This window comes from Oncorhynchus nerka, linkage group LG2 (assembly GCF_034236695.1).
Source record: "Oncorhynchus nerka isolate Pitt River linkage group LG2, Oner_Uvic_2.0, whole genome shotgun sequence".
In the NCBI taxonomy this organism is placed as follows: Eukaryota; Metazoa; Chordata; class Actinopteri; order Salmoniformes; family Salmonidae; genus Oncorhynchus; species Oncorhynchus nerka.
The window spans coordinates 84,918,869-85,063,047 of record NC_088397.1 but is presented as its reverse complement, the minus strand read 5'-3'; the positions used below and the strand labels follow the sequence as shown (position 1 = coordinate 85,063,047).

Genomic DNA, 144,179 nt, shown 5'->3' with positions numbered 1-144,179 from the left:
ATCACTGACATCTGACTGTCCCCGTGTATTCAGCAATCACTGACATCTGACTGTCCCCGTGTATTCAGCAATCACTGACATCTGACTGTCCCCGTGTATTCAGCAATCACTGACATCTGACTGTCCCCGTGTATTCAGCAATCACTGACATCTGACTGTCCCCGTGTATTCAGCAATCACTGACATCTGACTGTCCCCGTGTATTCAGCAATCACTGACATCTGACGGTCCCCGTGTATTCAGCAATCACTGACATCTGACGGTCCCCGTGTATTCAGCAATCAGCAATCACTGAGCAATCACTGACATCTGACGGTCCCCGTGTATTCAGCAATCACTGACATCTGACGGTCCCCGTGTATTCAGCAATCACTGACATCTGACGGTCCCCGTGTATTCAGCAATCACTGACATCTGACGGTCCCCGTGTATTCAGCAATCACTGACATCTGACGGTCCCCGTGTATTCAGCAATCACTGACATCTGACTGTCCCCGTGTATTCAGCAATCACTGACATCTGACGGTCCCCGTGTATTCAGCAATCACTGACATCTGACTGTCCCCGTGTATTCAGCAATCACTGACATCTGACTGTCCCCGTGTATTCAGCAATCACTGACATCTGACTGTCCCCGTGTATTCAGCAATCACTGACATCTGACTGTCCCCGTGTATTCAGCAATCACTGACATCTGACTGTCCTCGTGTATTCAGCAATCACTGACATCTGACTGTCCAGCTTGTCCCCGTGTATCCACCTCTTTCTAACAACATAGTTCTCTGTGATTGACAGGTGAAGTGGACGATGGAGGTGCTGTGCTACGGCCTGACTCTGCCTCTGGACGGGGACACGGTCAAGCTGTGCGTGGACGTCTACACGGACTGGATCATGGCGCTGATCACTCCTCGCGACTCCATCCCCCAGCCCATCGTCAAGGAGCCCAACCTCTACGTGCAGACCATCCTCAAACACCTCTACAACCTCTTCATGCCCAGGTACAAGCTGTGTGTCTGTTGTCTACGTTCTATTTAGCTGCTAACTGTCTGTCTACGCTCTAGCTACCCGCTAACTGTCTGTCTCCACTCTAGCTGTGTCTCCACTCTAGCTGTGTGTCTACGCTCTAGCTGTGTCTCCACTCTAGCTGTGTGTCTACGCTCTAGCTACCCGCTAACTGTCTGTCTCCACTCTAGCTGTGTCTCCACTCTAGCTGTGTCTCCACTCTAGCTGTGTGTCTACGCTCTAGCTACCCGCTAACTGTCTGTCTCCACTCTAGCTGTGTCTCCACTCTAGCTGTGTGTCTACGCTCTAGCTACCCGCTAACTGTCTGTCTCCACTCTAGCTGTGTCTCCATTCTAGCTGTGTGTCTCCGCTCTAGCTACCCGCTAACTGTCTGTCTCCATTCTAGCTGTGTGTCTCCGCTCTAGCTACCCGCTAACTGGCTGTCTCCATTCTAGCTGTGTGTCTCCGCTCTAGCTACCCGCTAACTGTCTGTCTCCATTCTAGCTGTGTGTCTCCGCTCTAGCTACCCGCTAACTGTCTGTCTCCACTCTAGCTGTGTGTCTCCGCTCTAGCTACCCGCTAACTGTCTGTCTCCACTCTAGCTGTGTGTCTCCGCTCTAGCTACCCGCTAACTGTCTGTCTCCACTCTAGCTGTGTGTCTCCACTCTAGCTAGCCGCTAACTGTCTGTCTCCATTCTAGCTGTGTGTCTCCACTCTAGCTGTGTGTCTCCGCTCTAGCTAGCCGCTAACTGTCTGTCTCCACTCTAGCTGTGTCTCCATTCTAGCTGTGTGTCTCCGCTCTAGACAGTTAGCGGGTAGCTGTCTCCACTCTAGCTGTGTCTCCACTCTAGCTGTGTCTCCACTCTAGCTGTGTGTCTCCGCTCTAGCTAGCCGCTAACTGTGTGTCTCCGCTCTAGCTGTGTCTCCACTCTAGCTGTGTGTCTCCGCTCTAGCTAGCCGCTAACTGTGTGTCTCCGCTCTAGCTAGCCGCTAACTGTATGTCTCCGCTCTAGCTAGCCGCTAACTGTATGTCTCCGCTCTAGCTAGCCGCTAACTGTGTGTCTCCGCTCTAGCTAGCCGCTAACTGTGTGTCTCCGCTCTAGCTAGCCGCTAACTGTGTGTCTCCGCTCTAGCTAGCCGCTAACTGTGTGTCTCCGCTCTAGCTAGCCGCTAACTGTGTGTCTCCGCTCTAGCTAGCCGCTAACTGTGTGTCTCCGCTCTAGCTAGCCGCTAACTGTGTGTCTCCGCTCTAGCTAGCCGCTAACTGTGTGTCTCCGCTCTAGCTAGCCGCTAACTGTGTGTCTCCGCTCTAGCTAGCCGCTAACTGTGTGTCTCCGCTCTAGCTAGCCGCTAACTGTGTGTCTCCGCTCTAGCTAGCCGCTAACTGTGTGTCTCCGCTCTAGCTAGCCGCTAACTGTGTGTCTCCGCTCTAGCTAGCCGCTAACTGTGTGTCTCCGCTCTAGCTAGCCGCTAACTATGGGGTATCTTATGTAATGTTCTACATTACAACGTCTTGACCTTAAGGCTCCAACCTCTAAGTTGCAGTACATTGCTTATGCAAAATGGTCATTTTAAATAGGGATCGATACCCTCCATTAGTTCATCAAAGCAAACTGCAAGGCTTGGAGAGAACGGGAGTATGGAAGAGGGAATGGTCAATTGAGTGTTTATTACAGACTTCTCTTTATAAAAGTGGTCTTTAACTCACACTATTCCCTCCCTCCTCTCTCAGGCCGGAGCACTACAGCCCCATGCACTTCCGCTTGTGCCAACAGGTGCTGACGGCAGTGTTGAAGCTGGCCAGGGAGTCGGGCAGCGGCATGGCCCGCGAGACCTGGGAGGTGTTGCTGCTCTTCCTGCTGCGCATCAATGACACTCTGCTAGCCCCGCCCACTGTTGGAGGTCAGTCCATCAGAACAGATACACAGGCAGCACAATTCTGATCTTTTGCCCAATTATCGTCAACATCTGATCTGATTGGTCAGAAGACCAATTAGTGGACAGGGCTGCCTTTGTGAAAGCAGCCTTTGATACTTTTCGTAGTGTCATGAGGAACTTCTCAAATCCAATAAGTTAAATTTCTACTTGGTCTTCCATTGATATCAATGCATAACTAATAGGTAGATGTTAGGATTTGTCCCATAATGATTTTGGCTTTGACCAACATTTGATTTTGACTTTGTTGCTAACATGACTATTTAGTTCCAAATGAAGACGCGTTGTTCTTTCTCATATGCTATTTTATGCACCCAGAACACCTAGAAATTTTGGATGATGAGTATTCACCCATTCTTCCTATTCAAAGTTACTAACCCCTGGTCCCCATCCCCCATCTCTCTCAGGTGGGATTGCGGAGAAGCTGGCTGAGAAGCTGATCAGCGTTCTGTTTGAGGTGTGGTTCATGGCCTGCACACGTTGCTTCCCCACACCGCCCTACTGGAAGACGGCCAGGGAGATGCTGGCCAACTGGAGGCACCACCCGCCCGTGGTGGAGCAGTGGAGCAAGGTCATCGCTGCTCTCACTTCCAGGTAGCCAAACCCTGTGTTTGCAGGCTTTTGTTTAAGCGCAGCGCTCAAACACATATGGGTCCCGTTCAGTAGGACGTAACGTTTTGAAACAAATGTGAGTGCTCAAGTTCAGGTAGGACAAATTAGTTGGATTACAGGCAGGAGTCATTTTCTCTCAGCAGTCAATTCTAGATATTAAATGTTTGTTAATGTTCAGATAAGAAATGGAAGGTGTAAATGTGTAACGTAACTGTTCTGTTTTGGTACAGACTGTTACGGTTCACCTACGGTCCGTCCTTCCCTCCGTTCAAAGTCCTAGAGGAGGACGCCAACCTCATCCCTATTGAGATGGACAACGACTGTGTGGCTCAGACCTGGTTCCGCTTTCTGCACATGCTGAGGTGAGTTCCACACAGCTAGCTCTCTGGGTCTGTATCACAGAATGGGAGTGACTACTGTTACACCTGAACTGGATTCAGTATAAATACTCCCCGATGACCTCATTTTACTATAATAAAATATAGATTATCATCTGAGACGGATCACACTGTTTGTTCTCTTTTGGTGAAGAACGTCAAACATCACATTTTATGTCACATGTGCTGAATACAACAGGTGTAGATACCTTACAGTGAAATGCTTATTTACAGGCTCTAACCAACAATGTAGTTTTAAGAAAGTACCTATAAAAAAATGAAAGTCAATGATAAGATTAACAAATTATTACCTGATCATACTGGATGGACCTCACACTTTATTTTATTTTTATTTTTATCCAAAGGTACAAGAAAATGATTTTAGACTGCACCCCTAGATGATCTAAGAAATTGATCTGGGAAAATATTGTAGTGAATAATCTATTAGGCTACATCAATTTAACTGTTACGCTCTCGTGGCTGGGTTGTGGAGAGAAATAACATGCTCAGGACCCATTTTTGCACCCCAACGTTAAAAGTCCCCCCTCCTGCTCCTTCTCTTGCAGTAACCCGGTGGACCTCAGCAGCCCTTTGACGGTCAGCTCCACGCCAAAATTCCAGGAGCAGCTGCTGGGGGTGACCGGCGTGCCCCAGGAGGTGATCCAGCATCACCCCTGCCTCAAGCAGCTGCCCCAGATCTTTTTCAGGGCCATGAGGGGGTCAGTTGCCTGGTGGATGCCTTCCTGGGTAAGACTACCTCATCTCACCTTAGCGGTGCTTTTTCTTCATACTGTTACATTTGACTTTGGCAATTAATGTACTGTAGATCTGGGCCCATATTCACAAAGCGTCTCAGAGTAGGAGTGCTGATCTAGGATCAGGTTTTCCCTTATATATCATAATAAGATGACATCGACCTGTTTCCAGATCAGCATTCCTTACTCCGAGACGATTTCTGAATATGGGTCCTTAAAAATTGTATAGGTGTGATAGTAGTTCCAACTTGTTCGCTTGCAGGCTAGCTGGAGATTTTGCTATATTTCTTCCACCGATCCAAACCCTTTAGATCAAGTTGTCGTGTTATTGCTGGAGCACTTCTAACCAAGAGATCATGTACATATTTCCTCCCCTCTAGGTGTCGGGGTCGCAAAGAGAGAGATTCGAGAGAAACTGCCCTCTTATGGTACTTAATAAACTGCGTCTTTGTCATTCAAATGAAGGGTGGAAGGGCTCTGATTTTGTTGACGTTGATCATGGAAAGATGTCATTTGACTTAGTAACACCTTGATTTTATGACCAGCAACGACTAAAGGGTTTTGTAAATGGGTTGACCCACCACCTTGTCCTATCTTTTTTTACTGGCTTTTCTACAAGAACCAGCCATTTTCAATTGAAAATAGCTTTTTATTGTAATTTTCTCCTTTCATTTCTCTACTGCCTTGTGCCCATTGTGCTACACCAGGGCTCTCCAACCCTGTTCCTGGAGAGCTACCGTCCTGTAGGTTTTCATTCCAACCCTTACCAGGAGGGTAACTCTCCAGGAACATGGTTGGACTGCCCTGGTCTACACCTCCCAACAGTCTTAGACTTCAACCATGTTTGTACTTCTGAAATCATGCAGACCTCTGCATTTTGGCCCTATACTTTATCGCAGCACTGTCACGCAGGGTATATACTTCCCTAAATCTCTTGACATCCCCATGTTTAAACAGGGTATATACTTCCCTAAATCTCTTGACATCTCCATGTTTAAAGAAACTGGAGCACATACATTGTTTCTAGCTTGCAACACCACTTCAAATGTATCTTTTGGTTAATAGTAGTAGACGCTCATTTTGAAAATCACAGACCATTTATTAGCTATGTGGACAATTGTGTTACAGTACACAAACACAGAATGTCTTTAATAAATACCTACTATAACTCGTTGAGCGATAATTTGGCCCAAAAACTAAACCTACATTTTGTGTTTCAGCTTTTTTGTCATTTTCCTGTTCTTTAAAAAAAAATATTGTTCTAGTTTCTTCTTCTTCCCCAGAAACAGCACTAGTGTCTCTCTCCCCGTCAGGAGTGACAGTTTCTCCTAGGAGCAATATACGTGACAGACTTCCCTCTCTAGGTACACTACTAAACCGGAACTAACCCAATCAAATCCAATCATTAACATTGCACAAGGGTCTATTTACATAACAAACAGGATTTCCTATAACGGTGTTTGGGCATAAGACAAAAAGGTGCCACACTTCCCGTCATGAAAAACAACATACTCGTAGACATCTATGAAGGAAAAAAACATTCACTGTTTCAGAATAAGAAACTGCCAAAGCTGTTTTTGATTCTTCATTTCGATCGATGGCCGTGTCCACTTGCCAAAAAGAACAGGTGAATGTTGTCATGGTTGGTTGGTCGGCATTCTGATATTCCAGGCTGTACTTTGACCACTTTCTTTCCCTCAGGTGCCGCCGTGTCTAGGAACAATTTCCGAGAAAGGCTTCATTCCATTCCCTCCTATGGTACTCTGTAGTTGTCTGCTCCCAAACAATCATAAAGGGAGCTGAATACGTTTTGATGGATTTGCTGGGGTTGGCAAAAAGCTGATTTGTGTGGTGAAAGTAGCTGGTGCATGCACTTAAAGGGCAACGCCACCACTTAAACGTTTCATTATCTCCAGCTCAATACTAGTGTCAACATATGTGAAAACTGCGCTTCTGTAGAAACTAATATAAAGTTATGAAAAGTTCTAACTGAGGACATCATAAAAAGTTTAAACATTTTAAACTGTGATTTTTCACAGTAAATCTATTAGATTTGCAGTGATGTGGAGAGCAAAAAAACACCCTCCCTTGGACTAGAAACTTGTTGCCGGTTTTGAAAATCACAATTCTTTTACATCACACTGTGATGTCACAGAGAACCTTGTTTTTTAGGACCATATCTTTTTAATCACTTAGAAATGTGCTGGTATCACATGTCAACACTGGTTTGGTGCTGGAGATGATAATTAAGAGGTTGAAAAGTGGTGGAAATGCCCTTTTTAAGCTGCTGTGTCAAACAATTGAATCCATAATCACTTTCAGGACAGCAGTAACAAACTGTCTCAATCTGGAAAACCTCACTTCCCTACCCCTGTATTTTGGGCCTTTCTATATAGGCTAGTAGTAGAAAAGCTTACACAATTTGCAGCATTGGCCTATTAGTAATAACCCTCGCTTTGACTATTATTGTAGTATTTTAGTAACACTTGAATTGAAGCAGCTTTTCATGATTCTGTCAGTAGAATTGCATAATGGATGATATAGCAAGGTATGACTGTTTCAATCAAACCTGCTCGTATCGTTCCTTATCAACCACAAAATAGATTTGATCAACATTGAAACTTATAATCGAGATAATTGGTTGGGAAAAGGGTTGTCCTCTTCCATGGCCTGTTTGGAAAGACATTGTGTAGTGTGTGTGTGTGGCAGCATCACCATGGCAAGTTGCTTCAAGACTTGTTTTTTTTTTTTTAAACATCCTTGTTAGCTTAGCTAGCAAACCCACTAAACGGACCATACAGTCCAATTAGCATCTGCAGCAGTTTAGTGCACCATGTTGCATCATCAACACTGAATTCTGTGAAAGATGCCAATCAATCAAATATATTTATAAAGCCTTTTTTACATCAGCAGATGTCACAAAGTGCTATACAGAAACCCAGTTTACCTATAAATTGTTTGGGGCTTCACTGAAAATTGCAGGAATAGGTTTAGAGGGTCTGATCCATGTGGTAATGTGAAGCACTCACCCAATCAATGCCTGAGTTTACTGTGTCAGTGTGGACAGTAAGTATATGCATGCATGTATGTATCTGTTTTGACAGACTGAGCCAAGCATCTGAATAAGTAGTGTTGTCAATCAAAATTGTCCGTTTAGCCGCCCCAAGGCTATGAAGCTAAAATGTGACATTGGGAAACTTGCTAGATCTATTGTGGTGTGGGGTTTTCTCTTAAAATATGTGTACACTTATTTCTATGTATTTTTTGTTAATTGTTCCTTATCTGTGGTGAGTATCCCCCTGCAAAGAAGACATATCCACATCACATGGCTTGTGCATTTTGATCTGGTATCCTTTTCTCTTGTGGAGGAAGGGTGAACCTCAAAGATGATGAGCTGCCAATGTTGACTAACATCCTCCCTGATCCGAGTGGCGCTTGTAACCAAAATATGGGTGGAGGGGAAATGGGACTCCATTGGTCCTCGCTGTTTTCACCTGAAACACCAGAATGTCCTCTGATGTCCTCCGCTCTCTTTCTCCCTCAGGTATCTCCCGCCCCCGGTCGGACAGTGCCCCACCCACCCCTGTCAACAGACTGAGCGTACCGCCGCCTCCCACCTCCACCAACACCACGCCCCCTCACAGCCGCCGCAACAAACCCACGGGGGTCATCAAAACGGCCAGTAAAACCTCCACAGTAAGTTCCTACACCAGAGTTGTTTTTTCCTCAGATGGCCCATTTGTATCAGAGTAAAATGGGAGAAATATAGCATCCCTTTGCCAAATAAACCTCAGATAATCATAGGAATAAATATTAATGTCCCTGAATATTCATATTCTTACTATGCCCATTTGACAGTTAATTCATTCCTGGTTATCCCCTACCCTCCTACCCATCCAGGCGAGCATGACGCACCAACCCAAAGTGTCCTACCAGCCGTCCTCCACCTCTCCCTTGTCCAGCCCCAACCTGACCAGCTCTGAGCCCCGGCCGCTGCCCGCCCCCACCAGGCCCAAGGTCAACAGTATCCTCAATCTGTTTGGCCAGTGGCTGTTTGACGCTGCGCTGGTGCACTGCAAGCTCCACACTGGCCTGAGCCGAGACAACAGCTTGACTGGTAAGGTCAGGGTCGGATGTTAAGTGTCAAAAACTGGTTTGACTTGTATTGTTTGCGTCTCAATAGTCTAAACTTGCTTCCGCTCTCCTTTATCGTCTCCTCTTATTTAGCTGTAAAAAAACAGCCCAGGGATGTTGAGAAACATTATCATAGAAATATAATACCTAGAACAATTCCTACTACACTGGCTCTGATGCCGTCGGATGTGGCAGGGCTTGCAAACTATTACGGACTACAAAGGGAAACCCTGCCGCGAGCTGCCCAGTGACGCGAGCCTACCAGACAAGTTAAATACCTTTTATGCTCGCTTCGAGGCAAGCAACACTGAAGCATGCATGAGAGCACCAGCTGTTCCAGACGACTGATCACGCTCTCAGTAGCTGATGTGAGCAAGACCTTTTAAACAGGTCAATATTCTCAAGGCTACAGGGCCAGACGGATTACCAGGGCATGTACTCGGGGCATGCGCGGACCAACTGACAAGTGTCTTCACTGACATTTTCAATGTCTCCCTGACCGAATCTGTAATACCCACGTTTCAAGCAGACCACCATAGTCCCTGTGACCAAGAATGCGATGGTAACCTGCCTAAATGACTACCGCCCCTTAGCACTCACGTCGGTAGCCATGAAGTGCTTTGAAAGGCTGGTCATGCCTCACATCAACGTCATCATCCTAGACCCACTCCAATTTGCATACCACCCCAACAGATCCACAGATGACGCAATCTCAATTGCACTCCACACTGCCGTTTTCCGCCTGGCCATTCTCACCTATGTGAGAATGCTGGTCATTGCTTACAGCTCTGCGTTCAACACCATAGTGTCCTCAAAGCTCATCACTAAGCTAAGGACCCTGGGATTAAACGCTTCCCTCTGCAACTGAATCCTGGACTTCCTGACGGGCCGCCCCCAGGTGGTAAGGGTAGGCAACAACACATCTGCCTCGCTAATCCTCAACACCAGGTTCCCTCGGGCACGTGCTTAGTTCCCTTCTGTATTTCCTGTTCACCCACGACTGCGTGGCCTAACATGACTCCGACACCATCAAGTTTGCTGACGACACAACGGTGGTAGGCCTGATCACCGCCAATGATGAGACAACCTATAGGGTGCCAGGACCACAACCTATCCCTCAGTGTTCTCAAGACAAATGAAATGATTGTGGACTACAGAAAAAAAGTAGGCCGAACAGGCCCCCATTTAACATAGACGGGGCTGTAGTGGATCGTGTTGAGAGTTACAAGTTCTTTAGTGTCCATCACCAACAAACTATCATGGTCCAAACACACCAAGACAGTCGTAAAGGGCACGACAACACCTTTTCCCCCTCAGGAGACTGAAAATATTTAGTTTGGGTCCTCAGATCATCAAAAAGTACAGCTGCACCATCGAGAGCATCCTGACCGGCTGCTACACTGGCTGGTATGGCAACTGCTCGGCATCCGACCATAAGGCGCTAGAGAGGGTAGTGCGTACGGCCCACTGGGGCCAAGCTTCCTGTCATCCACGATCGAAGTACCAGCCGTGTAAGAGGAAGACCCAAAAAATTGTCAGAGACTCCAGTCACCCAAGTCATAGACTGTTCTCTCTGCTACTGCACGGCAAGCGGTACCGGAGTCCCAAGTCTAGGTCCAAGGGGCTCCTTAACAGCTTCTACCATGACGCTATAAGACTCCTGAACAATTAATCAAATGGCCAACCGGCCTGTCAAGGCAAGTGGTGATTACTTTAAATATAAAATATATATTTAGAATAATAGTAGTGATTTATTTCAGCTTTTATTTCTTTCATCACATTCCCAGTGGGTCAGAAGTTTACATTGCCTTTAAATTGATTAACTTGGGTCAAACGTTTCGAGTAGCTTTCCACAAGCTTCCCACAATAAGTTCAGTGAATGTTGGCCCATTCCTCCTGACAGAGCTGGTGTAACTGAGTCAGGTTTGTAGGCCTCCTTGCTCACACTTTTTCATTTCCTTCCTCCTGATGCCATCTATTTTATTAAGTGCACCAGTCCCTCCTGCAGCAAAGCACCCCCACAACATGATGCTGCCACCCCCGTGCTTCATGGTTAGGATGGTGTTCTTCGGTTTGCAAGCCTCCCCCTTTTTCCTCCAAACATAATGATGGTCATTATGACCAAACAGTTCTATTTTTGTTTCATCAGACCAGAGGACATTTCTCCTAAAAGTAGGATCTTTGTCCCCATGTGCAAACCATAGTCTGGCTTTTTTATGGCGGTTTTGGAGCAGTGGCTTCTTCCTTGCTGAGCGGCCTTTCAGGTTATGTTGATATATGACTCGTTTATATTATATATATATATATATAGATACTTTTGTACCTGTTTCCTCAAGCATCTTCACAAGGTCCTTTGTTGTTGTTCTAGGATTGATTTGCACCTTTCGCACCAAAGTACGTGAATCTCCTGGGGACAGAACGCGTCTCATTCCTGAGCAGTATGACAGCTGCGTGGTCCCATGGTGTTAATACTTGCGTACTATTGTTTGTACAGATTAACGTGGTACCTCCAGGCGTTTGGAAATTGCTCGCAAGGATGAACCAGACTTGTGGAGGTCTACAATGTTTTTTCTGAGGTCTTGTCTGATTTCTTATGATTTTCCAAGCTGTTTAAAGGCACAGTCAACTTAGTGTATGTAAACTTCTGACCCACTGGAATTGTGATACAGTGAATTATAAGTGACATAATCTGTCTGTAAACAATCGTTGGAAAAATTACTTATGTCATACACAAAGTAGATGTCCTAACTGACTTGCCAAAACTATAGTTTGTTAACAAGAAATTTGTGGAGTGGTTTAAAACAGAGTTTTAATGACTCCAACCTAAGTGTATGTAAACTTCCGACTGTAGTGCACTACTTTTGATCAGGGCCCATAGCACTTTTTATAGAGTGCCTTTAAAATGAAAGCTCTACAGTCAGGATAAATCTCCACCCGGCACAGCCAGAAGAGGACTGTCCAACCCTCATAGCCTGGTTCCTCTCTAGGTTTCTTCCTAGGTAGTTTTTCATAGCCACCGTGCTTCTACACCTGCATTGCTTGCTGTTTGGGGTTTTTGGCTGGGTTTCTGTACAGCACTTTGATATATCAGCTAATGTAGAAGGGCTGTATAAATAAATTTGATTTGATTTAAAGTAAGTAAAAATGGACTTTATAGTAAATATCCTCTGTACCATTCCATTAGCACAACGTTTGAAAACATTTCTCAGCTCATCGAGATCTTAGAGGCATCTTTCAGGGGTTTTCTCAGCTCACTGATGTCTTTGATCTTTCAGGGGTTTTCTGGATGAAAAAGGGGCTTAGGTTGTGTTGGTGGGGCAATGGGCGCAGTCAGGCCGTCAGCGTAGCTGAATTTGAGAGTTTATTGTCGTTTTTAAGTTTACACTGAATTTTTCCTTCCCGGAAATGTATTTATAGATATTTGTTTTTTTTACACAGTTTGGACCGAGGCGTCCTGTAAAATCGCTTAGGAGGCCTGCCCAAGGTTTTCAATTTCAATCAAATCTCTGTCTTTGGAGAATGACCCCTGCCTTTTGAAATGTATTTTACATTTTAAAGCAGCTACTTTGGCGTCTGCTTTTGACCTAACACATCTTCTCTGTCCTCTCTCACTCTCCTCTTTCTAATTCCACCTAATTTCTCTATCCCTCCACTTTCTCTCACTTTTCTATCCTTTACCATTCCCCATTATTTTGTTTTTTTCTCTCTCTCCTCTACCCCCTTCCTCTCTCCTCTACCCCCCATTCCCAGCCCTGGCCACTCAGGCAGGCGTGGAGCCGAGGAGGCAGGGATCCCTGATGTCCACAGACACCATGGTGTCCAACCCCATGTTCGATGCCAACGAGTTCCCCGACAACTATGAGTCGGGCCGGGCCGAGGCCTGTGGAACCCTCTGCAGGATCTTCTGCAGCAAGAAGACCGGCGAGGAGATCCTCCCCGTTTACCTGTCCAGGTACCCACGTGTTTTACGTAGTGTTTCCAAATCCTGGTCCTAAAAGGGTGCACATTGTAGTTTCTGCCCTAGCTTTAACACATGATTAAATTCATCAACTTGATTTGGGGCAAAACAAGAATATGCACCCCTTTGTGTCCCCAGGACCAGAGTCATGTGGCTGTTCATCATACTGTAGGTCTGTCTAAAAAGCTCTACTCCGACTAAACCCTTCTGTCCCCCCCCCCCAGGTTCTACATGGTTCTGATTCAGGGCCTTCAGATCTCTGACTACATCTGCCGACCGGTCCTGGCCAGCATCATCCTCAACTCTTCAGCCCTCTTCTGCTCTGACCTGAAGGGCATCAACGTGGTGGTCCCCTACTTCATTTCTGCTCTGGAGAACATCCTCCCTGACCGGTGACTAATGCTACATCTATATTAAAGCTGCCAATATTACAAAAACAAACCAAGAAATTATCTCGAACAGCTAACAAGGTTTTTTCCCCCTTGGAAATCATTGCACACATGATAGAACAGTAAAGTATGTATTATAAACAATAACAAATGTGCTGGGGTTGAACAGTGGCGGTGTTTCTCTAAATGCGCATTCCAGCTTTTACGTTTGCTTGCTGAAAGAATAGCTGCTATTGTTATTCCCCCTACATCTCGTTGTTCTAAACTCTCCTGTGCTAATGTTGCTTTTACAGCTTTATGCAGCTGAAGCATTTTCCTCAGGAAATGTACTTTGCCTAATTAGTCTTATGATGTTTGATAGACAATTAGTCAAACGGTCTGTGTTAAGGACATCTGCATGCATACGGAGTGCAATGTTGACAGAAATTGGTTCTTAGTTCTTTGGGTGAAGTTTGTCTGTTAGTGTCACACATTTAACAGTCACACATTTAACAAAACTCACTGTATACGCATGAAAAAAACTCAAATGTCAGTGTATGAAATTGTTTGACGAGTCTTATCAGTGGACAATTGATTGTTGGTTAAATAGGGTATCTGACTGCTGTCTCCTTTTTAATATTTATCATTTGAGTTAAGTGTAACTCCAATAACAAATATTTAAAAGAAGTTAACTAAAGTGACCAACATTGAACGGAGCCTTACTGCTTTGAATGTTTCATTTGAATTAAATGAAATTGTTCTTTCCCCTCTCCAGAGAGCTGTCAAAGTTTAAGACCTATGTGAACCCCACAGACCTGAGGAGAGCCTCCATCAACATCCTGATGTCCATGCTGCCTCTGCCACACCACTTTGGCAATGTCAAGTCAGAGGTAAACCTGTTACACTCACTTGTCATGAAAGGAACATCAGTCTAAAACCAACGTTTGTCAGATGTTTTCAAACGTCTTCAAGATGCTCAAGAAGTCCCACACCATTAGTTGTGTAGACACAGCTAATATGCCTTATCCCCTGAATGAATAGAACAAATTAGCACCAAATAAAATGTGGACATGGTATGGATGGATCTTATAGTTTACATATAGTTACAATCGATGGATGGTGATTTGGACTTATTTCAATGTTTTGTGTTGTACTGAATTTCTGTTGAACTGTCTGTTTTAGTGAACAGTTGCAATGCCCTGTAGTTCTTGACAGTTGTCTAAGTGCAAAGTCAACCACATGTATAATTTGTATGTTCCAGGTGCTCTTGGAGGGCAAGTTTAGCAATGACGACAACTCTCTGCACGACAAGGCTGTCTCCTTCGTCTCTCTCAAGCTGCGATTGGTCAACATCCTAATAGGAGCGCTCCAGACGGAGACGGACCCCACCAACACACAGATGATCCTGGGTTAGTTCATCTTCACTTTCTCTACCCATTTTTTTTTTCATTTGACCTTTGGTTGTTTTACAATGGAAGGTGTGTTATAAAATTGAATGTATTATTATTTAATAATAAAGGCAGCAGTCTAAGGCACTGCATCTCGGTGCTTGAGGCGTCACTACAGACCCTGGTTCGATTCCAGGCTGTATCACAACCGGCCGTAATTGGGAGTCCCATAGGTTGGCGCACAATTGGACCAGTGTCATCCGAGGTTTGGGTTTGGCCGGGGTAGGCCATCATTGTAAATAAGAATTTGTTCTTAACTGACTTGTTTAGTTAAATAAAGGTTCATTTAAAAAAATAAAGGTCGACTACTGATTTAGTTGCGGTTTTAATCCTCCTCATTAGGAAATGCGACTGAGAACCAGATTTGTGTCTTGGAGGCGTGCTTTGGTGTGTTTGTGTGTTCTAACATGGGAAGTGTTTGTACCTTCAACCTGCCAAAACAGTTACAGTGGGGCAAAAAAAAGTATTTAGTCAGCCACCAATTGTGCATGTTATCCCACTTAAAAACATGAGAGGGGCCTGTAATTTTCATCATAGTTACACTTCAACTATGACAGACAAAATGAGGAAAAGAAATCCAGAAAATCACATTGTAGGATTTTTTATGAATTTATTTGCAAATTATGGTGGAAAATAAGTATTTGGTCAATAACAAAAGTGTATCTCAATACTTTGTTATGTACCCTTTGTTGGCAATGACAGAGGTCAAACGTTTTCTGTAAGTCTTCACAAGGTTTTCACACACTGTTTCTGGTATTTTGGCCCATTCCTCCATGCAGATCTCCTGTAGAGCAGTGATGTTTTGGGGCTGTTGCTGGGCAACACAGACTTTCAACTCCCTCCAAAGATTTTCTATGGGGTTGAGATCTGACCATATGACATTCTCCCAATCTTCTTCTGGATCATCCAAATGCTCTCTAGCAAACTTCAGACGGGCCTGGACATGTACTTGCTTAAGCAGGGGGACACGTCTGGCACTGCAGGATTTGAGTCCCTGGCGGCGTAGTGTGTTACTGATGGTAGGCTTTGTTACTTTGGTCCCAGCTCTCTGCAGGTCATTCACTAGGTCACCCCATGTGGTTCTGGGATTTTTGCTCACCGTTCTTGTGATCATTTTGACCCCACGGGGTGAGATCTTGCGTGGAGCCCCAGATCGAGGGAGATTATCAGTGGTCTTGTATGTCTTCCATTTCCTAATAATTGCTCCCACAGTTGATTTATTCAAACCAAGCTTCTTACCTATTGCAGATTCAGTCTTCCCAGCCTGGTGCAGATCTACAATTTTGTTTCTGGTGTCCTTTGACAGCTCTTTGGTTTTGGCCATAGTGGAGTTTGGAGTGTGACTGTATGAGGTTGTGGACAGGTGTCTTTTATACTGATAACAAGTTCAAACAGGTGCCATTAATACAGGTAACGAGTGAAGGACAGAGGAGCCTCTTAATGAAGAAGTTACAGGTCTGTGAGAGCCAGAAATGTTGCTTGTTTGTAGGTGACCAAATACTTATTTTCCACCATAATTTGCAAATAAATTCATAAAAAATCCTACAATGTGATTTTCTGGATTTTTTTTCTTCTCATTCTGTCTGTCGTAGTTGAAGTGTACCTATGATGACAATTACAGACCTATCATCTTTTTAAGTGGGAGAACTTGCACAATTGGTGGCTGACTAAATACTTTTTTCCCCACTGTATCTCTTTTACGTAGTGCAGAATCACCCTGGAATGAATATAATAATGAAGAGCCTTTTCTCTGTACAGGTGCGATGCTCAACATTGTCCAAGACTCTGCTCTCCTGGAGTCCACTGGTGCCCAAGCAGAGGTGGTGAGACCAATGCTTTTGTTCTCCACGCTGTAGAAACGCTCACTCAACCAAAAAGAAAATAAACTGAACAAAACGTGTAGCTAAGAGAGATCTGTAAAACAAATATGTAACCTTTTATTTAACCAGGAAAGAGGTTAGAAACCTGGCAAGAAGTCACCATAAATGTTGTGTTTAAAGGATATTTTACTCCACTTTACTGTATTTTGTTCATTAGTCCACAAAGATGTTTTATGTAGACTAATGAACAAAATACTAAAATCTGTTGTTTTTGAGTAGATATCCCTTTAATGATCTGAGCAGACTGTGACAATGCCACCCCAACAGGGCATTGTGGATGGCAGCAATGCACTGGCCAAGAGCCACAGCAGGAACAACAGTGGCATCAGCAACACCAGCGGGGGCAGCTCTGAAGCCACCACCCCAGACAGAGAGAGGCCCACCCAGGCCCTCCTCCGAGACTACGGTGAGCCCCTTGGAGAACACATTCATGAGCCCTGTTCCAAAATCCAGACTTGTTCAAATAATATTTGCTTTCTTGGAGCGTTTCATTGAGCATGCTCTGAGTACCAAGTGGGCGGGGTATGCACTTTTGAGACTTTTCAGTTGGCGCCATTGTGCCAGGGAAGCTCAATCGAGGGCAGCTGAAATATTTTAAAAGAAAATAAATACTGTTTGAACCCATGTCTGCCAAAATCAATCAATCAATCAACCAACCTCTAGCCCTTCCTAGTTACTTAGCCTAGCCCTTCCTAGTTACTTAGCCTAGCCCTTCCTAGTTACTTAGCCTAGCCCTTCCTAGTTACTTAGCCTAGCCCTTCCTAGTTACTTAGCCTAGCCCTTCCTAGTTACTTAGCCTAGCCCTTCCTAGTTACTTAGCCTAGCCCTTCCTAGTTACTTAGCCTAGCCCTTCCTAGTTACTTAGCCTAGCCCTTCCTAGTTACTTAGCCTAGCCCTTCCTAGTTACTTAGCCTAGCCCTTCCCAGGTAGTGACCTCTAGGCCTTTCCTATTTAGTAAACTAGAGCCCAGGGATCATCAACTGCAGACGGCAAATTGACCATATGAAGCCCAAACGGATAATATTTGACTGAAACATAATATTTTCAAATCTTGCTTACATTTCTATACGATGGGAACGGATTTCCAAAATGTATATCACTTGGAGCTGATTTCCTGGTGTTTTTACAGTCTTTTATGTCCAACAATGGATTAAAAAAAATATATATACAGTGCGTTCAGAAAGTATTCAGACCCCTTCCCCTTTTCCAAATTTTGTTACAGCTTTATTCTAAAATGGATTAAATAAATGTTTTTCCCTCATTAATCTACACACAATACCTCATAATGCCAAGGTGAAAACCGTTTTTTAAACATTTTTGCAAATGTATTAAAAAATAAACATATTTACTAGTCCTTGATATTGAGGGAGTTCGGTTAAGTGCACCAGGGCTATGGCCCATGACATGCACGGGCAAAAGTGGGGTAGAGGAGCGCCCTTCTCAAATCGAACAGTGATCTGCGCCGCATGGTCATTTTGTCTCTCAAATTATACAGCACCAGTCAAAAGTTTGGACACACCTACTCATTCAAGGGTTTTTCTTTATTTTTACTATTTTATACATTGTAGAATAATAGTAAAGACATCAACTATGAAATAACACATATGGATTCATGTAGTAACCAAAAAAGTGTTAAACAAATCCAAATATATTTTAGATTCTTCAAAGTAGTCACCCTCTGCCTTTTGATAACAGCTTTGCACAGTCTTGGTATTCTCTCAACCAGCTTCACCTGGAATGCTTTTCCAACAATCTTGAAGGAGTTCCCACATATGCTAAGCACATGTTGGCTGCTTTTCCTTCACTCTACGGTCCAACTCATCCCAAACCATCTCAATTGTGCTGAGGTCGGGTGATTGTGGAGGCCAGGTCATCTGATGCAGCACTCCATCACTCTCCTTCTTGGTCAAATAGCTCTTAAACAGCCTGGAGGTGTGTTTTGGGTCATTGTCCTGTTGAAAAACAAATGATAGTCCCACTAAGCACAAACCAGAAGGGATGGTATTTCGCTACAGAATGCTGTGGTAGCCATGCTGGTTAATTGTGCCTTGAATTCTAAATAAATCATTGACAGTGTTACCAGCAAAGCACCATCACACCACCTCCTCCATGCTTCACGGTGGGAACTACACATGTGGAGATCATCCGTTCACCTACTCTGTGTCTCACAAAGACATGGCGGTTGGAACCAAAAATCTCTAATTTGGAGTCATCAGACCAAGGACAGATTTCCACCAGTTTAATGTCCATTGGTCGTGTTTCCTTGCCCAAGCAAGTCTCTTCATCTTATTGATGTCCTTTAGTAGTGGTTTCTTTGCAGCAATTTGACCATGAAGGCCTGATTCACGCAGTCCTCTCTGAACAGTTGATGTTGAGATGTCTGTTACTTGAACTCTGAAGCATTTATTTGGGCTGCAATTTCTGGGGCTGGTACCTACTAATGAAATTATCCTCTGCGGCAGAGGTAACTCTGGGTCTTCCTTTCCTGTTGCGGTCCGCATGAAAGCCTGTTTCATCATAGCGCTGGATGGTTTTTGCGACTGTGCTTGAAGAAACTTTTAAAAGTTCTTGAAATTTTCCGCATTGACTGACCTTCATGTCTTCAAGTAGTTGTTTCTCTTTGCTTATTTGAACTGTTATTACCGTAATATGGACTTGGTATTTTACCAAATAGGACTATATTCTGAATACCACTCCTACCTTGCCACAATGCAACTGATTGGCTCAAACACATTAAGAAGGAAAGAAATTCCCCAAATTCACTTTGAACAAGGCACACCGGTTAATTGAAATGCATTCCAGGTGTCTACCTCATGAAGCTGGTTGAGAGAATAACAAGTGTGCAGAGCTGTCATCAAGGCAAACGGTGGCTACTTTGAAGAATCTGAAAATATATATATATATATATTTTTAAGTTTAATATATTTTGATTACTAGGTGATTCCATATGTGTTATTTCATTAGTTTTGATGTCTTCACTGTTATTTTACAATGTAGAGCATAATAATAATAATAATAATAATAGAGAAAAAGTAGTAGGTGTGTCAACTTTTGACTTCTACTGTATGTTTGATTTTTCAAATGAGTTTTCACTGGGAAGGCAGAGTAAGTATTTTTTTTATTAAAAGAACTCTTGCGTCTGGTGCGAAAACACAGAATCTTTCTCATTACTCCACGTGCTTAACCTACGTCACCTTTGTTTTGAGCCGACTTCACCATCAGCCAAAACGGGGCACCTGGCTCATGCCCTGTAGTTAGCCTGGTTCCAAAATGGGGCACCTGGCTCCATGCCCTGTAGTTAGCCTGGTTCCAAAATGGGGCACCTGGCTCCATGCCCTGTAGTTAGCCTGATTCCAAAATGGGGCACCTGGCTCCATGCCCTGTAGGTAGCCTGGTTCCAAAACGGGGCACCTGGCTCCATGCCCTGTAGGTAGCCTGGTTCCAAAACGGGGCACCTGGCTCCATGCCCTGTAAAGTAGCCCGGTTCCAAAACGGGGCACCTGGCTCATGCCCTGTAAAGTAGCCCGGTTCCAAAACGGGGCACCTGGCTCATGCCCTGTAGGTAGCCCGGTTCCAAAACGGGGCACCTGGCTCATGCCCTGTAGTTAGCCCGGTTCCAAAACGGGGCACCTGGCTCATGCCCTGTAGGTAGCCCGGTTCCAAAACGGGGCACCTGGCTCATGCCCTGTAGGTAGCCCGGTTCCAAAACGAATGCAATCAACGCTAACCAGGTTCACCCAGGGCAGGCTTGGGGCATTAATAGAATCCCCACATTGACTGTTACCAGGGATTCCTATGCAGAGGTGGAGGTCAACAGGGTGATGGGGAGGACTTTATGGTAATACAGTGATGGTGGTGTAAAAACACTTCCACACAATTCAGTCCACAGTAGAGGGGTTTAGGCCAATTCCATTTCCACACAGTTCCGCTAAATAATTGAAAATCATTTAATGGTTTAAAGATACTGACAAAAAGTAATCAACATAAATAATAAAATAAATTTGGTAGACATCTTTTCATTATTTTGACACCTCTACATTATAACAGGAAGAGGAAGTGTAACTCTAACAGCCTATTAGCTAGAAGAGCTGCTGTTTAGCTGGTTAAACAAAGTTTAGCCATGTGTTGGCAAACATGTATGTCCAAGTCAAGACACCTTACCAGCAGCACTATTTAAATGTAACCTTTTATTAGGCAAGTCGGTTAAGAACAAATTCTTATTTACAATGACGGCCTACAGACATCGCTGGGCCAATTGTGTGCCACCCTATGGGAGTCCCGATCATGGCCGGTTGTGATACAGCCTGGATTCTAGTGACGTCTGAGATGCAGTGCGTTAGACCGCTGCGCCACTCGGGAGCCTGTGGTAACCTATTAGTGGGTGCTTTTTCAAAGCCTACGTCAGACACTCCAGTGAGTGGAATTTGCTCAATATTATGAATTGAGAAACAAGGAGGTATGTAATTCAAAATCTGATTTCTGCTAGAGATATTCATAAAAATATGATTATATTTTTGTGGACCACCATACAGTACCTTCGCGGACCCAAGGTTGAATTCCCCTGAGCTAGACTTTTACAGTAATGTTTCTATAATAGTTTTGAATGTTGACTGTCTTCATTTATTTTTGTATTCCTGTCAGTCATGCTTTAGTAGTATTGTGGACATGTATGACATTGGGTAAAGGTGATTCCCAAAAATACATTATTATTTTCATATTTGCAGTGATGCTGTGTCGTTTCAGTGATACTTATATTATCAGAATGCAGACGGTCGTGTGTCTGTCACTTGCTAACTCTTCTCGCTATACAGCATGTGCAACTTGTGCATAAATATCTTAACTGCATGCATTAGTGTATACAGCCTTTGCATGTTGTTTTATTTAAGCTGGAATATGAGCCTAGACCTGGAGTGAATCTCTGTGGTTCCTTGATTCCTCATGTCACCTTCTCAAAGAACACTGGAGCAGAAATCTGAGATTCCAATGTGTTTTGTGGAGGAGGAGGCAAGGGGAGAATACAATTGATATTCAGACACAAGTTATACCCACTGACTGGCTGCAAATGTCTTTCATAATAACTAATGCATGGCTATGCTGAACATCAACTAAATGCAGGCTTCCACTTGTGTGCAGCAACTGTACTGCAGTCTCTTGGTTTTCTCAGACAAGTTCATTTCAAACAGAAACATGTTTTTTTTAACTTGAAGTTTTGCCTTTTCCTTCATCTTAACCTCTTAAGTTTCTGAAAGACAAGTGAAACACTTTTTAATTTTTTTTTAATGAACATGAGATGAACATGCATGTTTGGTTAAATTGTCCTAGTTTTGGCTACCATTCTATTGGCAACAAATGGCTGGGGCCATTTCATGAATTGAAAAATGTCTTGTCTTCTAATGAGGATTTTTCAATTAATTGAACATGGTATTTGACCTAATACATCCATAATATCCAACCTCATAAGGACTGCTCATATAGTACTGTCGTCATGCCGATTGCTTTGTGTGTAGCTGATGCTTATTGGACGTGCTCTGCCTGGTCCAGTAGTTACTAACCCCAGCTCTCCTTCTCTGCTCGTGGTTGTGTGACATGGCGTGGTATGGCGTTTTCTTCTGGGGGGTCATATCCCTAGCTCTCCATACAGATGCAGCGGCCGGCTTGCTGATCCGCAGCATCCACCTTGTCACCCAGAGGCTCAACTCCCAGTGGAGGCCTGACATGAGCATCTCCCTGGCCGCTCTGGAGCTGCTAGCCGGCCTGGCCAAGGTAAAGCCCCATGGTCCTGTTCATTAGGCTTGCAACGTTTTAAACCCACCGTTTTTGCTCCATATGCCCACTTGGGGTCCTATCAACGATCCCTACATTGTCCATTTTAAAGGAAATTTAAAACCCTACATTGTAAGGTGATGGTGGACAACAAAGCCGGCATTTCTTTCCTTTCCCATGTTAGTAATTGTCATGGAAACCACAAACAGTATGAGGTGGCCAGACAACTATGGGGAAAGGCTATGATAATGAACACTGCAATGGAGATGAGTAAGAGCCAGGAGATTCTACAACAGACCTTTCAGTTGTCGTTCATTAAACACTGCTGGCTCTCCCTCCTCCTCAGGTGAGGACGAGTGTGGAGTCTGCAGACCGTAAACGTGCGGTCAGCTCGGTGTGTGGTTACATCGTGTACCAGTGCAGCCGGCCTGCCCCCCTCCACTCCAGAGACCTCCACTCTATGATTGTGGCAGCCTTCCAGTGTCTGTGTGTGTGGCTGACAGAACACCCTGACATGCTCAATGAAAAGGTAGAAGGGACCACAACACATTCCAGCTGGACTACTACTGGGGATGGTCTCCCAGATTAAGCCCAGTGGGCTACTGGACTAAAAAGCCATCTTAATAACAAATTATTCAAAGGCATTTGATCCACAATTACTCAGGTTGCTATTTCCTTCTTTATTGGTTTTGAGTGTGTTTTGGTCCAGGACGAGGCTTAATCTGTGTCCCTACTGTCCATCTGAGAATGACCAAGGTACATAAAGATGGAAGAAATCAGCTCCATCTACTGTTTAGTTGTTTGAAATTGCTTGCGTCTGTGAACTACAGTTCACGTGCTAATGCAGATGCAAAAGAGTAACGGAGAGCAAGCTGCAATACAGCAAACTTAGAAAACAAGGCATTTGTGGTAGTGCATGGAGGCTGCCATATTTATGCATGGCCACCTTTTAGACTTCACACGGTTTATCGCTAAAGAAGCAAATATCAACCTTTTCTTGAATTTTGAAAAGTGTAGGTCATATCTTCCCTTTGAATCATTAATCGTTCAAATAGTCACAAATCCTCCGTTTGACATCATTGCGTGATTTAATCTGAATTTTTTGTGTTCTCTCTGATTTATGTGAACACTCTAAACTCACCAGGTGACTTTTGTGCCATGCAATGACATAGTGTTTTGTTGCAGGACTGTTTGATAGAGGTCCTGGAGATCGTGGAACTGGGCATATCGGGCAGCAAGTCCAAGACGGGTGACCAGGAAGTGCGTTACAAAGGGGACAAGGAGCACAACCCGGCCTCCATGAGGGTGAAGGATGCTGCTGAGGCCACCCTGTCATGGTGAGGCCACCTGAGAGGAATAATGGTTCTGTAGGGAAAGATTATTATTATTAAGCTGCATTACCTTTTGGTGCTCTCTTTAATGGGCAATCTGTGATTGGTACATCTGTTTTTGGACTTAATGATATGTTACAAGTTTTGAGGCGTTTGATGCCAGTTCCTACTTCACAGTAGGGCCATTAGAATTATTTTGTATTCTTACAAATTCTTATTTTTTCCCCCCATAAATGCCTTCTTGAACATGAGAACTTTCATGTGCCTTAATTACAAACTTGTATGGGATCCATAAATATATAAATGTTATTAAATGATGAGCCTAGTTTAACCAAGGAGAAAGGAATCTGCTATACAGGGAGATAGAAAGGATCCTTCCTAGCTAGTCATGATTGGCTGAGATATACGGGGTGATTGGACATGCCGAGAGATGAGTCCTGATTGGTCTGTCACAGTTTCCTGTCGATAACAGAATGGGCTCTTCCCTGGTCAGTATGTAGATCATCTTTGCTACTGCAGATTTGTGGAAATATATACCAATGGACAACTGCAATCGTGTTGCTTTTGCTCTCAAAAACTGGCTGCCCTAAATTTTGATGGGTTTAAGTACAGGGACTACTTTCTGTAGAGCCTCAAAACATGCTTAAAACGTGTTTGGGTTTTATGGATGGTCAGTCCTTGCATCCAAAGCTCTGTTTTATGAATTTGAGAGTGATTTCTTTTCTCAGGCCCCATTCATTAGCTGTTCACCAAAAGTTATGGTTGCACTGCTTTGTTGTTTAAACAGCATATTGCCCCTTTAGCTAAACTACAAAATGGCCGTCCTGCATCTTGTTTTTGTGGACCTCTGAGGTCGAAATTATAGTTTTAACCATGTTTTGGAGCTATACAGTTTTTGTTTACAATAACTTTGTTCGCAAATGTCTTACTTCGTCAAAGCCATTGGGTTATATGCAGTATCCACACCTATTTATACCTTGTTGGGCATCATGCAGTATCCACTTAAGTATAACAAGGGGCGGCAGGGTAGCCTAGTGGTTAGAGAGTTGGACTAGGAACCAGAAGGTTGCAAGTTCAAACCCCCGAGCTGACAAGGTACAAATCTGTCGTTCTGCCCCTGAACAGGCAGTTAACCCACTGTTCCTAGGCCGTCATTGAAAATAAGAATTTGTTCTTAACTGACTTGCCTGGTTAAATAAAGGTAAAATTGAGGGAAAAAAAGTATAACAAGTAAATGTAATTGCCCAAATATACTTAAGTATCAAAAGTAGAAGTGTATATAATTTAAAATTCCTTTTTTTAGGCAAACCAGAAAGCACAATTTGCCCTTTTAAATGTTATTTACAGATAGCCAGGGGCAAACTCCAAGACTCAGACATCAGTTACAAATGAAGCATGTGTTTAGTGAGTCCAGATCAGAGGCAGTAGGGATGACCAGGGATGTTCTCTTGGTAAGTGTGTGAATTATGCAATTTTACTGTCCTTGTAAGCATTAAAAATGAATACTTTTGGGTGTCAGAGAAAATGTAGTAAAAAGTACATCATTTTCTCTCGGGAATGTTTTGAAGTAAAAGTTGTCAAAAATACCCCAAAAAAGTACTCAAGTAGTACTTAAGGACTTTATACCACTGGCTGTATGCAGTATCCATGCCTATTTACATCTTGTTGGGCTGTATGCACAATCCACACACATGAATATCGTGGTAATGCAGTCTCCACACCTATTGGAACCTGGATGTCGTGGTAATTCAGTGATACATTGATCCACTCACTATAAAATATGGAAGATGCACCTTTAGTGAAAAGGTACAAAATGGCAATGGAAGGATCGAGGCCCTTCCTCCTGAGAATCAATTATTTGGAAGATGTTTGTTCTTTGCATTATGCATAGCAGAATAAGAACTCTGCTTTGCATCTCTGAGTTCCATACATATTTACTAGTCCTTGATATTGACTGTGATCAGGGATCCATATGCAAAGGTGTAGGTTAACACTTTGGAGGGACTTTATGGTAATACCATAGTACACCAGCAGGTGGTGGTAAATCACAATTCAATCCACAGTAGAGGGGTTTAGGGCAATTCCATTTCAACAGTTAAGAGAATTCATTGAAATTCAGTTCATGGTTTGAAGGTATTGACAATTGTTTTTCATTATGATTTGAGTTGAATGCATTCATTGACTGCCCTGGTATATTCCCCATCACTCGTGTGTGTGTGTGTGTGTGTGTGTGTGTGTGTGTGTGTGTGTGTGTGTGTGTGGTAGAGTGCTCAGGACTGGGGTGGGCGAGCTGGATTATGCATGTATGCCTCAGTCTGAGGTCCTGAGCGCTCTACCACACACACACACACACACACTACATGACCAAAAGTATGTGGACACCTGCTTGTCAAATATCTCATTACAAAATCATGGGCATTAATATGGAATTGTTCCCCTCTTTGCCGCTATAACAGCTTCCACTCTTCTAAGGCTTTCCACTGAATGTTGGAACGTTGCTGAGGGGATTTGTTTCCATTCAGACTCTAGCATTAGTGAGGTCGGTTACTGATGTTGGGCGATTAGGCCTGGCTCGCTGTCAGCGTTCCAATTCTTCCCAAAGGTGTTCGATGGGATTGAGGTCAGGGCTCTTCCACACTGATCGCAAAACAAACCATTTCTGTTTGGACCTTGCTTTGTGCATGGGTGCATTGTCATGCTGAAACAAGAAAGGGCCTTCCCCAACCTGTTGCCACAAAGTTGGAGGTACAGAATTGTCTAGAATGTCATTGTATTCTGTAGTATTAAGATTTCCCTTCACTGGAAGTAAGGGGCCAAGCCCGAACCATGAAAAACAACCACAAACCATTATTCCTCCTCCACCAAGCGTTAGTTTGCACTATGCATTTATTTTTTGGTTACACCACTCCAGTTGATGCTTGGCATTACATGATCTTAGGCTTGTGTGCAGCAGCTCAGCCATGGAAACCCATTTCATGAAGCTCCTGACAAACAGTTATTGTGCTGATGTTGCTTCCAGAAGCAGTTTGGAACTCTGTAGTGAGTGTTGCAACCACAGACAAACTATATTTACACTCTTCAGCACTCTGCGGTCCCGTTCTGCGAGCATGTGTTGGCCTTCCACTTTGCGGCTAAGCCGTTATTGCTCCTCGACATTTCCACTTCACAATAACAGCACTTACAGTTGATTGGGGCAGCTGTAGCAGGGCAGAAATTTGACAAACTGACTTGTTGGAAAGGTGTCATCCCTATGACGGTGCCACATTAAAAGTCACTGAGCTCTTCAGTAAGGCCATTCTACTGCCAATGTTTGTCTATGGAGACAGCATGGCTGTGTGCTCCATTTGATATACCTTTCAGCAATGTGCTGAAATAGCTGAATCCACTCATTTGAAGGGGTGTATACAGTGCATTTGGAAAGTATTCAGACCCCTTGACTTTTTCCACATTTCTTTACCTGACAGCCTTATTCTAAAATTGAGGGGGAAAAAACATTGATTTAAATCTACACACCCTACCCCATAATGACGACAAAGCAACAACAGGTCTTTAGAAGTGTTTACTAATTTATAAATACAAAACTGAAAGTATATTTACGTAACTATTCAGACCCTTTACTCAGTACTTTGTTGGAGCACCTTTGGCTGCGATTACAGCCTTGAGTCTTCTTGGGTATGATGCTAAAAGCTTGTCACACCTGTATTTGGGGAGTTTCTCCCATTCTTCTCTGCAGATCCTCTCAAGCTCTGTCAGGTTTGATGAGAAGCGTCGCTGCACAGCTATTTTCAGGTCTCTCCAGAGATGTTCGATCGAGTTTATGTCCGGGCTCTGGCTGGGTCACTCAAGGACATTCAGAGACTTGTCCCGAAGCCACTTCTGCGCTGTCTTGGCTGTGTGCTTAGAGTTGTTATCCTGTTGGAAGGTGAACCTTTGTCACAGCCTGAGGTCCTGAGCGCTCTGGAGCAAGTGTTATTTTTATTTTTATCAAGGATCTTTCTGTACTTTGCTCTGTTCATCTTTCCCTCGATCCTGACTAGTCTCCCAGTCCCTGCCACTGAAAAACATCCCCACAGCATGATGCTGCCACCACCATGATTCACCGTAGGGATAGTGCCAGGTTTCCTCCAGATGTGACACTTGGCATTCAGGCCAAAGAGTTCAATCCTGGTTTCATCAGACCAGAGAATCTTGTTTCCATGCAGACAGTCATGGCCACTCTACCATAAATGCCTGATTGGTGGAGTGCTGCAGAGATGGTTGTCCTTCTGGAAGGTTCTCCCATCTCCACAGAGGAACTCTGGAGCTCTGTCAGTGACCATTGGGTTCTTGGTCAAATCAAATTTTATTTGTCACATACACATGGTTAGCAGATGTTAATGCGAGTGTAGAGAAATGCTTGTGCTTCTAGTTCCGACAATGTAGTAATAACCAACAAGTAATCTAGCTAACAATTCCAAAACTACTACCTTATAGACACAAGTGTAAGGGGATAAAGAATATGTACATAAAGATATATGAATGAGTGATTGTACAGAGCGGCATAGGCAAGATACAGTAGATGGTATTGAGTGCAGTATATACGTATACATATGAGATGAATAATGTAGGGTATGTAAACATTATATTAGGTAGCATTGTTTAAAGTGGCTAGTGATATATTTTACATTTCCCATCAATCCCCATTATTAAAGTGGCTGGAGTTGAGTCAGTGTGTTGGCAGCAGCCACTCAATGTTAGTGGTGGCTGTTTAACAGTCTGATGGCCTTGAGATAAAAGCTGTTTTTCAGTCTCTCGGTCCCAGCTTTGATGCACCTGTACTGACCTCGCCTTCTGGATGATAGCGGGGTGAACAGGCAGTGGCTCGGGTGGTTGTTGTTCTTGATGATCTTTATGGCCTTCCTGTGACATCATATCCCTGACCAATGACCTTCTCCCCCGATTGCTCAATTTCGAGTCTCATAGCAAAGGTTCTGAATAAGGTGTGTGTGTGTGGATTGATGAAAAAAAATGCTGATACATTTTAGAATAAGGCTGTAATGTAACAAAATGTGTAAATGTCAAGGGGTCTGAATACTTTCCAAATGCACTGTACCTTCACATTATACACCAGATTGTTTGATTATACACCTTACCCCAAAGGCTGAAAGATACAGAACCATATTGATCATTGTTTAAATATGCTACATGGGGGATAATTAAAATCATAAAACAATTCTAGTCACGTCACATTTACATAGGCCTACCCACTGCCTCTGGGCCTACCTAGTATTAGTGACATCGATTACTAGTATCACAATATATTAATCACAAACAGAGTGTAGACGTTTATAATCTAGTTCATAGATTAAAAGGCTTTACAGGGTGTTGTTCATACATGCATTGTCTCTTCAGTTCCTCCACCTGGCTGTCGCTCTGGAAACAGTTTTCATGAATTCAACACACGACTGTTTTCCTAATCTTAAATCACAGTTCTAAAGTAAGTAGCTGCCTCACTATACCTGTGTTCTCTCTATCCAGTTCCTCCACCTTGTTCTTGTGGAACTGCAGTTCATCTAAATTTGTTTGTTTGTTAGTTTTTTTCCTATTATTTGTTTGATTTATTTTTATTACCCTTTTTCTCCCTATTTTTCGTGGTATCCAATTTGGTAGTTACAATCTTGTCCCTTCGCTGCAACTCCCTTAGGGATTTTGGAGAGGCGAAGGTCAAGAGTCGTGCGTCCTCCGAAACTCAACTCAACTCAACCAAGCTGCACTGCTTCTAGACACAATGCCCTCTTAACCCGGAAGCCAGCCGCACCAATGTGTCGGAGGAAACACCGTACACCTGGCGACTGTGTCAGCGTGCATGCGCCCGGCCCGCCACAGGAGTCGCTAGTGCGCGATTGGACAAGGACATCCCTGCCGGCCAAACCCTCCCCTAACCCGGGTCGACGCTCGGCCAATTGTGCGCCGCCACATGGGTCTTCCGGTCGAGGCCGACTGCGATAGAGCCTCGACTCGAACCAGGATGTCTAGTGGCACAGCTAGCACTGTGATGCAGTGCCTTAGACCACTGCGCCACTCGGGAGGCCTGCAGTTCATTATTAGTGACCCTCAGCTCTACACTCTGGTCCTCCACATGGCTCTCACTGGCTGTCAGTCTGGTCCCCATGTTCCTCAGATCCACCACCATGTCTCTCCGCTCCTTCAGCTCAGTCCAGATGTCCGGCTCGTTGGTACTGTTCAACATCTCTCTCCCCCTTCACTCTGACCCTGTTGAGTAATGTCATTCTCTCTGACCCCTCCACTCTCTCCATTCCCCAGACAGAACAGCAACACCAGTAGAGCTACAGCATCCCTCATTCTGAAACGATGCCTCTTCAGAACTAATGTAGTCTATTAGGCTCAGTCCCCTTTATATATACACTGGTCTTGGTGAACCAATACATGGAACAGGTGTAGTCAGTGGAACGTTTTGAGAACATCGCCAAGGACTATGTGATGTAACAGAACAAAGGTTAAAGATATGAGGCGTTATAAGGACATGGGGAAATTGAAACCTTTTACTCCGTTTAAAGTCTCTCTCTTTAAAGGAGTCGGTCAACCTACCACTTGTTTTGGTAATCAGCTGAAGGATGGGACTGAAGAAAATAAGATGTTTTAGAAGCTATACTGTGTTCGTTTACAAATACATTGTTGGCAAACAATGGAGTAAAACAACCTTTTATTTTTGGGGTTCTGCTGAGCGAAAGAGTTGAACTAAGCTCACGAGGCATTTAATTGTCTTATTGTCCCACGATCAACGACTATCAATCATTTAAGTCCAAAAATGTATATACCAATCAGGCCGTAGCTTTTAATTGTTTGCAACCATTTTACCTGAAGTATTTATGTCTAATTACAAAATACGTTGACTAATCCACTTTATTCAGGGTTTACATGTTTATTCATGTACTATTCAGTGTTTGAAATGTATTATAGTGGGGATTTCTGCCTCGTATATCCTTTCTATCTTTCCAATGCACTGTACCTCTGGAACACAGGATGTTGGCGGCACCTTAATTGGGGAGGACAGGCTCGTGGTAATGACAGGAACGGAATTCGTGGAATGGTATCAAACTCATGGTTTCCAAGTGTTTGATGCCATTCCATTGGCTCCGTTCTGGCCATTTATTACGAGCCGTCCTCCTCCCAGTAGCTAGGAAGTCACTCCTCATCCTCTCTTTACTCTCCCTGTCAGTACTGCACCTCTGGAGTCACTAGTAGCCACAGAGTCTTAAACCCCGCCTATTTCTAGTTTCTCTTCTTAATGTGATTTCAAACCTAAGATTAACCACACTGATAACCTTACACCTAACCCTTAAATTAAGACCAAAAAGCACATTTTTGTTTCCTACATTTTTAATGATTTAGCTAATTTTTACTTTGTGGCTGTGGTAACTAGTGGAAACCCTCTCTTTGCGCTCCCTGACAGTATAATGCAAGTCCTGGGGGCGTTCCCGTCGCCTAGTGGCCCCGCCTCCCCCTGCAGCCTGCTGAACGAGGACACCCTGATCAAGTACTCCAGGCTGACCTCCACCAGTCACAAGAACTTCCGCTACTTTGTCCTGGACAACTCTGTCATCCTGGCCATGCTGGAACAGCCGATGGGCAACGAACAGAGTCAGTTATCCTCAACATGCTCTCAGTTATCCTCAACATGCTCTCAGTTATCCTCAACATGCTCTCAGTTATCCTCAACATGCTCTGCTCTGTTATCCTCCCACCTGTTATCAGTTCTCAACATGTTCACTGATACCAGACTGATGGCTAATAAGAATGAGTCTTGGGTGGTTTTCATTAGAGCATGCAACTTAAAAATGTTTCAACTTTTAGCAACAAAAAACAAAGTCGTTCTTCTGTATGGTGTCGAATGAGAAAGACCCTTTTGACCTGGTTGCCCTGTGTGTGTCTGTCTGTCAGATCCCTGTCCGTCCGTGACCATGTTGATCAGGGGGATGTCTGGGAGACACGCCTGGACCATGCAGCTCTTCCATCAGCCCAGGGAGGCCCGCGCCAGCCACAAGGTAACACACGGTAGATCATTAGGCAGCTCTTCCATCAGCCCAGGGAGGCCCGCGCCAGCCACAAGGTAACACACGGTAGATCATTATGCAGCTCTTCCATCAGCCCAGGGAGGCCCGCGCCAGCCACAAGGTAACACACGGTAGATAACCCTTTAGATTCGTTATGGTGATATGGTCACTACATTTCTATTAGTGTCCAGGTTTACATTAACATCTAATTTAACTAGCAACTCCATTGTTATAAAGCAGCTTTTTTCACATAGCTTTAATGAGACACTAGTAATGTCAAGTAGTGCAATATTCTCATTCAAAATGAACAATGATTCCTGATATTGGTCCCAGACCTGTTTGGTGAAAACATGTCTGCGTCAGGGCATTGATATTCATTGTAGAGCTTTTAACCATGCTAACTGATCAGATGTCAGCTCATGTTTCTTGTTGAGTCTTCCCAGCTCCTTTCTCAGGGGTATGTGTCTCTCATAAGTCTCTCTCATCTCTCCTTTCTCTTCCCCTCTCTTCTCTCTGTAGCAGGTGTTTGTCCCAGAGAGCCGGCCCACTCCCAAAAATGATGTGGGGATCCGGTTCAACGTCAAACACAGACCCTTCCCTGAAGAAGTGGACAAAATTCCATTTGTGAAAGCGGACCTAAGCATTCCAGACCTGCACGATATTGTAGATGAGGAGGTAGGTTAGCATCGGTGGTCCGTCCATGTTAGAATAATTGTCTCCATTGCCCTAATGAAGATTGTATTGCAGAGTAGAGGTAGTGTTCTCATCAGCCAGGGTTTACAAAGCGCCTCAAAATGGGTATCTAGGATCTGGTCCCCCTGTTATTAATGAATAAATCAAAAAATGGATCCAAGGTCAGCTTAAGGAATATGGCCCAGATGGGGCACTTTGTACAACTAGCATATAAATGATAAACAAAATGTAGGCTAACTTTAAATGTAAAATGTAGTCTGACTTTAGACTGTTATTCTCAGTGAACTCCACGTCAATGAATCGGTGTCTATCTGAAAATGCTTTGTGGAATGCAATGTTTCTCAACTGACAAGCCGAACTCTTCGTAACACGTACAACGCTGGAGGACAGTGATCTGGGCGGGAGTTGTCCTCACACAAATGGGACATGTTTCACTAATACATATAATTCATGCTGGGAAAGAGCGGTTTTGATGTTAGTTGTTTAAGTTTGGGGCCTAGGGATTGGGTGTGCACTGTATTGGTTTTGTGGGAGTATGAGGGTTTTGTGAAGATTTGTTCATGTTAGGTGTGTGGGTGTTTCAGGGGTGGTTTTGATGAGGGGATTGGGTGTGTGGTTTGATGTGATTGGGTATATGTAATTATGCAATGGGACTCGCTAGCACAACTCAAATGCCTTATTTGTCCTGGGAGTGATCTTGTATGGTATGGCCTTCAACCATGACTACTACTATTTTCTTTTTTTACCCCCTTTTCTCCCCAATTTCGTGGTATCCAATTGTTAGTAATTACTATCTTGTCTCATCGCTACAACTCCCGTATGGGCTAGGGAGAGACGACGGTCGAAAGCCATGCGTCCTCCCTCCGAAACACAACCCACAGCGCGCATCCAACACGGAAGCCAGCCGCACCAATGTGTCGGAGGAAGGAAACACAGTGCACCTGGCGACCTTGGTTAGCGTGCACTGCGCCCAGCCCGCCATAGGAGTCGCTAGTGCGCGATGAGACAAGGATATCCCTACCGGCCAAACCCTCCCTAACCCGGACGACGCTAGGCCAATTTTGCGTCGCCACACGGACCTCCCGGGCGCGGCCGGCTGCGACAGAGCCTGGGCGCGTCCCCACAGTCTCTGGTGGCACAGCTAGTACTGCAATGCTGTGCCCTAGACCACTGCGCCACCCGGGAGGCCCTCTACTAATACTATTTTCTACTGCTACAATAAGTTCTTGTTCAGAATGAACTACACCACAGGATCCCACTCCAGGCAGCTCATATGTCCTTTGACACAGATCTTGGATCAGTGCTTACCCTCTCTTAACCACCATTTTGAGAGGAGACACATAAAGAAAACTGACCTTCCCAAATGTCAATAGGCAACATCATCCTGCCCCCTCTCTCTCTGCCCCCCCCCCTCTCTCTCTTTCTGCCCTCTCTCTCTTTGCTTCTCAGCTGGAGATGCAGCACAACAAGCTGTGTGGTGTGATGGCCAAGCAGACTGAGTATGAAACAACACTGGAGCACAGCAGCGAGGAGCGCTGGTGCAAGAAGAGCTTCCCAGACCCGCTGACGGACTGCAAGCCCCCACCGCCCTCTCAAGAGTTCCAGACCGCCCGCCTTTTCCTGTCGCACTTTGGCTTCCTGTCGCTGGAGGCTCTCAAGGTACTGTGGGAATAGAAGGCAGGGGGGGGGGGTGAGGGGTAGGAAAGGAGGGGGAAGAGTGGAGGAGAACAAGGCGAGAGAGGGAAGAGTCGAGGGAAATAAGGCGGTGGAGGGGAACAAGAGGGGTGGAGGGGATGTGGAGGGAGAGGAAGGGGGATGGGGAGGGGAGAGGAAAGGGAAGGGGGAGGGGAAAGGAAAGGAGAGGGAAGAGTGGAGGGGAACAAGTCAAGGAAGGGGAGAGGAAAGAATGGGTCGGTTTTGAAGGGATTGAAACAGAAAAGGTACGTGACATGCATGTAGTGGAACCTTTTGCTTTCACCTATCCAATCCTGTTAGATAAGTGATTACTTCAAGGATCCTTGAAAGTATTAGCAGGAAAGCATGCAATCAACCCTGCAAGATGTAATTAAGTTGAAACCCTGTATAGATCATTTGATGACATGGGTTATCAGATGGTAGCAAAATATAGTCAAACTAATAGCGCAGTTAAACTGGCCCTTAAATCACCTGATTTAAACCAGCCAATCACATTTAACTTTGTTTCCTGCCCTCCAGGAGCCTGGCAACAGTCGCCTACCTCCCCACCTGATTGCACTGGACTCTGGGTTGCCTGGCTTCTTTGATGACATGAGCTTCCTGGACCTGCTGCCCTGCCGGCCCTGTGACACAGTCTTCCTCTTCTACATGAAGGCTGGCCAGAAGAGCAGCCAGGAGGTGACTGGTCATCGTGGTTAAGGGGAGGGCAATCAACGGGGTTAAAGGGGAGGGCAATCAACGGGGTTAAAGGGGAGGGCAATCAACGGGGTTAAAGGGGAGGGCAATCAACGGGGTTAAAGGGGAGGGCAATCAATGGGGTTAAAGGGGAGTTACTATCTGAATTGATCACTGATATTACCCATAGTCTGATGCAAAATGCTCCCTAATATTATCCAGTTCATATCAGGTAATTTATTCTGTTGGTTTTGCCAAGTGTGTAGAAATTTGAATATGTCAAGATGGGGGTCTGTCTGTCTCTATCACTCTGTCCCATACCAGATCCTGAGGAACGTGGAGTCTAGCTCCAACGTGCAGCACCACTTCCTGGAGTTCCTGCTGTCGCTGGGCTGGCCCGTGGAGGTGGGGCAGCACCCGGGCTGGACAGGCAGTGTCTACACCAGCTGGTCCATCAACAAGAACAACAACAATAATGTAGACAGCAACCCACCAGGTGGGAGGTAGACCCCACCCAACCAGCCCTACCCCTTCTATACTTTTTTCACATTATCGTGCCAAATCATTAATATATATATTTTTTTATTTTTATTTATTTTTATACAGTAGTAAGGAAGTTGTTCTCTGTCCTCACAGATGACATGGTCACCCTGGGAGACACGGGTGGGGGCGTGTTCAACGGAGAGAAGCGGGTGCTGTACTATGCAGACGCCTTGACCGAAATTGCCTTCGTCGTTCCCTCGCTCACAGAGTCCACCGGTGGGCCTCATCCCTCTCCCATCTTCACTTCTCATTACTTTTCTCTCACTCCTCATCCCAGTTTCCAATCCTCCTGTCTTATTTTCTCTACAGTACATTCTTCATCTCTCCTTTTTAAGCCTTCACTTTTTCTATTCTCTCCTCATCTTTCTCTTTGTTTCTCATGGATCCCAAAGCTGCTGTTCTCTGTAAGGAAATCCCCACTGTGTGTCTTTATGGATTTCCCCTAATTTGTTCTACAAATCTTCTTTCTTTTCTAGAGCGTTGTAATTATATTAGATAGTGTTGTGGAGCGTTGTAATTGTATTAGGTAGCCATTAAGCAGGGTGGTATTCATTAGGTAGCCATTAAGCAGGGTGGTATTCATTAGGCACTTAACAGAGAGAACATACTAATACACGGAAGGACTACCTGAACCTGTCTAATAAGAAACGCTATGGAACTGGCATTACATAAGGCAGGGTGGGCATCATCTTGTCTCGAGGCGGGCCACATCGTGATTTCAAAATTCAGCAGAGTGCTGTACAGTTTACTTTTAGGACCGATTTGTTCGTCAAATGCAATTTGCAGGCCAGAAAAGGGGCAGTTATATGAAAAAGTAGGTTATTTTATCATTTCTACTAGTTATAGATGTTGAGGAGTGACCTGGAGTGGGTGCAGTTTGGGTTGTAGACTTGTCTTTGTTTTGTTTCTGTAGCGGAGTCATCAGAGAACAGTTTCCCTACGGGAGAGCCAGACTCTCAGATGGACCTGCTGCCCAGCCTGCTGAAACAGTCCAACCTCACACTGGACCTCTTCCCCAACCACTCTGACAACGTGGCCCCTGGGCAGAGGGTAAGACACACCGCAGACTATTATAGCACTTTAACATCGTTAGCGCTCTCTCCAGCACCGTACCAGTGTCTACATGTGAACAGTATACTAGTATTATTTTCCTCAGACCGACCGACCTGATCAGTGACCTAAACCCAAATCCTACCCCGGGGATTTTCAATTCATGTCTGGAGGGCTAAAGCACTTCTGGTTTTCATTCTTGCCTTCAGGGACTCGAGACTTACATGGCTGTGGTTAGCGAATGGTGATCGCTATGCAAAGGTTTAAATACAACTGTGTTGAGGCCTTAAAGCTGCTTTAAGGAGGAATTTAGCCTGTAGTTTTCTTTGTTCTAGCTTGTTCACGTGATTTCCACTATTGTCTGTCCCTTAGAGTCCCACGGTGAAGTCTAAGAAGATGCCTCCTGGCAGGACTATCCCTCTAATGGGCCCTGAGACCAAAGTACTGGTGGTCTGGGTGGAGCGCTACGACGATATCGGTAGGCTACCTTCCTGCTGCTTCACGCTGACACTGGCCTCTTTTGGCTGCCATTTTGGTTCTTTATGAAATCCAGCGGAACTCAAGTCTTATCTAGTCATGAGATATTTGTACTATTGGTAGAAACAGTGTATCAGATCTGTAGAAACTACAGACATGTCCTTACAGATATTTTAGAAATTTTAACTACAGACATGTCCTTACAGACATTTTAACTACAGACATGTCCTTACAGACATTTTAACTACAGACATGTCCTTACAGACATTTTAACTACAGACATGTCCTTACAGACATTTTACTATCAGATACAACTCTTAATGAGTTGTTAAATGTTTATTTTTCTGGAGGAATGTCTTCATATTTCTGAAATGACTGATTTCCCTGCACCTTGATAAGTTGTGTGCAACGAGAAGTTTGAACTGCCATGTATGTCGAATTCCTGTGTTGTAGATAACTTTCCTCTGGCTGACCTGCTGGTAGAGACGAGCACTGGAGTGGAGACCACGGCCAACAGTAGCACATCCACAAGGTTACTGCACTGCCGACTCCCTATCCATCACCAGTCAACACTGACAGCCTGTCTCAAATCACTCCCTATCCATCACTAGTCAACACTGACAGCCTGTCTCAAATCACTCCCTATCCATCACTAGTCAACACTGACAGCCTATCTCAAATCACTCCCTATCCATCACTAGTCAACACTGACAGCCTGTCTCAAATCACTCCCTATCCATCACTAGTCAACACTGACAGCCTGTCTCAAATCACTCCCTATCCATCACTAGTCAACACTGACAGCCTGTCTCAAATCACTCCCTATCCATCACTAGTCAACACTGACAGCCTGTCTCAAATCACTCCCTATCCATCACTAGTCAACACTGACAGCCTGTCTCAAATCACTCCCTATCCATCACTAGTCAACACTGACAGCCTGTCTCAAATCACTCCCTATCCATCACTAGTCAACACTGACAGCCTGTCTCAAATCACTCCCTATCCATCACTAGTCAACACTGACAGCCTGTCTCAAATCACTCCCTATCCATCACTGGTCAACACTGACAGCCTGTCTCAAATCACTCCCTATCCATCACTGGTCAACACTGACAGCCTGTCTCAAATCACTCCCTATCCATCACTGGTCAACACTGACAGCCTGTCTCAAATCACTCCCTATCCATCACTGGTCAACACTGACAGCCTGTCTGAAATCACTCCCTATCCATCACTGGTCAACACTGACAGCCTGTCTGAAATCACTCCCTATCCATCACTGGTCAACACTGACAGCCTGTCTGAAATCACTCCCTATCCATCACTGGTCAACACTGACAGCCTGTCTGAAATCACTCCCTATCCATCTCAAATCAGCCTGTCTGAAATCCTATCCATCACTGGTCAACACTGACAGCCTGTCTCAAATCACTCCCTATCCATCACTGGTCAACACTGACCGCCTGTCTCAAATCACTCCCTATCCATCACTGGTCAACACTGACCGCCTGTCTCAAATCACTCCCTATCCATCACTAGTCAACACTGACAGCCTGTCTCAAATCACTCCCTATCCATCAATACTAATACATAATAAAACATGAAACTTTTTAAATGGAGATTCTTCTCTAAGCATGCATTTTAGTCAAGGCATCTGGAAACTGGACCTAATGGTTCAATATAAATGGGTGATTAAACCCTCAAACGAGCAGGCGAAGGCGATAATGACAAGGAAAAACTCCTAGAAAAGATAGACCTCCTAAAGGTGCTCTGTCCTCTTCTGTTTTGCCAGGTAGAAGCTCAGAGTATGCCACCACCAAGACCAGACAGTTGTCCTTTACTCCAGTCATATATGCACTGCTCAAAAAAATTACGGGAACAATAAACAGCACAATGTAACTCCAAGTCAATCACACTTCTGTGAAATAAAACTGTCCACTTAGGAAGCAACACTGATTGACAATACATTTCACATGCTGTTGTGCAAATGGAATAGACAACAGGTGGAAATTATAGGCAATTAGCAAGACACCCCCAGGATTGGTTCTGCAGGTGGAGACCACTTCTCAGTTCCTATGCTTCCTGGCTGATGTTTTGGTCACTTTTGAATGCTGGCGGTGCTTTCACTCTAGTGGTAGCATGAGACGGAGTCTACAACCCACACCAGTTGTAGTGCAGCTCATCCAGGATGGCACATCAATGCGAGCTGTGGCAAGAAGGTTTGCTGTGTCTGTCAGCGTAGTGTCCAGAGCATGGAGGCGCTACCAGGAGACAGGCCAGTACATCAGGAGACGTGTAGGAGGGCAACAACCCAGCAGCAGGACCGCTACCTCTGCCTTTGTTGAAGGAGGAGCACTGCCAGAGCCCTGCAAAATGACCTCCAGCAGGCCACAAATGTGCATGTGTCTGCTCAAACGGTCAGAAACAGACTCCATGAGGGTGGTATGAGGGCCCGACGTCCACAGGTGGGGGTTGTGCTTACAGCCCAACACCATGCAGGACGTTTGGCATTTGCCACTGGCGCCCTGTGCTCTTCACAGATGAGATCCTCAGACCCCTTGTGAGACCATATGCTGGTGCGGTTGGCTCTGGGTTCCTCCTAATGCAAGACCATGCTAGACCTCATGTGGCTGGAGTGTGTCAGCAGTTCCTGCAAGAGGAAGGCATTGATGCTATGGACTGGCCCGCCCGTTCCCCAGACCTGAATCCAATTGAGCACATCTGGGACATCATATCTCGCTCCATCCACCAACGCCACGTTGCACCACAGACTGTCCAGGAGTTGGCGGATGCTTTAGTCCAGGTCTGGGAGGAGATCCCTCAGGAGACCATCCGCCACCTCATCAGGAGCATGCCCAGGCATTGTAGGGAGGTCATACAGGCACGTGGAGGGCACACACACTACTGAGCCTCATTTTGACTTGTTTTAAGGACATTACATCAAATTTGGATCAGCCTGTAGTGTGGTTTTCCACTTTAATTTTGAGTGTGACTCCAAATCCAGACCTCCATGGGTTGATACATTTGATTTCCATTGATAATTTTTGTGTGATTTTGTTGTCGGCACATTAACTATGTAAAGAAAAAAGTATTTAATAAGAATATTTAATTCATTCAGATCTAGGATGTGTTATTTTAGTGTTCCCTTTATTTTTTTGAGCAGTGTGTGTGTGATATATATATATAATGTCTCACGTGAGCCCGCAAGATCAGTGTGGCTCGAGGGTAAAGTACACTCTGAGTTTATTTATTTGGACGGTGAAGCTAAAACTTTACATTTGGCTCTATACTCCAGCATTTTGGATTTGAGATCAAATGTTTTCTATAATGCGACAGTACAGAATCTGACCTTCAGTTCAAGGGTATTTTCAAACATATCTGTTTTACTTTTTTAGAAACAAAGCACTATGTATTTAGTCCCCCCCATGTGTCATAATTATTTGGACAAATCCACTTATAGTGTATTAAAGTAGTCAAAGGTTTAGTATTTGGTCCCATATTCATAGCATGCAATGACTACATCAAGCTTATGACCCTACATATTTGTTTGCTGCATTTTATTGCTCACATACACATATTTAGCAGATGTTATTGCGGGTGTAGTGAAGTGCTTGTGTTCCTAGCTCCAACAGTGCAGTAATATCTAACAATTCACAACACACACAAATCTAAAAGTAAAAGATTGGAATTAAGAAATATGTAAACTAAATTACTGTAGAATAGAATACATGAGATGAGTAAAGCAGTATGTAAACATTATTAAAGTGGCCAGTTAGTCTATGTATATAGGGCAGAAGCCTCTCAGGTGCAGGGCTGAGTAACCGTGTGGTAGCCGGCTTGTGATGGCCTTGACATAGAAGCCGGTGATCCCCAGTGATGCGTTGGGCAGACTGCACCACCCTCTGGAGAGCCCTGCGGTTGTAGGCGGTGCAGTCTGCCCAACGCATCACTGGGGATCACAGTTGCCGTACCAGGCGGTGATACAGCCTGACATGAGGTAAGGTAAGGTAGAGGTGATATGATCCTTGACTAGTCTCTCAAAGCACTTCAAGATGACAGAAGTGAGTGCTATGGGGCGATAGTCATTTAGTTCAGTTACCTTGTGCTTTCTTGGGTACAGGAACAATGGTGGACATCTTGAAGGAAGTGGGGACAGCAGACTGAGATAAGGAGAGATTTAATATATCCATAAACACTCGAGCCAGCTGTTCTGCGCATGCTCTGAGGACACGGCTAAGGATGCTGTCTCGGCTGGCAGCCTTGTCTGGGAGCAAGATGTTGGTGTCCGCGACGTGGCTGGTTTCCCTTTGTAATCCGTGATTGTCTGTAGACCCTGCCACACACGTCTTGTGTCTGAGCTGTTGAATTGTGACTCCACTTTGTCTCTATACTGACATTTTACCTGTTTGATCGCCTTAGAGGGAATAACTACATTGTTTGTATTTGACCATATAACCAGTCACCTTGCCATGGTTAAATACGATGGTTTGCTCTTTCAGTTTTGTGCGAATGCTGCCATCTATCCACGGATTGTGGTTTGGGCAGGTTTTAAAAGTCACAGTGGGAACAACATCCCCTATACACTTCCTGATGAACTCAGTCACCGTGTCCATGTATACATCAATGTTATTCCCAGAGGCTACCTGGAACATATCCCAGTCTGCATGATCAAAACAATCTTGAAGCATGGATTCCGATTGGTCAGATCAGCGTTGAATAGACCTTAGCACGGGTACTTCTTGTTTGTTTCTGCCTATAGCAAGAGAGGAGCAAAATGGAATCGTGATCTGATTTGCCGACAGGAGGGCGCGGGAGGTCCTTGTGGGCATTTTGAAAGTGGGAGTAGCGGTGGTCAAGTATTTTACCAGAACGAGTACTACAGTCAATGTGTTGATAGAACTTCAGTTGTGTTTTCCTCAAATTTGCTTTGTTAAAATCCCCATCTACAATAAATGCGGCCTCATGATATGTGATTTGAATAAAGTCCAGTGAAGTTCCTTGAGGGCTGTCGTGGTATCGGCTTGAACGGAATATACACGGCTGTGACTATAACCTAAGACATTTCTCTTGGGAGGTAATAGGGTCGGTATTTGATTGAGGTATTCTAGGTCAGGTGAACAATAGCACTTTTGTTTCTGTATGTTATCACAATCAACTGGTTAATCATGAAACATACACCCCCGCCTTTCATCTTTCCGGAGAGTTCTGTATTCCAGTCTGTGCGATGTACTGAGAACCCAGCTGGCTCTATGGACAGGGACAGTATATCTCAAGAGAGAGCCATGATTATGTGAAACAGAGGATGTTACAGTCCCTGATGTCTCTCTGGAAGGAGATACTCGCCCTGAGCTTGTCTACTTTATTGTCCGGAGAGTGAATATACTCAGAAGTGGCGACTGGTGTGCACGCCTCCTGAGTCGGATATACCTCCGTTCAATTTCCCTGGGGGGGTACGAACAAAGGATCCAATTCGGGAAAGTTGTATTCCTGGTCGTACGGCTCTGATATCCAAAAGTTATTTCCGGCTGTATGATTATCCGTGATGTTCATTCAGCTGAGGAGACAAAGCAGTGTAGGTCAGTGGCCTGGACTAGGTCTTGCCAGGGCAGCATATAGAACAGAATACAGGAGCAAGGCAATGCACGGTTGAACTAGAGACAGTACAGGAACAAAGCCAGGCCAGCTGGATGGTGGCTGACCTCCATAAAGCAGACTGGTAAGAGGTGCTCATAGCTCCTCTGCAGCGGAGACAGCGTATCATATCTGCTCTGTTCTACTTCCACCTTTCTGCTCTCCCTCCTCTTCCTATCTGCCTATCTCTCTATGCATGTCCAACCCTTCCATCCTCCTTTCAGGCCCACGTCATCAGGTCAGGATGTGCAGGTGATCTTCATCCACCCTCTGAGGACTGGCCTGTTCCGGATCCGCCTGCACGGGGCCCTGGGCAAGTTCAGCATGGTCGTCCCCCTGGTGGATGGCATGGTGGTCAGCAGAAGGTCACTAGGTGAGAGAGACAAAAAGTGTGGGAGTGATGGGGTGCTTGTGTGTGTGTGTGTGTGTGTGTGTGTGTGTGTGTTAGCCATCACAGTGACGAGTGGCACTGTGTGTCTGTCTTCTTCACACCTACCAAATGTGTGTGTGAGTCACTTGACCTAGCTCCAAAGTCCTGAGCCATTGGTCCTCTCTTTCTCCTCTAAGGGTTCCTGGTGAGACAGACGGTGATCAACGCGTGCCGGCGGAAGCGACTGGAGAGTGACTCGTACAACCCACCGCACGTGCGTCGGAAACAGAAGATCACTGAGGTGGTGAACCGCTACCGCAACAAGCAGCTGGAGCCCGAGTTCTACACCTCTCTCTTCCAGGAGGTAGAGGAGCGCAGCCTCAACCGGTGAACTTTCACCTTTCACCTCACTCCCCCACACAGAGAGAGACTGACACAAGGACTGCAAAGATTCTATATAACAAATGTTTTTTTGTTTGTTATGTATATTATGAGCAAGTTGCGATTCAACAATTTATTTTTATTTCTATGCTGACTCACCGCAGCCACAGCACCTGACCATCTTAGTTTTTCCCCACCCTGCGCCACAACACTGCTTATTTGCCACTTACTGTATTTCTGTCTGGACTTCACAGGAGGTTGGTGGCACCTTAATTGGGGAGGACTGGCTCGTGGTAATGACTGGAGTGGAATAGCTGGAATGGTATCAAAAATATCAAACACATGGTTTCCAGGTGTTTGAAGCCATTCCATTTGCACCGTTTCAGCCTTTATTGTGAGCCGTCCTCCCCTCAGCAGCCTCCACTGCTAGACTCACGACAAATTGTAGGACTCTTTGATGGGTTGTGGTTGGGGCACTCACCTCACCTGGCTGCGAGGCTTCAGACTGTCATCAGAGGGAACATATTCAGTGATTTTAGACTTGTGACGTGGCAAATAGATTGCCGTCGGCACTCAAAATGGCTTCCACTCTATGCCTGTTACCAGTTCCCACAGCCGTATCACTGTGGTTTTTGAAGTCCAGTTCTTCTGTTTGCTTTTCTATGAAACGCATTGGTCTTTGCATTTTACCATATCTAACGTCGTGTTTGTTGTTGTTATGTTGGTCTGGAGCGAAATAGACCGGTCAAAACATCAGAAAAATGTACTTTTATCTAAAAAAAAAAAAAAAAGGACATTACATTTTTTATTTACAGAACTCAAATCTCACTTCAGTCAATGGTCATTTTTGACTTACCTAGTGACTTAGTTTTCTCTTCCCACATACACACTTGTGCCAGTTAGCGAGAGAGTGTGGAAATGTACTTTTACTTAAAATCTCAGGTAGATTGAGCCTTTTTATACTCATCGGCATCTGGGTTGTGTTCATAAGCTACAAAACAGGCGAACTAAACGAACTGAATGAGAAGGGAGGGTCAACCAGAACTTCCAATCAGTCCAATGAGAAACGTTTGTTTTGTTTTCCGTTGTACAGTGTTTTGCTACGATGTGCCCTAATGAATGCGACCGTGGTCCTTGTACTCAATGCACTCCCAACCAACTGACCTCGTTTTAGGCATTATTCACTTTTAAACCTGTGGCATTTCACATTCACTGCATCTGATGGTAGAATTCAGGATATATATATATATATATATATTTTGGTTTGGATAAAAAAAACATTCACTTGGTTTATTTCTTTCCATATCAAATTAAAAATATATGAAAAATACATTTTGATTGGTGATATTAAGGGTGAGTTTCACTTTGATAGTCAGTTGGAAAAATGATCGTCTTTGGTGATTTAAAAAATGATTTGTCATGAGTACTGTGTTTAACATCCCATTCCAGATGTGACATCACAGACTAGAGAACCTGATACATACCACCATGTTGTGTCCATAATCTTTTTGTTTTATGTCCAGCCTAAAACCAAATTCAGAGCATTAAATCACTAGTGTGTCGTGGCAGAGGTTGTACTTCTCTTCTCTTTTTTTCACCAATTAGTGTCTTTATTTGTGCTTCATTTTATTCCAGACAACATAACAGGGCTGAAACAGTTTTAAAAAATTATCTATTAAGGGTTGGATGGCTACTACTGGTGTCCTGTTCATACCCCCCATGTATGTAACTGGGTCTGTCTAAAACACAGATTTTATACGTTATTATTATTTTTTTACAATATGGAAAATAATCCGGAACTATATTTCTTTTGCATGATATTTGCCGTGGTGATCCACCCGAGCCATTTATATTTTCAGGAAATAAGGTTTCCTCCACTTTCGTTCCATGAATGGCTAATTTTGTGTTTAATTTTGGAATGATTTCCATTTTCTTGACTGTTAAGGAAAAGATGAATTGTACTAAACTATTGAAACCTTACTGTATCTGGGGAAGCTAAAGGCTCACTTGAGTTATTTATATTTCTCCAGAATAATATTACTGTCATTTCCGGTTACTTGCTTATTGGCAATTGACAAGTCCTGTGTTTGAGGATCAATAATGCAGTAAAATGTTAGTCTGGTCCCAGATCTGTTTGTGCTGTATAGCCAACTCCTAGGGTTGTTAGCAACTTCAAGAGTTTGTGCTTTCCAGCACAACCTGATCTGTGACCAGGCCAGTAAAATGTCACTTCAGGCATGACTTTTGCTGTCCATTTACTAGTGTTAACTGTTTTGAATATGGAATGTCTAACCTATTGCTGATTTTCAAATGGCCTCAATGAATTTAAATTCTCAATTGAATTGATACTCTAGCCTGCCATTGTGCTCTGCAAATATTCTACAATCTCGATGGTGCCACGTGAATTGAATTCGATTTTTATCCCGTTCCTCAGAAACCACTCATTTATTCTGTAAATGTTGAAGGTATCAACTTGTATGAAGTTGGAAGATGTGTACACACTGAGGGTGTGAAAGTATATTTTGTTCATCTGTCCCTCCGTTAGGAAAGGCACAAAATCTGCTTGTTTGTATTGGTCTTATTATATGCGTGTCGAAAACAAACTCATTGGATATTGAATGTAACCCAATGTAACGAATAAAGATTTTGATTCACTTATTGCCATGTTTATGCTGTGTGGTTCTCTTACACAATTAGGTGCAGTTAAAACTGTCCGTTTCTGACACTTATGTATGTAAGAAGTTTTTTAATAATCTGAACTTTCGATGCGCTGAAACACGGACAATGATGAATGCATATGATTTCATATGTCTCTGTGTGACCTCATTCTGATAATGGACCGATCATCCTTAAACAAATGTTTTACCTTTCCAAGACTAATTATTGTGTTTGACCTGAACTGACACACCATGACTGGTAGTCGACACCCATAAAAATAGAATTACAGTAGATTTATAGTAAAAACATTTAATGCTGCTGTAACTTTATTTTCTCATATCAGCAGGCCGATAAAAGTCCATGGGCCAGATGGAATAGATTCATCCATCTGTTTCCATAGGACACATCCCATTTCAAATATTGATTGGAATTGTAAACCAGTGTGCAAAGACTACCTCTATATCGGAGTAGGGTGGGGGTGCCCCAGCACACTGTTCCTGGGTCAGTTTTTAGCATTTTCCCTACTAATGGTAAAGTGATGCTAGAAGCTGATCTTAGATCTGTACATAGTGGAAACATTACCTTGGAGCCCCATCTCTGTGTGACTGGAGGACTGTGTGACATCTGCCAATGAAAAAAGAGTTTTATAAGTACTTTTGATAATGTATTCAAGGGTGACGAGGTGTTTTCCATATAAAAAAAAGAATCAATGAAGACTCTATGGTTAACACCATAACTGCAATGTATCTGAACAACGGACCACTAGGTTGTCCTCCAAACAAAGCACCCAAAGGATCTGTTCTTCTTCTCCATGTTTTAAAGTGGTCCCTGTAGCCTTCACACAGGCCTATGCAGCTCAAGTGTTAATTCACACTCACAGCAGCTCATTGCACCTAAAATTGGTGTGACTAAGCTGGTAATTTTCACATAACTACTTTCCTTGTTTATCTACTGTATCTGAAAAGGCTCTCAAAAAATGCAGTTCTTCAGAGACACCCCCCCGCCTACTTTTCAGGATCAATTTAGGTATTGAACAAAACCACCTGAAGACTTGACTATTCAAGTCTTTACCTCCAAATTGAAATCCAAATACAGGATCAATGTGGGTTAAGCACTATCAACCAGAGTCTGTGTGTGTGTGTGTGGGGCAGGTGTGTGGCATTCGTACAAATGTGTACAGTGGGGCAAAAAAGTATTTAGTCAGCCACCAATTGTGCAAGTTTTCCTACTTAAAAAGATGAGAGAGGCCTGTAATTTTCATCATAGGTACACTTCAACTATACAAGACAAAATGAGGGGAAAATATCGAGAAAATCACATTGTAAGATTTTTAATGAATTTATTAGCAAATTATGGTGGAAAATAAGTATTTGGTCAATAACAAAAGTTTCTCAATACTTTGTTATATACCCTTTGTTGGCAATGACAGAGGTCAAACATTTTCTGTAAGTCTTCACAAGGTTTTCACACACTGTTGCTGGTATTTTGGCCCATTCCTCCATGCTGATCTCCTCTAGAGCAGTGATGTTTTGGGGCTGTTGCTGGCCAACACGGACTTTCAAATCCCTCCAAAGATTGTCTATGGGGTTGAGATCTGGAGACCGGCTAGGCCACTCCAGGACCTTGAAATGCTTCTTACGAAGCCACTCCTTCTTTGCCCGGGCGGTGGGTTTGGGATCATTGTCATGCTGAAAGACCCAGCCACGTTTCATCTTCAATGCCCTTGCTGATGGAAGGAGGTTTTCACTCAAAATCTCACGATACATGGCCCCATTCATTCTTTCCTTCACACGGATCAGTCGTGCTGGTCCCTTTGCAGAAAAACAGCCCCAAAGCATGATGTTTCCACCCCCATGCTTCACAGTAGGTATGGTGTTCTTTGGATGCAACTCAGCATTCTTTGTCCTCCAAACACGACGAGTTGAGTTTTTACCAAAAAGTTCTATTTTGGTTTCATCTGACCATATGACATTCTCCCAATCTTCTTCTGGATCATCCAAATGCTCTCTAGCAAACTTCAGACGGGCCTGGACATGTACTGGCTTAAGCTGGGGGACACGTCTGGCACTGCAGGATTTGAGTCCCTGGCGGCGTAGTGTGTTACTGATGGTAGGCTTTATTACTTTGGTCCCAGCTCTCTGCAGGTCATTCACTAGGTCACCCCGTGTGGTTCTGGGATTTTTGCTCACCGTTCTTGTGATCATTTTGACCCCACGGGGTGAGATCTTGCGTGGAGCCCCAGATCGGGGCGGGGCGGCAGAGTAGCCTAGTGGTTAGAGCGTTGGACTAGTAACCGAAAGGTTGCAAGTTCGAATCCCCAAGCTGACAAGGTACAAATCTGTCGTTCTGCCCCTGAACAGGCAGTTAACCCACTGTTCCTAGGCCGTCATTGAAAATAAGAATTTGTTCTTAACTGACTTGCCTAGTAAAATAAAGGTAAAATACATTTTAAAAATCGAGGGAGATTATCAGTGATCTTGTATGTCTTCCATTTCCTAATAATTGCTCTCACAGTTGATTTCTTCAAACCAAGCTGCTTACCTATTGCAGATTCAGTTTTCCCAGCCTGGTGCAGGTCTACAATTTTGTTTCTGGTGTCCTTTGACAGTTCTTTGGTCTTGGTCATAGTGGAGTTTGGAGTGTGACTGTTTGAGGTTGTGGACAGGTGTCTTTTATACTGAGAAGTTCAAACAGGTGCCATAAATACAGGTAACGAGTGGAGGACAGAGGAGCCTCTTAAATAAGAAGTTACAGGTCTGTGAGAGCCAGAAATCTTGCTTGTTTGTAGGTGACCAAATACTTATTTTCCACCATAATTTGCTAATTAATTAATTAAAAATCAATGTGATTTTCTGGATTTTTTTTCTCATTTTGTCTGTCATAGTTGAAGTGTACCTATAATGAAAATGACAGGCCTCGTCTTTTTAAGTGGGAGAATTTGCACAATTGGTGGCTGACTAAATACTTTTTTGCCCCACTGTATGTGTGTGTCTTATTAGGCTACCTTTGTGAAACTGCTGGATTAGGAATGGCAAGGTCTCACAGAAAAATAAACCCAGCAAAAAAAGAAATGTCCTCTCACTGTCACCTGCTTTTATTTTCAGCACATAAGATTCAACAACTGAGACATAAACAGAACAAGTTCCACAGACATGTGACTAACAGAAATGGAATAATGTGTCCCTGAACAAAGGGACACAAAAGTAACAGTCAGTATCTGGTGTGGCCACCAGCTGCATTAAGTACTGCAGTGCATCTCATGCTCATGGACTGCACCAGATTTGCCAGTTCTTGCTGTGAGATGTTACCCCACTCTTCCACCAAGGTACCTGCAAGTTCTCTGACATTTCTGGGGGGAATGTTCCTAGTCCTCACCCTCCGATCCAGCAGGTCCCAGATGTGCTCAATGGGATTGAGATCCGGGCTCTTCACTGGCCATGGCAGAACACTGACATTCCTGTATTGCAGGAAATCACGCACAGAACGAGCAGAATGGCTGGTGGCATTGTCATGCTAGAGGGTCATCTCAGGATGAGCCTGCAGGAAGGGTATCACATGAGGAAGGAGGATGTCTTCCCTGTAACACAGTATTGAGAATGCCTGCAATGACAACAAGCTCAGTCCGATGATGCTGTGACACACCCCCCGACCATGACAGACCCTCGACCTCCAAATCGATCCCGCTCCAGAGTACAGGCCTCGGTGTAACGCTCATTCCTTCGACGATAAACGCGAATCTGACCATCACCCCTGGTGAGACAAAACCGCGACTCGTCAGTGAAGAGCACTTTTGCCAGTCCTGTCTGGTCCAGCGATGGTGGGTTTGTGCCCATAGGCGACGTTGTTGCCGGTGATGTCTGGTGAGAACCTGCCTTACAACAGGCCTACAAGCCCTCAGTCCAGCCTCTCTCAGCCTATTGCGGACAGTCTGAGCACTGATGGAAGGATTGTGCGTTCCTGGTGTAACTCGGGCAGTTGTTGTTACCAACCTGTACCTGTCCCGCAGGTGTGATGTTCGGATGTACCAATCCTGTGCAGGTGTTGTTACACGTGGTCTGTCACTGTGAGGACGATCAGTTGTCCATCCTGTCTCCCTGTAGCATTGTCTTAGGTGTCTCACAGAACGGACATTGCAATTTATTGCCCTTGCTACATCTGCAGTCCTCATGCCTCCTTGCAGCATGCCTAAGGTACGTTCACGCAGATGAGCAGGGCAGGGCATCTTTCTTTTGGTGTTTTTCAGAGTCAGTAGAAAGGCCTCTTTAGTGTCCTAAGTTTTCATAACTGTGACCTTAATTGCATACCGTCTGTAAGCTGTTTGTGTCTTAATGATCGTTCCACAGGTGCATGTTCATTAATTGTTTGTGGTTCATTGAACTAGCATGGGAAACAGTGTTTAAAACCTTTACAATAAAGATCTGTGGTTATTTGGATTTTTACCAATTAGAGTGAGCTCCAAAATTACTGGCACCCTTGAGTGGCAATGCACAAATAATCCTGAAATGAATATAAACAATGTAATTATAGAGAGAAACTCAAAATACCGACATGTGAGAAATACTGTACTTTATTAATGTTTCAATGAAACCCACCAAAATCATACAATTATTTAATACAAAATACATTTCACCAAAATCAAGGTTTCATAATTATTGGCACTCCTCATTTAGCACTTATTCTTGCCAGAGGTGGTTGCACTAAGGTTGACATGTTTGACAAGGTTAAGGAACACATTTGGAGGGATTTTGGACCATTCCTCTATGCAGATCCTTTCAAGATCCTTCACATTCTTGGGTTTTTCGCTTATCAACTGCCCTCTTCAACTCAGCCCACAGGTTTTGGATTGGATTGAGGTCTGGTGACTGACTTGGCCATGGCAGAACATTGATTTTGTTGTCACAGAACCATTTCTGTGTGGATTTTGAGGTATGTTTTGGGACTTGGCCGTATGTGGACTTTCCAACAAGACAAAGTCCCAGCCTTCTGGCAGAGGCAACCAGATTGTCAGCCAAAATTGCCTGATACTTGGTGGAATTCATTATGCCATCAATCTTAACCAGTGCCTCTGGACCTCTGGAATTAAAACAGCCCCAAAACATCACTGACCCATCACCATATTTCACCTTGGGTATGAGGTGCCTCCTCTTGTATGCATCTCTGTTTCGACGCCAAACATGCCAATGCTGTATCTGACCAAAACGTTCCATTTTGGTCTCATCTGACCAGAGCACCTTCCTCCAGTCATAATTTAAATGACGTTTGGCAAACTCCAAGCGCTTGTGTCTGTGTCTCGGGTCATTAAGGGATTTCTTCTGGCAACCCTTCCAAAGAGCCTGTGGTTGTGGAGGTGGTGTCTGATGGTGCTTTTTGAAACCTGGTGACCCCAAGACGCCACCAAGGCCTGCAATTCTTTCACAGTGATTCTTGGGGATTTTGTTGCTTCTCTAACGATCCTCCTCCCTATCCTGGGGGGCAAAATGCATTTGCGTCCTCTACCCGTGTGGTTTTCAACTGTTCCATATCTTTTGAATTGTTTAATAATTACCCTGACAGTGCTCAGTGGTATATTCAATCATTTGTGGATTTTCTTGTAGCCATTACCAGATTTATGAAGATCTACAACCATCTGTCCCTTTTGAACTGCCAGTTCTTTTGTTTTCTTCATGGTGTTGGATGACAAAGGGATATTGCATGCGTGTTACCTCATTTTTATACCCTAGTGAAAAAGGAAGTGATGTAATGGCTCAATATAGTTCCTTAATACTTAGATAAACTTTAATAAGTGGAATTTCATTCCTGGTTTAATGTTGGTAGATGTTATTTACAATAATTTTTAAGGGTGCCATTAATTGGGAAACTTTGATTTGGAGGACATTGACTTTTAATTAAATCAATAAATGATTTTGTTGCGTTCCATTGAAACATTAATAAAGTACAGTATTTTTCACGTTGTTATTTTGAGTTTATCTCTATAGTTATATTGTTTAAAGTATTGTTTGTGCATTGCCAGTCAGGGGTGCCAGTCATTTTGGAGCCCACTGTATCTTTGAAAGACAGGGTCCTGAAAAAGGGACGTTTCTTTTTTTTGCTGAGTTTAGATTGGGCAAGATAGTCAGGAACATGGGGAGCAACAGCAAGAGCTGTCCTCTTTCCACCTGGGTAGAGCTCCAGAAGGCCAACAACATTTCATTTGACTCTTTCCAGCCCCTCCACTCAGGTTGCAGGTACAGACAACCTAGAGCCCCTCCCCTCAGGCTGCAGGTACAGACAACCTAGAGCCCCTCTTCTCAGGCTGCAGGTACAGACAACCTAAAGCCCCTCCCCTCAGGCTGCAGGTATAGACAACCTAAATCCCCTCCCCTCTGGCTGCAGGTACAGACAACCTAGAGCCCCTCTTCTCAGGCTGCAGGTACAGACAACCTAAAGCCCCTCCCCTCAGGCTGCAGGTATAGACAACCTAAATCCCCTCCCCTCTGGCTGCTGGTACAGACAACCTAAAGCCCCTCCCCTCTGGCTGCAGGTACAGACAACCTAAAGCCCCTCCCCTCAGGCTGGCTGCTGGTACAGACAACCTAAAGCCCCTCCCCTCTGTCAGGCTGCAGGTACAGACAACCTAGAGCCCCTCCCCTCAGGCTGCAGGCCCCTCCCTCTGGCTGCAGACAACCTAGAGCCCCTCCCCTCAGGCTGCAGGTACAGACAACCTAGAGCCCCTCCCCTGGTCAGGCTGCAGGTACAGACAACCTAGAGCCCCTCCCCTCAGGCTGCAGGTACAGACAACCTAGAGCCCCTCCCCTCAGGCTGCAGGTACAGACAACCTAGAGCCCCTCCCCTCAGGGCTACAGACAACCATCCCCTCCCCTCTGGCTGCAGGTACAGACAACCTAAAGACCCTCCCCTCTGGCTGCTGGTACAGACAACCTAAAGCCCCTCCCCTCTGGCTGCAGGTACAGACAACAACCTAGAGCCCCCCCCCCTCAGGCTGCAGGTACAGACAACCTAAGAGCCCCTCCCCTCAGGCTGCAGGTACAGACAACCTAAATCCCCTCCCCTCTGGCTGCTGGTACAGACAACCTAAAGCCCCTCCCCTCTGGCTGCAGGTACAGACAACCTAGAGCCCCTCCCCTCAGGCTGCAGGTACAGACAACCTAGAGCCCTCCTCCCTCAGGCTGCAGGTACAGACAACCTAAAGCCCCTCCTCAGGCTGCAGGTACAGACAACCTAAAGACAACAGAGCCCTCCCCTCCCCTCCTCTGGCTGCTACAGGCCCCTCCCCTCTGCTGCAGGTACAGACAACCAAGCCCCTCCCCTCTGGCTGCAGGTACAGACAACCTAAGAGCTCCCCCTCAGGCTGCTGGTACAGACAACCTAAAGCCCCTCCCCCTCAGGCTGCAGGTACAGACAACCTAAAGCCCCTCCCCCTGGCTGCTGGTACAGACAACCAGACAACCTAGAGCCCCTCCCCTCTCCCTCAGGCTGCAGTACAGACAACCTAAAGCCCCTCCCCTCAGGCTGCAGGGACAACCAGACAACCTAGAAGAGCCCTCCTCCTGCTGGGCTGCTGTCTGCACAGACAACCTAAAGCCCCTACAGACAACCTAAAGCCCCCCCTCTGGCTGCTGGTACAGACAACCAGACTGGCTGCAGGTACAGACAAAGAGCCCCTCCCCCAGGCTGCTAGACAACCCAGAGCCCCTCCCCTCAGGCTGCTGGTACAGACAACCTAAGAGCCCCTCCCCTCAGGCTGCTGGTACAGACAACCAAGCCCCTCCCCTCTGGCTGCTGGTACAGACAACCTAAAGACCCCCCCTCCCCTCTGGCTGCTGGTACAGACAACCTAAAGACCCTCCCCTCTGGCTGCTGGTACAGACAACCTAAAGCCCCTCCCCTCTGGCTGCTGGTACAGACAACCTAAAGCCCCTCAAGCCCCCTCTGGCTGCTGGTACAGACAACCTAAAGCCCTCCCCTCTGGCTGCTGGTACAGACAACCTAAAGACCCTCCCCTCTGGCTGCTGGTACAGACAACCTAAAGCCCCTCCCCTCTGGCTGCTGGTACAGACAACCTAAAGCCCCTCCCCTCTGGCTGCTGGTACAGACAACCTACAGACAAAAGACCCTCCCCTCTGGCTGCTGGTACAGACAACCTAGAGCCCCTCCCCTCTGGCCTCAGGCTGCTGGTACAGACAACCTAGAGCCCCTCCCCTCAGGCTGCTGGTACAGACAACCTAAATGCAGGTACAGACAACCCCTCCCCTCTGGCTGCTGGTACAGACAACCTAAAGACCCTCCCCTCTGGCTGCTGGTACAGACAACCTAAAGCCCCTCCCCTCTGGCTGCTGGTACAGACAACCTAAAGAGCCCCTCCCCTCAGGCTGCTGGTACAGACAACCTAGAGCCCCTCCCTCTGGCTGCTGGTACAGACAACCTAAAGCCCCTCCCCTCAGGCTGCAGGTATAGACAACCTAAATCCCCTCCCCTCTGGCTGCTGGTACAGACAACCTAAAGCCCCTCCCCTCTGTCTGCAGGTACAGACAACCTAGAGCCCCTCCCCTCAGGCTGCAGGTACAGACAACCTAGAGCCCCTCCCCTCAGGCTGCAGGTACAGACAACCTAGAGCCCCTACCCTCAGGCTTCAGGTACAGACAACCTAAAGCCCCTCCCCTCTGTCTGCAGGTACAGACAACCTAGAGCCCCTCCCTCAGGCTGCAGGTACAGACAACCTAAAGCCCCTCCCCTCTGGCTGCTGGTACAGACAACCGAAAGCCCCTCCCCTCTGGCTGCTGGTACAGACAACCTAAAGCCCCTCCCCTCTGGCTGCTGGTACAGACAACCTAAAGCCCCTCCCCTCTGGCTGCTGGTACAGACAACCTAAAGCCCCTCCCCTCTGGCTGCAGGTACAGACAACCTAAAGACCCTCCCCTCTGGCTGCTGGTACAGACAACCTAAAGCCCCTCCCCTCAGGCTGCAGGTACAGACAACCTAAAGCCCCTCCCCTCTGACTGCTGGTACAGACAACCTAAAGCCCCTCCCCTCTGGCTGCTGGTACAGACAACCTAAAGCCCCTCCCCTCTGGCTGCTGGTACAGACAACCTAAAGCCCCTCCCCTCTGGCTGCTGGTACAGACAACCTAAAGCCCCTCCCCTCTGACTGCTGGTACAGACAACCTAAAGCCCCTCCCCTCTGGCTGCTGGTACAGACAACCTAAAGACAACCTACAGAAAGCCCCTCCCCTCTGGCTGCTGGTACAGACAACCTAAAGCCCCTCCCCTCTGGCTGCTGGTACAGACAACCTAAAGACCCTGCCCTCTGGCTGCTGGTACAGACAACCTAAAGACCCTCCCCTCTGGCTGCTGGTACAGACAACCTAGAGCCCCTCCCCTCAGGCTGCTGGTACAGACAACCTAGAGCCCCTCCCCTCTGGCTGCTGGTACAGACAACCTAAAGACCCTCGCCAAATGTTGGACTTATGTCACTTTAGTACTTGCATTTTAACATTTTTATAAAAACATTTATTTAACCTTTATTTAATATCTACTAGGCATTTTGACATTTTTATTTTGAAATTGCACTTACCCAGCCTACTTGCTTGTAAATATCCTTTGCTATTTGTTGTCATTAAATATGTGATTTAATTTGTATGTTTTATGACTGCTGCTAAATTAATTGCCTCTTTGATGACATTATAGTTTTCTGAATCTGTACACCCATCTTCCCAAACGGACATGCAGGCCCAACTGCTAAGATATGGTCTGTCTCCTGGGGAGTAGGTTATCGTAATTTACGTTCCTCCTCCACCCTCCTACCCCCCACTGTATGCTCCTGCTGAATGTGCTCACCCCTCCACGACGCCTCATTTCTCCTGACCCAGTCGGCCTTGGTGGCTCGATGCAGCCCCACAATACCTGGCAACCGCAGCAGTGTTGGTGGGGGAGGGTTAATTATCTTGGCAAGGTCTGCAAAGGCCTGGGTCAGTTCCATGTCACACCATCTTAACCCTCTGAAGCACTGCTGTAACCCCTTACGCTCAATTTCTCAACCCCCAAATCACACCTTTTCTTCTCAATATAAACGATTTACGGGGTGTTTTGGCATATTTTTTCATTGGGAAGGGGGCGAGAGGTGAGAAAATTATAATCAGTATTAACCTTTGTAATATCTTATAATGTTAGTATGATAAAACATCTTATGTAGCTCTTTCGTATTTGATGGAATTATAATGAGATGATAATAAAATGGCATAGGTGTTTATGACAAGTTTCACAATGCGTTCGACCACATTATCTGCACACTGTACATTAAAGGGGCCTACTGTACGTCTTTTTGTGCCAGCATGGTTCATTAAGGCAGAGCTTGTATGCTTATAACTCTCTTTTTTACTTTACATCTCTGTTTAATTCCGTTAGAAAAACAGAAGTTCAATGGATTTCATGCCTGCCCAATAATCTATCAGACCCTGTGAGGAAGATCCACTCTGATGTTTTAGTTATCTGAATGAATTACTGTAATAATGCTCCCTGATGTGTTCATTATAACAATTATTGTACCATTGCTAGAATATTACAATATCTAACAATGTTCTATTAAAAATTGCAGAGTGAGTCTTTGTTTTTGCTGGAAATAATACTTTAATTCTCAGCTCCTGTTCAAAACAAAGCCATTGAATGTTTATGTTCAACCATTTCTCCTGAATGTATTATAGCTTGACACATGACACACACAGATCACATGCATTCCATTCCAGTGTGAGAATGCCTTTGTTTCTTTACTGTGTAAACAGCCTGTCTATTTCACTCCTTTCTGAGCAGGTGCACCGTGGGAGGATGGATGGGGCCATGTATCGCGAGATCTTGACCAACAACCTCCTTCTGTAACAGTCGTCGTATGAAGGAGAGGACCAAAGCGCAGCGTGGTAAGTGTTCATCTTGATTTTTAATAAGAAACGTGAACACTGAAACAAAAACAATAAACGACAATGTGAAATAACTAAACGGAAACAGTACCGTGTGGACCAAACACTGACACGGAAAACAAACACCCACAACTCAAAAGTGAAACCAGGCTACCTAAGTATGATTCTCAATCTGGGACAACGATTGACAGCTGCCTCTGATTGAGAACCATATCAGGCCAAAGACAGCAATCCCAAATCATAGAAAAACTAACATAGACAACCCATCCAACTCACACCCTGACCATACTAAAACAAAAGACAAAACAAAGGAACTAAGGTCAGAACGTGACACCTTCCCTCAGTAAGAGCATTGAAGATGGGTCGTGGCTGGGTCTTCCAGCATGACAACGACCCAAAACACACAGCCAGGGCAACTAAGGAGTGGCTCCGTAAGAAGCATCTCAAGGTCCTGGAGTGACCTATCCAGTCTCCAGACCTGAACCCAATAGAAAATCTTTGGAGGGAGCTGAAAGTCCGTATTGCCCAGCGACAGCCCCGAAACCTGAAGGATCTGGAGAAGGTCGGTATGGAGGAGGGGGCCAAAATCCCTGCTGCAGTGTGTACAAACCTGGTCAAGAACTACAGGAAACGTATGATCTCTGTAATTGCAAACAAAGGTTTCTGTACCAAATATTAAGTTCTGCTTTTCTGATGTATCAAATACTTATGTCATGCAATAAAATGCTAATTAATGACTTAAAAATCATACAATGTGATTTTCTGGAGAAAAAAAATGTAGATTCCGTCTCTCACAGTTGAAGTGTAGCTATGATTAAAATTACAGACCTCTACATGCTTTGTAAGTAGGAAACACTGCCGATTTTGCAGGTTATCAAATACTTGTTCTCCCCACTGTACCGGTATACATGATTGAGCAATTCTTCCGAGACCTGTCTGAGCTCCAAGATCAAATCTAGTTTACTATCATTACCTGAAGACAGTTTCCATGGTTACCATCCCCAACCAGCTTTTGTATCCAATCTAAAAATGTTTAAAAATCTATAAAATCATCTTGACATTCATTCTCTGATGGCTGAGTAGGCTACATACCTGTGATCTGGTCAACTGGATAGTGAATCAGCACAACTGTTCTCTTACAAAAAAGACTACAGTTTACAGATCTGTAGGATAGGATCTTACTTGAACCAGTTATCTACAACTGGAAAATAAGCCTGTAGCAACAGGAAATTTGAATTGTTGAATTATGTGGATTATAATTAATGGATATTTTTGTAGGGGTTTATACATTTTTCGTGAGGGAAAATCAAGTCTGAAACTTCAAACGCCTTTTAAAACTGCAAATGGCTGGTAGGAGCGTTGGGCCAGTAACCAAAAGGTTTCTGGATTGAATTCCTGAGCTGACAAGGTAAAAAATATGTTGTTCTGCCCCTAAGCAAGGCAGTTAACCCATTGTTCCCCGGGCGTTGACGACGTGGATTTTGATTAAGGCAGCCCCCCACACCTCTCTGATTCAGACACATTTCAGTTGAATCCATTCAGTTGTACAACTGACTAGGTATCCTCCTTTCCTTTGAGTTTTAAAGTTCCTACGTTGCAGGAAAGTTCTCCAGCAACAACAGGGTGATCAAATGAAGATCCTACTGTACATCTACGAGCAGACACCTCTTTTCACTTGGCTGTGTGTCTAGGCCTACTTCAGTTGTTTATTTCTTTCTGTTTTCTGGGCTCAGTGTGTGATTTACTTACACGTCTGAATGGTATTGTCAGTCGTATTAGAAAGGTGATCTGCGGAAAGCAGATAGTGAGTCTATAGAATCTATATTGACAAGATGGACACCACAGTGTGGGCGAAGTGTCTCGCTCTTGTCATAAGATGGATACCGCTGCTTCACTTCACCTCGCCACTCTGGCCGCCAGGGACAAGAGGCACAGAGAGGAAGAGGCCTTATTGTTCTGCTGGGTTGTCATGGAAATGCTGCCTTACCAGAGGAAAACCAAACTCAGCACCTTAAACTTTAAAGCCAGGGTGAGTTGACTCTCTTGCTTTCTTTCTTTCTCTTTTCTTTATTGTGTAGCCTATGATACTGTATGATAATAGAGGACTTTTTTGCCTATTGGAGATCTAAACCCCCCCACAACCAATAGTATTAGACTGTATAAGAAATGAAATGAATAAATAGCTTCTACTAGCTTAATGTAACGATATTCGTAGGTGGAAGAAGGTGAAGAGGACCAAGGTGCAGAGTGGTACGTGTTCATGGTAGATTTAATAAAGAAACTGAACACTAGAACAAAAAAACAAAGTGGAACAAAAGAAACTGTTCTGTCTGGTGCAAACACACAAAGACAGAAAACAACTACCCACAACCATAGTGGAAAAACAGGCTGCCTAAGTATGGTTCTCAATCAGAGACAAGGATAACCAGCTGCCTCTGATTGGGAACCATGCCAGGCCTAAACATAAACACAACACCTAGACATACAACATAGAATACCCAGCCACATCACACCCTGACCAAACTAAGAATAGAAACATACAAAGCAATCTACGGTCAGGGCGTGACACTTACTCTTAGCCTCAATAACCACCAGTCTACAGTGTATTAGTGCTAACGGATTTGGAGTGAGTGTGTGAAGGAGATTAATATTGTTCCTAGAGGTACACGGTTCTCAGCATCTCTAGTGCCTTGTGCTTAATTTCAAAGCAATCAACCCCCTGAGTGGAGGCAAAGGTTTGCATCCCAAATGGCACCCTATGGTTCCAGGTCAAAAATGATTCTGATTCTAGTGCACTATTTAGGGAATAGGGTGCCATTTAGTCATCAGTCAAGCTCTAGCTCCTCTTCCACTTGTCCTTTATTGGACTTATCTACCATTACTCAACCCTTCTCTACCATTACTCATTTCTCCAACATTACTCAACATTACTTTACCATTACTCAACCTTTCTCTAATAATACTTAACGTTTCTCTGCCATTACTTAACGCTTCCCTACCATTACTTAACACTTCCCTACCATTACTTAACATTTCTCTACCATTACTTAACACTTCCCTACCATTACTTAACATTTCTCTACCATTACTTAACACTTCCCTACCATTACTTAACATTTCTCTACCATTACTTAACACTTCCCTACCATTACTTAACATTTCTCTACCATTACTCAACCTTTCTCTACCATTACTTAACATTTCCCTACCATTACTTAACACTTCCCTACCATTACTTAACATTTCTCTACCATTACTTAACACCCCCCTACCATTACTTAACATTTCTCTACCATTACTCAACGTTTCTCTACCATTACTTAACATTTCCCTACCATTACTTAACACTTCCCTACCATTACTTAACATTTCTCTACCATTACTCAACCTTTCTCTACCATTACTTAACATTTCCCTACCATTACTTAACACTTCCCTACCATTACTTAACATTTCTCTACCATTACTCAACGTTTCTCTTCCATTACTCAATGCTTCTTTACCATCTACAGTGGTTAACGTTTATTTTCCCAAAAAGCGGGTAAACAGGACAGCTCGTCACTAGACTCAAGTTTGATGTAATCATTGCGTGCTAGGAATATGTGACCAAATACTAAACTTTTGACTACATTAATAAACTGTAAGTGAATTTGTCCAAATAAGTAGGACTTCTTCAAATGGGGGGACTAGATATAGTCAGATCCGAAATGACTGGCATCCTTGATAAAGATGAGCAAAAATTACTCTAAAATAAATAATACAAGCACTGAGCTATATTGTATGCTAAAAATTTGAAAATGATATTATTTTATACAAATGCTCAGAGAACGATATATTGTTAAACAAGTAATTTAAAAAAAAATCCTCTATACATTCCTCTATACAGAATCTTTCCAGATCCTTGATATCCTTAGTCTAGCTTAGAGCAATTATCCCTGCAGGGTGAGGTATTGAAAACAGAGGTGCCAATCATTTTGACCCCTTTCTTCTATAGAAAAAAAGTATTACTTGTTAAACAAAATCTATTATTAGCATAAAATAATGTTTTCTAATGTTTTTGAGCATACAATATAGCTCAGTGTGTTATTTACTTTATGTATATAAACTGTATACAGTCTTTTTTGGCGCATCTTTACCAAGGGAGCCAATCATTTTGGACTTAAATGGTAAAACATATATGTGTGAAAATACCCTCCAACAAAAAGTGACATTCTGAACTGTTACTTCATATGAAACATTTGATTTTAATTCCAAAATACTGAGTATATAGACACATTAAGATTTTAGCTTCACTTCCCAAATACACACGGAGGTGCAATCCAGAATGCTGGTCCAGGATAATTATTTGCCTTTTTGATCACGATGAATAAGATTACATGAACATGGGACCTGATCCTAGATCAGCACTACTCTGAGACACTTTATGAATATGGGGCTAGGACTGTAATTTAAGCACTATGATATAAAAGTTGTATTTGCTTATATCATTAGTATGGAGATTCGGGCAAATTAAACAAAATAATTTCTTGTGATGAGAGGTTTTATCCTTGATTATAGACAGGGTGGTTTGATCTCTAAATGCTGATTGGCTGAAAGACATGCTAAATCAGAAGTATACATGGGTATGTAAAAAAACAAACGTTTTACTGGTCTAATTACGTTAGTAACCAATTAGCAATTGGTAGCAATTAGGCACCTTGGGGGTTTGTGGTATATGACCAATATACCATGGCTAAGGGCTGTGTACCGCCTCCTGTCATGCAAAGAACAGTCCTTCACTGTGGTATATTGCCCATACTGTATACAACACCTCCTGGCCCTTATTGCTTGAATATAGCCTGTTTCATTCAGTTATGGATTTTTTTAGATGGTGAAGGAAACATAAGGAAATAATATGTGCACATTGAAAAGCCACTAAATATGTTCAAAATGGCCCCATCAAAATGATCTCTGCAATTGGCAAATGAGCATAGGTTATCCACAGTCAGTGTTAGTTTTTTGTTTGTAGCCCATGGCCACACTGCAAATCATACAATGGAGGGCCAGTGTTTACATTGTTTATATATTGTGTTGTTTTCCCTAGTTTATGCCCTAATAAAAATGTAGGATATTTTCCTTTTTTTCTGTTGTCAGGTGGACGGAAACGCTAAAGTAGGAAAATTGTGTTCATTGCAGATTATTTTCTGCATTTCAATTGGCTTCTCAGAAGCAGGGTATCCTCAGCCACGCGCACATGCAGGGGCGAGCGCTCTATGGATCATATCCTACACGCCCAGCACTGCAATGCTGCTACCTGGTAAAGGGCGAAAAAAATCTCCAACTCCAAGCTCCCATGACAGTATTTAGCCAGAATGGTCAAGAAATCCGGTACAGGCGGGGTTTACCCTGGTCCAGCTGTGGAGAAAAAGCTAAAAGTCGGCTTTGTCGGGCTAGAAGCTGAGGCTAGTACGGATTTAAACAGAGATGGGGCGCTGCTCATAGCAGGTGCCGACGCCGAGGCAACAAAGCGAGGCAGCATCCTTAGCAAACAGAGATCCAGTCTCTCTGGCAAACCGAAGCCTCCAAAGAGAAATGCATTCTACAGAAGAGTGCAGAATTTTCTATATAATGTTTTGGAGAGACCAAGAGGATGGGCATTTATTTACCACGCATACGTGTAAGTTTTTGTTTTAGGCTATTTGTTTAAATGGGTTAAAAGCAAGCCTCCAACACTCATGTCTCGGGAAGCGTGAAAGCGCCTGAATCATTGTGTATTGTTTTGTTCTTTATAAATAGGCAGAGAAGACATGTCAAGACGACTGATTCATTCAGAGGTGTAGCGGTATGGTGGTGGGGCGTGTAATCAGTCAGCATTAATATATAGCTTTGGCGCGCACATAAATCATGTTGATATCGTCATCTTCTGTTCATTTACCATGTATGTAGCCTACGACATACACATACTTTATATGGGATGTGGTATATACTATTGTTTCCTTTTTTCCACTACTTGGCATCGAGAAGTTACCTCAGACTTGATATATTGAAAATATTTCAATAGATCATTCCAAAGAACTGCTTCATAACAGGGCAAATAAATACCTCGGAAGTTTCATATTGAAATATGCCATTGCATATAATCTAGGGCTAGAATACACGAAATTATAGTGTGGTTTACGAATGTTATTCAAATTATGCAAAACTCCAGATATTTTAAGACATCTTGCCTGCCTGGAGTCTGACAGCGAATATTACCTCAACACGAGTTGCTTCTTTCCAAGTGAAGGTTCGTTTATGTTGTTGACATAGCATACTTTATCAATATAAAATACAATCAATAGGCTACCTAGGCGATCATGCTTTTAGGAACGTGGACTGTATTTTTACATCAAAACATAAGCCTATGATGTATTGGTGTGAATTCCTTAATTTACACAGATATGTCTCATGAAGAATTTTCAACGCTTTACGGTCACGACAGGATTTCCCTTTTAACCATAGTTATTAGGTTACTCTCAGTCGATGTAATGTGATTCAGACTGAGCTAATTGAGCGTACTGCTGCAATCCTTTCAGGGCTTTTCTCAATTCAGCACCAAAAGCAGCTGGACAGCTCCGATAGCTGCTGCATTTATCTCGAAAACTACCGCATTTGTTCTGAGAGGCAAACATACAATGTAGCTAGTCTACATTAGACCTATGGTACCATACAAACCAAATGATTGCATCACAGTGTTCTTTTTATTTTTATGTCTGTTTTGATTTGTTTTTCGATGGAGTATGGATCTTTTTTTGTACCAGAGGAGAATTCTGAACATTGAGCATAAAAGGATGAGAAAGCAGCGGATCCTCGCAGACCTAGATTGTATTCATGTTGGTTCGTCTAATATATAATTTATACACTCTGTCTCTCCTTCTCCCCATCACTTACAGTACGTCCTGTTTTCTCTATAAATATCGTTGTGGGCTCAGTCAGAAACATGAGGTTCACATCCACAGGCAGTTTCAATCTCTTTTTCACATAGACGAACACGGTATGCTTTTATCAAGTAGGCCTACTTGTATCCAATAATACTGTTTCTCTCTCGCTTTCTTCTTCACATAGAGGAACACAGTATACTTTCAGTAAGAAACGTACAGTTTCTCTTTCTCCTCCTCATAAACAAACACAGTAATAGGCTCATCAACATATTATTTCCCGGAAATGGATGACTATCTTTTGCCTAGCAAATGAATGGACGGTACTTCCAACACATCAGAATCATTCAGAGAATGCAATGCATAAAACATTGATTAGAGACAAATTAAAAGTTTTGTCACTGCTATGGGCGTTGTCACACTGGCAGAGTTGGCAAACAGGCATCCTGTGGGAAACAGGCTAGTGGGTTCAGATACATTGGTATTTTTGTCCAGTGGTGAGATTTTGAACCCGGGCTGATGGAAGTTTTGTTAAACAGACAAGCTCATGACAAGACACTTCAAACAACAGGCCTTTATCTAGCATAAAACCTCTATCTATTCCAAAAACAATCATTGTGAATGTACAATAGTCGTAACTGTTTTTTTGTTTCCTTGAACTTTGTGTTGCAGCTTGCACTGGTGTTACACAGACCGAACACCTGTTTCCCTGACCTACCCCTTTGTGTTGCCCAAATAAACACCTATGTAGTGTGTGGTTGTGGGTGGGTGGGTGTGAGTGAGGGGGTGGGTGGGTGTATGCGTACTGGGTGCGACCAACCCAATGTCGAGGTATGGTTTAGTTTACAGTGCTGGTCGGGAAACTGCTATGGTACCAAGGGGCTTGGAAGTCTGTCCAAGGCTGTGCTAGGCTTTCCTGGGCTGTGCTAGAATGTCCAATGTTGTCATGGGCTGTGCTAGGCAGTCCTGGGCTGGGCTATGCTGGGCTGCACTGGGCTGTGCTGCGCTTTGTTGGACTGGGCTATGCTGGGTTGCGCTAGGCTGTCCTGGGCTGGGCTGTGATGTGTTTGAGCTAGTGATGCTTCCACATTCTACTGATTAACCTGAGTCATTAGGGAGGAAGATGATGACCTCACCTGAGTAGGTCTGATAAGACCCAGGCACTGCCTGCCAGACTGACAATTACATCTGACTACCTGGAACATTAACACCCGCCTGGGTGATAACAATGGGACAAATGGAATTCCTCCTTCAACATGAGAACAGTGATAAAGAGAGAGGAGGAAGAGAGAAGGGATTGTCTGGCAGCATTATGGAAGATGGTCAAGGGTATGGGAGGTTTCACTGCAGTCTTCGTATTCTAGACTATTGTGTCCCGCATACACCAAATTGTATTGAGAGGGAGAATGGTATACATAATAAAAGCCTTGAGTGATATAAAGATCTGAGATGTTTTTGTGTTGTTATTTTTAAAACACCCAAAAGCGAATAAGGATTCTAAAATCTTTAATGGAGACTCACTTAACCCAACAATGCAATATTTACACCGGTGCTTGGCCTAAAGATCTTGCCTTTTGTGTTTCCATGGCTGAGACCAGGGCTGATTTAGTGTCACTGGGAAGCCTCATTATAATGTAACGAAAGTCTGATTCATTTCAGATCATTTACCTCTTCCCTCACTGACTGTAAGCTGCTCTGGATAGGAGCATCTGCTAAAATGACCAACATGTAAAAAATGATATATATTCTTTGGAACCTGAAGGTAACATTGAGAAGACCTAATCGCAGCTTTAGCGGTGTGAAGACAGGATGTCAACATCATCCGTCTGGCAAAAAGGCTGTGGGCCAAGTGCCTGCCTAATGAGGCTGAAAAACAGTGACTCCCATTGGCTAAGGTACTATCAGAACCAGTCAACCACCTGGACCGGAGTACAAGGGAACAGTGGTGGAAAAAGTACCCAATTGTCATACTTGAGTAAAAGTAAAGATACCTTAATATAGAACCAGGAACAGATATAGCCCTTGGTTCACTCCAGATCTGACTGCCCTTGACCAGAACAAAAACATCATGTGACGTTCTGCATTAGCATCAAATAGCCCCTGCGATATGCAACTTTTCAGGGAAGTTAAGAACCAATATACACAGGCTGTTAGGAAAGCAAAGGCTATCTGATCCACCTCTACCCAGACAACACTGTTTTGTATACTTCTGGCTCTTCTTTGGACACTGTTAACTAACCTCCAGATGAGCTTCAATGCCATAAAACACTCCTTCCATAGCCTCCAACTGCTCTTAAATGCAAGTAAAACTAAATGCATACTCTTCAACCGATCGCTGCCCGCTCCTGCCCGCCCGTCTACTATCACTACTCTGGACAGTTCTGTATGAGTAAAGGATGCTTTGTTGCGAAATAGTAAGCCGATTCTAGATTTAATTTTGGATTGGAGATGCTTAATGTGAGTCTGGAAGGAGAGTTTACAGTCTAACCAGACAACTACAAATACCTAGGTACCTAGGTACCTCCTTCCAGACTCACATTAAGCATCTCCAATCCAAAATTAAATGTAGAATCAGCTTCCTATTTCGCAACAAAGCATCCTTTACTCATGCTGCCGAACATACCCTCGTAAAACTGACTATCTTACCGATCCTTGACTTCGGTGATGTCATTTACAAAATAGCCTCCAACACTATACTCAGCAAATTGGATTCAGTCTATCAAGGTGCCATCCGTTTTGTCACCAAAGCCCCATATACTACCCACCCCTGCAACCTGTATGCTCTCGTTGGCTGGCCCTCACTTATTTTTCGTTGCCAGACCCACTGGCTCCAGGTCATCTATAAGTCTTTGCTAGGTAAAGCCCACCTTATCTCAGCTCACTGGTCACCATAGCAGCACCCACCCGTAGCACGCGCTCCTGCAGGTATATTTCACTGGTCACCCCAAAGCCAATTCCTCCTTTGGCTGCCTTTTCTTCCAGTTCTCTGCTGCCAATGACTGCAACGAACTGCAAAAATCACTGAAGCTGGAGACCCATATCTCTCTCACTAACTTTAAGCATCAGCTGTCAGAGCAGCTTACAGATCATTGCACCTGTACATAGCCCATCTGTAAATAGCCCACCAAACTACCTCATCACCATGTTATTTTTTGTTGTTTCTCCTTTACACCCCAGTATCTCTACTTGCACATTCATCTTCTGCACATCTATTACTCCAGTGTTTAATTGCTTTATTGTAATTATTTCGCCACTATGGCCTATTTATTGTCTTACCTCCCTAATCTTACTTCATTTGCACACAATGTATATAGACTTTTCTGTTGTACGTTTGTTTATTTCATGTGTTGTTGTTTATGTCGCATTGCTTTGCTTTATCTTGGCCAGGTTGCAGTTGTAAATGAGAACTTGTTTTCAACTGGCCTACCTGGTTAAATAAAGGTTAAATGAAAAAATATCTAGAAAATGACTCAAGTAAAAGTGAAAGTCACCCAGTAAAATAGTACTTGAGTAAAAGTCTAAAAGTATATTTGGTTTGACATATACTTAAGTATCAAAAGTAAATGTAATTGCAAAAATATACTTAAGTATCAAAATGAAAAGTATAAATCATTTCAAATTCCTTATATGAAGCAAACCAGACGGCACAATTTTCTAGTTTTTATGTATTGTTGGATAGCTAGTGGCACACTCCAACACTCGGACATAATTTACAAACAAAGCATGTATGCTTAGTGAGTCTGCCAGATCAGAGGCAGTAGGGAGGACCAAGAATGTTCTCTTGATAAGTGTGTGAATTTGACCATTTTCCTGTCCTGCTAAGCATTCAAAATGTTACAAGTACTTTTTGGTGTCAGGGAACATTTATGTAGAAAAAGGTAAAGGACACATACCCCCAAAAACGACTTAGGTAGTACTTTAAAGTGTTTTATTAAATACTTTACACCACTGCAAGGGAGATGCATTATGTTACAAGTGGTAGTGTGGTAATCTAGTTCCCAGACACTTCCGCCCAGTGCTTTGTCTAATAGCCTGTGGATGAGGGTTGTAGTGTAGCAACACTTTACTGAAAGCCAACCGGTATAATGTATTTCAGACTTTCTAATTAAGCGTTAAGTCACAAGGGGGTGTGGTACATGGCCAATATACCATGGCTAAGGGCTGTTCTTAGGCACGAAGCAACGCTGTGTGGTATATTGGCCATATTCCACAAACCCCTGAGGTGCCTTATTGCTATTATAAACTGGTTATCAACGTAATTAGAGCAGTGAAAATAAATGTTTTGTCACACCCGTGGTATATGGTCTGATATACTACGGAAAGAGTGTCCAGCAAATCTCTGATAGAAATAAAAATGTATAGTTCTGGTAAAATAGGTCTCAGAGGACAGTGTGGTAAGTTGAGAGACATTTTTTACATTCAGCATCACTCCATCAAGGGAATTATATATTGAACAAAAATTTAAACGCAACATGCAACAATTTCAATGATTTTGCTAAATTACAGTTCATATAAGTAAATCAGTCAATTTAAATACATATATTAGGCTCTAATCTATGGATTTTACATGACTGGGCAGGGGCACTGCCATAGGTGGGCCTGAGAGAGCATAGGCCCACCCACTGGGGAGCCAGGCCCAGCCAATCAGAATGAATTTCTCCTCACAAAAGGGATTTATTGCAGACAGAAATACTCCTCAGTTTCATCAGCTGTCTGGGTGGCTGGTCTCAGATGATCCTGCAGGTGAAGAAGCTGGATGTGGCAGTCCTGGGCTGGTGTGGTTACACGTGGTCTGCGGTTGTGAGGCCGGTTGGACATACTGCCAAATTCTCTAAAATGGCTTATGGTCCATTCTCTGGCAACCACTCTGGTGGACATTCCTGCAATCAGCATGCCATTTGCACGCTACCTCAAAACTTGAGACATCTGTGGCATTGTGTTGTGTGACAAACCTGCACATTTTAAAGTGGCCTTTTATTGTCCACCAGCACAAGGTGCACCTGTGTAATGATCATGCTGTTTAATCAGCTTCTTGATATGCCACACCTGTCAGATGGATGGATAATCTTGGCAAATGGGAAATGTTCACTAAGAGGGATGTAAACACATTTCTGCACAAAACATTTGATAAATATGCTTTCTGTGCGTATGGAACATTTCTGGAATCTTTTATTTCAGCTCATGACTAACACTTTCCATGTTGCGTTTTATATTTTTGTTCAGTATAGTATTCTTCCTTTAACAAAGATATATACATATACATATATTTCAGGATGTTGTGTATTCCTGGAAATAATCAGAATTCATGTAAACGTTAGTTTTGAAACATAGCTTGTCCAAAAGAAAGTGTTCTCTTGGCACAACTGACTCTATTAAAACCATCTTTATTTCCTTAATGCAATTCAACATGATCAAAATCACTTTTTTGTTTTAATAATTTTAATAATATTTTAACACATGTGTTACACCTTTAAAAACATAGGACCTTTAAAAACATTTAAAAACATTTAACATAGGACAGGCCCTGTTGTTACCTCATATTCCAGTGATAATGCCTTGCATTACGCCCGAGATGAAAACATTTACATTTTCTCAACTTATAAGCATCATGAAATCAATCATTTGCTAACATTGGATAACATTCATATACTGTCCATCTCTGAAACTTACTTAGATAATTCCTTTGATGATACAGCAGTAGCAATATAGGGATATATGATCTCCGGAAGAGACAGGAATGCCTATGGGGGAGGTGTTGTTGCTGTATATGTTCAGAGCTATTATCCTGTATATTATAGAGAATCTCATGTCAAATGTTGTTGAAGTGTTGTGGTTGAAAGTTAATCTAAAGCCTATTCTTTTGGGGTGCTGCTATAGTCTACCAATGGCTAACAGTCAGTATTTGGATCATTTGTGTGCAATGCTCGATAATGTATGTGATGTGAACAGAGAGGTCTATTTTCTGGGTGACTTTAACATTGACTGGTTAGCAACTAGCTGTCCTCTCAAGAGGATGATTCTAACTGTGACTAATGCTTGTAATATGACAGAGATTATCACTCAGCCAACTAGAGTGCATACCAATAGTGTTGGATCTGTGACATTCACTTGTATTGATCATATCTCCACTAATGCTGCAGAGCTTTGCTCCAAAGGAATATCAGTTACAATTGGCGGTAGTGACCATGCCATTGTGGCAATAACAAGGAAAGCCAAAGTTCCACATTTTGGGCTTAAAGTAATTTACAAGAGATCATACAAAATGTTTTCTCAGGATTAGTTTGTTGAAGATGTAAAACATGTATGTTGGTCTGATGTTTTTGAGGAAAGTTAATCCAGATGCAGCATTGGCAGTATTTGTAAAATTATTATTTCAAAGGTTTGACAAGTATGAACCTGTTGATGATGAATTGAAAAATTGTATGGTTCTAAGAAATTATGCAAAAAAATGGCAAACAGACCAGGTAGCTCAGACTGATTGGTTGACAATGTAAATTGAAAAATATTATGACTAATCTTAACAAAAATAACAAGAAATTATATTACCAAACAAAGATAAATGACATACAGTCATGTGAAAAGTACATCCCCACATTCATTGACTAAGGTAACCCAATTTAACAAATGTTATGCAATTAAAATAAACCAAAATGCATTTTCCTTTTGTGAAAATTTGGTTTGGTCTTAACTATATGGGTGTGTGGTACACATCATGCCAAGATCAAAATACATACCCGAGGCCCTCAGAAGAACGATTATTGATGCCCGTGAGTCTGGCAGGGGTTACAAATCCATTTCCAAGCAATTTGAAGTACATCATTCCACTGTCCGACAGATCATCGACAAATGGAGAAAATTACAGACCACTGGCAATCTACCTAGGACAGGTCGTCCCACCAAATTCAGCCCAAGAGCTGACTGAAAGATGATCATAGACGTCTCTAAGAAGCCCAGGGTGACATCAAGGGATCTACCGGCCTCTCTTGCTACAATCAATATTGAAGTGCATGAGTCAACTGTCAGAAAGAGTCTGCACAAACGTTCCTACATGGGAGGTCAGGAAGGAAGAAGCCTCTGCTCTAAAACAATAATATCAAGACACCTGAGTAAAGACCAAAACTACTGGAACAATGTGCTCTGGACAGATAAGTTACCAGAGAATTATTGAGAATGTGAGGTCATCTGTCAAAAAGCTGAAGCTGAACCGAACATGGATCTTGCAACAGGACAATGATCCAAAACACTAAAGCAAAGCTAAGACAGAATGGCTCAAAAATAAGAAATGAAGGGTTATGGAATGGCCCAGATCTCAACCCTATCGAAATGCTGTGGGGGGACTTGAAGTGGGCCGTGCACGCAACAAAGCCCTCGAACATGACACAGTTGAAGCAGTACTGTAAAATTCCTTCCTGTCGATGTAAGAGACTGATAGGCAGTTACAAGTTATTTCAGCCAATCGGGGCAACACAGCTATTGAAGCTCGAGGTGTACTTATTTTTTCTGCACTATGGAATCGCATTTCTGTTGATTTTAGTTGAATAAATGATTGCAAAGTATAATCTTTCAGTGTAATTTGTTAAATTATATTACCTTTATCTGTCAATAGTGTTCAAGTGAAGATTACATATCCATCTGTCCAAATATGTTAAAAAAAAGAGAACTTTCCAGGGGGTGTACTTACTTTTTCACATGGCTGTAAAACGCAATGGAAAAAGTAGCTTAAGTGATATCATGGGCAGAAAACCCAATTCATCTCCATCGTTCTTTGAAGTTGATGGATAATTTATAACAAAACGTTTTGATATTGCCAGTCATTTCAATTACTAGTAAAGTGGAAAAATGTAGAAGTTAAATGACATTGAATAATGAACCATTATATTTTTGTATAAAAGATCTAATAATGAAAGAGAAGGATTTATATTTTATTAGTGTGGGAGAGGTGGATAAGAGGTGGAAAAACTATTGTCATCCATCAATAATGATAAGCCACCAGGCATAGACAACTTTAATGGGAAACTATTGAGAATGGTAGCAGACTGTATTACCACCCCTATTTGCTAGATCTTTAACCAAAGTTTTAAGGAGTGTGTGTCCATGTCGTGGAAGGAAGCTAAAGTAATTCCACTGCCTAAACATTGTAAAGAACCCTTTGCTGGCTATATCAACGGTCCAATCAGTTTGCTGCCTGTTCTTAGTAAACTGATGGAAAGGAAGTTAATTAAAATGAAATAGTGAAACTGTTAAAAAATAGTATATGGCATATTAAATATATTACGCTATTGTTCATATAGAAATATAATGGTATATTGTACATCATATTAGCATCAACATACATTATTGTTTCATTCATTTTCACATAATAATTTCATATTTAATTTAATCTTTGTTACATGTAATCTTTTGGTCCGACCTTAATATATAATGAGGATCATCAACGGGGGGAACATACGCTAATAAGCTGTAAAATGATTTTTCAATTTATACAACTTGTTCATAAAGGAAAAATGTGTTCATAAGAAGGGCCTGAGATCAAAGTCAATATTCAGACCGCTAGGGTGTAATTTTTTTAGATAGGATATCCAGTAAGCCTCCCTTTGTAGTAATAGGATCTCAATGTTACCTCATCTCCTTGGTAGAGCAACATGCTCAATGCCTTTGTATTTGAGGGAGGAGATGGGATGGTTAGCTTCAACAAAGTGAGCTGCTACTGGATAGTCAATGTTCTTACACCTGATTAAGCTGCGGTGTTCAGCTATGCGTTGTTTTAACGGTCGTTTTCGTTTGTCCATGTAGGCTTTTCCACATGAACAGGTGATGAGATAGATTACTCCCTTGGTCTTGCATGAGATGATACCTCTAACAGGGATCTTTCCACCTGTATGTGGGTGTCTGAAGAAAGATGTTTTTATATTGCTATTGCACTGTGCGCATGAGACACATTTGTAGGTCTGACTGGGCTCATGGGGAATGTCAGACCTCACCAAACTATCTCCAATATTGTGACCACGCTTATAGACCACCAGTGGGGGTTTCTTGAAGAGGTGTGCGTTTTTTTCCATAAATTGTTATTTTAAAAAAACACTTGCTATTGCTTGTTTGGAGAGTTATTTATCCAATAGAACCCAGAGAGTGTTCTTCAATGGAAGCTTCTCTAACATCCGATATGTACAGTGTGGTGTCCCTCAGGGCACTTACCTTGGGCCATAACCCTTCTTAATTTTTTACAAATTATTTGCTACTGGTCTTACTAGAACGACTGTGTATGCGGATTATTCCAAACTACATGTCAGCACCCAAATAAGGAGTTACAGTCAGTATCAGAATGGGTGATTAATAATGAACTGGTCTTAAATACATCTAAAACTAAAAGCATTGTATTTGGTTCAAAACATTCTCTAAGACCTAGACCTCCACTGAAGTTCTATGTAAAGGGTGTGACCAATGAGCAAGTTGAGGAAGCAAAACTCCTAGGTATAACATTTCATGGTCAATTATCATGGCAAGTTGTTGTGAAGATGGGGAGGGTTATGTCTGTTTATAAAAATATATATTTTTAAAGTTTGTGTTTCTGTGCTAGTTGTTCAGGCTCTGGTCTGGTCCCATCTGGTCCCATCTTGATTACTGTCTGGTAATATGGTAAAGTGCAGCAAAGAAAGACCGAGCAAAGCTGCAGCTGGCTCAACACAGAGCAGCATGCCTTTCCCTTAACTGCACATACAGAAGTAACATCAACAACATGCATGCCAGTCCTTCATGGTTGAGAGTTGACAACAGATGAACTGCTTCTCTCCTAGTTTTTATTCAAAATATTACTTTGATGAAATTTCAAGATTGTCTGCAAATTCAAGTAACATTCAGCTCAGACACCCATACATACCCCACAAGACATGCCTCCAGAGGTCTCTTCACAGTCCCCAAGTCCAAAAAAAAACACATTCACAGCTATGCACAGTTTTATACAGAGCCATGATCGCATGAAACTCTCTTCTGTCTCCAATTACTCAAACAGCAAAATTACCTTTAAAAACTGATTAAAAAAACAACTAATGGACGGCAGGGACTGTGAGGACACACACACACACACACACACACACACACACACACACACTGATTAAAAAAACAACTAATGGACGGCAGGGACTGTGAGGACACACACACACACACACACACACACACACACACACACACACACACACTCTCTCTCTAACACACATGATTTTATTGTTGTATTGTTAAAAACAAATTGTTGCATTGTTTGTATATTGTATTTAATATTAGCGTGACTTTCCTTGTCTATCAGCGACCCAGGAAGAGTAGCTGCTGCTTCTTCAAAAGCTAATGGGGATCCAAATAAACAATACAAAATAAACATCTTTTTGACTATATAAGCCCACACAGCTACGAGGAAGCACTTTCATGTTAGGTTTAAGACCTAATATTGAAGCTTATAGAGACCCCAACTTATGTATAAAACAATCTTAAAATGATCTACTTAAGTTTAGATACAAGCATCATGAAACCTCTAAAACAAAACATTAATTAGACTTGTTGAAAATCTGTATTTTTTTCACCTAACTTGCTTACCACTTTTTCCATGTGGTTTTTAAAATTATGATCTCTTCCTAAATATTTGATCAAATTATTAATTTTGTGTATGGTTTACTAGAAACAAGGGTGGCTAAGCTTACCTCTTTGGCTCAACACCCCACTTTCCCTACTTTTGAACGGAAAGATCTATAGACAGTTGTCTGCATTGTAAAGATCCAACCACAGACACAAAGCCATTCTTCCTTTGTTTCTATGGGAGATGCTGTGGTACTGATAAGCATCACCAGACTTGCCTGTGATAATGGTTCTCACAGGCAAAGTCCAATTGTACACATTACTGTGCTTGTGTTGCGCACCCCTCAAATTATACAAATGTAACAGCTCCAGCACACCGGACAAGAAACAACAATCCAGATGGAACCATGTGTGCCACTCAATGTATTATCTGATTGCTATTCGTTCTAGTGGCACTGATGTTCCCCAGTCAAAATCCCACGTTCATTCCACAGGTCACGTTTCTAAAAAAATGATCAAGGCACACCAGTGTGCAGCGGCACACCGGTTGAAAACCACTGCATTAGACATGACCAATTAACCACTTGTATGGAGAAAGGTGTGCTCAAGTGTTTGACGAGTGTGTCAAAACAGACGCCATTACGGAGTTGACAGTTATTATGTAGGTGACAAGTACTTGACAGGCACAATTTTTATGTGTGTGTGCGTACATTTGAGTATTTGTACCAGTGTCTGCTTGGGTTTGCATAATTGAGGCTGTGCCTACGTTGCAATGTGCTAACACACAGTGCATGGAGACAAACACAGCCAATGTTGCAACTGCAGCAGCTGACAGGTGTCAGCCTGCCTCCTGTACATTACATCAAAGGTTAGTTCAAAGGTTAGAGACGCCTCTGTCAAAACCAGAAAACCTCCAGAAATGTCACCCTGCACGGCACACACACACACCTCAGAGTCGACCCAACACCTATCACACTCCATGGCCAAGCACATCTGAGGTGTTTGTGGATACGTGCCCAAGAGATACAGCCGCATGCTCGGAATATCCAAACAGCCGGCTTCTCTTACCTTCAGAATGAGCCACATCTTTAAGCCATCCTTCAAATCCCCATTCCACCGTTTCCAGCTGAAGGGAGGTGTGAAAGCTCAGGGACTGTTGAATAATTAGTATTTGTTTTGAATATGGACATGTTTATCACAGAGAGGAATTAAGAAGTAAAAAACATTGTTAAAACAATACATTTCATCTCATGGATGGTCAGATTCTGTATGAACTTGAGGGGATAGATTTCTCCAGCCCCCTCCCTCAGCTGTTTACCAAAACAGAGGCAGGGTTCCGCTTTGTTGTTTGAACCGCAGATTGCCCATTTAAAGAAGGCTATATGCTTAGGAAATTAAATGGATACAGCAGGCATTTCAGATATTATTCAAACTTTTTCCCCCTATCATTTGATTTAAGTAAATTGCTGTTATTCTTTGCATAACCATTTGGGTTTCACGAAACAGCTTTTCAGAACACTTCCTGTTTTTGTTTTAACTGCCATTGTCTTAGTCATATGCGCGTAAAGGCCCTGGTCAAAAGTGGTGCACTATACAGGGTGAGTAGTGCACTATATAGGGAATAGGGTGAGTAGTGCACTATATAGGGAATAGGGTGAGTAGGGCACTAAATAGGGAATAGGGTGAGTAGTGCACTATACAGGGAATAGGGTGAGTAGGGCACTATATAGGGAATAGGGTGAGTAGGGCACTATATAGGGAATAGGGTGAGTAGTGCACTATATAGGGAATAGGGTGAGTAGGGCACTATATAGGGAATAGGGTGAGTAGGGCACTATATAGGGAATAGGGTGAGTAGTGCACTATATAGGGAATAGGGTGAGTAGGGCACTATATAGGGAATAGGGTGAGTAGGGCACTATATAGGGAATAGGGTGAGTAGGGCACTACATAGGGAATAATGTGAGTAGTGTACTACATAGGGAATAGGTTGAGTAGTGATCTGCATAAGGAATAGGGTGAGTAGTGATCTGCATAAGGAATAGGATGAGTAGTGATCTGCATAAGGAATAGGGTGAGTAGTGCACTACATAGGGAATAGGTTGAGTAGTGTACTACATAGGGAATAGGGTGAGTAGTTTACTACATAGGGAATAGGGTGAGTAGTGCACTACATAGGGCAAATGGTGAGTAGTGTACTACAAATGAAATATGCTGAGTAGTGCACTACATAGGGAATATGGTGAATAGTGCACTACATAGTTGAGTAGGGTGCCATTTGGAACCTTGGCCATACTGTTTTCCCTTTACAGGCAGGTGCCTGGAAATCTATATTTGTTGTTGATTTGAACATAATATGGTCTGAGGGGTCAAGTCATCTGTTGAAGCCCTGTACAATATATTGACCACAGCCTTATGAGCTGTAATCGATGCCTCTGTCCTCAGAGGTGGTTGTGTCAAGGAGAGAGCAAACACATGTACTGTACACACACACACACACACACACACACACACACACACACACACACACACACACACACACACACACACACACACACCTGAAATATGCAGCACCTCATCAAGGTCATAGCTTAGGGACTGCCAGACAGCATCAACCCATGTTACAACTTACATACCTGTATAGCACAGGTGGATGGTGGCACCTTAATTGGGAAGGACGAGCTGGCTCACAGTAATGGCTGGAACAGAATGAATGGATTGGTATCAAACACATGGTTTCCATGGTTTCCATGTGTTTGATATCTTTCCATTCACACCATTCCAGCCATTATGGCCTGTCCTCCCCTCACCAGCCTCCCGTGCCGTATACCAAACCCATCTTGACACTACTTCACTTTCTAAAACAATCCTATCGTACAAGTAGCTTTCGATTCTAAGTAGAGTGGTTTTTAACAGTCATTCTTCATGAATCCTTCCCATGTTCGTCATTGACCATCAGAATGCATGGTTCACTATCATATTCTCAATTTGCTCCTTCAGGCTTATGCTACTCCAACATCACATGCCGAAAACTGACCGATCGATCGTTCCAGCGAGCAACACTCTCTGAGTTCAAAGCGGGCCTCCATTTTGAACTGGGCTGTGTTCGACATGTACAAAAACACTTCGGACAGAAAAGTTGGTGGCGGTGGCACCAATTAGCTCGGTCTCCTCAAATCCAATCGGAGGTTTCAGTGAAGTCACTGGGCCCAGATGAGAGCGCTGACCTTTAACCTCGTATTCCCTGCTGGAGAGCGCTTTTCCGTGAACTCATTTGCATGGCGGAGATGTACAGGGTATGCTGAGGGGAATGTAGCTTAATGTTATCACTGTGTTTCAGCAGAACCAAAAGACCTGGACTGCAGTTGAGATTACATTAAAAGTACATAGTAGCTGCCTCCCAAGTGGCGCGGTGGTCCAAGGCACTGCGTCGCAGTGCCAGCTGTGCTACTAGAGATTCTGGATTCGAGTCCAGGCTCTGTCGCAGCCGGCCGTGACCGGGAGACCCATGGGACAGCGTACAATTGGCCCAGCGTCGTGCGGGTTAGGGGAGGGTTTGGCCGGCAGGGATGTCTTGTCCCATCGCGCACTAGCGACTCCTGGGGCGGGCCGGGCGTAGTGCACACTGACACAGTCGCCAGTTGTACAACAGTGTTTCCTCCGACACATTGGTGCGGCTGGCTTCCGGGTTAAGTGGGCATTGTGTCAAGAAGCAGTGCAGCTCAGCTGGGTTGAGTTTCGGAGGACACACTGCTCTCGACCTTCGCCTCTCCCGAATCCGTACGGGAGTTGCAGTGATGAGACGAGACTGTAACTACCAATTGGATACCTCGAAGTTGGGGAGAAAACGGGGTAAATTTTTTGTTGTTGTTATGAATCAAAATAAAAGTACATAGTAGCTGCATTAGCTGATTGCTGCTTAACTGTGTGTGAAATTAAAAACAAACATGCCTATACACAGACAGACAAACACATACACACCCAAGTGAGAAATGACTGCAGGGCTATCTGTTATTTTATTTGTGCTTTGAGTTTTTTTGATCCACTGCCCCCGTGCTGCTTGCTGGAGCACTGTGGGGGCTTGTGTGGAGTGCAGTCGTTTTCTCTTTTTATTGCCTCTCTTTATACCTTTAATTTTCACCTTCTCTGTCTTTCTACGTCTCCTTTATCTCTCTCCCTCTCTTGCCTCTCCCCCCCTTATCCTCCACGGCGCTGGTAGAGATGCTGTGCTGCAGGTCTAAGACAGGCTAGACTTGTCCTCTGGCTCTCTGTACTCCCTGTGCTGCTATTGCTGCTGCTGAGTGGACTGTATTTCTTCCAGCCTGTCTGGCAGCATCTGTCTGAGCCCTAGGCAAGATGGTGTGACGGCTTACTGTAGCCCACCCCACTGACACTGTGAGGGAAGAAGAGCAGCCTTCTATTGCAAAAACGACCCCAGGAATGGATTTATCAATGACCAGAGCCTGGTGATATCTGAGAGAGAGCGCGATGGAGAGAGGAGAGCGACCATTCTCTAGGACCCAGACTAATACCTTAAGAGGGAGATAAGCGATACAAAAGGAAAAGGAATCCTTCAACCCTGCTGCTCATCCTCTACAGAGGAGCAGGCCCAGACAGAGGAGCAGGCCCAGACAGAGGAGTAGGCCCAGACAGAGGAGCAGGCCCAGACAGAGGAGTAGGCCCAGACAGAGGAGCAGGCCCAGACAGAGGAGTAGGCCCAGACAGAGCAGGCCCAGACAGAGGAGTAGGCCCAGACAGAGGAGCAGGCCCAGACAGCAGCCCAGACAGAGGAGCAGGCCCAGACAGAGGAGTAGGCCCAGACAGAGGAGCAGGCCCAGACAGAGAGTATGCCCAGACAGAGGAGCAGGCCAGACAGACAGAGGAGCAGGCCCAGACAGAGGAGTAGGCCCAGACAGAGGAGCAGGCCCAGACAGAGGAGCAGGCCCAGACAGAGGAGTAGGCCCAGACAGAGGAGCAGGCCCAGACAGAGGCCCAGACAGAGGAGCAGGCCCAGACAGAGGAGCAGGCCCAGACAGAGGAGTAGGCCCAGACAGAGGAGCAGGCCCAGACAGAGGAGCAGGCCCAGACAGAGGAGCAGGCCCAGACAGAGGAGCAGGCCCAGACAGAGGAGCAGGCCCAGACAGAGGAGTAGGCCCAGACAGAGGAGCAGGCCCAGACAGAGGAGTAGGCCCAGACAGAGGAGCAGGCCCAGACAGAGGAGTAGGCCCAGACAGAGGAGTAGGCCCAGACAGAGGAGCAGGCCCAGACAGAGGAGCAGGCCCAGACAGAGGAGTAGGCCCAGACAGAGGAGTAGGCCCAGACAGAGGAGTAGGCCCAGACAGAGGAGTAGGCCCAGACAGAGGAGCAGGCCCAGACAGAGGAGTAGGCCCAGACAGAGGAGCAGGCCCAGACAGAGGAGTAGGCCCAGACAGAGGAGCAGGCCCAGACAGAGGAGTAGGCCCAGACAGAGGAGTAGGCCCAGACAGAGGAGCAGGCCCAGACAGAGGAGCAGGCCCAGACAGAGGAGTAGGCCCAGACAGAGGAGCAGGCCCAGACATGAAACGGAGCATGGTTTGGTTTACATCCTGTATGTCTCCAGCTCAGCCTATGGAGCTTTAGACTATATTTCTATTCTGTACTCTGTCCTGAAGTGTGCACTCATACACTCTCCCTCATAGATGTACTAAATATTGGACTGGTGTGAGGAATATGGTTGAAACTCTCTGCAGCCATGCTTGCATTATCTGTTATTAGAACATGATCTGTTTATAATTAGGCAGGTTCCATTGACCCAAGTTTATTAGCCAAACGCAGTGTCATGACTAAAAAACATCCATTTTGAGTAAGTTTAAATGTTGGTATCCAGAAATATAATACCATATAATAATACCTATTACAATACATTGTACAGATTCATACATGCTTATAAAAGGTTAAAAGGATTATAGCCTAGGTTTTAAGTAGTAGGACAAACATTTTTCTCTCTCTCTTTTCTCATCCCCGATACAGCACTGTTCATCCAATGATTCATCAGTTTATATCTTCAAATGGCTGTAAGCGCACTGACGTGGGATGTTTCATCTACGTACTAGACAACTGTTTCCACGTAGACGAAGGGGTCTAATGAGTCTGCAGCGACTCTGTGCTAGAGCACTGGTTGTGCTATCTGTCTACATCCACAAATGGAACCCTATTCCCTACATAGTTCACTACGTTTGACCGAGGCCCACAGTGTGAACAATGTACTTTAAAGGGAAATAGCGTGCCATTTGAGACTCAGCCGCTGTCCTGGTGACGAGGTGCTACCCATTTTCCCTTGTTGGAAATTTTATGCATCACACATTGATGTGCCAGGGGAAGCATTGTCAGCCATAATAGACAGCAGATGTCTCCCTCAGTTGTCCTTGAAACAATACAACATTTTACGTGTACACTACCGGTCAAAGGTTTTAGAGCACCTACTCATCCAAGGGTTTTTCTTTATTTTGACTATTTTCTACACTGTAGAATACCAGTGAAGACATCAAAACTATGAAACAACACATATGGAATCATGTAATAACCAAAAAAGTGTATAGCCAAAGCCAAAAGCCACCCACTGACTTGATAACAACTTTGTACACTCTTGGCATTCTCTCAACCAGCTTCATGAGGTAGTCACCTGGAATGCATTTCAATTAACTGGTGTGCCTTCTTAAAAGTTCATTTGTGGAATTTCTTTCATTCTTAATGCGTTTGAGCCAATCAGTTGTGTTGTGACAAGGTAGGGGTGGTATACAGAAGATAGCCCTATTTGGTAAAAGGCCAAGTCCATATTAAGGCAAGAACAGCTCAAATAAGCAAAAAGAAACAACAGTCCATCATTACTTTAAGACATGAAGGTCAGTCAATACGGAACATTTCAAGAACTTTGAACGTTTCTTTAAGTGCAGTCGCAAAAACCATCAAGTGCTATAATTAATCAAGCTCTCATAAGGACTGCCACAGGAATGGAAGACCCAGAGTTACCTCTGCTGCAGAGGATACGTTCATTCAAGTTACCAGCCTCAGAAATTGCAGGTCAAAAAAGAGTTCAAGTAACAGACAAATCTCAACATCAACTGTTCAGAGGTGACTGTGTGAATCAGGTCTTCTTGGTCGAATTGCTGCAAAGAAACCACTACTAAAGAACACCAATAAGAAGAAGAGACTTGCTTGGGCCAAGAAACACAAGCAATGGACATGGAAATGTGTCGTTTGGTCTGGAGTCCAAATTGGAGATTTTTGATTCCAACCGCCGTGTCTTTGTGAGATGCGGTGTGAGTGAACAGATCTCCGCATGTGTGGTTCCCACCGTGAAGCATGGAGGAGGAGTGATCGTATGGGGGTGCTTTGCTGGTGACACTGTCTGTGATTTATTTAGAATTCAAGGTACACTTAACCAGCATGGCTACCACAGCATTCCACAGTGATACCCCATCCCATCTGGTTTGGGCTTAGTGGGACTTTCATTTGTTTTTCAACAGGACAATGACCCAACACACCTCCAGGCTGTGTAAGGGCTATTTGACCAAGAAGGGGAGTGATGGAGTGCTGCATCAGATGACCTGGCTTCCGCAATCCCCGACATCAACCCAATTGAGATGGTTTGGGATGAGTTGGACTGCAGAGTGAAGGAAAAGCTGGCAACAAGTGCTCAGCATATGTGGGAACTCCTTCAAGACTTTTGGAAAAGCATTACAGGTGAAGCTGGTTGAGAGAATGCCAAGAGTGTGCAAAGCTGTCATCAAGGCAAAGGGTGGCTATTTGAAGAATCTCAAATATTAAATATATTTTGATTTGTTTAACACTTTTTGGTTATTTCATAGTTGTTATGTCTTTACTATTGTTCTACAATGTAGAAAATAGTAAAAAAAAACTTTAAAAAACTTGAATGAGTAGGTGTTCTAAAACTTTTGACCGGTAATGGAGTCATTTTGCGGATGCTCTCTTCCATGGCCACTTACAATCAGTTCATTGACCGAAACTGGTAAGAGGATGGGTAGCAGGGTAGCCTAGTGGTTAGAGCGTTGGACTAGTGACCGGAAGGTTGCAAGTTCAAACCCCCGAGCTGACAAGGTACAAATCTGTCGTTCTGCCCCTGAACAGGCAGTGAACCCATTGTTCCTAGGCCGTCATTGAAAATGAGAATTTGTTCTTAACTGACTTGCCTGGTTAAATAAAGGTAAAATAAATAAATTAAATTAAAACAAAACAACCGCATATCACTATCATTGCGACTGCAGTGCGAATGCAGTCAAGGAAAATGTGTTGGTGGCCTCGGTTTTGGATCCATTTTGGTTTAATAAGCATGTGGTATATTCAAAGTGAGAAACGTTTATGTTTAGACTATCACTTTAAATAAGTCCCTAGACTGTCAGTCAAAATCAAGCCGTGAGACATTCTTAGACGAGAAACAGAAAAGTGCTGTTTAATATTGAGATGAGTCCACATCCCACACCATCTGTTCACAGTTTCACGCCATTAATTGGATAGTCAATTTAAAATGCTTAAATTAGTTGCTGCATATCTTTGCCATTAATTTGGGATTTACTTGGATCTACACAACAGATGGTCTGAGCACGGAGGCGTCTTGACATTTTTCAAATTTTGAGGTTTGAAAACATCTGACAAACTTTGATCACTTTAAGTATCTTTTTTTATTTTACTGAACCTTTGTTTAACCACAAAGTCTCATTGAGTTCAGAAAACCACAGAGGGAGCACCCCCCTATCCACATCCACGGGACAACAGTGGACTTCCTCAGCGTACACATCACTGACAACCTGAAATGGTCCACCCACACCGACAGTGTGGTGAAGAAGGCGCAACAGCGCAACAACTTCAGGAGGCTGAATAAATGTGGCTTGACACCTAAAACACTCACAAACTTTTCCAGATGCACAATTGAGAGCATCCTGCCGGGCTGTATCACTGCCTAGTATGACAACTGTACCGCCTGCAACCGCAGGGCTCTCCAGAGGGTGGTGCGGTCTGCCCAACACATCACTGGGGGAAAACTACCTGCCTTACTACAGGACACCTACAGCACCCGATGTCACAGGAAGGCCAAAAAGATCCTGAAGGACAACAACCACCCGATCCACTGCCTGTTCACTCCACTATCATCCAGAAGGCGAGGTCAGGGAAGGGGCATCAAAGCTGGGACTGAGAGAAGCTGTTTTTCAGTCTATCTCAAGGCCATCAGACTGTTAAATAGCCATCACTAGCACCTTAGAGACTGCTGCTCGATATACCTATACTTGAAATCACTGGCCACTTTAATAAGGGAACCCTAGTCACTTTAATAACGTTTACATATTTTGCATTACTCATCTCATATGTAAAGTATATACTGTATTCTATTCTATTCTACTGTATTTTAGTCTATGCCGCTCTGACATCAAATATTTATATATTCTTAATTCCATTCTTTTAATTTGTGTGTGTTGTTGTGAAATTGTTAGATATTACTGCACTGTTGGAGCTAGGAACACAAGCATTTTGCTACACCCGCAATAACATCTGCTAAACATGTGTATGTGACCAATAAAATGTGATTTGATTTGAAGTCACTATACCTTTTTCCTTAGGGAGACTCTGGGAATAGCAATACTGTCTTCAATACATTTTCTCTCATTTTCTTTCGCCTTTTCCTCTCACTTCCTGTTCTAGAATTTCCTCATCTCCCCCTCGCCGCAACTCCAACATTTGCACCTCTGGCTACTATAACACTTCTGTCTCCTACAACATCTGTCTAATGTAATATATCTATCTGTCTACTATAACATCTCTCTCTACTATAACATCTATGTCTGCTATAACACTTCTGTCTCCTACAACATCTGTCTAATGTAATATATCTATCTGTCTACTATAACATCTGTCTACTATAACATATCTGTCTACTGTAACATCTCTGTCTACTGTAACATCTCTGTCTACTATAACATATCTGCCTATTATAACATCTCTGTCTACTATAACATCTCTGTCTGCTATAACACTTCTGTCTCCTACAACATCTGTCTAATGTAATATATCTATCTGTCTACTATAACATCTCTGTCTGCTATAACACTTCTGTCTCCTACAACATCTGTCTAATGTAATATATCTATCTGTCTACTATAACATATCTGTCTACTATAACATCTCTGTCTACTATAACATCTCTGTCTACTATAACATCTCTCTCTACTATAACATATCTGTCTACTATAACATATCTGTCTGCTATAACACTTCTGTCTCCTACAACATCTGTCTAATGTAATATATCTATCTGTCTACGATAGCATCTGTCTACGATAACATCTGTCTACTATAACATCTGTCTACTGTAACATCTCTGTCTACTAGAACATCTGTCTACTGTAACATCTCTGTCTACTATAACATCTCTGTCTACTATAACATCTGTCTAATGTAATATATCTATCTGTCTACTATAACATCTCTGTCTACTATAACATCTGTCTAATGTAATATATCTATCTGTCTACTATAACATCTCTGTCTACTATAACATCTGTCTACTATAACATATCTGTCTACTATAACATATCTGTCTAATATAACATCTCTGTCTGCTATAACACTTCTGTCTCCTACAACATCTGTCTAATGTAATATATCTATCTGTCTACTAGAACATCTGTCTACTGTAACATCTCTGTCTACTATAACATATCTGCCTACTATAACATCGCTGTCTACTATAACTTCTCTGTCTACTGTAACATATCTGTCTACTATAACATCGATGTCTACTATAACATCTCTGTCTACTGTAACATCTCTGTCTACTATAACATCGATGTCTACTATAACATATATGCCTACTATAACATATCTGTCTACTATAACATATCTGTCTACTATAACATATCTGTCTACTATAACATCGATGTCTACTATAACATCTCTGTCTACTATAACATCTCTGTCTACTGTAACATCGCTGTCTACTGTAACATCTCTGTCTACTATAACATCTATGTCTACTATAACATCTCTGTCTACTGTAACATCTCTGTCTACTATAACATCGCTGTCTACTATAACATATCTGCCTACTATAACATATCTGTCTACTATAACATATCTGTCTACTATAACATCGATGTCTACTATAACATCTCTGTCTACTATAACATCTCTGTCTACTGTAACATCGCTGTCTACTATAACATCGCTGTCTACTATAACATATCTGCCTACTATAACATCGCTGTCTACTATAACATATCTGTCTACTATAACATCGCTGTCTACAGTAACACATCTGCCTACTATAACATATCTGTCTACTGTAACATATCTGCCTACTGTAACATCTGTCTACTGTAACATCTGTCTACTATAACATCTGTCTACTGTAGCATCTCTGTCTACTGTAACATCTCTGTCTACTGTAACATCTCTGTCTACTATAACATCTCTGTCTACTGTAACATCTCTGTCTACTGTAACATCTCTGTCTACTATAACATATCTGCCTACTATAACATTTCTGTCTACTATAACATCGCTGTCTACTATAACATATCTGCCTACTATAACATCTCTGTCTACTATAATATCTGTCCACTATAACATCGCTGTCTACTATAATACATCTGCCTACTATAACATCGCTGTCTACTATAACATATCTGCCTACTATAACATCTCTGTCTACTATAATATCTGTCTACTGTAACATCTCTGTCTACTGTAACATCTCTGTCTACTATAACATCTCTGTCCACTGTAACATCTCTGTCTACTGTAACATCTCTGTCTACTATAACATATCTGCCTACTATAACATTTCTGTCTACTATAACATCGCTGTCTACTATAACATATCTGCCTACTATAACATCTCTGTCTACTATAATATCTGTCTACTGTAACATCTCTGTCTACTGTAACATCGCTGTCTACTATAACATATCTGCCTACTATAACATCTCTGTCTACTATAATATCTGTCTACTGTAACATCTCTGTCTACTGTAACATTTCTGTCTACTATAACATCTCTGTGTACTGTAACATCTCTGTCTACTGTAACATCTCTGTCTACTATAACATATCTGCCTACTATAACATTTCTGTCTACTATAACATCGCTGTCTACTATAACATATCTGCCTACTATAACATCTCTGTCTACTATAATATCTGTCTACTGTAACATCTCTGTCTACTGTAACATCTCTGTCTACTATAACATCTCTGTCTACTGTAACATCTCTGTCTACTATAACATCTCTGTCTACTGTAACATCTCTGTCTACTATAACATCTCTGTCTACTATAACATATCTGCCTACTATAACATCTCTGTCTACTGTAACATCTCTGTCTACTATAACATCTGTCTACTATAACATCTCTGTCTACTATAAAATTTCTGTCTACTATAACATCTCTGTCTACTGTAACATATCTGCCTACTGTAACATATCTGTCTACTGTAACATATCTGCCTACTGTAAAATCTCTGTCTACTATAATATCTCTGTCTACTGTAACATCTTTGTCTACTGTAACATCTCTGTCTACTATAACATCTCTGTCTACTGTAACATCTCTGTCTACTATAACATATCTGCCTACTATAACATCGCTGTCTACTATAACGTCAAGCCTAATACGCACCATTTCAACCTGTGTAACCAAGCATTTCGCTACACTCGCATTAACATCTGCTAACCATGTGTACAATATGTGACCAATACAATTTGATTTGACCAAAGAGTGAAAAATCAGACAGATCTGTTAATAAGTTTATTTTTCCCCTTCTACCCAGCTCTGATACAGTATATTGGACTGAACCCCTCTTGGGTTCCTAAGCAGCTACAGTCAGACTAATTTCCTGCATGGCCTGCAAAATCTCATATGTCTTTTTATATCTTGGGAGGGATACTCTCAGTGGACCTCAGCAATTCCTCAATTGAATTTGTGAAGGAGCCAATGAGACCCCAGCAGACCTCTGTGTGTGAAATTTGAATTACTTGCAGATCGATTGTCTTGCCTGCTGTGTATGGGGGTACTTATAGTGATTATCGGTGGAGAAGGAAACTGTTTGTAATTGAACATGTTATCTCTTATCTTGTTATCCACAGTTTTGTGCTGGTCTTCTCCTGTCTGGTCCTCTCTGTGTTTTCCACCATTAAGGAGTATGAGAAGAGTTCTGAAGATGCCTTGTATATACTGGTAGGCACTTTGGTTCACACTTACATGACGCGTATCAGTAGCATGCCATTTGCACATATATAGACAATGGTTTTGTGCTGGAGATAATGAATATGAGGTTGAAAAGTAGTGGAATAACGTTTTAAGTCTGGAGAAACATGGCATGTGCTGGCTGTTCATAATATAACCAATTCATACTGTAAGAAAGTAGTTGCTAAATGTCTCTCTCAGTTCTGACTATATACACATACTATATGAATCATTTTCTTCTAATTTCCTTAGTTTTGGGGTAACCATATTATCTTTGCAAAACTATTATGATAATATCAGAATTATGTGCGTTATGAATGCCTCTGGCAACGCTGTGATGTAACAGGAAGCCTTTCTCCCTTAACAGGAAATAGTCACCATCGTGGTGTTCGGCGTGGAGTACATAGTGAGGATATGGGCCGCCGGATGCTGCTGCAGATACAGAGGATGGAGGGGCCGTCTGAAATTCGCCCGCAAGCCCTTCTGCGTGATCGGTGAGTTCGACCGCAATTGCCCCTGTGGTCTTTTCTGTGTCACTGTGTGCCTGGTCTCTGTCATCAGTGAGATAAAACTGTCCGGCAGCAGTCACCTAAGTGGCTAATTTGGTCATTCGTTCCATGGACTGTTTTATCTTCTGCTCAATTTAGGCCAAATATACTCATACTTCTTCCTTCCCCTCCGCCCCCAAACAGATTTGTAGTGATTGTGCAGGCACAAAATGGCAACCATGTATTATCGAGGTGGCTGCTGGCTGTAGTTGGTGGTGCTTCATCAAATCCTTCCCAACTGTACCTATGGCCAGCACCCCTCTAACAACTTTTATCCATCAGCAACCTACAGTACTTGAACTCAGACTGCTGAGGGGAGGAAGGATCATAATAATGTCTGGAATGGAGCTCATGGAATGAAATGAAGCACATGGAAACCATGGAAACCATGTGTTTGATACCATTCCACTGATTCCACTCCAGCCATTACCACAAGCTCATTCTCCTCAATTAAGGTGCCACCAACCTCCTGTGACTTGAACCCAATAAATCAGGGATCATCAACTAGATTCAGCCGCTGGCCGATTTTTTTTTTTTCTTGAGTGGATTGTCAGGGAAGGTATATTACTGGAAACTTTCCAAGTTTACCAGTAAACTATCAGAATTGTTGTATCTTTCAAGGATTTTATTGTAATCTATCACAAGACATCTAGTTGCCCTTTTGGGTACTTCAGATTATCTCTGGCCCTCTGTGTGGCCTTATCACATGTACAATATAGAAAATAATGAAATATGATCAAATATATATATCGAATGACAAATCTGTAAAACATCTTAAATATAAACCATCAACTTAGTGAAAGCATTTATTTAAAAAATATGTTTTACCTTTATTTATTGAGGTTTTTCTCATTGAGATAAGAGAGATAAGAGAGACCTGGTCCAACAGCAGCAGACAAAACAACTTACATGAGAGTTTCATCATGAAATATCCTTATTTATTTTACTTTGTCAATATGTATTTGTTGTCAATGTTTTGGCGTCAAACTGGTGGCAGTTGTGAAAAAAGTCTTTTTTATTTATCCTTTATTTAACTGAATTGAAAATAATACCATTGTTGATTAGATGCTTTTTCATTAATTAGACCATATGTTCTGTCTTCTAGAAACTCATGGACACAGATATGCATTTTTTATACTTTATATAAATAAATAAAACATTGTTACTCAAGTATAAGATATCAAAGTTACGATAGATTGACATATATTTTCTGGTAATTACCAAAATTACTACCAAATTCCCCAGTTGGGGAACCCCACAATAAACTGTAGAGAAGTGATGTTTTCAGAGGAAAATGTGGGTCAGGTTGTGTATTGAACTGTATAGAGATCCTTGATTTCCTCACAACTGAATTCTGAATTCAACTCTGTTGTCCATTTATTGTCCATGTGTTTTATATACTCTTAAGGTTGATTTTTTTTTAATGTCCTGTGATATATATATTTTTAAACATATCACATACAAATATACATCCAGTACATGCACAAAAATAAATTAATGTGTGGAATTTAATATATACTTTTTGAATGATTTTGAACATTTTGGATAAATGTCCATCTTTCCCAGACGTCATGGTGCTGATTGCGTCCATCTCTGTGCTGGCGGCGGGAACCCAGGGGAACGTCTTTGCTACGTCGGCCATCCGGAGTTTGAGGTTCCTGCAGATCCTGCGCATGATCCGGATGGACCGCCGTGGAGGCACCTGGAAACTCCTAGGATCAGTCGTCTACGCTCACAGCAAGGTAATCAAAGACCAGGGCTGGATGGAGTGTGTGTGATTGATTGATCTGATGGGCAGTACCTTGCCACCCCAATCTGGCTCCTTGCCTGCATTGCAGCATGTTTCTATAAATCCAATATCTAGATTTGAACTTCCACAGACAAGTCAAGTCAACTGATACCACATGTCAAATGTATCGATCTAAGTTCATTGATCACACAACCAGCTGTATGACATTAACACTGTCCCCACCCTCTAACCAGACTGATTGACAGGTGACTTCAACAACCATCTGCCGAACAACAACTTCTGGGGACATTACATTGCAGCTCTCAGATTGATCTAATACACCCACAGTACAGAAAACAACTCATCATCAAGCTCTCCAAAGGGCATGCTGTGACCGATCTGCGTACCCACTTTAACTAACTAGATGTACCCTTCAATTTATCAAAGGCTCCCGAAGCTTGGACTGCGTCCCAAATAGCACCCTATGCTCTATGTAGTGCACTACTTTTGACCAGGGCTCATAGAGCTCCGGTCAAAAGTAGTGCACTATATAGGAAATAGGGTTCCATTTGGAACACACATTTGGTCTGATAAATTGAGCACTCTCAATGGGGAATAAGAGTGTCTCCCAGTGGTTCCCAGAGTGGCTCCTTAAGTGTCTCCCAGTGATGCATAGCAACACAGTCCCCATAGAGAGCCGGGGAGAGGAAGAGCAGAGGGCGGTGGAGTGTCTAATGAGATCTCCTGGTAGAGAAGTATGTCAGGGCAAAATGGATCAGGTCCTGAGTCTGACAGTGCAGAGGCGAAAGCTGCCATGGACTATGGACTCTTATTGGATTTGGCTCGTACACACCGTTACCGGTCTTCTGCCTGCCTGTGAGATGGAACAGCTAGATAGATGTGCAGCCTTGTCGTGTTGCAATATATTAACACTGATAAAGGAAGGGTTTTTCTCCTGGATGTTGATATTTAACAGAGACTTTCTGATTGAACATAATTCTTTGAGGCAAGAGGTTCTAACTCCACTTGACTGACTTTGATGAAAGCGACTTTATTTAGGGACATTTGACTTGCAGTCAGTGCATTCATCATCAGATATCTAGGTGGGACAACCACCATCTTTTTGTCCTATATTTATATTGTCTTTTTAAAATCTTTATTTTTTTATCCCAGGCCCCCGAGGCCTTTTGCCTTTTGGTAGGCCGTCATTGTAAATAAGAATTTGTTCTTAACTGACTTGCCTAGTTAAATAAAAAATAAAATCTTAGTCATAGTAAGTTGCTCTGGATAAGAGTGTCTGCTAAATGACTAAAATGTCAAATGTAAATGTGAAAATGTGCTGGTGCTCTGTTTACACTAAATTCATATAGTGCCTCCGGAAAGTATTCAGACCCCTTGACTTTTTCCAAATTTAGTTATGTTACGGCCTTCTTCTAAAATGGATTAAATATATAAAAATCTACACACAATACCCGATAATGACAAGGTGAAAACAGATTTTATGCATTTTAGCAAATGTAGAAAAATATTCAAAACAGAAATACCTTATTTACAAGTATTCAGACCCTTTGGTATGAGTCTCGAAATTGAGGTCAGGTGCATCCTGTTTCTATTGATCATCTTTGATGTTTCTACATCTTGAATTGAGTCCACCTGTGGTAAATTCAATTGATTGGACATGATTTGGAAAGACACACACCTATCTACATAGAGTCCCACAGTTAATAGTGCATGCCAGAGCAAAAACCAAGCCATGAGGTCGAAGGAATTATCCGAAGAGCTCCGAGACAGAATTGTGGCGAGACACAGATCTGGGGGAGGGTACCAAAAAATGTCTGCAGCATTGAAGGTCCCCAAGAACACAGTGGCCTCCATCATTCTTGAATGGAAGAAGTTTGGAAACACCAAAACCTAGAACTGGCTGCCCGGCCAAACTGAGAAATCGGGGGAGAAGGGCCTTGGTCAGGGAGGTGATCAAGAACCCGATGGACTCTCTGACAGAGCTCTAGAGTACCTCTACGAGATGGTAGAACCTTCCAGAAGGACAACTATCTCTGCAGCACTCCACCATTCAGACCTTTATGGTAGAGTGACCAGACGGAAGCCACTCCCCAGTAAAAGGCACATGACAGCCCGTTTGGAGTTTGCCAAAAGACTCTCAGACCATGAGAAACAAGATTCACTGTTATGATGAAACCAAGATTGAACCCTTTGGCCGGGATGCCAAGCACCATCCCTACAGTGAAGCATGGTGGTAGCAGCATCATGTTGTGTGGATGTTCTTCAACGGCAGAGACTGGGAGACTAGTCATGATCGAGGCAAAAATGAACCTAGCAAAGAACAGAGAGATCCTTGATGAAAACCTGCACCAGAGCGCACAGGATTGGGATGAAGGTTCACCTTCTAACAGGGCAACAACCCTAAGCACACAGCCAAGACAACGTGGCTTCGGGACAAGTCTCTAAATGTCCTTGAGTGGCCCAGCCAGAGCCCAGACTTCAACCCGATCTAACATCTCTGTTGAGACCTGAAAATAGCTGTGCAGCAACGCTCACCATCCAACCTGACAGAGCTTGAGAGGATCTGCAGAGAAGGATGGGAGAAATTCCCAAAATACAGGTGTGGCAAGCTTGTAGTGTCATACCCAAGAAGACTCAAGGGTGTAATCGCTGCCAAAGATGATTTAATTTTTTATAAATTAGCAAACATTTCTAAAAACCTGTTTTCACTTAGTCATTATGTGGTATTGTGTGTAGATTGATGAAGAAAAAAAACAATTTAATCAATTTTAGAATAAGGCTGTAACCTAACAAAATGTGGAACAAGTCAAAGGGTCTGAATACTTTCAGAAGGCACTGTACGTTAGATAATATGAATTTGGCAGTATGTCTAATTGGCCTCACAACTGCAGACCACTTGTAACCACGCCAGCCCAGGACCTTCACATTCAGCTTCTTCACCACAGACCACGTGTAACCACGCCAGCCCAGGACCTTCACATTCAGCTTCTTCACCTGGCGGATCCTCTGAGACCAGCCACCTGGAATATTTCTGTTTGTAATATAGCCCTTTTGTGGAGAACAAGTAGCTCCCCAATAGGTGGGACTAAGCCCTCCCAGGCCCACCCATGGCTGCGTCAATTTATTTAGATTGACTGATTTCCTTAAATTAACTGTAACTCTATAAAATCATTGACATGTTGCTTTTATATTTTTGTTCAGTAATAGTTGAGTTACCTAAAGTTACTTTGAAAAAGTAGTTCAAAAACTACTTGGTGAAGAATTATCATATCTAAATCAGAAATGTCATAGACTACAAATTACAAGAACAGATCTGGAGTCAGATGTTAACAGAATGTGTCATTTAACCTATTAAACACAAAAAATACGTTTCAAGTGAGAATTGGACAGGTCTGATGCTGAAAAAGAAAGGCAAATATTGCCTAACCATGTTTTATTTTTGCAAAAAAAAGTAGCGTGTAGTTGCAGTAGTACACCACTTCATGGTAAAGTAATTAACTACTGAAAACACTACCAAGATTTGAATTTAGTTCCACCAAGCTACTGCAAAATGTATTTATATTACTAGTTGAATGACATGTAGATCACTACTCCCTAACACTGGTAACCATACTCACCTCTAGTTTCATACTTTTTGCATCTGCCTATTAGAGAGCCCAATTTTGGGGTGGCAGGTAGCCTAGTGGTTAGAGGGGGGGGGGGGTGGCAGGTAGCCTAGTGGTTAGAGGGGAGGGGCAGGTAGCCTAGTGGTTAGAGCATTGAGCCAGTAACAGAAAGGTTGCTGGATTGAATCCTCGAGCTGACAAAGTCAAAGTCTGTTCCTCGGTAGGCCGTCATTGTAAAATAAGAATTTGTTCTTAACTGACTTGCCTAGTTAAATAAAGGTAAAAAATAAATAAATGCAATATTTTTTATTCATACTCTGGTCATAAAATAAATATGCAAATAGGTAGCATCTATTCATCTAATAAAGCAAGTTTCCTCTCAAAGGTAATATCGCTTCGATACTCTGATCTTGAAATGAATATGCAGTAGCTGTATTGTTTTCATTTCTTTCTGATCTTTGACTTTTTGCAGGAGCTGATCACGGCGTGGTACATCGGCTTCCTCTGCCTCATCCTGGCGTCCTTCCTGGTCTACCTGGCAGAAAAAGAGGACAACGACCAGTTTGAGACCTACGCAGACGCACTGTGGTGGGGCCTGGTAAGTCACTCTCAGTCTGGTTCCACATGTTCTTCCAAACCCTTCCCAGTGGTTACTAATAGGACAATGTCTGTCTCCATGAAACACTCAGCGGTTGCTAATAGGACAATGTCTGTCCCCATGAAACACTCAGCGGGTTGCTGATAGGACAATGTCTGTCCCCATGAAACACTCAGCGGTTGCCGATAGACAATGTCTGTCTCCATGAAACACTCAGCGGGTTGCTGATAGGAGAATGTAAGTCCCCATGAAACACTCAGCGGTTGCCGATAGGATAATGTATGTCCCCACAAAACACTCAGCGGTTGCTGATAGGACAATGTCTGTCTCCATGAAACACTCAGCGGGTTGCTGATAGGATAATGTCTGTCTCCATGAAACACTCAGCGGGTTGCTGATAGGAGAATGTATGTCCCCACAAAACACTCAGCGGTTGCTGATAGGAGAATGTCTGTCCCCATGAAACACTCAGCGGGTTGCTGATAGGAGAATGTATGTCTCCATGAAACACTCAGCGGTTGCTGATAGGAGAATGTCTGTCCCCATGAAACACTCAGCGGATGCTGATAGGAGAATGTATGTCCCCACAAAACACTCAGCGGTTGCTGATAGGAGAATGTCTGTCCCCATGAAACACTCAGCGGTTTGCTGATAGGAGAATGTCTGTCCCCATGAAACACTCAGCGGTTGCTGATAGGAGAATGTATGTCCCCACAAAACACTCAGCGGTTGCTGATAGGAGAATGTCTGTCCCCATGAAACACTCAGCGGTTGCTGATAGGAGAATGTATGTCCCCACAAAACACTCAGCGGTTGCCGATAGGAGAATGTATGTCCCCATGAAACACTCAGCGGGTTGCTGATAGGAGAATGTATGTCCCCATGAAACACTCAGCGGTTGCTGATAGGAGAATGTATGTCCCCATGAAACACTCAGCGGTTGCTGATAGGAGAATGTATGTCCCCATGAAACACTCAGCGGTTGCTGATAGGAGAATGTCTGTCCCATGAAACACTCAGCGGTTGCTGATAGGAGAATGTATGTCCCCATGAAACACTCAGCGGTTGCTGATAGGAGAATGTATGTCCCCATGAAACACTCAGCGGTTGCTGATAGGAGAATGTCTGTCCCCATGAAACACTCAGCGGTTGCTGATAGGAGAATGTATGTCCCCATGAAACACTCAGCGGTTGCTGATAGGAGAATGTATGTCCCCATGAAACACTCAGCGGTTGCTGATAGTAGAATGTCTGTCCCCATGAAACACTCAGCGGTTGCTGATAGGAGAATGTATGTCCCCATGAAACACTCAGCGGTTGCTGATAGGAGAATGTATGTCCCCATGAAACACTCAGCGGTTGCTGATAGGAGAATGTATGTCCCCATGAAACACTCAGCGGTTGCTGATAGGAGAATGTATGTCCCCACAAAACACTCAGCGGGTTGCTGATAGGAGAAATTTATGTCCCCACAAAACACTCAGCGGTTGCTGATAGGAGAAATTTATGTCCCCACAAAACACTCAGCGGTTGCTGATAGGAGAAATTTATGTCCCCACAAAACACTCAGTGGGTTGCTGATAGGAGAATGTCTGTCCCCACAAAACACTCAGCGGGTTGCTGATAGGAGAATGTCTGTCCCCACAAAACACTCAGCGGTTGCTGATAGGACAATGTCTGTCCCCACAAAACACTCAGCGGTTGCTGATAGGACAATGTCTGTCCCCACAAAACACTCAGCGGTTGCTGATAGGAGAATGTATGTCCCCATGAAACACTCAGCGGTTGCTGATAGGACAATGTCTGTCCCCATGAAACACTCAGCGGTTGCTGATAGGACAATGTCTGTCCCCATGAAACACTCAGCGATTGCTGATAGGAGAAATTTATGTCCCCACAAAACACTCAGCGGTTGCAAATAGGCTAAGTTTGTCAGGTCCCAACAAAACACCCAGCACTTGTTTAAACAAACCATTTTTGGACGTCCCCATGAAATAGCCAGCAACATTTCAGTCACCACAAAACACCCAGCATTTCTTAATAGGATATTTTCTATAGGTCCTTATAAAACACCCAGCATTTCTTAATAGGATCATTTCTATAGGTCCTTATAAAACACCCAGCATTTCTTAATATGATATTTTCTATAGGTCCTTATACAACACCCAGTACTTGTCTTAACTGAGAATCTAAAGAAAGAGGAGATTAATGTAATTCAACCTTGGGACTTAGCATGACAAGTGGTATCTTCTTATGTCACCCTTCATGAGAGACCATCTGAATGACAGCCTCGGGAAATGATTGTCTTGTTACATGTAACAGCTTCGTGTGAGATGGAAAAAGCACCCTGAATATTGATAACAAAGGTGTAATTCAATATGTCTGCCAATTGCCTTCTCAGATCACCCTGACTACCATTGGGTACGGAGACAAGTTTCCCATAACGTGGAACGGACGTCTTCTCGCCGCAACCTTCACCCTGATTGGAGTATCTTTCTTTGCACTTCCAGCAGTAAGATGTTTTTTATCCAAAGAAATGACTGAAGTAACTTATTAATGTGCACTTAATGCAAGGAAATGGAGGGCTACTGAAGAAACTCAGAAAATGAATGCCACGAAGCATTTGCTATTTGATAGTCAAGCGTTACTCTGAAGTAAGAGTTCATTATGTAACTGTGAATTGATCATGTTTTCCAGAGGCTTGTTGTTGTGACTAACAGCTTGTCTGTATCTCTAAGGGTATCTTGGGCTCCGGCTTCGCCTTGAAGGTCCAGGAGCAACATCGACAAAAACACTTTGAGAAGAGGCGGAATCCTGCGGCAGGACTTATTCAGGTAAATAAACCAGGAGCTTACCCAGTCTAAAAAACAACATTTAGAGCGTTTTCACTCAAATCCAGGTGATATGGTATCCTGGCGATATGGTATCCTGGTGATATGGAATCCTAGTGATCTGGTGTCCTGGTGGGGTTCAATTGACCATCTTTGCTTCCACAAGAATGTAAATGAACAGTTTCAGGGTACTCTTTCCAAGACAAACATTCTACATGACGCCACCATTCTAGCGTGTTTATATGAGGCAAAACTTTCCATGTCACAATACCTGGTACTCTAGTTCTGGATCCTGAACCCACTTCTCAGTCAACTACTAGAATTAATTTTGGTTTCCCTGGTCCCAAAACACTCCAGTCGCCCAATCAGACAATGATGTGAAAACGCCAAACACTCCAGTCGCCCAATCAGACAATGATGTGAAAACGCCAAACACTCCAGTCGCCCAATCAGACAATGATGTGAAAACGCCAAACACTCCAGTCGCCCAATCAGACAATGATGTGAAAGCACCCACACACAGGCCAGAGAAAGACAGCTTAGACAGTACACACAAAGTGATAGATATCGGAGTGTGAGTTGCCTCTGCCAAGACATGAGTTTTTAAAACATTTATTTCACCTTTATTTAACCAGGTAGGCTAGTTGAGAACAAGTTCTCATTTGCAACTGCGACCTGGCCAAGATAAAGCATAGCAGTGTGAACAGACATCACAGAGTTACACATGGAGTAAACAATTAACAAGTCAATAACAAGGTAGAAAAAAGGGGGGGGGGAGTCTATATACAATGTGTGCAAAAGGCATGAGGTAGGCAAATAATTACAATTTTGCAGATTAACACTGGAGTGATAAATGATCAGATGGTCATGTACAGGTAGAGATATTGGTGTGCAAAAGAGCAGAAAAGTAAATAAATAAAACAGTGTGGGGATGAGGTAGGTGAAAATGGGTGGGCTATTTAGCAATAGACTATGTACAGCTGCAGCGATTGGTTAGCTGCTCAGATAGCTGATGTTTGAAGTTGGTGAGGGAGATAAAAGTCTCCAACTTCGTTCCAGTCACAGGCAGCAGAGTACTGGAACGAAAGGCGGCCGAATGAGGTGTTGGCTTTAGGGATGATCAATGAGATACACCTGCTGGAGCGCGTGCTACGGATGGGTGTTGCCATCGTGACCAGTGAACTGAGATAAGGCGGAGCTTTACCTAGCATGGACTTGTAGATGACCTGGAGCCAGTGGGTCTGGCGACGAATATGTAGCGAGGGCCAGCCAACTAGAGCATACAAGTCGCAGTGGTGAGTGGTATAAGGTGCTTTAGTGACAAAACGGATGGCACTGTGATAGACTGCATCCAGTTTGCTGAGTAGAGTGTTGGAAGCCATTTTGTAGATGACATCGCCGAAGTCGAGGATCGGTAGGATAGTCCGTTTTACTAGGGTAAGCTTGGCGGCGTGAGTGAAGGAGGCTTTGTTGCGGAATAGAAAGCCGACTCTTGATTTGATTTTCGATTGGAGATGTTTGATATGAGTCTGGAAGGAGAGTTTGCAGTCTAGCCAGACACCTAGGTACTTATAGATGTCCACATATTCAGGGTTGGAACCATCCAGGGTGGTGATGCTAGTCGGGCATACGGGTGCAGGCAGCGATCGGTTGAAAAGCATGCATTTGGTTTTACTAGCGTTTAAGAGCAGTTGGAGGCCACGGAAGGAGTGTTGTATGGCATCGAAGCTCGTTTGGAGGTTAGATAGCACAGTGTCCAATGACGGGCCGAAAGTATATAGAATGGTGTCGTCTGCATATAGGTGGATCAGGGAATCGCCCGCAGCAAGAGCAACATCATTGATATATACAGAGAAAAGAGTCGGCCCGAGAATTGAACCCTGTGGCACCCCCATAGAGACTGCCAGAGGACCGGACAGCATGCCCTCCGATTTGACACACTGAACTCTGCCTGCAAAGTAATTGGTGAACCAGGCAAGGCAGTCATCCGAAAAACCGAGGCTACTGAGTCTGCCGATAAGAATATGGTGATTGACAGAGTCGAAGGCCTTGGCAAGGTCGATGAAGACGGCTGCACAGTACTGTCTTTTATCGATGGCGGTTATGATATCGTTTAGTACCTTGAGTGTGGCTGAGGTGCACCCGTGACCGGCTTGGAAACCAGATTGCACAGCGGAGAAGGTAGGGTGGGATTCGAGATGGTCAGTGACCTGTTTGTTGACTTGGCTTTCGAAGACCTTAGATAGGCAGGGCAGGATGGATATAGGTCTGTAACAGTTTGGGTCCAGGGTGTCTCCCCCTTTGAAGAGGGGGATGACTGCGGCAGCTTTCCAATCCTTGGGGATCTCGGACGATATGAAAGAGAGGTTGAACAGGCTGGTAATAGGGGTTGCGACAATGGCGGCGGATAGTTTCAGAAATAGAGGGTCCAGATTGTCAAGCCCAGCTGATTTGTACGGGTCCAGGTTTTGGAGCTCTTTCAGAACATCTGCTATCTGGATTTGGGTAAAGGAGAACCTGGAGAGGCTTGGGCGAGGAGCTGCGAGGGGGGCGGAGCTGTTGGCCGAGGTTGGAGAAGCCAGGCGGAAGGCGTGGCCAGCCGTTGAGAAATGCTTATTGAAGTTTTCGATAATCATGGATTTATCGGTGGTGACCGTGTTACCTAGCCTCAGTGCAGTGGGCAGCTGGGAGGAGGTGCTCTTGTTCTCCATGGACTTCACAGTGTCCCAGAACTTTTTGGAGTTGGAGCTACAGGATGCAAACTTCTGCCTGAAGAAGCTGGCCTTAGCTTTCCTGACTGACTGCGTGTATTGGTTCCTGACTTCCCTGAACAGTTGCATATCACGGGGACTCTTCGATGCTATTGCAGTCCGCCACAGGATGTTTTTGTGCTGGTCGAGGGCAGTCAGGTCTGGAGTGAACCAAGGGCTGTATCTGTTCTTGGTTCTGCATTTTTGAACGGAGCATGCTTATCTAAAATGGAGAGGAAGTTGCTTTTAAAGAATGACCAGGCATCCTCAACTGACGGGATGAGGTCAATGTCCTTCCAGGATACCCGGGCCAGGTCGATTAGGAAGGCCTGCTCACAGAAGTGTTTAGGGAGCGTTTGACAGTGATGAGGGGTGGTCGTTTGACTGCGGCTCCGTAGCGGATACAGGCAATGAGGCAGTGATCGCTGAGATCCTGGTTGAAGACAGCGGAGGTGTATTTGGAGGGCCAGTTGGTCAGGATGACGTCTATGAGGGTGCCCTTGTTTACAGAGTTAGGGTTGTATCTGGTGGGTTCCTTGATGATTTGTGTGAGATTGAGGGCATCTAGCTTAGATTGTAGGACTGCCGGGGTGTTAAGCATATCCCAGTTTAGGTCACCTAACAGAACAAACTCTGAAGCTAGATGGGGGGCGATCAATTCACAAATGGTGTCCAGGGCACAGCTGGGAGCTGAGGGGGGTCGGTAGCAGGCGGCAACAGTGAGAGACTTATTTCTGGAGAGAGTAATTTTCAAAATTAGTAGTTCGAACTGTTTGGGTATGGACCTGGAAAGTATGACAGTAGACTGCAACTCCTCCCCCTTTGGCAGTTCTATCTTGACGGAAGATGTTATAGTTGGGTATGGAAATCTCTGAATTTTTGGTGGCCTTCCTGAGCCAGGATTCAGACACAGCAAGGACATCAGGGTTAGCAGAGTGTGCTAAAGCAGTGAGTAAAACAAACTTAGGGAGGAGGCTTCTGATGTTGACATGCATGAAACCAAGGCTTTTTCGATCACAGAAGTCAACAAATGAGGGTGCCTGGGGACATGCAGGGCCTGGGTTTACCTCCACATCACCCGCGGAACAGAGAAGGAGTAGTATGAGGGTGCGGCTAAAGGCTATCAAAACTGGTCGCCTAGAGCGTTGGGGACAGAGAATAAGAGGAGCAGGTTTCTGGGCATGGTAGAATATATTCAGGGCATAATGCGCAGACAGGGGTATGGTGGGGTGCAGGTGCAGCGGAGGTAAGCCCAGGCCCCGGGTGATGATGAGAGAGGTTGTATCTCTGGACATGCTGGTTGTAATGGGTGAGGTCACCGCATGTGTGGGAGGTGGGACAAAGGAGTTATCAGGGGTATGAAGAGTGGAACTAAGGGGTCCATTGTGAACTAAAACAATGATAACTAACCTGAACAACAGTATACAATGCATATTGACATTTGAGAGAGACATACAGCGAGGCATACAGTAATCACAGGTGTTGAATTGGGAAAGCTAGCTAAAACAGTAGGTTAGACAACAACAGCTAATCAGCTGGCACGACAACAGCAGGTAAAATGGCGTTGACTAGGCAACGGGGCCAACAGATAAAACAAACAAGCAGAATGGAGTACCGTGATTAATGGACAGTCCAGCGTGCATCAGCTATGTGGCCAAGAGATCAGTGTCCAGGGGGCAGCGGTGGATGGGGCAGGGAAGCTGGACTGGCGAGTGTTATCCAGGTATGGGTGTTTGGGACGCGGCGATGCAGACGGTTAGCAGGCCTGTGCTAGCAAGCTAACAGTTCGTAGATAGCTAGATAGCTAGTTGTGAAGATCCAGCTGAAAAATGTTCCATTTGCGGTGGGAATCTGGGGAAGAAATCGGTGGATGAAAAAATAAATAGGTCCGTTATGCTCTGGTTAGAGTCGCGTTGTTCGAACTGGCGATAGCTTTCCGGGCTGAAGGTTAGCTGATGACCGGTTAGCTGAAGACCGCTAGCATGGCTAGTGGTTTGCTGGCTAGCTTCAGTTGAGCTTCAGTTGAGGGGTTCCGGTTCCGAAGTAAATATAAATATAAATACTTTAGGAAAAATAGCTACATTGGGTGAGGCGGGTTGCAGGAGAGTATTTGGAAGCTTAGGTTTAGCAAAAAGTTTTTAAAGAGATATGCGAAGAAAAATATGTAAAAAACGAAAGAGATATATACAGGAGACACGACACGACAGGACTTACTGCTACGCCATCTTGGATGTTATGGAGTAATAGGGCTCACTTAGTAATTCCCTGCTTGCTGTTCATACCTACATATAGTGTACACGCAAGGATTTGTATGAAAACATAAAGGAAACGCTGTATTCATGCAAAACCATGCACTTCTCTCTCTATTTCTTTCTCTAACCATTTATTATTCATCCTGCTCTCTCCTTTAGTTAATCTATCTCTCTCTTCTATTTAGGCCGGGTGGCGCTTCTACGCCACTAATCTCACCCGGCCAGACCTGGAGTCGACGTGGGATTATTACGAACGCACCGTATCCTCACCGATGTACAGGTATTGATTATATAGTAAATTAGCGCCTAGATTTAAATTGTCCCCATCTGCTCCTCTCCGGTGTCAGCTGAGATGGATCCAGCCATCGCTGCCTCCATCGATCCACCACTCTGACATTCCTTTCCCCTCAATCTGAAGGTTAATGAAGATGTCCAATCAGTATCTATGTAGAGGCTATGGGCCTGATGGATTGTTATTGGTCCAAGCCAATAGATGTTTAGTTATAGTAATAACAATCTGAAGGTTAATGAAGATGTCTAATCAGTATCTATGTAGAGGCTATGGGCCTGATGGATTGTTATTGGTCCAAGCCAATAGATGTTTAGTTATAGTAATAACAATCTGAAGGTTAATGAAGATGTCCAATCAGTATCTATGTAGAGGCTATGGGCCTGATGGATTGTTATTGGTCCAAGCCAATAGATGTTTAGTTATAGTAATAACAATCTGAAGGTTAATGAAGATGTCTAATCCGTATCTATGTAGAGGCTACGGGCCTGATGGATTGTTATTGGTCCAAGCCAATAGATGTTTAGTTATAGTAATAACAATCTGAAGGTTAATGAAGATGTCTAATCAGTATCTATGTAGAGGCTATGGGCCTGATGGATTGTTATTGGTCCAAGCCAATAGATGTTTAGTTATAGTAATAACAATCTGAAGGTTAATGAAGATGTCTAATCAGTATCTATGTAGAGGCTATGGGCCTGATGGATTGTTATTGGTCCAAGCCAATAGATGTTTAGTTATAGTAATAACAATCTGAAGGTTAATGAAGATGTCTAATCAGTATCTATGTAGAGGCTATGGGCCTGATGGATTGTTATTGGTCCAAGCCAATAGATGTTTAGTTATAGTAATAACAATCTGAAGGTTAATGAAGATGTCTAATCAGTATCTATGTAGAGGCTATGGGCCTGATGGATTGTTATTGGTCCAAGCCAATATATGTTTAGTTATAGTAATAACAATCTGAAGGTTAATGAAGATGTCTAATCAGTATCTATGTAGAGGCTATGGGCCTGATGGATTGTTATTGGTCCAAGCCAATAGATGTTTAGTTATAGTAATAACAATCTGAAGGTTAATGAAGATGTCTAATCAGTATCTATGTAGAGGCTATGGGCCTGATGGATTGTTATTGGTCCAAGCCAATAGATGTTTAGTTATAGTAATAACAATCTGAAGGTTAATGAAGATGTCTAATCAGTATCTATGTAGAGGCTATGGGCCTGATGGATTGTTATTGGTCCAAGCCAATAGATGTTTAGTTATAGTAATAACAATCTGAAGGTTAATGACGATGTCTAATCAGTATCTATGTAGAGGCTATGGGCCTGATGGATTGTTATTGGTCCAAGCCAATAGATGTTTAGTTATAGTAATAACAATCTGAAGGTTAATGACGATGTCTAATCAGTATCTATGAAGAGGCTATGGGCCTGATGGATTGTTATTGGTCCAAGCCAATAGATGTTTAGTTATAGAAATAACAATCTGAAGGTTAATGAAGATGTCCAATCAGTATCTATGTAGAGGCTATGGGCCTGATGGATTGTTATTGGTCCAAGCCAATAGATGTTTAGTTATAGTAATAACAATCTGAAGGTTAATGACGATGTCTAATCAGTATCTATGTAGAGGCTATGGGCCTGATGGATTGTTATTGGTCCAAGCCAATAGATGTTTAGTTATAGAAATAACAATCTGAAGGTTAATGAAGATGTCTAATCAGGATCTAACTGCCAAAATAAAGGAAACGCCAACATGAATAGTGTTAATACACCGTTGGGCCACGAACAGCTTCAATGCACCTTGGTACAAATTCTACAGGTGTACATTTCTTACTAAATTCTCTGCATACATGGAGATTCTAGGATTTGCGTGTGCCACAAATTATTGGCATTTTTCAAACTGTCGCACACAACACCTACGCATGTTTTCATTGATAAATCAGATACATACTATAATTTTGGCTACAAACCCACCTGCTACAAACCCACCTGCTACAAACCCACCTGGAAAACATCTTCCATTCACATTTGATGGAAACAAAAACGCTATCATTTGCTGTATGATTTGGAGATGTTGGTAAATTTGATCACAATTCTGTAGAGGTTTAAGAGAATGTTACAGTGCCTTTTTCAAATAAAAAATGCGTGCCGCCTAGCGAGTGACAAACACTACCCGCGCATTCAGAAAGATTGATTGTCCTTTCAAACAATTTAAAAGTTAATGCTATAGCCCACACTTCTATGCAAAAGAGAAATTGTTGATCAATATTTAATTTAACAATAGATGATTATGTTTCTATCTCATGCCTTGGTATAGGCTCTGAGATGAAATAAGTTAGGCCATGATGTCTCGCTTCAATCGCACAGCAATACTGTAGCCTATCCAGACTGTCACAGACTATCAAGGCTACAGGTCTATTTACTTTCAAGCATGCTTGGCTATTTGAATGAGTGATGGATAAATGGTAGCATGCGTGGCTATTGAATGAGAGATGGATACATGGTAGCATGCTTGGTTATTGAATGAGAGATGGATAAAGATTGGAAGTGTGGCTATTGAATGAGAGATGGATACATGGTAGCATGCTTGGTTATTGAATGAGAGATGGATACATGGTAGCATGCTTGGCTATTGAATGAGAGATGGATACATGGTAGCATGCTTGGTTATTGAATGAGAGATGGATAAATGGTAGCATGCTTGGTTATTGAATGAGAGATGGATAAATGGTAGCATGCTTGGCTATTGAATGAGCGATGGATAAATGGTAGCATGCTTGGCTATTGAATGAGAGATGGATAAATGGTAGCATGCTTGGTTATTGAATGAGAGATGGATAAATGGTAGCATGCTTGGTTATTGAATGAGAGATGGATAAATGGTAGCATGCATGGCTATTGAATGAGCGATGGATAAAATGTAGCCTAATATTTTTTGATAAATGAGGCCCCAGGTGACTGTGACACACACACACTTTAATTCCCCTATGCTCCTTTGAGACCCCTCTACTACCCACCACTGCGACCTGTATGCTCTCGTTGGCTAGCCCTCGCTTCATATTCGTCGCCAAATCCACTAGCTCCAGGTCATCTATACGTCTTTGCAAGGTAAAGCCAGCCTTATCTCAGCTCACTGGTCACCATACCAGCACCCACCTGTAGCACGCGCTGCAGCAGGTATATTTCACTGATCACCATAGCAGCACCCACCCGTAGCACGCGCTGCAGCAGGTATATTTCACTGATCACCATACCAGCACCCACCCGTAGCACGCGCTGCAGCAGGTATATTTCACTGGTCACCATACCAGCACCCACCCGTAGCACGCGCTGCAGCAGGTATATTTCACTGATCACCATACCAGCACCCACCCGTAGCACGCGCTGCAGCAGGTATATTTCACTGGTCACCATACCAGCACCCACCCGTAGCACGCGCTGCAGCAGGTATATTTCACTGGTCACCATACCAGCACCCACCCGTAGCATGCGCTGCAGCAGGTATATCTCACTGGTCACCATAGCAGCACCCACCCGTAGCACGCGCTGCAGCAGGTATATTTCACTGGTCACCATACCAGCACCCACCCGTAGCACGCGCTGCAGCAGGTATATTTCACTGGTCACCATACCAGCACCAGCACGCGCTGCAGCAGGTATATCTCACTGGTCACCATACCAGCACCCACCGTAGCACGCGCTCCTGCAGGTATATTTCACTGGTCACCATACCAGCACCCACCCGTAGCACGCGCTGCAGCAGGTATATTTCACTGGTCACCATACCAGCACCCACCCGCAGCACGCGCTGCAGCAGGTATATTTCACTGGTCACCATACCAGCACCCACCCGCAGCACGCGCTGCAGCAGGTATATTTCACTGGTCACCATACCAGCACCCACCCGTAGCACGCACTGCAGCAGGTATATTTCACTGGTCACCATACCAGCACCCACCCGTAGCACGCACTGCAGCAGGTATATTTTACTGGTCACCATACCAGCACCCACCCGTAGCATGCGCTGCAGCAGGTATATTTCACTGGTCACCATACCAGCACCCACCCGTAGCATGCGCTGCAGCAGGTATATTTCACTGGTCACCATACCAGCACCCACCCGTAGCACGCGCTGCAGCAGGTATATTTCACTGGTCACCTTACCAGCACCCACCCGTAGCATGCGCTGCAGCAGGTATATTTCACTGGTCACCATACCAGCACCCACCCGTAGCACGCGCTGCAGCAGGTATATTTCACTGGTCACCTTACCAGCACCCACCCGTAGCACGTGCTGCAGCAGGTATATTTCACTGGTCACCATACCAGCACCCACCCGTAGCACGCGCTGCAGCAGGTATATTTCACTGGTCACCATACCAGCACCCACCCGTAGCACGCGCTGCAGCAGGTATATTTCACTGGTCACCATACCAGCACCCACCAGCAGGTATATTTCACTGGTCACCATACCAGCACCCACCCGTAGCACGCGCTGCAGCAGGTATATTTCACTGGTCACCATACCAGCACCCACCCGTAGCACGCGCTGCAGCAGGTATATTTCACTGGTCACCTTACCAGCACCCACCCATAGCACGCGCTGCAGCAGGTATATTTCACTGGTCATCCCCAAAGCCAAGTGCTCTTTTGGCCACCTTTCCTTCCAGTTCTCTGCTGCCAGTGACTGGAACAAACTTCAATCATCTCTGAAGCTGGATTCTTATATCTCCCTCACTAACTTTAAGCATCACCTGTCAGAGCAGCTTATTGATCATTGCACCTGTACACAGCCCATCTGTAAATAGCCCACCCATCTAACTCATCCCCATATTGTTATTTATTTTTGCTCCTTTGCACCCCAGTATCTCTACTTGCACATTCATCTTCTGTACATCAATCACTCCAGTGTTTAATTGCTCAATTATAATTATTTCACCACTATGGCCTATTTATTGCCTTACCTTCCTTATCTTACTCCATTTGCACACACTGTATATATATTCTTTGTGTTATTGACTGTACGTTTGTTTATCCCAAGTGTAACTCTGTGTTGTTTGTGTCACACTGCTTTGCTTTATCTTGGCCAGGTCGCAGTTGTAAATGACAACTTGTTCTTAACTGGCCTACCTGGTTAAATAAAGGTGAAATATATTTTTAAAATGTAAGTCACTGAGATCTGTTCTTCTAGCCATGGTAACCAAAATAATATTTTTTAATTGCTTAATTAACTCAGGAACCACACCTGTGTTCTAGCACCTGGTTTCAATATACTTTCTATCCTTCATTTACTCAAGTGTGTCCTTTACTTTGGCAGTTACCTGATAGAGGCTAAGGGCCAGATGGATTCTTAGTCTAAGCCAATAGACATTTACTTCATTATAATAATATACTTTTGTATCCTAAGTGGCTAACAACAGCGAGTGCTGTTCGTGTCGTGGCGCTGTGCTCTAACAACGGAAGCACAGAGGACATGACATTTTACCATGTGGATTCGTTTAGAAACGATGGTTATTATAGAAATGTATGAAGGAAATCTGTGAAGGTTTAATGTAGTCTAGTCTTTGTGTTTGCTTAGGGAGGAAAAACTGTGCACAAGCTCACTTCACCCCACGATATCATGTGTTGACAGACAGAGTTGGATTGTATAATGACGATGTCATTAGCAAACATGAAATGAATCAAATCGTATTAGTCACATGCGCCTAATACAACAGGTGAATTACTTACATTGAAATGCTTACTTACGAGCCCCTAACCAACAGTGCAGTTTCAAAAAATACAGATAAGAACAAGAGCTAAATGTAACAAGTAATTAAAGAGGAGCAGTAAAACATTTATACAGGGGGGTGCCGGCACCGGTTAATGGAGGTAGTATGTACATGTAGGTAGAGTTCATTAAAGTGACTATGCATAGATGTCAACAGAGAGTGGCAGTGGTGTGGAGAGGGGAGGGGCAATGTGAATAGTCTAGGTAGCCATTTGACTAGATGTTCAGGAGTCTTTTGGCTTGAGGGTAGAAGCTGTTTTAGAAGCCTCTTGGACCTACACTTGGTGCTTTGCTAACACTTGTCGTGCGGTAGCAGAGAGAACAGTCTATGACTAGGGTGGCTGGAGTCTTTGACAATTTTCAGGGCCTTACTTTGACACCGCCTGTTATAGAGGTCCTGGATGGCAGGAAGCTTGGCCTCAGTGATGTAATGGGCCTTTCACATTACCCTCTGTAGTTCCTTGCAGTCGGAGGCCGAGCAGTTGCCATACCAGGCAGTGATACAACCAGCTCTCGATGGTGCAGCTGTAGAACCTTTTGAGGATCTGAGGACCCATGCCAAATCTTTTCAGTCTCCTGAGGGGTAATAGGTTTTGTCGTGCCCGCTTCACAACTGACATGGTATGCTTGAACCATGTTAGTTTGTTGATGATGTGGACACCAAGGAACTTGAAGCTCTCAACCTGCTCCACTGCAGCCGCGTCGATTAGAATGGGGGCGTGCTCGGTCCTCTTTTTCCTGTAGTCCACAATCATCTCCTTGTCTTGATCACATTGTGGGATAGGTTGTTATTCTGGCATCACATGGCCAGGTCTCTGACCTCCTCCCTATAGGCTGTCTCGTTGTTGTCGGTGATCAGGCCTACCACTGTTGTGTCATCGGCAAATTTAATGATGGTGTTGGAGTCATGCCTGGCCGTGCAGTCATGAGTGAACAGGGAGTACAAGGAGGGGGTCGAGCACTCACCGTTGAGGGGCCCCTGTATTGAGGATCAGTGTGGCGGATGTGTTGTTACCTACCCTTACCACCTGGAGTGGGTCTGGAGTTTCTGGGATGATGTTGTTTATGTGAGCCATGACCAGCCTTTCAAAGCACCTCATGGTTACAGATATGGCTTTTTATGTACGCCCTTATACGGTGTGGTTTTCCAAAGTCCTGCTTGGCTGTAGTACTAGGGTACTCACTAGGAACCAAACAGATTCATACAGTCTCTCCCTGTTTCGGTTTATCTGAACTATCTGAAACTCTTGTTTTTATTGCAAAAAAACATCAACACCAACCATCTGAGACTAATTATAAATCTGTTTTATCCTCAATAATCAAAAACATTACTACATTTTACTGTTGCATACTTGCTTTTCGTTCTAGTCTTTATGCAAATTGTGAAAATGTATAATTTATGAGATGCAAATTTTACCTACTTTATTTGGATGGACATCTTTGGAATATGTGAAACCACAGCTCCAATCCCATGTCGGGGTATAACTGGTATCAGTTCCCTCTTGGACTCCAACATATTGCTCAGTATTAGCTGGGTGCTATAGCAGGTTTTACCATCATTATTTCTGTGCTGTCGTCAGGGTCTGGCAATGCAAGCTGTTTGATGTCCACCTAAAACGTTTGATTGATGCCTGACCTTTCCTGCTTTGATGTCTGAGAGGAAACTTTATGGAGCGCACCACACCATGCCAGTGAAATGATATTCCATTTCTTCTCACCCTGATAACACCCACACACACACACACACACACATCGGGTGACAAGTTTCAAGTTCAATTTGGATGAGATATGGTTCACAATTTCTGTTGGTTTGTAACAATTTGGTGACATTGACATGCTGCCTAAGCATACTGTTTGTGTTGAGTTATTATTTATGTGAATTTACTATGCCAGACGGATATACTACAAAGCAGGATCAATGAGTTAGCTAACTTGTCAAAAATATTCTCAAATAACATTACTTTTTTTGTAGAAAAATAAGCTTGAAATGTGCATGGTCTAATTGAGTCAAAAACACTTTAGTTTAGCTTTTGAACCTGAAAATCTGTAGCTATTTTTTGTTGTTTATCCAAGTTAGCTGGCTAACTCATTGATCCTGATTTGTAGTATACCTCTTAGATGTCTAGACTGTCTGACTTGAGATTGAGTATTGATTGATAGAGGAAGGGATAAATGCAAACTGGGCGGGCCATATCTGGTTGTCGCATGGTGGGCTCAGGGCCAAGAGACTGTTTTTTTTCATCTGCAGAAAAGGTTTCCATTGGATACGGCAAGTCTTGGATTAATCCAAGTGTGCTGTGTGATGTCTCATATGGAATAACAGGCTACTTTGAAAGTTGAGGGGTCAAATTGGATGCAAAGGCCATAGGTCAACAGTGAATTATAATTGAACAGAACATTACGGAAAACAAGCATCTATTATAAAACGTTGGAAGATTACTGAATTGGATAGTTATTGTTATTGCAGTTTTTTATATTGTGTCACATATTATCTTATCTGCATTCGAACTATGAAATGAAAATACCATCTTAGTTCTGGTTACAAGGCAATTGAAAGCATCCCACCAGAATTCAAGCTTTTGATAAGGAGAGGGAGACACAAAATAAAGAAGGAAATATATAGCCTACTACCCATAGATGGCACTAATTGCATCCTGAATCATATATACTGAGTGTATAAAACATTAGGAACACCTTCCTAATATTGAATTGCACCCCTATTTTGCCCTCAGATTAGCCCAAATTCATCAGGGCATGGGACTCCACATGGATGCTGGCCCATGTTGACTGCAATCTACGAAGTGAAGCTGTGGTACGCTTTTTTTTTGCTTCCCTGTAACACGACAAGTCTTGTTTTTCTAAGTAGACTGATCCCGCCGCTGAATCAACTGGATCTCCTGAGAAACCTGAAGAGCAAGTCGGGACTGTCATTCAGGTCAGAAACAATATGAATTCCACACCTCCTAAGATGCAATATGTCTTCATAACAATAGGAATTCATCACCTCCTAAGATGCAATATGTCTTCATAACAATAGGAATTCATCACCTCCTAAGATGCAATATGTCTTCATAACAATAGGAATTCATCACCTCCTAAGATGCAATATGTCTTCATAACAATAGAAATTCATCACCTCCTAAGATGCAATATGTCTTCATAACAATAGGAATTCATCACCTCCTAAGATGCAATATGTCTTCATAACAATAGGAATTCATCACCTCCTAAGATGCAATATGTCTTCATAACAATAGGAATTCATCACCTCCTAAGATGCAATATGTCTTCATAACAATAGGAATTCATCACCTCCTAAGATGCAATATGTCTTCATAACAATAGGAATTCATCACCTCCTAAGATGCAATATGTCTTCATAACAATATGAAACATTAGGGAAAATATAGCATCAATGCTATCAGAGTTTTGCTTGAGATTGACAGACTATTGACGTGCGTGTGTCTGTATGTGTGTGTGTGTGTGTGTGTGTGTGTGTGTGTGTGTGTGTGCGTGCGTGCGTGCGTGCGTGCGTGCGTGCGTGCGTGCGTGTGAGACTTTGTGTTTCCTGACCAAACAGAAAGGAATCCCAACCGGAGCCCTCCCCAAGGTCAGTTTAAAAACATTATTTCACAACGATGTAAAATAAATCTGCAACCCAAATTTCCAGTTGGTTCCAAAGTGGACACTAAACCGGAAGACTGTTCAAAACAGTCACCAACGTTGATAGTACCAGCCCATGTCTTATTACCACCAAGGTGACCAACTGCTTTCTATACATGGAATGCATTCCAAATAGCACCCTATTCCCTATTTTAGTGCATTACTTAAAAGTGTACTACATAGGGAATAGGGTGCCATTTGGGATGCAACCAAGGTCACAGACAACAACACAGAGGCCAACCTACTTACACTCATATTTACCCGTCTAATTACTAACTAATGATCCATGATGGCGTGACATCAATGAGAACATTATTTATGTGCCCTGACCCTGTCCTCTGATGGACTCCTGACCATGTTCATAGGTAGTGCACGTTCTCATAGGTAGTGCATGTGACCATGTTCATAGGTAGTGCACGTTCTCATAGGTAGTGCATGTGACCATGCTCATAGGTAGTGCACGTTCTCATAGGTAGTGCATGTGACCATGCTCATAGGTAGTGCACGTTCTCATAGGTAGTGCATGTGACCATGCTCATAGGTAGTGCACGTTCTCATAGGTAGTGCATGTGACCATGCTCATAGGTAGTGCACGTTCTCATAGGTAGTGCATGTGACCATGCTCATAGGTAGTGCACGTTCTCATAGGTAGTGCATGTGACCCTGTCCTCTGATGGACTCCTGGCCATGTTCATAGGTAGTGCACGTTCTCATAGGTAGTGCATGTGACCATGCTCATAGGTAGTGCATGTTCTCATAGGTAGTGCATGTGACCATGTTCATAGGTAGTGCACGTTCTCATAGGTAGTGCATGTGACCATGCTCATAGGTAGTGCACGTTCTCATAGGTAGTGCATGTGACCATGCTCATAGGTAGTGCACGTTCTCATAGGTAGTGCATGTGACCATGCTCATAGGTAGTGCACGTTCTCATAGGTAGTGCATGTGACCATGCTCATAGGTAGTGCACGTGACCATGCTCATAGGTAGTGCACGTGCTCATAGGTAGTGCAAGTGACCATTCTCATAGATAGTGCTCATAGGTTATTCATGTGTCCATTCTCATAGGTAGTGCACGTGCTCATAGGTAGTGCACGTGACCGTGTTCATAAGTCGTGCACGTGCTTACTCAGGTGATTCAGTCATATGGCCACAGATATGTTCAGCTCATGAATGAGAAAAAGACAGGATTGTGTGTTTGTGTTAGTGTTTTAGACAAGCTCAATAAAATGAGGAGTGTTAGTGAAAAATGTTGTTATTATTTACTGCCTAGTGATGATATTCCACTGACAATATTCACTTGGATGCAATACCAAAACATGGTAAACAAGTAGTTAACCACTTACAACTGTGACATCAATAGTATCTGCTTACCATTACTGCATATAGGTAAATTAGATAAATGAGGATTTGCATGATTACACAGAAAAACACACTCCGTACTGCTCAAGTTGTAATCATAGGACATAACTCCTTTCAACATCTCTTGTCCCTCTGACCCCTTCCAGTCAGAAGGTCAGCCTGAAGGAGCGTGTGTTCTCCAGTCCCCGGAGTTCAGGGACCAAAGGGAAAGGTTCCCCCCAGGGCCCCAGTGGACAAGGCAGCCAGGGCCAGGGGGGCCAAGGTCAGGGCCAAGCCATCCGCCGGTCCCCTAGTGGGGACAACAGCAACGAAGACAGCCCTAGCAAAGTGCCCAAGAGCTGGAGCTTCGGAGAGCGCAGCCGGGCGCGTCAGGCCTTCCGCATTAAGGGAGCTGCCTCGCGCCAAAATTCAGAAGGTAGGAGTATCTTACTGTCTTTACACAATGTGTTTCTGAGGTACTTGATATGTTGAGTTCAGTCTTGCTTTTGAATGATGTGTTGTTCTTCATTGCTTTAGTGTTGCATTGTCATCCGAGCCGGCCATCTTACATTTACATTTAAGTCATTTAGCAGACGCTCTTATCCAGAGCGACTTACAAATTGGTGCGTTCACCTTATGACATCCAGTGGAACAGCCACTTTACAATAGTGCATCTAAATCTTTTAAGGGGGGTGAGAAGGATTACTTTATCCTATCCTAGGTATTCCTTAAAGAGGTGGGGTTTCAGGTGTCTCCGGAAGGTGGTGATTGACTCCGCTGTCCTGGCGTCGTGAGGGAGTTTGTTCCACCATTGGGGGGCCAGAGCAGCGAACAGTTTTGACTGGGCTGAGCGGGAACTGTACTTCCTCAGTGGTAGGGAGGCGAGCAGGCCAGAGGTGGATGAACGCATTGCCCTTGTTTGGGTGTAGGGCCTGATCAGAGCCTGGAGGTACTGAGGTGCCGTTCCCCTCACAGCTCCGTAGGCAAGCACCATGGTCTTGTAGCGGATGCGAGCTTCAACTGGAAGCCAGTGGAGGGAGCGGAGGAGCGGGGTGACGTGAGAGAACTTGGGAAGGTTGAACACCAGACGGGCTGCGGCGTTCTGGATGAGTTGTAGGGGTTTAATGGCACAGGCAGGGAGCCCAGCCAACAGCGAGTTGCAGTAATCCAGACGGGAGATGACAAGTGCCTGGATTAGGACCTGCGCTGCTTCCTGTGTGAGGCAGGGTCGTACTCTGCGGATGTTGTAGAGCATGAACCTACAGGAACGGGCCACCGCCTTGATGTTAGTTGAGAACGACAGGGTGTTGTCCAGGATCACGCCAAGGTTCTTAGCGCTCTGGGAGGAGGACACAATGGAGTTGTCAACCGTGATGGCGAGATCATGGAACGGGCAGTCCTTCCCGGGAGGAAGAGCAGCTCCGTCTTGCCGAGGTTCAGCTTGAGGTGGTGATCCGTCATCCACACTGATATGTCTGCCAGACATGCAAAGATGCGATTCGCCACCTGGTCATCAGAAGGGGGAAAGGAGAAGATTAATTGTGTGTCGTCTGCATAGCAATGATAGGAGAGACCATGTGAGGTTATGACAGAGCCAAGTGACTTGGTGTATAGCGAGAATAGGAGAGGGCCTAGAACAGAGCCCTGGGGACGCCAGTGGTGAGAGCGCGTGGTGAGGAGACAGATTCTCGCCACGCCACCTGGTAGGAGCGACCTGTCAGGTAGGACGCAATCCAAGCGTGGGCCGCGCTGGAGATGCCCAACTCGGAGAGGGTGGAGAGGAGGATCTGATGGTTCACAGTATCGAAGGCAGCCGATAGGTCTAGAAGGATGAGAGCAGAGGAGAGAGAGTTAGCTTTAGCAGTGCGGAGCGCCTCCGTGATACAGAGAAGAGCAGTCTCAGTTGAATGACTAGTCTTGAAACCTGACTGATTTGGATCAAGAAGGTCATTCTGAGAGAGATAGCGGGAGAGCTGGCCAAGGACGGCACGTTCAAGAGTTTTGGAGAGAAAAGAAAGAAGGGATACTGGTCTGTAGTTGTTGACATCGGAGGGATCGAGTGTAGGTTTTTTCAGAAGGGTGCAACTCTCGCTCTCTTGAAGACGGAAGGGACGTAGCCAGCGGTCAGGGATGAGTTGATGAGCGAGGTGAGGTAAGGGAGAAGGTCTCCGGAAATGGTCTGGAGAAGAGAGGAGGGGATAGGGTCAAGCGGGCAGGTTGTTGGGCGGCCGGCCGTCACAAGACGCGAGATTTCATCTGGAGAGAGAGGGGAGAAAGAGGTCAGAGCACAGGGTAGGGCAGTGTGAGCAGAACCAGCGGTGTCGTTTGACATAGCAAACGAGGATCGGATGTCGTCGACCTTCTTTTCAAAATGGTTGACGAAGTCATCTGCAGAGAGGGAGGAGGGGGAGGAGGATTCAGGAGGGAGGAGAAGGTGGCAAAGAGCTTCCTAGGGTTAGAGGCAGATGCTTGGAATTTAGAGTGGTAGAAAGTGGCTTTAGCAGCAGAGACAGAAGAGGAAAATGTAGAGAGGAGGGAGTGAAAGGATGCCAGGTCCGCAGGGAGGCGAGTTTTCCTCCATTTCCGCTCGGCTGCCCGGAGCCCTGTTCTGTGAGCTCGCAATGAGTCGTCGAGCCACGGAGCGGGAGGGGAGGACCGAGCCGGCCTGGAGGATAGGGGACATAGAGAGTCAAAGGATGCAGAAAGGGAGGAGAGGAGGGTTGAGGAGGCAGAATCAGGAGATAGGTTGGAGAAGGTTTGAGCAGAGGGAAGAGATGATAGGATGGAAGAGGAGAGAGTAGCGGGGGAGAGAGAGTGAAGGTTGGGACGGCGCGATACCATCCGAGTAGGGGCAGTGTGGGAAGTGTTGGATGAGAGCGAGAGGGAAAAGGATACAAGGTAGTGGTCGGAGACTTGGAGGGGAGTTGCAATGAGGTTAGTGGAAGAACAGCATCTAGTAAAGATGAGGTCGAGCGTATTGCCTGCCTTGTGAGTAGGGGGGGAAGGTGAGAGGGTGAGGTCAAAAGAGGAGAGGAGTGGAAAGAAGGAGGCAGAGAGGAATGAGTCAAAGGTAGACGTGGGGAGGTTAAAGTCGCCCAGAACTGTGAGAGGTGAGCCGTCCTCAGGAAAGGAGCTTATCAAGGCATCAAGCTCATTGATGAACTCTCCGAGGGAACCTGGAGGGCGATAAATGATAAGGATGTTAAGCTTGAAAGGGCTGGTAACTGTGACAGCATGGAATTCAAAGGAGGCGATAGACAGATGGGTAAGGGGAGAAAGAGAGAATGACCACTTGGATAGAGATGAGGATCCCGGTGCCACCACCCCGCTGACCAGAAGCTCTCGGGGTGTGCGAGAACACGTGGGCGGACGAAGAGAGAGCAGTAGGAGTAGCAGTGTTATCTGTGGTGATCCATGTTTCCGTCAGTGCCAAGAAGTCGAGGGACTGGAGGGAGGCATAGGCTGAGATGAACTCTGCCTTGTTGGCCGCAGATCGGCAGTTCCAGAGGCTACCGGAGACCTGGAACTCCACGTGGGTCGTGCGCGCTGGGACCACCAGATTAGGGTGGCCGCGGCCACGCGGTGTGGAGCGTTTGTATGGTCTGTGCAGAGAGGAGAGAGCAGGGATAGACAGACACATAGTTGACAGGCTACAGAAGAGGCTACGCTAATGCAAAGGAGATTGGAATGAAAAGTGGACTACACGTCTCGAATGTTCAGAAAGTTAAGCTTACGTAGCAAGAATCTTATTGACTAAAATGATTAAAATGATACAGTACTGCTGAAGTAGGCTAGCTGGCAGTGGCTGCGTTGTTGACTTTGTAGGCTAGCTGGCAGTGGCTGCGTTGTTGACACTACACTAATCAAGTCGTTCCGTTGAGTGTGATAGTTTCTACAGTGCTGCTATTCGGGGGCTAGCTGGCTAGCTAGCAGTGTTGATTACGCTACGTTGCGTTAAAAGAACGACAATAGCTGGCTAGCTAACCTAGAAAATCGCTCTAGACTACACAATTATCTTTGATACAAAGACGGCTATGTAGCTAGCTATGTAGCTAGCTACGATCAAACAAATCAAACCGTTGTACTGTAATGAAATGAAATGAAAATGTGATACTACCTGTGGAGCGAAGCGGAATGCGACCGGGTTGTTGAGTGAGGAAGTTCTATTCGGTGGACGTTGGCTAGCTGTTGGCTAGCTAGCAGTGTCTCCTACGTTAAGGACGACAAATAGCTGGCTAGCTAACCTCGGTAAATTAAGATAATCACTCTAAGACTACACACTCTAAACTACACAATTATCTTGGATACGAAGACAGCAAAGACAACTATGTAGCTAGCTAACACTACACTAATCAAGTCGTTCAGTTGAGTGTAATAGTTTTTACAGTGCTGCTATTCGGTAGACGGTGGACGTTAGCTAGCTGGCTAGCTGGCTAGCTGCTGGGCAGATAGCAGTGTAGACTACGTTAGGACGACGAAATACGATAATTACGCAATTATCTTTGATACAAAGACGGCTATGTAGCTAGCTAAGAAGAAATTGCTAAGATTAGACAAATCAAACCGTTGTGCTATAGTGAAATGTAATGAAATGTATACTACCTGCGGACCGAAGTGCGAATGCGACCGCTCGCTCCAACCCGGAAGTAGATCCAAACCCATCTTGGAAATGGGTTTGTTGTGATGTGAGTGTTCAGATGGTACGAATATTACTGCTGTATTATGTACTGTATCTATTGTGCCTCTTTTTTCCAGGTGTGATACTTTGCTTTCTATTGTCTGTAGAATCTACGTTTCCTTGCTGTTTGGTTCATTTGAAACCAACTTCGGAGAGTACAATTAGAGAAAGGCACAGTGTGGTGATTATTGTCTGCTGATGTAGTTGATATATATAAAGTTACAGCAGTTGTGATAATGCTACTTGATGCTAACATAAGGGTTTCGTTAGCTCCATGACTCTATGGCAAGTTATAACAAACATCTGAACTGATAATGACAGCGCTATAACCACTTTCCTCGATAGAGCTCTATAAAACAGTTTCATGTCGAACTCATGAGTTCATAACATGTCTTATAACGATCCTGTTTGCAGTATAAGTGTACAAAACATTAGAAACACCGTACTAATATTGAGTTGCGCCCTCAGAACAGCCTCAATTTGTCGGGGCATGGACTCTACAAGGTGTCGAAAGCATCCACAGGGATGCAGGCCCATGTTGACTCCAATGCTTCCCACAGTTGTATCAAGTTGGATAGATGAAAGACCCAGCAACGTTGCAGTTCTTGACACACTCAAACCGGTGCACCTGGCACCTACAACCCATACCGCGTTCAAAGGCACTTAAATATTTTGTCTTACCCATTCACCTTCTAAATGGCACACATACACAATCCATGTCTCAATTATCTAAAGGCTTAAAAATCGGTCTTTAACCTGTCTCATCCCCTTCATCTACACTGATTGAAGTGGATTTAACATGTGACATAAATCATAGACTGACCAGATGAATCCAGGTGAAAACTATGTCATGGAAAGAGCAGGTGTTCTTAATGTTTTGTACACTCAATATATAGTATTGGTATAGTGACCACCTCTAAATAGTATTTAGGTGTTAAAGTGATACTCATAATTAATCGTAGATATTTACCATGAACTTAACAGCATGACAGCATATGTTTGAGCTACATGAGGTATTTATGTTAAACATATCCTGTCTGTGTAGTGTGTCTGTACTGATGCAGTTGTTGCTGTTGATTGTGTTTTCTCTATACCTTGACAGAAAATATGCATTTGATGCGTGATTGGCAATACCCAATCCTCATCGATTCCCTTTCGTTTCTCTGTTTGACGCTGTGCTAAAGTGCTGATTGAGATGCAGGATGAAGAATTCAGACAGAAGAGCTCCCCAGGTCAGGCAAATGGAGAGGGTTGTTACACCACCCATGATCAACACACCGATAAGCAAATATAGAGGGACTTATTGCCTAATGTACACAAGAGCTCATGTTGCAATCATATTTAGTTTTTGGTTTGGTATGCTTTTTGGGCTGGTTCCCCAGACACAGAAGCCTAGTCCTGGACAAAAAAGCACGCTCAATGGAAAGGTTCCCCCCAGGGACCCAGTGGACAAGGCAGCCAGGGCCAGGGGGGCCAAGGTCAGGGTCAACCCATCCGAAAGTGTTTTTAAATCCAGAACAAGGCTTAATCTGTGTCTGAGAAACCAGCCCTTCATCTTTGTCCGAAAAATATTTTGAATTGTTCCATTTTGTAAATAGCTGTAAAGAGGTAAACATGCTGTATAGTGTAAGATAACATGGATTTATTTTTCATGGCAATGGCATCACCTTCATGTTTGCTGTTTGATTCAACTTTTGTTTTCATCATTAAACATCATAAAACAATATATTTTGAATACTAATGATATGCCTGCTTGAGTTTCTTGTCTAAATCATCCCAAGGTGTCAAATGGATTGTGTAGCTTAATGAAGTAACTTTAAGATGATTTGGACATGAAATCGGCCCAAATCTGATTTCACACATCAGTTCTAGTGATCAACCAGATCTAAATCTCTCAAAATTAGACAATATTTCATATACATTTTATATACATTTTGGTTAAAACTATTTACTAAAGTAATTATATGGAGTAAAATTAGTGTGCATATCAGTCTCTCATTGGTTACAGTCTCATGCCATTAGATGATAAATGTGGCCAAATTATTGGTCTCAATTGCAGCAATCAATAAATAGCATGCTTAAGAGAGCATATTAAACCCAGTAATAAGCTATAACAATCTATGTCAGTTTATGATGATGACTGTTACCGACATCTGTTGAGATGTCTGTTATGTCATGCAAGTTATTAGCCTGGGAAAACAGAGCTCTTCCATTTGGATTCCCAAGCTTCAGTTTGGATTCCCAGGCTAACAAAAAATAATACTTGATATAATGCCTCTATAGCATGATCATGACATAAATCATAGTGATATACAATTATGACATAAAACCTGTCATGATATGTCACTATGGTTAAGCAAAGTGACATAACACTGTTACAAAGCAAGAACTGTACGACATTTAAATCTGATTGTAAGTTTCACCACTTCATAATGCCACTTGGCTTGCATGTCACGGTATACTGTAGCAGGCCTTCTGCCATTCATATGGCAGCCGTATGCCGTTCCTATGGCAGCCCTATGCCGTTCCTATGGCAGCCCTATGCCGTTCCTATGGCAGCCCTATGCCGTTCCTATGGCAGCCCTATGCCGTTCCTATGGCAGCCCTATGCCGTTCCTATGGCAGCCTTATGCCGTTCCTATGGCAGCCTTATGAAGGCACTATGATGCTGCATTTACTGATTTCCACTGCCCAGTTTTTCATTTTGCATCCCTTTTTTAAAACCAGAGATCCTACATTCTTACATGTTAAATAGTGCTGTTTTGAGATAAAGTATATATTTTTTTTATCATATCTACCAATAATTTATCCCCCAAAAATATTTTTCATATGAAGGGTTGTAACACTACGCACATAAAATGTTCAAGTATGTGACATTAGAATGATCCATCCTTTGGGGGAAGACATTCATCTACTTATTTGGCACCGTTCGACTATTGTACAATATCTCACATCTTGTCACATGTGAGCAATGGAATGAGCTCAAAATCAGACAGATATATATCAATTCATATAGTACTGAAAAAGATAGCAGATTTTTAGATTGGCTACTGTAGCTTCATTCTGCTACTGTATCAGTTGGGCCATGCTCATGTGTAGTCATAGCTTAACCTGATTTTCAGAGTGACATTTTGATTTGAGTTTGCTAGCTAGCTCATTGTACATACAATGCAGATTTGCACAGCACTATCACTGTTTGCTGCATGACAGTGTAGAGTTTTTTTCTGTCAAATTACCATTTTATCATAACATGCCCTTTTACAATTTTGCAGTACAATAAGTGAATGCAACCAGTATGACAATCTTGGTCACACTTTCTATGAATACCCTATTCATAATGCATTTTTAAACCCTTTTGAAGTACAGGCACAATAGATGTGCTTATAATGCATTATGAAGAGGTTATTTGTAGGAATTGGTACCAAAGTCATTGCATTATTTTAATTGAGATATTTAGTATTCATAAAAGCATGTTTTCTATGAATCCTCTTTTTAAATGATTGGTTGTTGGATAATGTTGAATGTTCAATGGATGCCAATTTATCATTTTTCAGAGATCAGAGATAAACCCCCTCAAGAAATGTATATCCCCATATTATGGAGATAAGCAGTGCTCCTCTCTTTTCTAATTATTGAATTGTTGGTTTCCCAAAATTGATAATTTAATCAGGCTGATCTCATGGTCCTGAAATATTTGTTTTTCTCTTGATGTTAAAGCATAAATAATGTAAATGTTGAACAGTTAAAACGTATGTAAAGTTATTTGAATGCACTAAACCACAATGGTTAGTTTACTTGATGACAAGAATTTGCCTCCATATTTATCAGTTCCTATTTAGATACTAGATTTGAGTGGAAATTGTATTTTCTTCTCCTGAAGGTACAATACAGCAACAATGTACAATAATTAAGAGGTTACTATGAGTAAAAACTTCTTATTTATCCACATGCTTGGAGGTATTTTACCAACCATATTTCTAGCACGCATTTGCAATTTCAATTGATTCCAAATGGTCTTCCCAGCCTGTTTGTAATAAATGGAGGAAATAATACAGTCTAATCTCCTAATCTCCCAGTCCTAGTGTGGAATCAAGCTTCTTGTTGCTACAGTCCTTCTTCAGTCAATTCCACAAATTACTGTACCTAACTACATTTAAGGGATTCACATCATTTTGACTTTATCACGCCTCCTCTTCACAATGCAGATCTGGAAATAACCCCACAGTCCTGCATTGTACCTTCAGAGAGGTTGTGTAATACATGACAAGATACCCACTGACACAACTGAATATCACCACTGCCCTCTGGTTCTATTACATCATCATATTCTATTTCATTTCCTAATAAGCCTGTTTTTGTTCATTACCCCCCCCCCCCACACACACACACACTATTTAACCAGCTTTAATGAATTGTCTTTTCCTCCTCCTCTCCACCTCCTTTGCAGCAATTGAGGGGTTAATCAGTAAGAAAACCCCTGTGTCTGCTAGGAGATGTCCACCAGATCAAAACCAATAGAACCTACTGTTTATATGATATAAGCAATAGAATGCATGCCCAGCTCTTAGACCCATTCCATGAGCACAGTAGTGGGCGGGTCCCGTCATTTCCATAATACACCACTCCAACTCGAAGCAACAGCCCAAAGCCATGCACTCAACTCAAAATGGCTGCCGCTGCTCATTCTAACCTGCATGAAGGAAACCATCCAATCTCACAGAGTCAGTCAGCCTTTGGCGCCTACTAAGGGCCCTTAAACACAGCACTACAGAACAGTGACACTTGTTCTCCTCCCTCCCCTTAAAATGGAAGCCATGTTGGGGAAGATGTGTTGCAATTTTCATGGATCTGTTGTTTGGTTGGCATTAAGAGCACAATGTTTTTGGCTGTTGGAGTGAAACTGGGATAGGTCAATGCTGTGACCAAAAAATATTCACACCTTAAGGCAAGTTCAAACTCACTTTTTATGTTGTCAATACAGATATCTGCTTTATATTTATTGAGTTCTGAGTTCACACAGACATATAGTATTTGATTATACTAGATACAGTGCCTTTGGAAAGTATTCAGACCCGTTGACTTTTTACACATTTTGTTACGTTACAGCCTTCATCTAAAATTGATTACATTTATTTTTTTCATCATCAAATTACACACACTACCCCATAATGACAAAGTGAAAACAGGTTTTTAGACAATTTTGCTAATTTATTAAAATAAAAAACTGAAATATTACATTTACATAAGTATTCAGACAATTCACTCAGTACTTGTTGAAGCACCTTTAGCAGCGATTACAGAATTGAGTCTTCTTGGGTATGACGCTACAAGCTTGGCACACCTGTATTTGGGGAGTTTCTCCCATTCTTCTCTGCAGATCCTCTCAAGCTCTATCAGGTTGGATGGGGAGCGTTGCTGCACAGCTATTTTCAGGTCTCTCTAGAGATGTTCGGTCAGGTTCAAGTCCGGGCTCTGGCTGGACCACTCAAAGACATTCAGAGACTTGTCCCGAAGCCACTCCTGTGTTGACTTGGCTGTGTGCTTAGGGTTGTTGTCCTGTTGCAAGGTGAACCTTCGCCACAGTCTGAGGTCCTGAGTGCTCTGGAGCAGGTTTTCATCAAGGATCTCTCTGTAGTTTGCCCAGTTCATCTCTCCCTCGATCCTGACTAGTCTCCCAGTCCCTGCCGCTGAAAACATCCCCACAGCATGATGCTGCCACCATAATGCTTCACCGTAGGGATGGTGCCAGGTTTCCTCTAGACATGACGCTTGGCATTCAGGCCAAAGATTTCAATCTTGGTTTTATCAGACCAGAGAATCTTGTTACTCATAGTCAGAGTCTTTAGATGCCTTTTGGCAAACCTCAAGTGGGCTGTCGTGTGCCTTTTACTGAGGAGTGGCTTTCGTCTAGCCACTACCATAAAGGCCTGATTAGTGGAGTGCTGCAGAGATGGTTGTCCTTCTGGAAGGTTCTCCCATCTCCACAGAGGAACTCTAAAGCTTTGTCAGAGTGACCATCAGGTTCTTGGTCACCTCCCTGATCAAGGTCCTTCTCCCACGATTGCTCAGTTTGACCGAGAGACCAGCTCTAGGATGAGTCTTGGTGGTTCCAAACTACTTACATTTAAGAATGATGGAGGCCGCTGTGTTCTTGGGGACCTTCAATGCTTCAGACATTTTTTGGTACCCTTCCCCAGATCTGTGCCTCGACACAATCCTGTCTCGGAAAACTATGGACAATTCCTATGACCTCATGGCTTTGTTTTTGCTCAGACATGGCACTGTCAACTGTGGGACCTTATATAGACAGGTGTGTGCTGTTCCAAATCATGTCCAACCAATTGCATTTACCACAAGTGGACTCCAATCAAGTTGTAGAAACATCTCAAGGATGATCAATGGAAACAGGATGCACCTGAGCTCAATTTTGAGTCTCATAGTAAAGGGTCTGGATGCTTATGTGAAAAAGGTATTTCTGTTTTGAAATTTTTATACATTTGCTAAAATTTCTAAAAACCAGTTTTCGCTTTGTCATTATGGGGTATTGAAATGTAGATTGCTGAGGAATTAATCCATTTTAGAATAAAAGCTGTAACTTAACAAAATGTGAAAAAAGTCAAGTGGTCTAAATAGTTCCCGAAGAATAACAAAGCCACTGACACACCATAAAAGCATTATGGTCTTATAAAAGTGAGAAGTCTACTGTGTACTCTCTCAAATACAGCACCAACAATGAATTATAGAGGGAGCCATTTTCTCAGCCCTTTCACAAGTGCAGTCTGAACCTTGGTAAATTGCCAACTTGAGTCTGGCCTTTCAGAGCCCCAAAATAGAAAAATAATCCATTACAATAATTGAAAGTGAAATGTGTGACTGCACAAGCAAAGATCCACACTCCTCTGCCTCCGACTTCCAAGTCAAAAGACCAGTAAGTGTAGTGACTCAGCTGCACATAAAAAAGTTTGATACAGAAAGGAGTATCAGAAATATTCTATGCTAATTATAATGAATGATATACAGTGCGGACAGTTTACAATGTTATACTGGCGCACTGTTTTCACTATTAGTTTAGTTGAAGATATAGCAAGATCATTTGATCACAGAGTTAGCTGTCCTGCTATAGCTTGTATATAACTTCTTATTGAGCATCCATGTTTTGCACTGTAGATACATAGCCCCCCTTCTGTCATATTGCATTCTGCAGATTGAAACACCTTAAACAACTTTCTCTGTATAGACCAGATGTAGGATCTTCATTTGAGGCAGATTGCAACGGCAGGAACATAATCCTGCAACAACAGGAAATGGAATTATAAATCATGGACATTTTTTGTAGGGGTTGATACATTTTTCGTTAGACATTTTAAAATGGAAATTACAAACTTTCAAACTCTTTTTAAACCTCAAATATACTATAAGTGTGCATTTCTTGCTGTGCAGGAAAATTCTCAGCAACAAAAGTGATCAAACTAAGATCCTACATCTGTACACCTAGAACTTGACTGTCTCAAACTGCTGATTGACTAGGCTGTGGTCCACTGCAGAGGCCTGTCCTGCTGAGGATGCTAGCTTCTAGCGTAGCTTCAGACAAGAGCACACTGCAGAGGCCTGTCCTGCTGAGGATGCTAGCTTCTAGCGTAGCTTCAGACAAGAGCACACTGCAGAGGCCTGTCCTGCTGAGGATGCTAGCTTCTAGCGTAGCTTCAGACAAGAGCACACTGGCTTTGGCACGGCACGCCACACATTTATATTTTTGGGCCACAGTAGTAAGATGAACCCCTTAACCTCTAACTGGTACCACTATGCCCTCCCCTTTCCTTTAACTTATCCTGCATTGGCCAATGAGATGAACCGACACTGCCATTAACCTGCCCTCGATTCGACCCGGCTCCCAATCCCACACTGTAACCCTGGGCTGTGCAAATTAATGGCCGTGCCTTGCCTTCGCTTGGTTCCATGCAGACTGACATCCTAAAAGATGGAATGAGAGTGCAGATGACAGCTCAGCGTTTCCATCCCACAGGAACACACTAACACCGGAGCTGTTATGTGCTTGTTGTGTTTCGTAGAAGCCAGCCTCCCTGGTGAGGACATAGCGGACGACAATAAGAGCTGCCACTGTGAGTTTGTCCCTCAGGACTTAACTCCCGGACTCAAGGTCTCCATCAGGGCCATTTGGTAAGCCAAGACAAGTGTTGTCTTTCAGAGTGGGTCTGGCTCAGTTCTAGTGTTGCAAAATATCTGTAACTTTATTTCCAGCTTATTCACTCCTGATTCTGGGAATCTTTCAACTGGGAATTCTGGGAATCTTTCAACTGGGATTTCTGGGAGTTTGGGAAAGTTAAAGATATTACTGTAATTTTACAATCCTAGTCAGGTCACAAACTCAATCTCTCATTTGATCTGTATTATTGTTTAGACCAGCGCTAGAATACGCTGTTAAACAGACATGTATAAAGTTCATTAAGATGTCTCATGCCCCACATAATTCCCCCCAACCCTAGTAGAACGATCATACATCTATGAAATGTCCCATTGAGGTTGTGGCCATATCTGAAACATCTCTCCCTTCATCAGCATTATGAGGTTCATGGTCTCCAAGAGGAAGTTCAAAGAGAGCCTGAGGCCGTACGACGTGATGGACGTCATAGAGCAGTATTCAGCCGGCCACTTGGACATGCTGGCCCGCATCAAAAACCTCCAGTCCAGGCAAGATACCCTCCCTCTCTCCTTCTCTCTCACTCTTAGTCTCTCTCTAAGAAACAGGTCTTTTGCCAAAATGTTAGATCCCTGGGTACAGCACTCGAATAGAGCTGGAGGTTACAATTACATTGCATGCCTCGTTGTGTCCTCCTGTGTTTGATGTCCATAATGTCTGTTTTCTGTAGTGATGTCTGATCTTGTTTGGGATGTCTGTTCTCTGTAGTGATGTCTGTTATATGTAGTGATGTCTGTTATATGTAGTGATGTCTGTTATATGTAGTGATGTCTGTTCTCTGTAGTGATGTCTGTTATATGTAGTGATGTCTGTTCTCTGTAGTGATGTCTGTTCTCTGTAGTGATGTCTGTTCTCTGTAGTGATGTCTGTTATATGTAGTGATGTCTGTTCTCTGTAGTGATGTCTGTTCTCTGTAGTGATGTCTGTTCTCTGTAGTGATGTCTGTTCTCTGTAGTGATGTCTGTTCTCTGTAGTGATGTCTGTTTTATGGAGTGATGTCTGTTATATGTAGTGATGTCTGTTCTCTGTAGTGATGTCTGTTCTCTGTAGTGATGTCTGTTATATGTAGTGATATCTGTTATATGTAGTGATGTCTGTTCTCTGTAGTGATGTATGTTCTCTGTAGTGATGTCTGGTATATGTAGTGATGTCTGTTCTCTGTAGTGATGTCTGTTCTCTGTAGTGATGTCTGTTCTCTGTGGTGATGTCTGTTCTCTGTGGTGATGTCTGTTCTCTGTGGTGATGTCTGTTCTCTATTGATGTCTGTTCTCTGTAGTGATGTCTGTTCTCTGTAGTGATGTATGTTCTCTGTAGTGATGTCTGTTCTCTGTGGTGATGTCTGTTCTCTGTGGTGATGTCTGTTCTCTGTGGTGATGTCTGTTCTCTGTAGTGATGTCTGTTCTCTGTAGTGATGTCTGTTCTCTGTGGTGATATCTGTTCTCTGTGGTGATGTCTGTTCTGTGGTGATGTCTGCTTTCTATTGATGTCTGTTCTGTGGTGATGTCTGCTTTCTATTGATGTCTGTTCTCTATTGATGTCTGTTCTCTATTGATGTCTGTTCTCTATAGTGACGTCTGTTCTCTGTGGTGATGTCTGTTCTCTGTGGTGATGTCTGCTCTCTATTGATGTCTGTTCTCTATTGATGTCTGTTCTCTATAGTGACGTCTGTTTTCTGTAGTGATGTCTGTTCTCTGTAGTGATGTCTGTTCTCTGTGGTGATGTGTTCACACACCATTCACCAGGAATCAGAGGATGATTGACAGTTCATGATATTCCCGAGTCCCAACAACATCACGGTATAGGCTGCTGTACCCCAGTAATGACAAGAGAAGATAGCGAATTCAGTGAATCAGTGACAATCAGTGACTTATTGTGAAACGTTGATGTAGTCTGCTTCTTTATATCTCACCAGCAGTGTGAGTCTGTATGAATGTTAAGACAACTCTTATCAAGCCAATCAACATTTGGCCTGACCTGCAAAGGGGCATATTCTGAAATCATTGTATGATGTTAAGAGGTTCATCATAAAGGGTCCAACTTCTAGAGACACAACTCTGGTATCCATGACTAAGGGAATTTTCTGTGAGGTTGTTCTTACCAAGTGCAACCAGCCATTGCAAATATAGAGTCATGGTGAGGTTTGTTCCCCCCAAAGGTCAGAGTTCATTGAATCTGAATTCCGAGTCTACATGCATCACACAACATTTACATTGTAGTCATTTAGCAGAGGCTCTTATCCAGAGTGACTTACAGATAGCTAGGTGAGACAACCACATATCTCAGTCATAGTACATACATTCTTCCTCAATAATGTAGCAAAGGCAGTGCTAGTAGTTAGGGTTCCACATGTATGTAAATATATTCCTACTTATAACAGAAAAATGTTCATATCAAAATATCCTCACTATTTTTTTAAATTATGGCTTCACTGTCATATCATACAGCTGTAGTCTGTGATTATTTTACCAAATGAAAAAACATCCTTTTGGAAAATTTGTTTTAGAAAATACATATTTTGTCCTTGTCTTTCGTCCCCTGGTTCTGTTGTTTTTGGTTTCGTTCATTTCATGTGCGCTTGTCGGACTGGTCTGTGTTGCGCCTTCATCCTGCATTGTGCTGGTGTCTTCTCTATTCACTTTGCCAGGATAGATATGATTGTTGGTCCCCATGGACCCTCAACTCCACGCCATAAGAAGTATTCATCTGATGGACCCAAAGAGTCACCCAAATACTCTCCTAGGTTAGCCCAGACTGCCTCTCTCTCGTCAAGAGATTCTCCTGAGTTCCTTATCCATTCTGTTGACACGCAGCGGAAACCTTTTTTTGTCTCGGCCTACTGTATGTGACAGCATGTGACGAGCTGTGTCTATAAAGAGGAGTGACTTTATCAAAGTGGCAAATATCTTACTGCAAGCAGCAATTAATGAGTTATTCTCAGTAAATAACTACTGAAACTCATTGACTCATATTGTCTCTTTGAGTGCTAATCGGCTGAATAGATAGTATATACATTGTACAGTATAACATGTGCAATTTTGTTTCTTCTCATTTTTCTTGCCCTATACTGCAATGATTTTACTAGAGAATTAATAAAAGTTGAATAAAAGTTGAAGAAGACTAACTTGGTTTATCCAATAGTTAAGAATATGGTAAATGCTCCCGTAGGACATAGGAGGAGCTCATATACTGTAGGTAAGTATTCAAGTCAAGTAGCCGAACAAAAAAAGTGTTGAGCTGAATCGCCTGCAATACATTGACAATGAAGAGCTTATAGATAAAAAATAATAAGATACAGCTACTCCTTATGACCTATGAGGCGACTATGAACAGTATAGTTTGTTCTCTGGTTTCGGATGCATGTTGGCATGAGGCGTATTGAAGCATGCCACACGATGCACAAAATCTAATCAAATAAAAACAAAGTCCATTTCAGAAGTTTGCATAGTTTTCAAATCTTGGCCGCCTGGGATGGCTGGGAAATTGGTGAGCATGTTTTACCTGACTGTGAAGCAGTTCTATGAATAATATTTTTATACTGAGGATTTTTCTCTCTTATTCAGACGTTTAAAATGGTAGTTCATTGCTAACCCTCTTTCAGATGTAGGATCTTAATTTGAGCCTTTGCTACAGCAGGAAAATAATTCTACAGCAACAGGAAATGTGAAATATTATGCGGATTATAGTTAGACATTTTGTAGGGTTTGATACATTTATCCTAAGGGAAAATCAAGCCTGACATTTCAAGTAGAAATTAAAAACTTCAGAAGCCTTTTTAAACCTCAAAACAATACAAGTTTTAAATATCCTGCATTGCAGAAAATGTATCCTGCAACAGGGTGATCAAATGAAGATCCTACATCTGTATAAGTAGGCCTCAGTCAGAGTAAAAGCTAGTGTAGATGTTGTGGATGGTTTTTACAAGGTTCATGGTGCTTTAGCTGATCCAATATGTCCAAGCAATTTTTTCAGTGAAACTTTACTTGAATCAACCTCCACTTTTAGTCTACACATTTGATTAACACTTTACTCAAAGCTTTCATAATGCCAACAGAACCTTTCATAATGCCTACAGAACCTTTCATAATGATTACAGAACCTTTCATAATGCCTACATAACCTTTCATAATGCCTACAGAACCTTTCATAATGCCTACAGAACCTTTCATAATGATTACAGAACCTTTCATAATGCCTACAGAACCTTTCATAATGCCTACAGAACCTTTCATAATGATTACAGAACTTTTAATAATGCCAACAGAACCTTTCATAATGCCTACATAACCTTTCATAATGCCTACAGAACCTTTCATAATGATTACAGAACTTTTAATAATGCCAACATAACCTTTCATAATGCCAACAGAACCTTTCATAATGCCAACAAAAACCTTCCATAATGCCTACAGAACCTTTCATAATGCCAACAAAAACCTTTCATAATGCCTACAGAACCTTTCATAATGCCTACAGAACCTTTCATAATGCCTACAGAACCTTTCATAAAGCCAACAGTGCCTTTCATAATGCCAACAGAACCTTTCATAATGCATGCAGAACCTCTCATAATGCCTACAGCACCTCTCATAATGCCTGCAGCCCCTCTCATAATGCCTGCAGAACCTCTCATAATGCCTGCAGCACCTCTCATAATGCCTGCAGCACCTCTCATAATGCCTGCAGAACCTCTCATAATGCCTGCAGAACCTCTCATAATGCCTGCAGCACCTCTCATAATGCCTGCAGCACCTCTCATAATGCCTGCAGAACCTCTCATAATGCCTGCAGAACCTCTCATAATGCCTGCAGAACCTCTCATAATGCCTGCAGAACCTCTCATAATGCCTGCAGCACCTCTCATAATGCCTGCAGAACCTCTCATAATGCCTGCAGAACCTCTCATAATGCCTACAGCACCTCTCATAATGCCTGCAGCACCTCTCATAATGCCTGCAGAACCTCTCATAATGCCTGCAGAACCTCTCATAATGCCTGCAGAACCTCTCATAATGCCTGCAGAACCTCTCATAATGCCTACAGCACCTCTCATAATGCCTGCAGCACCTCTCATAATGCCTGCAGAACCTCTCATAATGCCTACAGCACCTCTCATAATGCCTACAGAACCTTTCAGTATACCTACAGAACCTTAGCAGTCATAGAACCCGTGTCATGACAACTTGCCTTACACTTTGACAACTGGCTTAACAATGTTATGAAGCAGACCATGTATGGCAACCTACCATCTCTAGAAACTTCCAAGGGTTTTTAAGACCTTCGTTATAACCTCTCAACTTGAAGTAACGTGTTTCTGTATTGTCTTGCTGGGGTTCAAGAGCCCATGAATGGCACTGATGAGTAGTTGAAAGAAAGAAAACTAACCCTGCATCCTCCAAGGCCCTACCTAGGTCCTCCTCCTCCTCCTCCTCCTGCTCCACCTATCCGTTGTCTGAACACACTGTAATACATGTTATGCCATGCCATCCCATGCATGAGCCTGTCTGACTCCCACTGTGCTCAGCGCTAGGAAGCGAGTGTGTGGCACTCTCCTCTCAACACCTGCAGTCCTCTACCTCTTGCAGTAGGACCAGATATTGTCAGGTTATACACTTCCACTTGTTATACCGTGGACCTGAGTTGAAGGTCAGCGATTATTTTAGAGTAGAATATAGTACTGTAAGTGTTTTTGTTTTGTTGTGGTATACATTTTTAAGGTGATATAAGGTGTCAATTTCAAGTAGGTTTTCTTCAACTCTATTGGCTTGATACTAGACAGACGTCACCTGTTTGTGTTTTGAATCGGTAGAGTTGACCAGATTGTTGGTCGAGGTACTCCAATCACAGATAAAGACCGTCCCAAAGGAACCACTGACAGTGGGGTTGAAGAGGACACAAGCATGATGGGGCGCCTAGGGAAAATGGAGAAACAGGTAAGGTATACTGTTATCTGGTGATGGCAGTATTCATTGTATACCTTTGTTTCACTTGGGCTTTCCAACTGTCCATCACACCATGGTGTCTTCCCTTCTGAGCAGGTCATGTCAATGGAAAGGAAGCTGGACTTCTTGGTGAACATATACATCCAGCGCATGGGCATCTCCCAGTCGGAGACGGACGCCTACTTTGGGTCCAAGGAGCCCGAACCAGCACCGCCCTACCACAGCCCTGTGGACCACATGGAGAAGAGTGGCTCCATCACCAAGATCATCCGATCCAACAGCTCTATCGGACAGAAGAACTTTGACCCACCGCCATCCTGCTCCGGCCCGGGGGTCCACTGCCCACCCTCCACCTCCTGGCAGCAGCACAACGTCAGCGAGTTCCACCAGCCTAGCCAAGGCAACTTACCTTCTCCTGTAGGTGATCACTCCTTGGTCCGTATCCCTCCTCCGCCGGCCCACGAGCGCTCCTCTGGAGGCCACAACGGGAGCAATCGGGGATCCCACCGCAATAGCGGTGGTGGAGGAGGAGGTGGTGGAGGAGGTGGAGGCGGTGGCAAGGGGGATAGAGAGGGCAAGCCAGACAGCGACACGTCCATCTCTATCCCCTCAGTGGACCACGAGGAGCTGGAGCGCTCCTTCAGTGGCTTCAGCATCTCCCAGTCCAAGGAGAACCTGGACTTCCTGAACAACAGCTATTTCAGTGGCGTAGCCCGCTGTGCCAAGGTAAGGCCCTACATCGCAGAAGGTGAGTCCGACACTGACTCCGACCTCTGCGCCCCCTCACCCAACTCGGCCACCGGGGAAGGCGCTTACGGGGACCGAGGGTGGTCAGGATCCAAGTAGGCCAAAATTGGAACCTCATATAAATGGGGCCATGGTGACTCTGCCTTGGAGTTCAGAGCTGAGAGGCCGATATGCTGGGTGTGAGGACACTGCTACCACCAATGGTACATGTGAGAACAGAGTCACCCAGCTCCTCTTAAATGACTGCAACATAGAGTGAGAAAAAAGGTTTATCAGACCACACTCCAGCAGTTTGTACTGAGAAAGCGCCTGTAGTTTTTCATACTCGGAAGGTTTGCAGCAACTTGACTTAGAGCACACACATTTGTTCTCATGTATTCACACACTCATCAAGGTTAAGTTTGCCAATGATTAAAAAAAATATCTGACCCTGGAATGGAATGCAGATTAATTGCCAACCTTCTATATTATGATTGAGATGGTTAAAGAGCTATCACACAGAAGAAACAGGTCCCGTGTGGCTCAGCTGGTAGAGAGCAGCACTTGCAGTGCCAGGGTTGTGGGTTCAATTCCCACAGGGCATCAATACGAACGAACGTGGAAATGTATGCACTCACTATTGTAAGTTACTCTAGATAAGAGTGTCTCCTAAATGACAAAAAAATAATTATTATATAAAATATACTTGAATTTGATCTAAATGATGACATTCGTGTTATTTTGCTGTATCTCTTTGTTTTGATATGTGGCACAAGAGATTCCCAATTAATCTAAAATGTATTGTATTTCTATCCCAAATGACTTATTATTTACAGTGGACAACAGAGGATATGTTTTGCATTATGGTTGATCAACTAAACGCATATATTTCAAAGGAATGTAATATTATCAACATTATGGCTCGTGTCCATAAGCCCTATGGGATAAAGGGACGTGATAACCAGTTCGATGTGCACTATTCTGTTGTGGTTGTTGTACAAAAACACGGATGGTATTTGCATCACACTACTTACGAAAGATATTGTACATATTCTATTCAATACCCACAATATTGCATTTGTGATATCCACAAAGATGCTTTCTATGGGTAGAGGTACATTTGGTGTAGTCTTTATTTGATCTGTAAAGATGTGTTTTATTGATTTGTATATATCAAATCATTTAGATGTGTTTATTTATTTCCTGTAAGAATTAAAGAAGCAACTTAGGCACAAATGCCTTGCAGCTGTCTTGATCTTTTAATTTGGATTCATTTTTGCTAAAAAAGTTTTTCTAAGAATCAATTATTCAAATGCACTAACACTTAACAGCTAGATCAATGACATAACACTCAACTGGAAACATTAACATACTTCACTAATGTAAAATTACAACAGCTACAGTTAGATGGAAGGTTTGATATTTTGTTGGTATAAAATATAATTTCAAGATGATAAAAATTGTAACGAAATATTCAGGCAGGCCTACCTCACTTCCTACTGAGGAACACAGGACAGACGTCACACTGCTTCACACAGGACAGACATCACACTGCTGGACACAGGACAGACATCACACTGCTGGACACAGGACAAGCTTCCCACTGCTGAATAGAGGACAGGCTGATGAACACAGGAGAGGCTTCATTCACACTGCTGAACACAAGACAGGCTTCCCACTGCTGAACACAAGACAGGCTTCCTTCACACTGCTGAACACAAGACAGGCGTCCCACTGCTGAACACAAGACAGGCTTCCTTCCCACTGCTGAACACAAGACAGGCTTCCTTCCCAATGCTGCACAGGACAGGCTTCCCACTGCTGAACACAAGACAGGCTTCCTTCCCACTGCTGAACACAAGACAGGCTTCCTTCCCAATGCTGCACAGGACAGGCTTCCCACTGCTGAACACAAGACAGGCTTCCTTCCCACTGCTGAACACAAGACAGGCTTCCTTCCCAATGCTGCACAGGACAGGCTTCCCACTGCTGAACACAGGACAGGCTTCTCACTGCTGAACACAGGACAGGCTTCTCACTGCTGAACACAGGACAGGCTTCTCACTGCTGAACACAGGACAGGCTTCTCACTGCTGAACACAGGACAGGCTTCTCACTGCTGAACACAGGACAGGCTTCTCACTGCTGAACACAGGACAGGCTTCTCACTGCTGAACACAGGACAGGCTTCTCACTGCTGAACACAGGACAGGCTTCTCACTGCTGAACACACTTTGACATGATATTTCATGTGAGCCAACATGGGGACATTCAACAAACTGTGTTTTCCTTTGAAAAGGCCTTTGGTCCATTAATGCTGCAATAATTTGGGTAATTATGTTTAAAATTGATTCGTTGTGTAATGTTTCATTGTTGTATTTTCAAAGGAAAAATCATGTACGGACGTACACTACCGGTCAAAAGTTTTGGAACACCTACTCATTCAAGGTAAAAAAAACAAAACTATTTTCTACATTGTAGAACAATAGTAAAGACATAACAATTATGAAATAACACATGTGGAATCATGTAGTAACCAAAAAGTGTTAAACAAATCAAAATATATTTAATATTTGAGATTCTTCAAATAGCCACCCTTTGCCTTGATGACAGCTTTGCACACTCTTGGCATTCTCTCAACCAGCTTCACCTGGAATGCTTTTCCAACAGTCTTGAAGGAGTTCCCACATTTACTGAGCACTTGTTGCCAGCTTTTCCTTCACTCTGCGTTCCAACTCATGCCAAACCATCTCAATTGGGTTGAGGTCGGGTGATTATGGAGGCCAGGTCATCTGATGCAGCACTCCATCACTCTCCTTCTTGATCAAATAGTCCTTACACAGCCAGGAGGTGTGTTGAGTCATTGTCCTGTTGAAAAACAAATTATAGTCCCAATAGGCCAAAAGAAGATGGGATGGCATATCGCTGTAGAATGCTGTGGTAGCCATGCTAAGTGTGCCTTGAATTCGAAATAAATCACAGACAGTGTCACCAGCAAAGCACCCCAATACGATCACTCCTCCTCCATGCTTCACGGTGGGAACCACACATGCGGAGATCTGTTCACTCACACCGCATCTCACAAAGACACGGCGGTTGGAATCAAAAATCTCCAATTTGGACTCCAGACCAAAGGACACATTTCCACCGGTCTAATGTCCATTGCTTGTGTTTCTTGGCCCAAGCAAGTCTCTTCTTTTTATTGGTGTTCTTTAGTAGTGGTTTCTTTGCAGCAATTCGACCATGAAGACCTGATTCACAGTCTCCTCTGAACAGTTGATGTTGAGATGTGTCTGTTGAACACTTTATTTGGCCTGCAATTTCTGAGGCTGGTAACTTGAATGAACGTATCCTCTGCAGCAGAGGTAACTCTGGGTCTTCCATTCCTGTGGCAGTCCTTATGAGAGCTTGATTCATTATAGTACTTGGTGGTTTTTGCGACTGCACTTAAAGAAACGTTCAAAGTTCTTGAAATGTTCCATATTGACTGACCTTCATGTCTTAAAGTAACTGGACTGTTGTTTCTTTTTGCTTATTTGAGATGTTTTCTCCATAATATGGACTTGGTCTTTTACCAAATAGGGCTATCTTCTGTATACCACCCCTACCTTGTCACAACACAACTGATTGGCTCAAAAGCATTAAGAAGGAAAGAAATTCCACAAATGAACTTTTAAGAAGGCACACCTGTTAATTGAAAAGCATTCCAGGTGACTACCTCATGAAGCTGGTTGAGAGAATGCCAAGAGTGTGCAAAACTGTCATCAAGGCAAAGGGTGGCTACTTTGAAGAATCTCAAATTTGTTTAACACTTTTTTGGTTATTATATGATTCCAAATGTGTTGTTTCATAGTTTTGATGTCTTCACTATTATTCTACAATGTAGAAAATAGTCAAAATAAAGAATAGTGTATGTGTAACGTTGTACATTCGTTCTGTCAAAAACATCCCTTCGCTCTGCCAATATTCTTGCTGGTGTTTTCCCTCCATTTTCATCCAGTGCCAATCAGGATATCTAGACAAATATTGAGGGTAAAGGTACACATGTATGAACTACTAGCGGAATACATTTTTTTCATTCACACTTGGTATTGTGATGATTGAAAGATACAGTCTGCAACTGGATTTAAATAGGCTCATCCAGAGATAAATATATATATATATATTGTTAAATTATTCCCCCACAAAATTATTAAATTAATCCTCAAATAGATAGCAACCTTCAAACACTTTTAAATGCAGTGATGCATGAGGTCAAATTAACATTATCAAGGAGTATGAATGAGTGAAATGAGCTTTTCAGGAACTGCCTTGTTCATGTCCTAGTGACGTTATCTGTACTCCTGTCATACTGAATAAAAAGACTCAGAAGACCCAAAACAATTATATTTCCGAGGTTCAACTGGCAACACAATTTACTCAGCTAAAATATCATAAATGCTTGTTACATACTTCTCAAATGCCTTGGATGTCTTTTAAGGGGGAGGGGTGTTCCAGCCTTACAGGAGCATTTGAACGGTGCAGATCTCACAAAATGTGCTCCCGAATGTATTTTTGAATGTCTCACTCAAGCTATACTCATCACGGTTAGCTCACAGCATGCGTAAAGATAGGTAAGCTATTTGGAGCAAAACAGAAATGTATTATAAAGACAAGGTTTGTAAATTAGAAAGAGAACGTTTGTAGAGGAGTACAGAGAACTACAGACAGAACAATATTTCACAGCACTTGCATGTTGCAATCCCTGCACTCCTTACCCCCCCCTCACGGGACTTAGCCTACTCACTATACCCTTGGCTTTGTTTAGCATATTGTATTCATTTCACAGTCATATGGAGTTTGTGACATGCTGAAAGCCTTCCAAAGCTGTTATGAAAAGGTTGGCTATGTTTACATCTCTATGGTTTCAGCCATGATTGTTTTATGTGTGCTGTGTTTACTGAAGAACTCCATCTTTTGGAAACTGCTTGCCGGCATGTTTTGAACCGCAGTATGCCATGAATATACATTTGATTTATTATGTAGCATTACCGTGTAGTAACACTCAAGTCCATGAACATACGGAAACTGTATAATAAACTTTGTTTATCATAAGATTTAGACGTGTTTTAGACTATGTTTTCATTGATACAATCAATGTGGGTGTAGAATGGCTGAATACAGTGAATGGTTCAGTCTATAACTAATCAGACTTCATTTTCATGTTGAAGAGAAGGAAATAAATGTTTTTTCACAGAACACAAGTTGTTCCAAATTCATCTCATGAAGGTGAGTTTCACCACAACGCAGAATTAGGTAAGATACATGAGGAAGACGGGGCAGTAGGTAGCCTAGTGGTTAGAGCGTTGGACTATTAACCGAAAGTTTTCAAGATCACATACCTGAGCTGACAAGGTACAAATCTGTCATTCTGCCCCTGAACAAGGCAGTTAACACACTGTTCCTAGGCCGTCATTGTAAATAAGAATTTGTTCTTAACTGACTTGCCTAGTTAAATAAAAAACACCTGAAGATGTGATACTGACTGGAATAGAATATAACCATGTACTTGCAGAGCTGAACCACAAGAGGGCACTGAACACTCATTTGAATTTATTTGGGATCTCCATTAGCTGCTGCAAAGCTCTTCCTGGGTTCCAAACACATTAAAGCACTTACATTATATATAAAACAGTACATAATATAACATTACTAAACCAATACATATCTACAATACAAAATATACGTGCATGTGCTAGTGTCTGTGTCTGTACCTTTGTGTGTCTTGTCACAGTCCCCGCTGTGTATTTTTACTGTTTTTTTAAATCTGATTTTATTGCTTGCATTAGCTACCTGATGTGGAATAGAGTTCCATGTAGTCATGGCTCTATGTAGTCCTCCCATTGTCTTTTCTGGACTTGGGGATTGTGAGGAGATTTCTGGTGGCATGTCTTGTGGGGCATGTCTTAAATGGGTATGCATGGGTGTCCGAGCTGTGTGCTAGTCGTTTAAACAGACAGCTCGGTACATTGAGCTTGTCAACATTTCTTACAAAAACAAGTAGTGCTGAAGTCAATCTCTCTTCCAGTTTGAGACATGAGAGATTGACATGCATATCATTAATGTTAGCATCCCGTGTACTTTTAAGGGTCAGCCGTGCTGCCCATTCTGAGACAATTCTAATTTTCGGCACCTGACCACACTACTGAACAGTAGTCCAGGTGCGACAAAACTAGGGCCTGTAGGACCTGCCTTGTTGTTAGTGTTGTTAAGAAGACAGAGCAGCACTTTCTTATGGACAGACTTATCCCCATCTTAGCTACTGCTGAATCAATATGTTTTGACCATGACAGTTTACAATCCATGGTTACTCCAATCAGTTTAGTCACCTCAAATTGCTCAATTTCCACATGATTCATTACACGATTTAGTTGAGGTTTAGGATTGAGTGAATGATTTGTCCCAAAAACAATGCTTTTAGTTTTGGAACTATTTAGGACTAACTTATTCATTGCCACCCATTCTGAAACTAACTGCAGCTCTTTGTTAAGTGTTGCAGTCATTTCAGTCGCTGTAGTAGCTGACATGTATAGTGTTGAGTCACCCGCATACATAGACAAGCCTGGCTTTACTCAAAGCCAGTGAGTGGCATTTCGTTAGTAAAGATTGAAAAAAGCAAGGGTCCTAAACAGCTGCCCTGGGGAATTCCTGATTCTACCTGGATTATGTCGGAGAGGCTTCCATTAAAGAACACCCTCTGTGTTCTGATAGACAGTTAACTCTTTATCCACAATAAAGCAGGGGGTCTAAAGCCATAACCCATACATTTTTCGAACAGCAGACTATGGTCGATAATGTCAAAAGCCGCAATGAAGTCTAACAGCCCCACAGTCTTTTATTATCAATTTCTCTTAGCCAATTGTCAGTAATTTGTTAAAGTGCTTGTTGAATGTCCTTCCCTGTAAGTGCGCTGAAAGTCTGTTGTCAATTTGTTTATTGTAAAATAGCATTGTATCTGGTCGTTGAACTCACTGTACACTAATAGGGATTTCATAAAATATGTAATTGAGCACATTTTCCGATGTTCAGTGTGGTGCTGGTGCCGTGTCCTCGGGGGTTAAGCTGGTGCCGTGTCCTCGGGGGTTAAGCTGGTGCTCTGTCCTCGGGGGTTAACCTGGTGCCGTGTCCTCGGGGGTTAACCTGGTGCCGTGTCCTCGGGGGTTAACCTGGTGCCGTGTCCTCGGGGGTTAACCTGGTGCCGTGTCCTCGGGGGTTAACCTGGTGCCGTGTCCTCGGGGGTTAACCTGGTGCCGTGTCCTCGGGGGTTAACCTGGTGCCGTGTCCTCGGGGGTTAACCTGGTGCCGTGTCCTCGGGGGTTAACCTGATGCCGTGTCCTTGGGGGTTAACCTCTCTGGGATATGTGGGAAGCTAGCGTCCCACCTGAAAATGCAGAGCGCCAAATTCAAATAAATTACTATAAAAATCTAACTTTCATTAAATCACACATGCAAGATCGCAAATTAAAGCTACACTTGTTTTGAATCCAGCAAACATGTCAGATTTCAAAAAGGCTTTTCGGCAAAAGCAAACGATGCTATTATCTGAGGATAGCATCTTCGTAAACAAAGAGAGAAAAACATATTTCAACCCTGCAGGCGCTGCACAAAACACAGAAATAAAAATATAATTCATGCCTTACTTTGACAAGCTTCTTTTGTTGGCACTGCAATATGTCCCATAAACATCACAAATGGTCCTTTTGTTCGATTAATTCCGTCGATATATATCCAAAATGTCAATTTATTTGGTGCGTTTGATCCAGAAAAACACTGGTTCCAACTTGCGCAATGTGACTACAAAATATCTCAAAAGTTACCTGTAAACTTTGCCAAAACATTTCAAACTACTTTTGTAATACAACTTTTGGTATTTTTCAAGGTAAATAATCGCTAAAATTGAAGACGGGATGATCTGTGTTCAATACAAGAGGAAATCAAACTGTAGCTAGCTTTCTGGTCACGCGCCTCTATCTAACAGTACACTTCAAGGGACCCTTGTTCAAGATGGCCGTACTTCTTCATTACACATTACACTGTTGACATCCAGTGGAAGCGATAGAAACTGCAAGAAGATCCCTTACAAATCTGGATTCCCAAAGAAAACCCATTGAAAAGAGAGTGACCTCGAAAAAGAAATTCTGAATAGTTTGTCCTCGGGGTTTCGCCTGCTAAATAAGTTCTGTTATACTCACAGACATGATTCAAACAGTTTTAGAAACTTCAGAGTGTTTTCTATCCAAATACTAATAATATGCATATCTTATCTTCTGAGGATGAGTAGCAGGCAGTTGAATTTGGGCATGCATTTCATCCGGACGTGAAAATACTGCCCCCTGTCACCAAGAAGTTAAGCTGGGACCGTGTCCTCGGGGGTTAAGCTGGTGCTGTGTCCTCGGGGGTTAAGCTGGTGCTGTGTCCTCGGCGGTATGGCTGGTGCTGTGTCCTCGGGGGTATGGCTGGTGCTGTGTCCTCGGGGGTATGGCTGGTGCTGTGTCCTCGGGGGTATGGCTGGTGCTGTGTCCTCGGGGTATGGCTGGTGCTGTGTCCTCGGGGTATGGCTGGTGCTGTGTCCTCGGGGTATGGCTGGTGCTGTGTCCTCGGGGGTATGGCTGGTGCTGTGTCCTCGGCGGTATGGCTGGTGCTGTGTCCTCGGGGGTATGGCTGGTGCTGTGTCCTCGGGGGTATGGCTGGTGCTGTGTCCTCGGGGGTATGGCTGGTGCTGTGTCCTCGGGGTATGGCTGGTGCTGTGTCCTCGGGGGTATGGCTGGTGCTGTGTCCTCGGGGTATGGCTGGTGCTGTGTCCTCGGGGGTATGGCTGGTGCTGTGTCCTCGGGGGTATGGCTGGTGCTGTGTCCTCGGGGGTATGGCTGGTGCTGTGTCCTCGGGGGTTTGATATAAGAGCCTGTGTTCTCTGGTCTCTAACAGGATCTGAAGGACACCGGGTCCTCACATATGCTGGAGGCACTGCATAAACATTCACACACACATTGCTGAAAAGTGTTTGTGGTCTTAACTCCCCTTTCTCCTAGAAACACATACACACAGAGACAGACCCACGCACACCCAATTAGACAAATAGATTATTTACAATCAAAAAGTCTGAATTCAGCCAGCGCCACGACTGGGAATGGAACTCGGGCCTCCCACGTTGCAGGCGAGAATTCTTCCACTGAACCACTAATGCTATTGCGAATGACTAAAATTACTCCGGATATAAAACCCGATTTACAAAGTAAAATCAAAACACGTCATTATCGGTAATTCCCAGAAGATTAATAGCCCAATTTTAATAGTCCCAATGTTACTCCAGCTATGATTCTCATACTCCAGCTATGATTCTCAAATTCCAAATTACACATATTAGCAATCAAAGAATAAAATCGACACTAATGACTAGGAAAAGATATTGCACATTTTAATTAAAAGTAGATTATGTTTACTTATGCAACGTATTTAAATGACTTTACTACATCACATTAATCACGCAATGATAATTAGTTTGATGGAAAACCTTAGGCTTTATACAACATTATAAATTACATCGAGCATCCCTCGAATTCTCTTTAACTTTATGGAAAACAGTTTATTCAATAAATCCCGCAACTTCTCTCATACTGGGAAGAAAAATTATAACATGTTCAGACCTTAAGGGCAGTTTAATTTCAAATGTTTCACCCAGACGGAGATAATCCAATATGCGTTCTATAGTTACATTGTTAGGGTAAGTTAACCAAAAGTGGACACACTCTAATCAGTTTCTAGAGCTCAATTTCCCAGATGTTGTAGATTATTTTAATAGTGCTTAAAAACTTAATCTTTATCAAATTATCCATTTAAGATATCAACTCAAAACCTACGTACGTCTACTAATGGGTGGTTTAAATTGTATCTAATCATTCTCCGCATTACTTTATACACTAACTTTATCATAATTTCAAATAATTCACAGAATCCATATAAAACTTTAAAAATCTTAGGTACTCACACAGAACTTTCAGGATCATCCGCACAGGATTGGTCAGATTTTCAAATAGAACTTGTTCAGACGTCCACACAGGACATCAAAAGGTTTTCCCACACAGAGTCAACCCCGACAACTATTACATACTCACACAGAACGGTCCGACTCACACAGAGTAACCCTAAACATACCTGGCTAGCACATTTAAAATAATTGGAATTCACCACATCTGAGGGTCACTTAGACAAATCACACAGACGCACAGAATGAGGTCCTTCTTCCAATAGGGCTTCACCAAGTGCCTTGTTTCACCTAGAACACACAGATCCCCTGGCCCATCACCCCGACAGACCTCACCAAATCCCCACTGTGATCAATTCAGTGTCAGGAGGGCTCTTGGTCACTGGCAACCGGACAGCGCAGAGTATCTTTTGAGTCCACTAAACCTCCAGATTACTCTCCTCTGACTCGGCCCTGCTTACGCCACCAAGGTGCCTTCCTTACAAAGGAATTCACGCTCAGAGTATACGTAACAGGCATAATTAAAAAACTTGACTTCAAATCTGTGTGTGGTTCGCTCACCTTTTTCTTAAAAAAACAACTCAGTTTGAGATGTGGTATCCACTCGGCTCACTTCCTCTTAGATCAAAGGTTGGTCCATCTGCTTCGTTCCCGAAGTGTGGTTCTCCCTGAGATCCCAAGTTTAGGGGATCCCTCGTGCACGATTTATTTACCTAGATCGTAGGAACGGTCACCGAGTGAAGATTCACATCCCCTCCTCGTCGCCAAATGTCGTGGAAATGTCCTCTATTTACCAAATCATGGGAGCAAACCACACACACACATCAGAGTTAGTTATAAAAGTCCATCTTTAATTATAATATGAGCTCTATCACAATCCTGTGACTCTCAGATAAATTCAGTGTCTCCCAGTGAATTCTCTGAGAGCCCCCTTACAATGCAACTCAGTTCCTTTAATAGCAAAGACACACATAGTCAGACAGCATAGACATAATTCATCGTTCAGCTTTGTCTCCTTTCCCAAACCCCAGAACCATAAACCAAATCCTCCATATCAACAGGCATATATCAAATTGTCATTTAGATACAACCCACTCAAAATACAAACTCCTGGACAAACTCACGGAGAGAAAAAGGTTAGGCTATAGGTTAAGATAGAAACAACATTAGAGGGAGCATAGAATGATTCCAGACACTGCAACCCTTCTTTCCCCAGAATGGGAAAGGTAGGGAGTAAAAGATATGTTTACACATGATGACACTTTGACCTCTCCCCTCTCTGTGGCCCATGCAACTTAGTCCTGACATAGAATAGATAACTGCCAATGGCCACCACTATAGTACAACAAAATACATTCTTATGAGAAATAACTCACACACATTTGATGAATATTAAACATCTTACAAATGTTACCAACAAATTCTGATAATTCCACGACAACTCCATCAGGTTTTCTTCCAGAATGGTCCTGTATTTGGCTCCATCCATCTTCCCATCAACTTTAACCATCTTCCCTGTCCCTGCTGAAGAAAAGCAGGCCCAAACCATGATGCTGCCACCACCATGGTTGACAGTGGGGATGGTGTGTTCAGGGTGATGAGCTGTGTTGCTTTTACGCCAAACATAAAGTTTTGTATTTACATTTAACATTTACATACACAAGTCATTTAGCAGACGCTCTTATCCAGAGCGACTTACAAATTGGTGCTTTCACCTTATGACATCCAGTGGAACAGCCACTTTACAATAGTGCATCTAGGTCTTTTAAGGGGGGTGAGAAGGATTACTTTATCCTATCCT

At 43.4% G+C, this 144,179-nt stretch overlaps 2 protein-coding genes across 2 annotated transcripts in view; both read left to right on the top strand.

Moving 5' to 3' along the window:
* Window positions 1-45,793, top strand: part of LOC115143994 (ral GTPase-activating protein subunit beta-like) — a 56,508-nt gene extending 10,715 nt beyond the window's left edge. The window contains 32 exon segments of the mRNA XM_029684586.2: window positions 796-998; window positions 2,735-2,904; window positions 3,345-3,531; window positions 3,780-3,911; window positions 4,493-4,644; window positions 4,647-4,673; window positions 5,062-5,109; window positions 5,965-6,045; window positions 6,383-6,439; window positions 8,226-8,377; window positions 8,582-8,798; window positions 12,566-12,767; window positions 12,998-13,165; window positions 13,917-14,031; window positions 14,403-14,550; window positions 16,348-16,412; window positions 16,737-16,875; window positions 22,099-22,232; window positions 22,579-22,761; window positions 23,418-23,569; window positions 31,017-31,204; window positions 31,505-31,608; window positions 32,137-32,292; window positions 33,760-33,969; window positions 34,525-34,683; window positions 35,005-35,176; window positions 35,317-35,439; window positions 36,137-36,273; window positions 36,646-36,751; window positions 37,204-37,282; window positions 42,609-42,757; window positions 42,952-45,793. Coding sequence (XP_029540446.2) covers window positions 796-998; window positions 2,735-2,904; window positions 3,345-3,531; window positions 3,780-3,911; window positions 4,493-4,644; window positions 4,647-4,673; window positions 5,062-5,109; window positions 5,965-6,045; window positions 6,383-6,439; window positions 8,226-8,377; window positions 8,582-8,798; window positions 12,566-12,767; window positions 12,998-13,165; window positions 13,917-14,031; window positions 14,403-14,550; window positions 16,348-16,412; window positions 16,737-16,875; window positions 22,099-22,232; window positions 22,579-22,761; window positions 23,418-23,569; window positions 31,017-31,204; window positions 31,505-31,608; window positions 32,137-32,292; window positions 33,760-33,969; window positions 34,525-34,683; window positions 35,005-35,176; window positions 35,317-35,439; window positions 36,137-36,273; window positions 36,646-36,751; window positions 37,204-37,282; window positions 42,609-42,757; window positions 42,952-43,145 — 4,509 coding nt within the window. The 3' untranslated portion in view covers window positions 43,146-45,793.
* A 16,189-nt stretch (window positions 45,794-61,982) lies between these two features.
* Window positions 61,983-133,602, top strand: LOC115143990 (potassium voltage-gated channel subfamily KQT member 2-like). The gene is made up of 18 exons (XM_065004081.1): window positions 61,983-62,355; window positions 87,295-87,385; window positions 87,762-87,888; window positions 89,509-89,684; window positions 93,770-93,895; window positions 96,297-96,407; window positions 96,634-96,729; window positions 101,914-102,008; window positions 110,656-110,727; window positions 111,373-111,402; window positions 112,964-113,232; window positions 118,659-118,706; window positions 121,922-121,939; window positions 125,544-125,652; window positions 126,052-126,183; window positions 128,337-128,432; window positions 131,499-131,622; window positions 131,728-133,602. Exons 1-18 carry the CDS (start codon window positions 62,051-62,053, stop codon window positions 132,475-132,477), a joined length of 2,775 nt encoding a protein of 924 aa, XP_064860153.1. The 5' UTR covers window positions 61,983-62,050; the 3' UTR covers window positions 132,478-133,602.
* The last annotated feature ends 10,577 nt before the right edge of the window (window positions 133,603-144,179 follow it).

What these genes read in the sequence shown, in the direction of transcription:
- LOC115143990 (XM_065004081.1), top strand. Translation starts at nt 62,051, where the DNA reads ATGGTCAAGAAATCCGGTACAGGCGGGGTTTACCCTGGTCCAGCTGTG. An exon ending in AAGTCGGGACTGTCATTCAG is followed by an intron (nt 110,728 to 111,372) that starts GTCAGAAACAAT and finishes CTGACCAAACAG; the next exon opens with AAAGGAATCCCAACCGGAGC. An exon ending in ATCAAAAACCTCCAGTCCAG is followed by an intron (nt 126,184 to 128,336) that starts GCAAGATACCCT and finishes TCACTTTGCCAG; the next exon opens with GATAGATATGATTGTTGGTC.